At 35.7% G+C, this 144179-nt stretch overlaps 1 protein-coding gene and 1 long non-coding RNA gene across 4 annotated transcripts; one reads left to right on the forward strand and one right to left on the reverse strand.

The window, feature by feature from the left end:
• Positions 1–7430: 7430 nt before the first annotated feature.
• On the reverse strand, positions 7431–79656 carry TMEM161B (transmembrane protein 161B). 3 transcript variants are annotated; one of them, XM_043593266.1, is made up of 12 exons: positions 79515–79656; positions 57227–57330; positions 45773–45856; positions 43596–43693; positions 39528–39684; positions 20289–20440; positions 19707–19767; positions 19079–19219; positions 16248–16361; positions 14028–14121; positions 12867–12963; positions 7431–11436 (listed from the first exon to the last, which is right to left on the reverse strand). In XM_043593266.1, the coding sequence occupies exons 1-12, from the start codon at positions 79515–79517 to the stop codon at positions 11159–11161; spliced, it is 1383 nt and encodes a 460-aa protein (XP_043449201.1). In that variant the 5' UTR covers positions 79518–79656; the 3' UTR covers positions 7431–11158. The 3 variants fall into 3 exon arrangements, with proteins under 3 accessions (XP_043449201.1, XP_043449200.1, XP_043449202.1); XM_043593265.1 differs by having other exon boundaries at positions 14028–14202; positions 79515–79654; XM_043593267.1 differs by lacking the exons at positions 57227–57330; positions 79515–79656 and adding an exon at positions 48535–48553 and having other exon boundaries at positions 14028–14202.
• A 50-nt stretch (positions 79657–79706) lies between these two features.
• LOC122490863 lies at positions 79707–83333 on the forward strand. Its single transcript, XR_006299267.1, has 2 exons — positions 79707–79824; positions 80062–83333. It is a non-coding gene; the product is annotated as an uncharacterized LOC122490863 (long non-coding RNA).
• The last annotated feature ends 60846 nt before the right edge of the window (positions 83334–144179 follow it).

Genomic DNA, 144179 nt, shown 5'->3' on the forward strand with positions numbered 1-144179 from the left:
AAGTTAAAAAGGGGGGGGGCCCTGGGTGGGTTGGTTGGTTAAGCATCCAACTCTTGATTTCAGCTCAGGTTGTGATCTCATGGTTCGGGAGATGGAGCCCCACATCAGGTTCTGTGCTGACAGTGCGTAACCTGCTTAGAATTCTCTCTCCCTCCCTCTCTCTGTCCCCCCCCCCCACTCCGCCTTGTGCTCTCTCAAAATAAATACAAATAAAAATCAAAGAAATAAAATAAAATAAAAAATAAATGCATTACCATACAAGGTAATAGCAGTTGTAGAAGGTGAATGTTTAAATTATTTTCAGGTAGCTTCAAAAGATCAGTGGAGCTTACAAATCTTGTAACCTAGGAAGAAAAAAACTTACCTCACTCCACCCTAAAACACAAAACCCATGATTAACCTTTTTGGGTTCCATTATAGGCAGATTTCTACCACTTTCTGAATCCATTGACCTGGGCTGCCCTATTTTCCAGGGCCTTCATTTTCTACCTAATGAGTTGATAATCTGACTTTGGAAGATCCTGGAATTTCCTTTCTCCACTGCATGGATGTGAGATGAGATTGTGGGAACTCTTTCATTGGTTCTTCTGCTTTTATTTCCTCCGCTCAAGGGTGCCAGAAAGTATCAGATATGTATCTAGACTCTTCAAATATGTAAAGGTAGATGTAAGAGAAATACTATAAAGCAACAGTATTTGGCTCTACACAGCAGGGAGAGAAATTTTCTGAAAGATTTCAGGAAATGAACTGAAAAGGGCGGTGGCTCAGATTTTTTTTTAATTTCAGGGTCTAATAATGAACTCTTACTGAGATTGTATAGGAGTAGACCAAATTTGCTATTAGCATCAATTCAAAGCAAAAGATACTGTAACATCACAAACTCTAGAAACAAACTTAGGATAAAGAACAAATCTTTAAATTATATCAACTTAGCTTCATGAAGAATATATTATATTGTCCTATTCTCCTTATCTTGCTGCATTAAGAATAAGCACTCCATTGCATTTAGAAACCTATGACCTCTATTCTTCCTCAGTATTCCTGGAGTCTAATATTTATGTAACTTTAATAAAACTGTAGATAAACTTCACATATATTTTAAAATAAACTTTTTATTGTAGAACAACTTCGGATTTACAGAAAAACTGCAAAGGTAGTACAGAGAGCTCTATACACTTCATACCTGGTTGCTCCTATTATTAACATCTTAATATTATTATGGTACATTTATCACAACTAATGAACCAATATCAATATACTGTTATTATCTAAAGTCCATACTTGGCTCAGATTTCCTTAGTTTTTACCTAATGCCCTTTTTCTCTTTCAGGATCCTATCTAGGATACATTAGATTTAGTCATTATGTCTCCTTAATCTCCTCTTGGCTCTAAGAGTTTCTCAGAATTTCCTTCTTTTTGACATTCTTGAAAAGTTCTGAGAAGTACTGGTCAGGTATTTTATAATATGTCCTTCAATTGGGACCTCTTTCTGGTGCTTTTCTCATGATTATACTGGTGTTATGGGTTTGGGGGAGGGAAACCATAGCAGTAAATCATCATTCTCATTATATCACATTATTAAGGGCACATACTACTAACATAATTTACTGATGTTAACAACTTGATCACTTTGTTAAGGTGAGGTTTATTAGGTTTCTCCACTGTAAAATTAGCTTTCCCCCCCCTTTCCATACCGTACCCTTTGTAAGGAAGTCACTAGGCAGGTATTACTATGCACTACTATGCTGAGTATTCCACTGAACACATGTACCGATATGTTTGTTTATTCTACTATAGATGAACATGTTATCTGTTTCAGTCTGGGGCTCTTATGAATAAAGTTGCTATGCGTATCATATCTTTTTGTGGATTTATTTTTACTTATCTTAGGTAAACATTTAAGGGTAGAACTGTGGGGTTGTTGGGCAGCTGTATTCTTAGCTTTATTAAAAGAAAAAAAAAAAAAAAAACTACCAGAAATACACCTGGCTGGCTCAGTTGGTAGAGCATGTGACTCTTGATCGTGATGTCGTGAGTTCGAACCCCATGTTGGACACGGAGCCTAACTAAAAACAAAAATACTAGAGCTTTTAATAAAGTGATTGTATCATTTCCAATGTAGTTATAACACAGAGTATGAGAGTTCCAGTTGCTTCATATCCTTGTCATCATTTAGCAGTGTCAGTTTTTAAATTTTAGCCATTCCAGCGAGTATATATCACTATCTCATTGTGATTTAAATATGTATTTCCCTGATGACAAACAATGTTAAGTGACAAATCTTTGAAAATATATGTGAATGGAAGGCTGTCTCTGAACAGACTCTTCATGGAGAATAAAAAATCTCCAGTAAAAAATTAAAACTCGGAAGCTGGGCCTTCTACTTCTGGCCATGGTGAAGTTAATAGGGATCAGATGTACTCTTTCATCTTAGAGAACTAAAAAACGGAACGAAATACATGAAACAACAGTCTTTCAGATATTGAAAGGGCAGCAGAGGACCGTGATCCCTGAAAGAAGAAAATTAGGAGGTGAACTCTGCTCTAACTTACTAAAGCATTGAAGCCACAGCACAGGGAAGAAGAACCTAAACTGAGCCCAGTGGTCTCCCAGAGATGACAGTTTTGTGAGGAAAAGGCAACTAAAAATCAGGGAAGAGGAGCGCCTGGGTGGCTCAGTTGGTTAAGCGTCCAACTTCGCTCAGGTCATGATCTTGTGGCCCATGAGTTCGAACCCCGGGTTGGGCTCTGTGTTGATGACAGCCCAGAACCTGGAGCCTGCTTTGGATTCTGTGTCTCCCTCTCTCTGTCCCCTCCCCTGCTCACGTTCTCTCTCTCTCTCTCTCTCTCTCTCTCTCTCTCTCTCTCTCAGAAACAAATAAACATTAAAAAAAAAAATCAGGGAAGAGTATCAGAAATGAGAGCTGCAGAGGGAAAGCTCTGAGATTGGCAAAGTCCTTTCATGTCTTCAGCTGAGTGTTGATCAATGGATTCATCTGAGGAAATCACCCAATGCTAAGGAAACAACCCCCAGAAAGGAACAGGCAGAACAATCCTTGGGACTCAAATGGGCTGGGATAGTTCCTGCTCCCACAAGTCAAAGTGGGCACTGGTGGAGTACTCACAAGGGTATTTCCTCACTAGTGGGTAAAAATTAGCACCAACTTAAAGATTACCCTTGTCTTAACGACAGGCCTCGAAAGAATCAAAATTGTCTCCTAGTAATGTAGCTGCATTCCAGAACAAGGCTCAGAAAAATTTAAAGAAATACAAAAATATCCAGTACCTAACAAGGCAAAATTCAGTGTTTGCCATCCAGAGATTTCCAGGCAGGCAAACAAATGAAAAAATATTGACCCACAAAGAGAAGAAAAATCAATCAACAGACACAAGTTCCAAAGTGACACAACTGATAAAATTACTAGACCAAGACATTGAATCAACTATTATAAACTTATACCCTATACGTTCAAGAAAGTGAAGTATAAACGTGTTAAGGAGAGACATGTATGAAATATAAAACACCCAAATTTAACTTCTAGAGATTAAAAAAAGGTCTGAGACGAAAAACACACTGGATGAGTTAAACATCAGACTAGACACTGCCAAAAAAAAAAAAAAAAAAAAATTTAGTGAACTTCAACATATAGCCATAAAAACTATCCAAAATAAACAGAGAGGAAAAATCATCTAAAGAAAACAGTGTCAATGAGTTGTGGAAGAAATTTACTTTTTTAAAAGTAACAGACAAAAAGGTTTTTTTTTTAATTGCTTTACAACCAGCAACAAATATAGCTTAATAACTACAAACATGGTACTTCTAAGAGGTACTCAAATGAAGTGACAAGACCAGAAAGTGCTCGCTCACTTAAAATGTGAAATTAAAATCCACTCCTTCTGCCAAGAACTTTTAATACCCTCAAGCAGAATCAGAACTTAAAGAGGCAAAGAAAACTATTATCAAATTTATTGCTTATGTCTTCTCATGTAATTGAAAAACCTTTTATGCTTGATAGTGCTAGTACTTAACATTTTAAGTAACCATCCTAACTTTTAAGAATCAAACACTCTTTTCTTTCAACACATTTGTCTGCAAGAGACAACTTGCAGTCAAAAAAACTGTAAAATGCAACAATGCATCGCAATTGTATTTGAACTTATTTCCTTAAGATGGAAAAAATGTTCAGTCTTTTAACTTGACCTGAGATAAAAACCTGGTGATCTAAGAACGTCAACAAATTCAGTAAAAGAAATATAACAAAATTATAATAAGGATCATCATATTAAAACTGCTAGCGTTTGGGGCACCTGGGTGACTCAGCCAGGTAAGTATCCAACTCTTGATTTCGGCTCAGGTCATGATCTCACAGTTTGAGACTGAGCTGAGCCCCATGTCAAGCCCTGTGCTGATAGCACAAAGCTTGCTTGGGATTCTCTCTTTCTCTCAAAATAAATAAACTTATAAAACAACAACAACAACTCCTAGAGGCTGAGTACTTTTTCATGTGTTTTTTGGTCAACTGTGAAGGGTCTACTTAAATTTCTGGCCCACTCCTTCATCTTTTTTTTTTTTTTTTCTTTTTTGGTAGTTGTTTATATGTCTTGAACACCAGTACTTTGCCTCATGTTTGCAAATATTTTACCTCATTTTACCTCATGTTGTGACGTGTCTATTTTCTTAACAAGTTTTTTGATGAGAAGTTTTAAATCTCTATGAAATTTCTTTAATCATAAACAAATTTCGGGCAACTGGGTGGCTCAGTCAGTTAAGCATCCAACTTTGGCTCAGGTCACGATCTCATGGTTCATGAGTTCAAGCCCAGTGTTAGGCTCTGTAATCTCCCTCTCTCTGCCCCTCCCCGGCTGGAGCACTGTCTCTCTTTCTCTCCGTCTCTCTCTCTCAGAAATAAACATTAAAAAAATTTTTAAGCAAATTTTGATTATTGCTTGCATACTAACAAACCTTTGTCCACCCTTAAAATTACCAAGCTATTCTGACTTCCTCTAAAAACTTCATGGTTTAATTTTTCTTTTTAATTTTTTTAAAGTTTACTTATTTATTTTGAGAGAAACAGAGACAGTGTGAGTGGGGAAGAGGTAGAGAGAGGGGGAGACAGAGAATCCCAAGCAGGCTCCGGACTGTGAATGTGGAGCCTGACATGGGGCTTGAACCTACGAAACTGGGAGATCACGACCCAAGCCGAAACCAATAGTCGAACGCTTAACAGATGCTTAACCGACTGAGCCACCCAGGGACCCTGTATGGTGTTAGTTTTTACAATGAGGTATATGGTCCCTCTTGAATTAAATTCTGTGTGTAGTGTGAAGTACTACATACTACAAATGAAGGATTGAGGTTCATTTTCTGAACCGTGACTATTTTAGTGACAACAGTTGAAATGACTCCGCTTTCTCGATTGTTGCAATGCTACTCCTTTAAAAAAAATTTTTATGTTTTTATTTTATTTTTGAGAGAGAGACAGAATGCGAGTAGGGGAGGGGCAGAGAGAGAGGGAGACAGAATCTGAAGCAGGTTCCAGGCTCTGAGCTTTCAGCACAGAGCCCAACATGGGGCTCGAACTCACGAACTAGGAGATCATGACCTGAGCCAAAGTCGGATGCTTAACCGACTGAGCCACCCAGGCGCTAGCAATGCTACTCCTTTAAAATGTCACTACTTACATAACAAAAACTTTTTAAGGTTAAAATCTGTTAAATAAAATTTGTTTATTCCTATAGTTCTGTTTTTTTCTCTGATGCTGATATTCAGTTTCAACAGACTATTCAGTTGACAGAATCTCAACTTTAGACATCAGGCACTTATCCAAAACTGGTACATGGACTATCTACTATAATGATAGAGATTTAAATACATGGAAAAAGTTACATTTCATGCTCTAAGGAAATGATGGAAACAGAACAAGTAATATATACACATAAATGCAATCACAGTAATTCCTACAAGTTAACCACTGCTACTTATTTAAAGTAATTCTACTAACATAGTTTCATTTGTTTAGTCTTCTGGAATTTTCTATTCATAAATATAAATTGTTTTCAAGAATTACAGAAAGAAAAATGCATTCCAAATAAATAAATAAAACAGATGTTAAAGCTAACTTCTATAGAGCACTATTTTAAAAAATACATCTCCTTCATTTTTAGTACTTTAGCAGTAGGTACACTTGATTTACTCAAATTGTGTTATCTATTTAAAATTTCGATAAGATGTTATTAATTCGAATTTTTCCTCAGTCATGTTACCCGTTGTGTAAATTACCTTTGTGTAACAGATTATCTGACAGATTAAAGAACTGGTGGGTAAAATCTGACTGCCAAATGGACACATCATATTGCTCTAGGGTCCTGCAACTCATTTGAAATCCTGAGTCTTTAAAAGTTCTACTGAAATAAAATGTAAACATGTTTGAATTAAGTTAAAAAGCACCTGACAGAAAAACTATAACAAGTGGACTCAGGAGATTACATTTGTTACATGCTTTACTGTTCATTAGCAAACAAGCAGCATTTAAATTCCATGCCTATAATCCTTCCTGTACAATATACCAACCTGAAAAGCGGACTATACAATATTGTCCATCTCTTCTAAAATTTCATTAGGGAGCTCACAAATAGCAAAGTACGAGCAATCAGGGTGTTTTGTCAACCAATGAACTACAGGAATAATAAGAAAAAAACACTATGGTGGTTCTTATCTCCTGCAGGTCATTACTCAGAAATTACCTTTTCAGTGAGGTTTTCTTTTAATCCCTACCCTCCAACCTCATATTCTCCCTTCCTGGATTCCTTCCCACTCATTAGAACATATCACTATCTAAGGGAGTCTGGGTGGTTCATTTGGTTAAGTGTCCCACTTTTGTTTATGGCTCATGTCATGATCTCACAGTTATGAGTTTGAGCCCCACACCAGGCTCTGTGCTGACAGCACGGAGACTGCTTGGAATTCTCTCTCTCTCTCTCTCTCTCTCTCTCTCTCTCTCTCTGTGCCCCTCCCCAGCTCACAAGCATGTGCATTCTCTCTCTCTCAAAATAAACATCACACACATACAAAAAAGAACTTATCACTATCTAATATGTCCTACATTTGACTCATATTCATTTTGCTACATTCCTACATCAAACTCTATGTTCCTTGGGGGGGAGGGATTTTGATGTTTTGTTCACTGCTGTATGTAGAGCAGTTTAGGGAATATAAAATGTACTCAATAAATATTTTCTGAATGAATAATTAAATGAGCACAAAGCAAAATGTTCCTGGAGAAAACACTCTTTGTGAAGTAGTTTTTAACAAACAGTAAGTCAAAGTCCTCTAACACGATCTGTAACCATTCCTAAAGCCAAAAATTGCTCTTTATCTTTCTCACGCTAACACGAAGAGAAACTGCTATCAGATTTAGAAAAACACAGCCATACATTTAATGTAAATTCTTTATTTTATGATAAAATTGAGGTCAACAGTGACGATAATTCAATTCTATTTAATTAGTATAGGTTGAATGCATAAGAAGTGCAAAAAATAGCTAATTGAAGGCAGAAACAGGATGTTTCCTGGTGTTTAAATTAATATTCTTTTCACAAAATTATGCTGCTTCTCCTTATTTAAGACAATGAACAGTCTTTGGCCAAGTGGGAGAAAGGAGAGGAGTAACCACATAAAGGGATTCTGAGGGGGAAAAAAAAGGAAAGAACAATGAAATAGAAAAAGACACACCGTCTGAATCATTAAAGATAGGCCCATCCAACATTAACAGTTCGTAGCTAAAAAGAAAGAAGTTCAACTAACAAAAGACAAGCATAAGGACAGGCTCAATCTGGTTTTTCTTTTTCTTAGGAAGAAATAAAATAAGTAAAATGTTTACCACTTTAAAGAAGCGAGAGGTTGACATTAGCTTTGTGATCATCCTTAGTGTCCAGGTCAGAGTTTTCATGGCATATAGCCAGCTGAGTTAGAAACCCAGAGTACAGACATAATGAGAGGAGTAGGAGTTAAAAGATGATACTGTAGAAATATCTGAGATACTGGGTTCATGGTCTAGGATCATAAATGTGTTTAAATCTGATTCTTTAAGCCACCTAAAGCTCTGTGAAGATGCAGGATGATCCACATTCAAAAATCACTTAGTTTTATTTTGCTGAATAGAGCCATATACCATGATAGACCATTTTCAATTATGAGATGGCTCAGAAAGTGTGTTTGAATTCAGAGAATGTTGAGACCCTATGCTTTTCAGTACTGGGAATTTAATCTTTCATTTGAAAGAATAAAATCTATCCAGTGAAGTTCCAATTATAGATTTCATAATGAATTCTACTTATTGCTTCCTGGACCTATCAATTCCATTAATGGATGAATATCTCTTCTGAATCATAACTCAAGAAGAAATGTCACTATTTTACCAATGATATTTATATCAGAAACAATAAGACAATGAGCCCATTCTGCTTGGATGCGTTGGTCATTTATGCATAGCAATTGGAATTCTGGGGAAAATGCCAAAGATAATCAAACTGCATACGGATATTAAGATAAAATTATATGCTTTTCATTTCAGACATTTGAATGGGGGTAGGAGAGAGAATAGAGCTCTGATTTTTATAGTGCAATGGGCAGGGAATAGGGAGGCAGGAGTCAACAAATTATCAAATACAATTCTACAAATTATATGAAGCAAGATTGTAAGGATTCCTAGTTACTTTAACAGAAATGTAAAGTAACTGACCTATGAAGCATTTATATTGACCAGAATCCAACATAAAAAATAAAAGAATTCTACTGGCCTAATTAACAATATTAAAATATTATTTGGAATCATACATATATATAAATAATTATGTTGTACACCTAAAACAAATAAAATGCTATATGTCAATTATATCTCAATTAAAAATATTGTTTGTTTTACATAAAGTACAAACCCTTTACACTTACGAACAGAATTTGTGTACAAAGACAAGATGCTTAAATAAACCAGTTAGTAGTTGTAACAATCTTTCTCTTTAAATTTGTTTGGAAAGAATTAAAAAAAAAAAAAAAACCAAACCCATTACTTAAATTAATGTGCAGTTTGCAAACGTTCACAGTATACTTAGGGAGAATTCAAGTTTAAAAAGAGTGAATCAATAGTATTTCAGAAATGCATGTTATTTCATCCAATAATAAATTCTATGCCTTTTTCCCTCCATATTACTCTACCACAGTACAATCTTTGAAACTCAAAACAGTAACTTTAATTCTAATTTTTAAAATGTAGCTCTTTAATAAAAATCGTTATAAATATCAGGTGAGGTTCTTTTCAAGTCCAACATATCAGAACTTTCACATAAAAAATAAATGTCATAATCTTGTTATAAATGCTGTCATCCTGTTAGAAGATCCTTATTTTCATGGATTCTGTTATCTTAAGATGTATTTGGAATGTTTCTTTTGGAAATACACATGAACTATCATTAGGCTATATTAACAATTCATTTCAACCAAAGAATCTTATCCAATTTAAGCACTTATTACTCAGTCATATTTAAAGTATCAGCTAATTACAAAATATTTAGTCTGTAACAAAAGATAGGAATTTGCTGTATTCCATTATTTGAATGAATGTGAACCACAAGCCTTGGAAGGAATTCCAAAAGAGCTTCAAAAGTGCTTTCAACAGTGATAATAGCACTGAAACAATAACATTAACATGTAATCTCAAGACCTTAACATGGAAGAACATTTACCTATAAATTCTGTTAAAAAACAAAACAAAACAAAAACAACACACACACAAACCTTATTTATCTCTTACATTCATTCCCTTTATAACTGAAACCCTTAATTTTAGGTTTTACATGTAAAAAGCATCAAAAAAAATTTACTTTTTCTTTTCATTTCATATGAATTTATCATTCAAATTACCTGAATTTCATCCTATCAAAAAATATTAACATTTCTAATTCTAAACACTATGAACTTAAAACAAATCCTACTTAACAATGTTTAAATGATTCCTGTAGATTTGGTTAGTGGGAAAGTTTCTGAGTTTTGAAAAGTGATAAAAAAAAAAGATTTTTATTTGGGAGAAATCACCTAAGTACTTATATAATTTTAAGCAGTCTCACACATAGGCAACGCAAATAAATTGCTTAATCTGATGAACTTTCAAAATGTATTTTAATCTCATTCCAAAAAGAAAGAAAATTTCTAGATACAAAGACATCTCATTCAGTCACATTTAATATACATTCAGCAACTTAAAATATTTAAGGATTCAATATTTTCATCTTTTATAATTTCAATATATTATATATTTAATATATAATATATATACAATACATACAGGTAGTCAGCAGGATTAAAGTAATTTTTTAAAAGTCAGATCAATATTGATAAATATTTTTAGACTATTAAAAGGACTATATTTAGGATCAAAGAATAAAATAAAATATGGGAGTTCCAAGCCTAACAGCAAATGTTCATATAGCCAATCATTTTAAAAGATCCCTCAAGTTGGATAAAATACATTTTAAAACAATACTCTTGCTACTCTCAAGCAGCAATACTTGTAGATATTAACCATGTACATCTCCATTAAATTTAAAATTACTATGCAGCTTTCTTTACTGTAATATACAGTAGCTATTTCTTCCTTTCTGTTGGATTTTGCTATTGTTGTTATTTGAAGAGTGACTAATATATTACCAACAGAGGTGACTTTAGCTCCTTTCCCTCCTCCAAAGCATGGCTCAGTTTGAAGATTGTTCTATAGGCAGCCACTATGAATATTAACAGTACCATTATACCATTAAGAGCAATCGATCAAGAACTAGAGTCATATGAGAAGTTTCAAAGACTGCTGGAGGTTTCTGTAAACCAAGGTAATCATAAGTATTACCTCTGTAGATAGCCCTCTCACCATCAGTTAATACAAGGAGTTAAAATTCCAATGCCACAGTATAGTAGTTAATAATCTACTCTGTAATTTTAAATATTATACCATTGATTCACCCTGAGAATACAGAGGAAGCATTTAAAACAAGATATGCTGATATGTCTTTTTCCTTTGTATTTGCTTTCTTCTAGTTTCCGATAGCCCTTCAAGGGCACAGATATTTCAATTCAAAGTGTGGCTTGGATATCCTTTTCTGTTAACGGAGATTCATGCCACAGTCAGATACTGGTGATAGAAAAGCCCAAAAAGGCTTGTAGAAAAGAGACAAGCAGCAATCCACCAGGTCAGAAAAGACAGAAGTCCCCGAAAAAGCAGAGGAGTGAAAATGTTTTTTAAGCTGCTCAGTGCCACTGTTATTTGTGTAACAGTTACCTTCATCTTCCCATCAGTAGATGGCAATTCAGAGTAAACAGAATTGGAGGGTAGACTATTATCCACCGGCAAGGTAGAGATAGATTCTGGATAAATCCCCCAGGAATGATTACCTAGAAAATTCAAGACACAAGTAAAACTTGAACAATGACTAATTTCAAAGCTTCTAATTAAAAAAATAAAATAATTTTTTCAACTTATACTTGAAATTGAGAACAAGTTTAGTGGTACAACAAATTATTTCACGTTGAAAATAAAGTAAAATAACCTTTCTACATACCTGGTAAAAATTCATTTAACTTGACTAGACTACAGTCTGGCCTTATCAGTAAAAGTACACATAAAAAGCCTAATTTACTTTTAATTAACTGCAGTAAAATCTGGTAAAATAATAAAAACATTTTTTTCCTTGTATAATACATTAATCAACTACCTCTACTGCAGTGACAGGGACAGACTCAGTAACTTCTTAGAAATCTTTTCTACCTCTACACTATCAGAATAAATTTCTTTCTCAGAAACTATCTACGATTTCAATGTGAGACACTATTAATAGCTAGCTTCCAGAAACTTTTTCATCATATATTTTACTATGTTGGATAGGATATGAGTCACATAATTTATAATTGAGCTACTTCTTTAGGTTCCATAGATTCCTAAAGGCCATTTACATCTGTCATCAGCTCTATAGTATCTACTAAGCACACCCAACTAATACTGCTAGTTCCTTTGGGCTTCTTAAACCCCCACACTGGCTTATTGCCTGATCTAAGCAAAGGGAAATGGTCAATAATGGATAGCTCTCAAATAACACCACACAGAAACTTGATAGTTTAGTGAACAGACTTATGGGAGAACTTTGTTCTTCCACTGAGAAATCTTTATCCTGTCAATATCTAAAGTAGACCTCACTACAGGATCTTGCAATTCATATAAATATACAAGGACCTTAAAATAATTTAAACGTTAGGCACTAACAAAAATCTTATATCATCCTCTTACAACACAAAATAACTAAGACCAAGAGTGCTCATTCGAGTTTCTCAGTAAATTTTGGAATTAACCTTCAGCAAACAATTCTTACAAACAAATAGAGCATAATACTGTAAAACTATATGGACTTGAGTTTTCAAATCCAAGATGATGAATCAACTTCCACAGCTCAAAGTTTTCCATGTTTCTTCTTAAAACTTTTGGGGCACCTGGGTGGCGCAGTCGGTTAAGCGTCCGACTTCGGCCAGGTCACGATCTCGCGGTCCGTGAGTTCGAGCCCCGCGTCGGGCTCTGGGCTGATGGCTCAGAGCCTGGAGCCTGTTTCCGATTCTGTGTCTCCCTCTCTCTCTGCCCCTCCCCCGTTCATGCTCTGTCTCTCTCTGTCCCAAAAATAAATAAACGTTGAAAAAAAAAAATTAAAAAAAAAAAAAAAAAAACTTTTACAGAAAACAATTTTAAGAGGCCTATTTCTTTGTAGGTGACAAAAAGCATTATTAATTATAGGCAGAAAGGAAACCGACACCCTTTCTTGTCACCAGGGCATGCCTACCTAGTGTTTTCAAAAGGAGAGTCGTGTGAAGCAGCATTACCAGAGGGGCCACGTACTGCAGTGCAATGACACAAAGGTAATAGAAGACTCGAGCCACCTGCAAACAACAACATCCTTAAGTGTCTAATATGGTGAATGTGTTATGGGTGAATTTAACTTTCATGTAATTATCAAAATGAATTGCTTAAGAGATAAGTAATTCCATCTTGGGAAGGAAGCTAAATGCTAATAAGTCTACACTTCATTATAAATGCCCCCAAATGGACTTCAGAAAGGCTTAGTTGGAAAATGAGTTTTTTAAAATGTGAAAATATTAAAATAAATTCCTTAAAAATAGTTCTTCTTAAGCGATTAATATAAATTGGAGAAAATAATCACTTAAATTCAAATGGCATATTCAGTTACATTTCAAATATAAAATAAAATGCTAAAATCTCTAGACAGACACCAAAAACATCAAATAAAAATAACATGCCGAGTCATTAACCCCTCATAAATAAAAACATTAAATCCCCATTCTATATGAACATACTCAACTAAAATTTGAGGTAAAACTATAGAGTGTGAAAATTTGTACAGAAAAACAAAAGAAAAGTGTTTGAATCTTGATACATGTCCCTGACTATGAAAGAAGAGTGAAAAATAGGGGACCCAACATCAAAATTCTAAAAAAGACAAGATCAGGTTATATAGATCCAGTTAACTATAATGGTGCATGGATTCGTAGCACTTTCCTTCTCTGGAATTCACATTAAGTTAAATGTTTACATTTCATGTTCAAATACTTGGAAGAATGTTAAATGGAATTAATTTAGTCACTAAAACTAGTGTTTCCTACCTCGCAAGTCTTAAAGGCTAGACATAATATATTGTAGTATTTTCCAAATCAATTGGGGTCCCATTTAGCAATAGTAGACATACTATAGCTTTGCAACCCAAACTGTATGATACTTAAAGTACTAAGGCAGGAAGAGGACTTGAGATTCTTTCTTCACTTCGCCCCACAATCAGATTGAGGTCTCTTAATATGTATCAATTTAGGATTATACCATTTATTTTCGTTAAGAGTATGATGGGATGAAATTACTATTAAAGGAAATCAAAGGCTTTGTTTTCTTACAGTGTTTGTTATTTTTATTGTGACTAGAGTATGAAACTTACCATTTTCTGTAGCTCGACTGTACTTATTCGCCCTGCTTCTTTCTTCATCTGATCCACACATTTCTGGGCTAAGTTTAAGTAAGCTTGCAGGTGACTGCGCATCATGGCCAACCGCAAAGCACACAGCAGGATTATTAGCCAGAGTCGCAAAGTATCAAATGTAGCTTCTGTCATTCTACAGGTCAAAAAGTTGATATGGTGCTCTCAAAAACCAAAATATGTTAGCATCTAGTTAAATATGTCAATTTTCACCATATAAAACACAGGATATTTATACGTAGCTACAGTTGGAGATATAAAACAAAAGTATCCCACTATACAACAGCCTTACTATAGAATACTTTGACTTGCACAATAGAACTAGACAGATAAATGGATCATGAAAGTAATGTAGTAACATATATCTACAAGAAAAAAGCAGAAAGTACATGGGATCCTCTTTATCTACCCTTGTCTGTGAAAAAAAATTGGTTGTGAAATGGAGAGAAGTGGAGTGCTCTTAAACTGGAGAGTTTAAGAAAAAAGGAAACTATAGGGGACTACATGTGGAACTACCAAGTCAACAACCCATGCCTAGAGTTTTGTCTGATTATACAGATATTTCAATATGACCTCTCTGCTGAGCTCCTGACTGGGATCATTGGAAAACCAGTAATTCTGATATATTATGAAGAAATCAGATGGCTCAGAATCCTCTCTATCAAGTCATTTAACCTATGTGCTCAAGCTGGCTCAGCTGTGAGCAATTCCTCAAGACTAAGATGAGGGTTCCAGGTGAGAAGATGTACCCTTATGATGCTTTTTCAGAGGATTTTAGAAAGAAGAGGTAACTTCTGATGTCCTTTTGTGGTTTAATGTTTTTAAAAGACCATGGTTTCTGCTTTGATAAAAGGTAACACTGTGAGTAATTGGAAAGTAACACCTAGACCATGCTCAGCATCTCTTTTAATCTCTAGCACATATCAGGTGCTTAATATAGGACAGTGAACTATGTGAAATTACTTTTTAAAAACTTTGTGAATCTTTCAAGTTAAAACTACCATTAAGACTTACTTGTATGGGGGGAAAACATTACAACTTCAAAAGATACTTCCCTAGTTCATTAAGATTAACTCTTAAAAAAAAAAAACAAAAAACCATCATGGTCATCACTGATTGAGTACTCCAAGACAAATATGTACCAGGATCTAAAAGAAATACATTAATATAAAATGTATACTGTGTAGTCAATGACTAGTCAAGGTTTTCCACTTTAATTCTGGTGAGGCAGAGCAGTAAAGGAAACATTTATTAAGCACTTACTTCCAGCTGGTTGCATTACATGTATTCTTTCATTTAATTCCAATGACAACTTTGTGAGGTAGATACTATTATCTTCATTTTCCAGATGGGGAAACAGAGGCTCAGTGAAGTTAAATAATCTCCCTCAAGTGACAGTTTCAGTGAAGATCACAACTGGGGTTTGAACCAGCTTTGTCTGATTCTTTCTATTACTCTAACATGGTTCCACAAGGTTAATGAGTTAATATATCAAATGCAGTTATTAGCACCTTTTAATAAATTGTTTCTATGTTTCCTTACTGTCTAGTTCTGTTAAAAGGGGAAATATAACCTAATATTAGTTAATAATGTTAAGGCATTATTTTTAAAATTTGATAGGTATAATGATAATATTATGTCGGAAAATGCCCTTATTTCTTAGAGGTGCATACTAAAGCTCTTAGGGATAAAAATATTAGGCTTCTAATTCACTTGAAAAACTACTGCATCAAAAAACAAACCAAAAAAAGGGGAAGCAAATATGGAAAATATCAACAACTCTTATAATGGCTGAACATGAGTTTCCATTTGTACTACTCATTATTTCCTCCATAATTTTCACAATTAAGGGGGGAAAAAAAAGAACTGCAGAAAGTATCTTAAAAACAGGCCCCAAACCAGAAAAATGCCAGGTAACAACTAGACATGATGTGAGGAAGCAGAAAAACTTACAAGTGTGCAAGACAATATTGGTGTGGATTAGTAATTGTTCACATTCATAAAAAGGTTAAATGATGATTTGCCAGTAGCTTCAGTTTTAGAACACATCTTTTAGCATTTCTATTTATGTTTTAAAAGTACAGTGTCCTAATATTATCATTAAAAAACTTAAATACAGAAAATACCATTTTGAAAAAGTTATGATTCAATAAGGAAACAACACCAAATACCCATACTTACAAAGGGACACTTTCTTTACCCAGTGGTGGGTTCATAATGTAGTCTTTGGTGATTGGTTTAACCCAGAGCAGAACCATAAATAAAGGAGCCAAGAAGTTGATATGAAGTAATGTTCTGAAAGTATGTAAGAAAAAAACATAAAAATCCAGGAATAAAATACACTAATAAACTACAGGAACTTGGAACTTAAAAAATGAGGTAGAAACTTATTTTCAGTATTCTGTAATAAGGTATTACTGACATCATTATTTTTTTTTATCCTTATTACAGGACACTGATCTGAGCCCCTGCAAAACTACCTCATTATCTGAATTTTTCAGATGAGAACATTTAGATTCAGGAAAGCTAAGTGACTTGCTCATGGGAGTATCACAGGTTAAAGGCAGACCTAGCACTAAAATCAAAATCTGTTCAGTTCTGTTCTAGTGTTCTTTAACAATCTCCCACGATATCCCTGATTTAATACACAGGTACTTAAATGATTCCCTAACTTTCCACAGTCAACGAATCCAATGGATTTTCAGTATACAGGCATCATCTTTTGATACTTTTTCAGTGCAGCTAAAACAAAGTGCCTCCTTACTATGTATAAGAAAGAAACAGTGTTAGCAAGGTCCAAATACTAGCAGGCATAGGGCACATGGAACCTACTGCAACAACTTACACATAAGGAAACTTTCAAAATGCAATGATCATGTATAATGTTTGAATAAGACTATTAAAATCATGATTCAAATATTTTTATTTCCTCATGACATATGATGAACATGCCTGAAATTAATTTCCCTATCCTGTATGTACCAAGGAAATTTACATTACTCCAGAAAACCAAAATACCTGATACACTAAAAGGTTTTAGGTCTGAATTATAATTCATTGTTAATTAATGTTCTAAGTTTGTATCCCACAAAGGCAGATGACTACTAAAGACAGTTCTTATTTTAGAAAAAGACAAATTCTTCTGCTTTATTACCATATATTGCTTCATGATTAACCACAGTGAAGGGCTTAACTGGACAGTTTTAAATACATACATGCAACATTTTAAAATCATCACTACAATGCAAATGACAGTGACCTGTGTGAGGAAACAGGCCTGGGTCAGAAACCCATGAAAACCTGACCGAAAAAGGTGGAACTCTGGTTCTAAGCTCTGGCATGAAAACACATACTAGTGCCTGGTGGTGGGGGTGAGGTGGGGGTGAGGAGAATGCCGCGCTTTGTGCCAGTCCTGCTATTCTCACAACAGAACAAGCTTGCCCACACTCCTGTATCATGGCAGAGTGCTAAAACACGATTGGGGGCTGCAATGAACTGAAAATAAAGCTCCCAACCTCAAAGGGAAAAATTTTTTTAAAAAGAAGCTACATTTTACTGAAAAGGAAACGAAGATAGGCTCCCTCCCAACCCTAAACTACCACCAAATGCTTTAAATGTTTTTATAAAGTGATTCTTTCATCCCCCAGCCTGGGTAAACCACCGGGTGCGGGGGAAGAAAGCAGCAGTATTCAGCAGTATTAGGTATGCAGTGTTGCTAGGGAACACTCTAGTATCAAGGAGCAGCCCACAGCGGTTTCAGTAGCTGGTGAAGGGCTCCCCTCCACCCACCCTTTCAGCTTATTTAAATCCTAACACTGGGGTTAGTGGACTGAAGTGTGTGTGTAGAGAGGAGGGGGAGAACCAGGTTTTGTTTTAAAAGAAGCCATTAGAGAGATGGATGGATGTTGGGAGAAAAGCAGGATGTAGCCAAGAGCATGCTGAGTAAAAAGGAAGGGAAAAAAGAGGGAGGAAGAAGTGGTTACTGGGAAGTGAGAATAAGTAAACACACACATAGAGCATATGCCGAAAAATAGAGGTAAGGAGAAAACCAAAAAGACTGCAAAATTAAAATAAAGGAAAATGACATAGGTAAGAGAGATAATGTGAAAAGACTAGAGAAACAATTTCATTAAATACAGGGTTTTAAAGAACAGAAATGTTGGGACAAATGATCACTCAGAGAAACTCAAAGATTATATACACAAATATCAAAATGGAATATTCTCAACTTGGGCTTCTACTGCAAAACATGAAGACAAGACGGAAATTTGGTCTGGATATGAATTCAGAGAGATATAAACCTGTCGTTCTGCCAAGGTGTCTAACAGTCAACAAAAAACATCTGTAACAACCACAAAGAATATGGTAAATGGGTTTTGAACTATATGTGGAGACTCAAATATTATTTCTCCATTTGAGAACTAAAATAGGATTTGGCAGTTAAAAGCAATCTATGATATTTAACACTGTACAGTATCAGCAATCTCCAAATAAAATAATGTATTATTTTAACAAGGGTCTCATAAACAGATCAATAATTAAAAAAGAAAAAACAAAACTTATTTCTTATGTACAAAGTTTTAACTTTCAAAACAATAAAAACATTTTAAGTAAAAAATTATTTGCATAAAATTATTTACATAAAATTTAAATAAAATATTTTAATTAAAATGTTCTGATTAAAGAAAATTTCCACAGATCCTTAGTTCAATTATAGGGAGTATTTCATAAACACTGACTTCTGACTTAAAAAGAACTAACAGAAGTACTGACATTTCCATTTTAACAAGTGAAAAGGAAATTGAGTAAATGATACATGTTTTTAAACATAGGACTTAAAATTTAGAAGTGAATAAAAGAAACCTGCTTCTAGAAGAGGAAGTAGTATGACATCAAACGGTTATTTATTAATTTTTAATACAATAATTTATTATTTCATTACAATAATATACCTTCATTAAGATGGAAAACATATATTTATCTGCATGTGCTTATGTACATTTTCCGCTTACTGTGTAATTTTTTCTGTTGCCAAATTCAGGGCATCCAGATGCATTTGAGCCAGTCGTAATCCAGGAAATGTCAAAAAAGCCCCAATGAGTGAACAGAAAATAGCCAGGAAAAATTTGAAGGTAAGTTTTGAAACAGGACCCCTATAAATAAAAAAATAAAAATAAATTAAAAAAGTAAGAAGTTCTCTAAGTTAACTTTCTAGGAATTGCCTTTCTTCTAATCCATTATGTTACAAACCACAATAACTAATAAAAACTAAGTAAACTTTTACAAAAAGAGTTCTCTTACTCAATTATAACGAGCCATATTTGGGTGAACTATAAACTAAATCAGGCCTCTCTAGCCACATTGGTAACAACCCAACCAATAAATTCAACATAGAATTTGATATACAACTCAGTATAAAGTTATTTAAGGAATTAAACCAAATAAGAATACAAATAAGAATTCTATGAAACATACTAACTTTATACACATGTAAAAATTACGAGCAAGGATATTTCTAAAAGGGACAATCTACTTAAAAAGAAATCCTCACAGATTAAAAACAAAAAGCCACAAAATGCTGTTGTACAAAAAATGGAAAAATTAAAATTTAAGTGATACTTAGTATTTTTAAAAACTTACTGAGATTCTAAACCTTGCTTTTCAAGAAACTGCATCGCACTATCTGAAAAATTTGTAAACCCTGCAGGGAGAGAAAAAAAAAATTCTTAATACAGAATCTTTCTTTGGAAATAAAATGTTAGAAAACAGAACATCTTAAATGTTGAAGTGACTAGCTTAGCTCTTTCATGTGCTAATTAGTATGCCATAATGCAATAAAATTTGGTTATTAGCAGGAACAGTCTTTGAAAACATCCCTTTGATATTTGTACATTCCATAAGTGTGCATAAAATTTGCATTAAAATTTGCATCTTTATCTATGTGAGTAAACTTTAGCACTGTAGAAACTTACTTAACTGTAAGGAAAAAAGGGGGAAGGGGGGCATTTTTGAAAAAAGGTAACAAAAAATTCAGCTAAAACAACTACAAAAAAGGAAGATCTTATTTAAGAATAATAAAAGTTAATTATTTAGGACATTACAGAATAAACACCTCAACCCTAATTTTAAAAATGTATCAGATATAAAAATTAAATAATGAAGTAAAAAATATTAACATTTGATAAAGCAAAATTGATTTTTAAAGTAATTTGAAATGATTACCTGTTTCGAGTCCAAATTCCAGATAGTTTTCTGTTACAATCAAGACTGCCATTGCTTTCACAAAGAAAAAAAATCCAAAAGTAACACAGACTGATCTTTCACCACCATCTTCAACTTTAAAATAGTGTGTAGTTAATGAAAATAGAACTTTGCTGCAGAAGGAAAAGTTCAGGAAAAACCACAAGTAACTTTGTGGGGAGTTAAATACAACCATCTTTACAGGATTTGAACTCCAGTAAAATCTGACTACAACATTTTAATTCCACAACATCATTATCTACAAGGTACCCTTTGGAAGGAAGTGACAAAGTAATGAAAATCTGATTAGTCTTCCAGGAAATAGGTCATAAAAACAAGCAAATTTTAGCAAAGCTTATAACATTTTTAAATTAATGAAAAGTGCATACACACATTAAACTGTGTAACTAGGGAAAAAATCTATTTCTATTTTATCTGACTCAAATTTTACTGGGAGAGTATTACAACAGTTTTATGAAATAGGTTCTCAGTGACATGAAACACCAAGGTAGAGGTTATTTTAGGGAGCTATCTTTTATTGGGCATGTTTTTCAAGTAATTTAGAATTAAACACACAAACACACATCACAGAAATCTGCAAACCATCCAATAATTCAAAATTTGAGAATTAGTAATAGCCACTGGTACACTGTGTTATCTGGGATCATCATTTCACAGTACCATTAAACAAAAAACTCCAGAGAAAATAAATTCTAGTTGAGCATTCAAAAACAGCCAAAGGTTCAACATGCTCACCTATCAAAAAAAAAAATTAAAATGGTTTAATCTTATACAAAAATATTAAAGAGATTATTTTATCTGAGCCCTTCCCACAACTAACTGACCAAACCAGTGGATGATCCAAAGCTAGAACCCAGGTTTCCATTATATCAAATTGTTCTCCTTGAAAGCATAAACCTGCCAAACAAAATAATAAAGTGCTTGGCAAAAAAAAAAAAAAAAAAATCTAGAAAAGCAACTTTTACATCAACTATGTGTCAAGCATGACAAATAGTAACAGCTGTAACCTAGTATTTATAAGTGCTAGGCCTTACCAATTAACTCATTTCACTCTCACCTTAACCAACTATTACCATTACTTTATATATTTAAAATTTTACTGGCACAAAAGGGTTAAGTAACTTGCCCAAGATCACACAGCTAAATTAGAGGAAGCAGGGATTTAAATCTAGGTGATCTGAATCCAGGGAGTATTCACTTAACTTATTATACTGCCTCTTCTAAACTGTAAACAGCACCTAAGTTATATGGTAGTTGAGTAGTACCACTTGAAACCTTCTAAAAATAGAGGTGCCATGCATGATAGATGTGAATAGTTCAAAGCATTCTCATAATCAGAAGAATCCTTCTTCATGAAAAGTTAAGAAAGGGTAAGAACTCTCTTCCATGTTTCTTAAAAAGGTATTCCTTTCTGCCCTATTTAAAAATGGTTAATATACTTATTACCCATTCTCTATTTCTTTTGGATATTCCCTAGGATACTGGGTATAAATGGAGCATCACAGCTACACTAGTTAAGGTCACTTATCATAAAGTAAGACAATTTAAAGTAATAAAGATAGATGACTCTTTGGCATTTTTCAAAAGGAACTTGAAATAAACCTCCACCAGAATGCAAAGTTAATTATATCAAAGATTCTTATCTCTTGTTCATTTCTGTAGTTAGAATGCCAAGAAAAATGCTGGCATATAGTAGGTACTCAAACAATTAGTGAATGAATTTTGCCATAGAAATAATGTTTTTACAAGGTAGTTTAGGTAAGCTGAAATAGTAATGAGTCTATGCTTTCAGGGTAAAATAGATTTTTTGAAGAATGGTATCAAAAACAACACTGTTTCCCCGGAATAATATACTCAAAGTAAAAAACAAAGCAGAAAAAGTTTTAGTCTGGGGCACTTGGGTGACTCAGTCAGTTCAGCATCTGACTTCAACTCAGGTCAAGATCTTGCAGTTCATGAATTCGAGCCCCATGTTGAGTTCTGTGCTGATAGCTCATACCCTGGAGCCTGCTTCTCCCTCTGCCCCTCCCCCGCTCTCTCTTCCTCTCTCTAAAATAAACATTAAAAAATTAAATTAAAGTTTTAATCTAACGATCTGTTTTTTTCATTGGTAATAACAACAATATAAATTATTTACCACCCATGGTTACGAATTTAAAGGATTGCCTGGGTTTTATAAAGGCTATGACTTTGTTTTCCTAAGGTTTATTTAGCTTATAGTTCCCCCTTTAAAATGTCAAAAAAAAAAAGAAAAAGAAAAAGAAAAAAAGTACAGGGGCTCAGCCAGTCCCCCAGAACAGTGTGTGGGTATTTTGTTAACACCCTTTACTAACCTCATTTTGTCAAATCATCCCCTTCCTGCCTTTCACTGTTCTCATCTTGGTTATTTGCACCATAGCTCATCTCTCTTTCACACAAATCTGTCTTTTTCTTAAATGCCATGATGCCAGATAAATACTTCTGTGATCTATTTTCCTAATCACGTATTAGTATTAGTGTTATTTTCTCTGAAAAAAATATAGTTTTGTATGCTACTTTATAGATCAAATGAATGTTCATGGGCTAATATTACAGGTGGAGATGCCACTTATAGCATTATTTCTCTAGAAAAATATTTTATTTCTAAGCATTTTTTAATAAATTTTTAAAAATGCTTATTTTGAAAGAGAGAGAGAGGGAGGGGGGTGGGGAGGACAGAGAATTCAAAGTGGGCTCTGCACTGACAGCAGAGAGCCAGATGCGGGGCTCAAACCCAAGAACCGTGAGATCATGATCTCAGCTGAAGTCAGATGGTCAACAGACTGAGCCTAAACATTTAAGAATACAATCTACATGTTAAGTTGGGTACTGACTACCTACAAAGTGCTGTACTAGAAATTAATTTCAACTTTTTAACCTACTTCTTCATAGACTATATTATTTACAATGCTACATTCTATAAATAAAGTACCTGATTTGCTTCTAAAGACCAGACAAAACCAGGTAATAGAAAGCTCGATGATAATCTCTAAACTTTTTTATTAAAAACACCTCTGCATGTTTTCATGTTTGCTATAATGAATACTTGCTTTAGGGTACATATAACCAGAATACAATTATAGAACTTTAGCATACACCTTCTGAAGACATTTATCAGGCATTCTAAATGTCTTCTGATATCCACTATAACTCAGGCTAAACATATACTTGGTTAGGTATCTGAACAAATTACTTCTTTAGTGTAAAAAAATAAGACTAATAAACAAGCAAATGCCATTAGTTTATAATTATTACCCACAGCAAATATTCAGCACCCTAACAGAAAATTATCCTGCTCAATTTAAGTTTGTAGTACTCTGGTTATAGAAATATAGAGAAATCTGAAACTCTACTGAAGAAAAAAGCTAACCCATGCAAGAATAGGTATCAGTTTTCTATGATATTCAGCATAAGGGAGAAAGGGGAAGCTAAATTATTTTTATAAACCTTCAAGTCTTATAAATCTGCAAAACCAATAATCTCTGCAAATTAAAGTAAGAATTTCAAAAGTGATATTTACTTTGCACTTGTTATTCTGCAATGCAGTATTTTGTGATATTCCATGTGCTATTCCTTCATAATTCTTTCTAAAATCAGCTAACATTACTGTACAAATATTCCCTAAACATATTTGTCAATCCTCTTTCTATATTGGCTACTAAAAGCTACTAAATCATTTATAAACAATAAGAGTATACTGCATCCTTGCAGAAGTTGGCACGACTTTGTAATAATAGTCAGCTTAAGTAGAACTGTTAAATTGATAGGATGTCAATTTCAATTAAAATGACTAACGAGGGTTTAACAAAGCACATTTAGGTTCTGCATCATTTTAAGATGTAATGTGAATTATTTTTAACTTTTCTACAACTTAATCACTACATATATCTTACCACTATTTTTTTCTCCATTTCTATAATGCTCTCACATCAAAGACAAACACTGGTAGTCCATGTTGCTTAAAATAAAAGTCTTTCCAAGGGGAAAAAAATAGTAAGATTATATACCCAAGACAGGACCCTGACAGTAATCAAGAGTCTCCAGTGAGCAGAAATAAAGGCAAGGTCTGCAACACCATCAGTGCAAACTTCTTCCATTAACCTGGGTGAAAACACATTGTTTGCAATGAAAGATGCTTCTGAGAGGAGCCAGCTGTGTGTGCATGCAGAAAAAAAGTTACAAAGCATTAATCTAAACTACCTTGTGGGATAGTTTTCTAATTAACCAAAGTAAACACACTGTAATTTAAATTTACATTATGATTTATTTTTTAGTGGTTCAATTACTAAAAAATACAAAGTTAAGACTCCTCTGCTTAAAACTTCCTAACTTCTCAGAGAAGAAAACAAAGTATTATACATGTAACATTCTATTATACCATTATTTTTTTAAATTATGCAATTTTAAAGGCATAACCTCATTATATCTATGATTAAGTGATATTCATCACTTCAGTAAGAGCTGAAGCCAGGTTAAGTGTGAAATTTATGAAAGCAAATAACAACAACAAAAATCTGATTTTTCAAATAAATAGGACTACTGAAGCTTTTCGCCATGTAAATGGTATTGTGTCTTATAATGAAGTAGAGAATCTATCTCTGAGCACCAAGAAAGCAAGTTAGGAACAACTTTACAAGTCTTTTAAACTTCCCCTTAACTTTCAGCTTTTAAGGAGTGAAACACAAAACACTGCTTAAGAGTGATGGTGAAATTCTAGAACACAGATGCTCAAATTTTTCCCTCTAGGATATTCTGAATCTGTGTTCCTTACTCATTTAACTCTTCTCCATTACTTAAAAATAAAACAAACAAAGCTCGTGGTTCATTTTACTAGTATCAAACACTACAGGTCTACCTCTTCCTTGGCATAATAAGAGCTTACACGTTGGGGGAGAAAAAGGAAAGAGGAGTAAGATTAAAAAAGAAAATACACCCCCACCCCCTGCAATCACAACTGAACTGCTTTTGAGAACTAGCTATCATATCTCCCACTGCCTGAGAGACCTAAGCCCAGGCTGGAAAAACACTGCTTCATTTTTACTGAAAATGGATACAAGAATCTGGAGATAATTTCCAACTCCTTTTACAATGAAGAAGAAAACAACACTTTAGCCAATTGGTATCAAATGACCAAAATGAAATTTCTCATAGATTTACACCCACTGCAAAACTCTGTTACCAAAGAATAATTAAATTACAAAATATGTCAACACTAAAGGAAAGAAAAAAAAAAAATTAGAGGCAATCTAATCCAGGCATGAGGCATAATCTTTCTTATATCACTACTACTTTAATCCATTTAACCACAAGCACCTAAAATGTTATAATTTCTGCATCCTCAATTCAAATTGAATACTAGGATGAATCTTAAAACCATGTATCCATTGAGTCCCAGATTAGAAATGTTCCCATAACCCACAGTGTAAAATATCCAGAGTATTCTGAAATGTATTATGATCTGGCTATACCCGTATGTTCAAGCTTCCACTTAAATCAGAATGCTGTATTTACCATCTCCTAAATTTCACAGCTATATTGTCGTAAATCATAACCCACTAGCTGAACTACCGTATTCTCCTCCCTCTACCTAGTCAAAGACTCAACTCAAGCTCCATATGCCTTATGAAGCTTACCATTAATTCTCCAGCCGAGACCATTCTCATCATCTTCTGAACTCAAAGCACTCACTACTGTAATTCATTTGCTATGTATATCATGTGCTATCTTGAACTACAGTGTAACACAAATGGAAAGAAAGCATTCTCTAGATCTAGACTGCCTGGATGAATCTTGGTTCTACTGCTATTATGTGATCATCCATGTATAATTTCTCTGTGCCTCCAATGTCTTCACTTGTAAAATGCAACTAATACCTTTACCACCTCAGAGGGCTATTTTGAATATTACAGATTTCTTTGTAGTTCTTGGCAATAACTTGTTTTCTATATAATGAAATAAAATACTAAACTTCCAATACCAAAAAAGTAGTATGGGAATGTATACTAGGACAAATAGATTATATAATAAAAAATTAAGTTATTTTTACTTCAGATACAATTCCCAATTACGTTTAAATCTTTTAAGCTTTTCCATGAAAAGCTCATCTAGAAGGTACAATTCTCTATAAAACACAACAGTGTTGTGTCAGGCTGAAAACACAGGTATGAGTTGACCTCTGTATAAGTAGAAAATGGATGCCCAACTCTCCACCCCCTGTGCAGCCAAGTAACAAACTTCACTCTGACTCCAGCAGAAAATGAAGATTTAGCCTCTGAAGAAAGTGAATCTGAAGTACAAAATTTATGGGCACCTGGGTGGTTTAGTCAGTTAAGCGTCCGACTCTTGATTTTGGCTCTCAGGTCATGATCCCATGGTTCCCGGGATGGAGTCCCACTCTGGGCTCTGTACTATCAGAGATTGTCTCTGGTAGCTATTCGGATTCTCTCTCTCCCACTCTCTCTGCCCCTCCCCTGGTCACACTGGTGTTCTCTCCCACTCTCTCAAAATACATTAAAAAATTAAATTAAGTTAAAAAATTAAAATTGAAGTACAGAATTTAGATTAAGGCAACTGTATTGAAATTAGAATAAATGAAAACCTACTCAAAGGTTTTCTCACCTTCAAAACATGTGCAACAGGCTCATATACTCAGGCAAGGAGATTAGACTCTCCTAGAGAAACCAAAAGGTCCAAAAGACCAATAGAAAATGACCTTATGATCTACCTGTAACAAAACTAGCTTCAGAATTACCAAGCTATAATCTCCAGTGAAGCTAACCAAGCCCTACTTACATATAGTTTCCAATTTGCTTAAAGTGCCTGACTCTCGAACATAAAGGGAAAGCCAGGAATCTCCAGACATTAGAGCAGGGATCAGAAAACTTTTTCTGTTAAGGAACAGACAGCAAATATTTTAGGCTTTGTGGGCCATCAACAGTCTCTGTATCATATTCTTCTGTATGCCTCTTAATTTCTTTTTATTTTTAAAAAAAAATTTTTTTTCAACGTTTATTTATTTTTTGGGGGACAGAGAGAGACAGAGCATGAACGGGGGAGGGGCAGAGAGAGAGGGAGACACAGAATCGGAAACAGGCTCCAGGCTCTGAGCCATCAGCCCAGAGCCTGACGCGGGGCTCGAACTCCCGGACCGCGAGATCGTGACCTGGCTGAAGTCGGACGCTTAACCGACTGCGCCATCCAGGCGCCCCTCTTAATTTTTTTTTAAACAACCTTTAAAAAATGTTGAAACCCACTCAAGAGCTATACAAAAACCGGACGCAAGTCAGTTTATCAATCCTTGCATTAGAGCGTAGCATCTTACATAAAAGAGAAAAAATGGGCAAAGGGGAAAATAACTTGTTGGAGAAAAGAAAGATGATACCGGCAGAATAAAAAAAATTATATATATACAAATAGATACACACATGTTTTTATACAAAGATATCTATACATGAGATATACCTGTATTTCATAAGGCTAAACAAAGATCAATACATCTTGGGAACAAGAGCAGGATGCTATGAAGGCATGGTTAGATATCAAAAATAAGCTCAGAAAAAATTCGAATAGGACAGGCAAAATCCATTTTAAAAATAGGTTTAAAAGATAAAGTTGAAGAACAGTTCCGTCAAGCAGTAAAGGGTAACAAAATAAGAGAATCAATCTAGGGGGTACAATATCTGACTAACAAAAGAGACAGAAAAAGAACAGGGGGTGGGGGGATTACAAAAGGGAAGAAGTTATCAAAGGCATCATAAAATAAATTTCCAAACTCGAAGTTTCAAAATTAAAGTAGCCCACCAAAAGCCCAGCACAAAGAATGAAGTAAAGATTTCCAACATGGTACTACAAGATCACAAATCTTCAAAAACAAGACAAATGAAAACTGTAAAACTTCTGAAAAGAAAAATAAAGAAAAAACAACTCATATGAAAAAGATTACACATCATGACACTGTACTCCTTAACAGCAAAGTCTGACATTGGGTGTGATGTCTTCGGAATTACGAAGGAAAATACTGATGACCTGGAATTCTATATCCAGGTTAATGAGAGTACAGATAAGACAGCAGTCTAAAACTAGTTACTCTGCATGCACACTTTGGCAGAAAGCTCCAGCAAAATATATGAACAAACCAAAAAAGAGAAAAATAGTGAATTCTGGAAATGGGAAATGAAACTTGGGAAAAAGGCAAAGAGAATTCCTAGATAACAACAGAAGGATGATTATCTAGCAGGCCTGAAGGGCAACCCTTCCAGATAAAAGCTAGAGAATTGGAGGGTCTCCAGAAAGAGCATCTCCACAGGGACCAGTGGGGAAGGGGAGTCAGGGGGACATGGGGACAGGACACAACTAAAAAAGTTATAAGCAACCTTGTGGAAAGGTAATGGAATTAATAATAAATACAAAGAAAAAATAAATTTTTAAAAATGAAAAAATTACAGAAGCTATAATACCTTATAATGCTCACATATGAATAATATTTATATAGGTTTAATTATCACTGAATATTGACAATTTTCAGTAAAATTATAAAATAATTAAACTAAGAACATAAAAGAGAGGAAGAAGCACAGAGGATGGCATAATTTAAGAAAAAAAATCCTCACCTATCAGAACTGAATTAATAGTGTAAGCATTATATTTAGAAATACAAAGATTTTTAAAAACCAAAATAATCAGCTAAAAACATGAGAAGTGGCAAGGAGGGTCAAGAAGGGGATTCTTGGTTTTTAACGCATTAAGAACTTTTGTCTATATAACCTATGTGTACATATTATTTGATAAAAGTTAACATTTTAAGAAATCCAATCTAGATTTTAATAAAGTCTACAACATACCCCTCAACTCCAGAAAAAAGTACATTGTGTCCTGGAGTTTAACAGAACCAAAACTACTTATGATTCACAGTGTAAAGCACATGTATATGTTTTGCTACCTTTTAAATCACGTGCACTGAAATTTTTTCCACATCCTATTAAAATATACCGAAATGTTAATGGTAATTAATACTAACCAACTGTTAGAAATGTTTCAATGCTGTGGAACAGTATCATCATAAATCCTTATGATTTCAAAACAATCTAATCATCCATCCACTGACAAAGACCTGATGTATAAACAACCCAGAACAGAACAAATATTTAACCTATTTTATAAAGAACTAAACAGGCATTTTTCCAAGAGCTCTAGTCTTTCTCCAAAATAAAAAAATCTGTGTATTTTCCAGCAATAACCCCCGTGCCTAACGGTTTATTCCTGGCCAGTTTATTGCTGAACCAACTGACATCTATCCTGGGATTATATTCTGTAGAATCTTCACCATGTTTCAACTCAAAACTCAACTGCTTGTTTTACCAAACTTTTAGAGCAATGTGTATTTTATTCAGTTAATATATAATAAGACCAAACAGTAGTATATGATAATAGACTAAAAAACTTCCTGAGAAGGAGAGACTTTTGTTAGCATTTGATGTAAGAGAATATAAATCAGATTTCCTCACTGACAACTTTGCTAACTTTGAGATTACTTACAGAAACTTTCTGTACTAGCTGAGATAGTAACAAAGTTTCTTATTGAGCTACTTATCAAATTTCTCTAATACCTATGTAACAAATTATTTTGAAATATGGAAAAATCCTTTTATGCTCCAATCTCATGAATATGCTTATTAAACATAAATTACTCATATAAAAAAACAAATAATAAACCACACCTGAAATACTTTCAGGTATCTGAATGACTTTCAAAATAAAATTTCTTATATGTAAAATAACTTAAATTTAAATAATTTAAAAATGAAATTTCTCTAAAACAGACTTTAAGTCTGTTCTTTCTTCCACAATTTCCAAATAAGATATACTTACTTTTGTCCTTTCATAAATAAATACAACCTGATAATGTAAATAACATTAGACCAAAAAAATTAAGCTTCTGTATTTATAGACATGCATAACAAAAAACACTATGTAAAAGACAAGACAGTTCCTGATTTACGATTTAATGAAAATAATGGTCAAATGCTTTCTCTATAAGTTCTTCCTGCTACCTTTATTATTTTCATAGATAACTGTTAATTAGCCTTTCATAGTGAATATTATATTAGTAAATATTCAAAATTGTATATGCAAAACTACTGATGCAAATGGTCATTTTCAAAATTTTTCATTTAATAATTTTTTTTCTTTTCCCTTTTAACCCTCAGTTCTTAGCTGAATGGATCACATACTTTAAGGGCTAATTTATTTTAGATCATACAATTTCAACCTTTGAGCTAAAGAAAAACATTAGGGGTGGGGTAAATTTTTTTCTGCCACATGGCTGACATTTTTAAAGTTCTAATTCAATATCAACATTTTTTGCAACCGGAATTAGGCCATTATAGATGCAAATATAAAAGTTACAACAGGAAAGAAAAACCAAGGACAAGTGGAAAGATTCAATCAGTAGGAAACATTTTAAATATATTTATCTTTGAGCCAGAGAAAAGAGCTTTTAAATAATGAGAAAGCTTAATTTTTAGATCTAAAATGGCAAATTTCTCTCAGATCTCGGATAACAACTTAAAGAACATATACTTATGGGGACACTGTTTCAGTTTAGTTTGTACTTGCATTGTTTTAAAGACCCAATTCTCCTATTAAGAAAATGTCTTCTACATCCTAACATCTTGAAATTATTCAAAGATATTTATCAATGTTTTTTTTTGAGAAGGAAATAGGAGATCATATTCTGAGAATAAGTATTTTGTTGCCAATAAACAAATATAAGGGATACTCTCCTAATAACAGAGGATTCTCAAAAAATTTTTCCCAAAACTTATGGTTATCTTTTTAAAATCATGTTTCCACTCAAGTCAGTCATTTTCATCTAAAGTGAAAGCTCTCTACTCTGTGAAAGATTATGGTCTTGTTTTGGTGACCACTAACAATAAAGTTGTTTTCTATTCAAATGGCTAAACCTCTTAACACCTATTTTTATATAAAAAGCAACCAAAATACTCAAAACACATTACACTTTGCATTCTCACTACAAAGAAACCTAAAAACTATACCAAGATTCTGCCACAGTGTGTACAATGAAAACTAACAAGTACATTAATCCTTAATGACCTATCCAGTAAAATCCTTTTAAAAAGAATTGATCCTGTCTTCCAACTTAAAAAACAAAACAACCAACTTGGATAATTTAAAGAAGTTTTTCCTATTTTCTAGGAGAGGAAGGTTCAATTACTTTATTTTAAAGAGAAAAGAAACAGAACCTAAATTTCTCTCAGATTTAAGCAAAAACTTTTGCATGTTTAAAATCTGTCCCACAAAAGCTTACAGACACAGCCTCAACCTAGCCCAACTGTGGAAGGAAATAATGGTCATGGATTTCTGAAAGCATAAAACACAGGTTTTATTTCAAAACAAAAGCAAGCAAAAAAATATAGCAGAACAATGAAGACTACACCTTAAATTTTTAGGTGTAGGAGAAAAATTCTCACTTCCTAGCTAAAAGGGGAAAAAAAATCTCAATTATGAATTAATAAATCAGAAACACTGATTTTATCTCTCAAAGTAAGTTCTCTATATAGCCCTAGGTTTCCAACCTGAAAGGTAAAAAATTTGGCAACATTGGTATCACAGAAGACCTTTAAAAGTTTATAAAACAATCTTTGACACACCATGCTATGTACAAATTTTCAAACAAGTACTTTGGCTTAGGTTCAAAAGCTTTTACTCTGTCCCTTTCTCACTAGGAGACGTGATAGCTTATGCAGTTCACTTTAGGGTTTAGTGCTTCATTTCTCTTGTTAATATAAAACAGAACATTTTGTAAAGTAAGAATACAGCAATTTAGAATCCTTAAGGAATTTAGAAAAGGTGACAAGTTGTGATAATTTGCTATAGCTGTCTATTTCCTAGAGCAAACAAGTGCAGCATTCAATTTACAAACATTTAATTTACAAATCTACACAAAAAAACCTGAAATATTTAACACAGAAAACCTTAGAATTTATTTCAATTTAAACCATTCCCAACTTTTGTCGTTGTGTAAAATTTGCATGGCTGGCAACCAAGGCAAATTAAAAATTTAAAACATAGCCTTAAAAACATACATAATAGGGTTTTGTACCTTAAACCATCCACATTGTAAAATACAAGCAGTGTGGAAATGTGACTAATGATCCAGTCCTTTAACCAAATATAATAGGACTACTGAGAAGCTTTATCATTCTTTGTAGAATAGCTTTCTTCTCACTCAAATTCACGTAATTGACTCGATATTACTCCGTGATACAGCTTATTCATAAGGAAAGATTCTTTGAAAAAAAAAATCCATAGATAGTAGAGTTTTAATTTTTAAAAGTTTTACTTCCACCCAAGGACTACTGGATTTTTTGAAAGCATCATTTTTAACTTTCTGTCTTCCTTTACTCATAAATAAAAATGATACACTTCATATTATAAAATCAGTAGACATTTCTCCAGTGACTCTAAGCCTTCATGGACCATCATGCAGGAAAGACAATTAACACAACTGTTCCATCCTCACTGTAAGGCTTTCTTTACCTTTTACCTTCCCCATACCATGTAACTCAGCATAAATGGAATTGGAACACACACACTTGACCAAATAAGGTGGTTACAATTACAAATGGGCAAGGGAGAAAAGCTGAGAGTTAGTTTGGGTTTAGGAGTGAGACTGGAAGGTGTGACAGCTGAGATGCATGTACAACTCTGCTGAAACATAGCAAGTAGAGCTGATGATAAAAGACAGCCTAGTTTTAGGTAGCAGGTTCAAGATTTTAGTGTCACAAGTTTAAAAAACTCATTCCTATGCTTTTAGAACTTCCAAGATTCTGAAGAAGTTCTAATTGTTGCCCTACAAGTATGTAAAACAAAACTCATGGGGAGACAAAAACAAAATGACCGCAGAAATAAAAGTTTTCTTCCTTGCTTTTAAATGAACCAATTATTTAAGTTATTATTCGTGTCTAAATTTGGGACCACTTTAACAAAGGACATTTTATCAGTAACAACTGCAGAGAATTTCTGAATTAACTGATGTGTGTGTGACTCTGGAATTAAGTGGAGCTATTGTCCTATGTAATCAATGGAGACATGTGTTTGACTAATAAGTAGGCGCATACAATAAGAAAATAAAGAGAAGCCAAACAGAGGTCACAGCAGTTATACTCTGTTCATACGATGTGAAAGGCATACCAGATATGTTATAACTAAGATAAAAGATAGGCTATAAACAGACTCCTCCCTAGTGCTAATCTGGATATGACATTCAAATTCTGGTTTCCTGCATACTACTGAAGGCAGTTGATCATTTTCTCACACGATGCAAGTTTGAAGGAAAATCACATACCTCAACATATACACAATTCTACTTTCCTTCTTCCCTATCCCTTTTGTGAAGGGTCAAAGTTGGCAGAAAATAGCTTGGATTCTAAAGCCCTTCAGCACTTCCTGTATTCTCTAGGATGGTGGAGACAGCCAGCTACTAGATTCCCGCAGAGATGCTATTGTTTGGTGCATTTCACGAGTGCACTAATCAAAACTAAGCAGAGCCAGTTCAGTGCTGAAGACTATGTGGGACCTTTGCTCTCACATTATTAGGCATTACTGAGTGAAATGAAAGATGAAATTTATTCACATAAACAATAGTCTGAGTAGCTCTTAAGAGGTACATTTTTCTAATTTCTCTGGTAAATAGGTACTAAGGGTTGTATCACATTAAATCAAACTGGTTATCAATGCACTATTTATGCATTTCAACATAAATATCACAAACGTTATTTGACATCATGCTATCAACCATGAAGAAAATGAAGACAAGCATACTCCAAAAGAAGCGATGTTTCAGAGAACATGAGAACTCAAGTATGAAAAAAGTAACATGGGAGCTAGTGCTAATTTCCAAGTTAAGATATTTTTGGTGTTTATATAACCTGATGTCTAGAGATGGGTCTTTTTTCTGACTGCATAATACTTTCACATATTTAATACTATAGAATTAAATAGTAATATTCTAAATGCTTCAACTTAATCTCCTGTTGAAATGAGTATAGCACTAGACATCTGGGGATGTTTCTCAACTGACACACATGATCAGTATTTCTATCCAACAGAATATATACCTGGTAAAGATGTCAACTCTTAAGATTTTGTTCTGGCTCTTCTGGTCTACGTTATACCTAATTCAATCCAGAAGAGTCAACAAAGAAGATACTGGTGTTGAATGCCAAGTCATACCATATATTTAAAATAGTATCCACTTATAGTATTAAAAGATAGTTCAGCAGTCTCTAGCTGAATACAGAAGATGTAGGACATGCACTTATTCTTACTTCCAAAATTTGACTAAACCATATAGGAAAGAAACTAAAAGCCATAAGAAACAAAAAATAGGAAGAGATAACAGTTTCTAGAAAAGAAATATCAACAAAAGTTGGAAGACCATCTAAGTAGACGGGACAAGCAAAAACTGATTTAGGTTTCAGCTTTCTCTGTTACACTGGGTCTACAGAGGGAAAAAAATCCAGTGAAAAGAAAGCCAACTCATTCATAAAAAGCTTCTGGAAAAGTCAGGAATTAGAGGTAAGTGGGCACCTTTAAAGGCAGGGTTACAGAATTAATGAAAACAGGATAGGCTGTATGTCTGTGTTAGCAATAATTAGACTTCTTACAACTTCTCTTGCCTAATCATACAGATTAGGTGATGGTCATCCCTTAACTCTGGCAGAACCTTAGAAGAAATACTATGAGAAAATGTTAAACCAGAAAAGACTGGGCTTGGGAATATTTATGCAAAACTTAGGGTGGCAATGAAGACCTGAAAACAAGGGGCACAAGGGGGACACAGACATGCATTTAAATTAATGCCTATACACTGAATGCTGAGTCTCTGAGTTTTCTTCCCCAATCAGTATCTGTAACACTGGCTGTTACACTTATACCCCAAAGATGAGAAAATGGACAACTCTTGTTGGAGAAAATGACAGACCCAAACAATCTGCAGACACTGATATTAAGAGGTCTCCCCCAGGATAATATAAAGTCCCCACTTAATCATGCACAAAAAAGGCCACCAATCAACAAGTTGCAACCACTTGCACAAAACTTCTAATTTTTAAATTCTTCCTTATTAAATATAAACAGAAAATCAAAGGACATGAGACATTTAAGAACAATCTCGAACATGACAATGATTAAAGCAAAAGGGGAGGGATACTCAGAAAATAAACAATACAAGGTGCAAATTAAAAATTAAAAGATAGTAATATCCTTAGAAATATAAAGATATTATGTATCCATGACACAAGAATGCTATGAGAACATTCCAAGTTTTTAAAATTAAACAACAACAACAACAACAACAACAACAACAACAACAAAATAACAAGGGAGTGCCCAGGTGGCTCAGTCAGTTAAGTGGCTGACTCTTGGTTTCAGCTCAGGTCATCATCTTAGGGTTCATGGGATGGAGCCATGAGTTGGGCTATGCACTGACAGCGTGGAGCCTGCTTGGGATTCTCTGTATCCCTCTCTCCCCATCTCTCCCAAAAATAAATAAATGTTTTTAAAAAGTTGATATAAAAAATTCAACAAAAGGGTTAAAAGAGAAAATTAAGAGAAAAATTAAGAAAATACTATAGAATAAGTGGAAAAAGGGAGATATATTAAAGAACCATTCAAAGGAGGAATATGTCATTACCAAGAGTCCCTGAAAAAGAAGACAAAAAACAGAATCTTATTAAACAGTCAATATAAAACTTGTGGATAAAAATAACAGATTGAGCACTTCACCTCCACCAAAATGACAGTATAAAGAAAACTTGTTTTAGGGTACATAAATACAATGAATGAGAAGAATAAAAGCAGTAAAACTCCAGAAGCCAGAAAGCAGGCAGGTAAATGGTAACTGACTAAACAGCATGAGGAAACTCAAATGGAAAGCTAAGATAAAACCTGATGTTACTGCAGAGCTCCCAGGTAGGATAAGAAGTGGTCAGATGCCATGTAATTCTCTACAATGGGCTAAAGTGCAAATGTGCTTATTAGGGGTGGCAGGAGATATTAAAAAGAAGGACTAGTAAAAAGAAGCACTACTAAAAAGCAGCACTTTATAACTGCCCCCACCTCAAAGAGGTCTGGAGATTTATGCTTTGGAGAAGGTAAAAAAGATGATCCCTGGCCCATCTACATGTTTCAACAACTTGCCTCACCATCTGCTTAAAACTTTCATTCAGCTTTTTAGTGGCTTAGACTTCACACAGGCAAAAACAATCACCAGAGCTAAGAAAAGTCCTTAACATGAAAGACTGCAACCAAACCAAGCAAACAAAAGCAACCTACAATAAAAATCATACTTGGCAGAAAGACAACTCTGAACAAAATCAACATCTCAAATAGACACAAGAAGATAACCTAATCTAAAGCAAGCAGATTTCCTTATGGTGGGACGGGAAAACAAAAGAAGAAGAGCTCTTGAAAGTAATTAAAAATTACAGCAGTGGGGCGCCTGGGTGGCTCAGTCAGTAAAAAGCATCCTACTTCGGCTCAGGTCACGATCTCACGGTTTTTGAGTTCAAGCCCTGCATCGGGCTCTGTGCTGACAGCTTGGAGCCTGGAGCCTGCTTCAGATTCTGTGTCTCCCCCTCTCTCTGCCCCTCCCATGCTCATGCTCTGTCTCTCCTTCAAAAATGAATAAACATTAAAAAAAAATTTAAAAATTGCAGCAGAAATTAGAAACAGAGACTCAAAGGTTTGGGAATATTGAGAAAAACCTCCCACAAAATTAAAAACTATCAAAATATGAACACATAGGAGAGAAAAAAGAGAATCTTAGCCACTCTAAGAGATCCAGTATCTGAACAATAAACATTCCAGAAACAATGAAAATGGAGAAAAGAAAATCACAAATAAAATAATTCAAAAAAATATTCTAGAAGTTAAGAACATGCATTTCCAGAGAGTAAAGTCTCAGCAAAATGGATGAAAACAGATCCACAAAAGGGTACATCACCATAAAATTTCAACACCTTACGTAGCCAAAGAAAAGATGGTAAAAATTCCAGAGAAAAAAAGAGAATATATAAAAAATCAGAAACTGGAATGGCAACTAGAATTCATTAAAAGAATGAAAAGGAAGACAATAAAACGATGCCTTCAAAATTACCAAAAGAATAACTTTAAACCCGGAATTCTGTTCTCAATCAACAGATCACGTAATTTTCAGCCAGAATAAAAATATTTTCAGGAATGCAAGATCACAAAAAATGCACTTCTCATGCAACCTTTCTTAATACTAGAGCATATGCTCCACCCAAATGAGAAAGTAAACCAAGGAAGAGACATGGAATATAGGAAAAATAGCTCCAAGTCAAGAGAAATAAAGACAGTCCCTAAGATAGTGAAAACTGGTGATCCCAATGGGATAGCTGTGCATCAAGTGGAAAGATTAACCAATTGAAACTGGGTCCAAGGACTCCACAAGAACCTTCTCAAAGATGAAACTAACATACTACCTCATATATCTGATATATTGAGAGATTTATACAACCAGAGGAGTTTTAGGTTGAATTAAGATCATGTATTAAAAAAAAAAAACAATACAAATGAAAAATTAAGGCAAATATTTATCTGTCAATAGTATTTATATAATTACAACATAAACATTAAATATTCCTCTAAAAAATGACATTACTATCTCTAGAAGATGAGGTGAATGGGAAATGTTCAGTAATAGATGACAAATGTGCCAAGTCCTCATTTCCAGAATGAAATGGTAATAGTAACAGTTATAGCCTAAAACTAAAAACAAGCAGTAGCTTTGCATGCACATGGAAATATGGAAGGAAACCTCAAACAGAAAGGAGCTGGAAGAAATTATCTCTGGAGAGGTAGAAATGGAGGAGAAAATATTTAATTTTAATAAAAGGGGAAAAAATTGCCCAATAATAAAGGATGACTTCCCAGATATAAAAGCTAAACCAAGAACTTAACCCAATCAGCGATGAAAACTTCATAATACCAAAAGAGAAAAAGCATCTGGAGGGTGTATGCAATGGGAAAGGAAGGCATATTCCAAGAGCAAGAAGACATCCAGTTTCCCAACAATTAGAATTTGTACAGAGTCAAACCATCAACTGAGTATGAGGAAAAAATAATTTCAGGCATGCAAGATTATATCAATAAAAAAATGTAGCACCCCTTTCAAGGACATTATAGGAGGCAAAAGGACATTATAATCAAGGACATTATACTGGCAAAACAGTAAGCCAAGGAAGGGCAGATGATGTGATCCAAAAACAGGCACAGGGAATTCTTGGAAAGTCAATGAAGAAAATCCCAGGTTAACAGCTATGCAGTCAGTTTACAGAATTGAGAGCTCAGGAAGATACTTACATGGGAAAACAAAATAGAAATGACTTACTTGAACTACCAAATTTTAAAATTTTGTAAAAAAAACTTAGCTTCTATGTAATGAGAATAAAAAAATTGTCCAAGGAAGGTAATAAGACACTATAATGCTTTGCTGTAATAGTATTTAAAAAAAAACAAACTTATTTGTTTTTGAAAGAGAGAGAACACATGCACGTGAGGGCAGGGAGACAAAGAATCCCAAGTAGGCTCTGTGCCATCAGCGCGGGGCCCGATGTGGGGCTCAAACCCATAAACTAACTGTGAGATCATGACCTGAGCTGAAATTAAGAGAGGCTTAACCAACTGAGCCACCCAGGCACCCCTATAAATAATATTTTCAGGGGCATCACTAAAACTGACTACTGATTTGATAGAACAGTTATTTCCTTACTGTTTTGGGAGAAGGAAGGGGGAGAATGATACAGTAATCTAAAATTAGAAAAACACCATTATCCCATAATATTTAAACATATGGGAGAAAATATCAGAATATCTAAAACAGGGTAAAATGGCTCCTCTGTGCAATAAGATTCACATGAGAAAGCAAAGGAAAGGTACTGGCATCTTTTCTTATATTTCACTTTTTAAACTACCTCTACTTTGGAAAATTTTTTCTATTAAATATAGAGGATTTCGACAAAGAAAAATTCTCTAATAATCTAAAAGTTTTTTCAAATTAGAGATGAGGTCTAATTGTGTTAGCTGCACAAGACGAACAGATATATAAGTTAATATTAGTGATGTTTTGAAGGATACATTGCAAAAGATAAAACAAGCAGGCACCAGACTAAGCTGATATTCATTTCCTGTGTGGGCTTCATAAAGTTGTAGTAGACTTCAGTTACTAGATACACAAGTGTAGCAGCCACTGTGAAGTCCACCAGCCACTGGTATTCTGGAAAGTAATGCAATGCTGAAAAATAAAAGTTAAAAAAAAAGTTTACTTAAACTTTCATAAGTAGCTCAGGAGGATTTATCTATAATAACTTTAATCATGCTAAACTTTACTCAATCTGTTGAGACGCAATGTTAAGGTTTGCAAATAGGAGAATCTAAAAATGCAGAAAACAGATCAAGAATGCTGACATCCAAAATTAAATTTTAATACCTCATAAATTAAATAATTTTTAAAACCTAAAATTATTATCAAAAATGATTTAAACTGTTAAAAACATGATTGCAAAATGAGCTGGTATTTTCTTAGCTGAGTAGCTGTTTTTTACAGAAATTAAAAAGCTTTTTTTTTTTTTAAAGAATCTCAAGGATGATACTTTAACTTCAGGATTTACCTTGGTATACAGTCCTACAGACTTACGTACATTTTTCATTTCTATGAAGGAAGAGGTAAACTTTGTTACAGTTATTAACTGTACTAAAGGAGGATTAATAATTTTGTGAGTTACTACAGATTGAAATAATATACTTTTTATTCCCTCTTGTGCTCCTGCAAGAAAAGCTGATGAAATGCCTGTCAATTTTCCATAACACCATACCCCTTCAACAAAGGGTTTACATGAAAATTAGCATTCTCTGATAATAAATGATTTTATCTTTTTCATCTCAGATATTCTTGTTTACTTCTGCCAGAGTAGAGTCCAAAATATCAACATCATTTTGTAGAAGACCTCCTGAAAATGTGCAAATAAATCATATACAAAAACATCAATTCCTATGTTCCCACTGGCACATAATAAAATGATCTACGCTGCTTTAGAAAAATTTTAGTTATAAACTGTAATATCTGAGGATATTTTAAAATCACGCACTCACAGAAAAAGTATTCTGAAAATAAAATACCAGACTCAAAGTAAGACTTATTTACAATATCAAAACAAACCAACCAGACTTACATCTCTGTGAGATAGCAAAAATTCCAAATCCTTCTACGACTGGGTCAATTTTTTATTTGCTTCAAGTTATTATGGGTGTGTTAGCTTTTTTGTGTGTGAAAGATGTAATAGCCTAGGAACAACAGTCTGATTTACCCTCAAGCAGTTGAGGGATTCTTACCTTCTAGCCACCTCTCTTCCCCACTACAATCATCCTTTTGAATAACCTTCCAGAAGGAGGACAGGGAAATGGGTAGAACAGATAGACAAATATCCATTTATTTAAAGGCTTTCAATTTTTATTAATAACAGGTGAAGTAAGTGTTCCATATCTTCATGCCCGCTCACATTCACAGAAGCTTCCTCCAGAGAACTCTTACAGCAAACAGCCAAGTGACTTTTCAAATACTCTTATACGCTTTAAGAGGTTCTTGTAATAGAGCTAATACAAATTGAGACAGACATTCAGGATACTTATTGGGATACCAATCATATATACATTCAAAAAAAAGTACAAATTATACACATGCTTGGCTACATATTTAACCCAAGTATTATATTTGTTTTGTATTCAATAATATACATATGTGTCTTTTAATAGGCTATTAGAATCAAAAGAAAATTTATAGTTCATCAAGCCTAGTGGTTTGTGTTAAGCTTATGAATATACCTTAAATACAGGCAGAAAATTCTCTACTTTTACCTAAACACACATACACAGCATGCATTCACAAATGATTACGTAAATATAAACATAAGTAAAATCTCTCTCCATTATTTTGCTCTTGAAATTATGTGACCACTTGTTAAACTAATATCATTTGCAGTTAGTTTCAAAACTGTACAAATCAAACAAAATATTGAATAAGCTATGTTCTAAAGACATAATTTAAATCTTTGTAAGTTCGTTAAAATAGCCTAGTTCTCATTGACTGTCTCTACCACATTTGGTGTGTAACCCTGGCCCAATTATTTAATTGAGTTCGAGTCCTTGCCCCTCCCCCCCAAAAAAGGTCGATAATCGTTACATACCCTATAGAATTACAAGAATGTTAATACAAGGAAAGCACTTACAACAATGCCTGACAAGTACTCAGTTGAAGCTATTATTAAAGTTAGTAAGTTGATAATTACTCATTTAATATTAGTTATTAGTAAAAATTACAAAAATATGTACTAGAAATCAGGGAGAATGTATAAATAAATATATATATATATTCTTGTATTTACACACTTGTGAACATTTTATACAAGCACACATATAAAATTAGTAAAAGAAATGTGACAACCAATCAAAAAGTCAAAGTGCTTTTAAAGGTTTTAAATTTTGCATGAAAAATAATTAAAAAGAAAAAAAGTGGATGACATAACCAGTCGAAAACCAGTATGACAATTGATTTATACCGTTCCTCATGGACATTTTTTGGGTTCTAGGACACTCTTCCCAGATACACACACACACACACACACACACACACACACACACACACACACACACATATACACACACACACGTATGTATGTAAAATATTTGTAAATATAGAATCAACTTTCAAATATCTTGAAGTCATTCTGTATCAATAAATAATTCTATATGAGATGCTACATGAATCTCTTAAGGCTTTTCTGGGGTGGTTATGATTTATACATTACCAAAATTATTCCTTTTAATATGTTTTTATCCCTCACTTATCATGTAAACCATTAGTTCTCAAAACTGGTCAAAAATAAGAGTCACTAAGAGCATTTTAACAAATACAAATTCAATTCCCAGAACTCACTCTAGATTTACTGGATCTCCGGAGGTAGATATGAAGAATCTTTATTTTATTTTTTAATTTATTTTTTTAATGTTTATTTATTTTTGAGACAGAGAGAGACAGAGCACGAACGGGGGAGGGTCAGAGAAAGAGGGAGACACAGAGTCTGAAGCAGGCTCCAGGCTCTGAGCTGTCAGCACAGAGCCCGATGCGGGGCTCAAACCCACAGACCGTGAGATCATGACCTGAGCCGAAGTCGGACGCTCAACCGACTGAGCCACCCAGGCGCCCCAAGAATCTTTATTTTTAAGAGCTGTTCAAATGATTCTGATGTACAGCCCCATTTGAAAATCAGTGTTTAATACAGTTTCACCTTAGATATCATTCTCTTATACGATTCAAATAATTTCACATAAATTTCATTTTAAATTTAAAATCATCATAGTTATTATGCAATTATAAACACTGATATACAGGGGAAAAAAAACCAAATGACTTATTAGAGATACACAGTGGGTAAAAGCAAATATTGAATTCAAGTTTTTTGATTCCTAATCCAGTCCTAGTCCAATGTTGTAACATTACTTATTTTTGAGAAACAGAGCACAACCAGGGGAGGGGCACAGAGAGAAAGGGAGGCACAGAATCTGAAGCAGGTTCCAAGCTCTGAGCTGTCAGCACAGAGCCTGACGCAGGGCTCAAATCCACAACCGATGAGATCATTCATGACCTAAGCCAAAGTCGGATGCTTAACCAACTGAGCCACCCAGGTGCTCCCCACTTTGTTATTCTAAAACCACTTTCCTTTCTACTAAACATGAGCATAGAGCTGAATCATTCTAGTACAGGTAATTAAATACAAACACACAAATGCATTTCTGTAAGCCATATCATAAAAGGAGCAGAATGGCACATATGGTAAGAAGTCTAGAATTCAAAATAATGAAAACTGACTGTGATCTCGACATAAAACAGAAACTGTATAACAAACATGTAAGTCAGCCTCTTCTGAAAAATGGGAAAAATAATTCTTAGTACAAGTTAGGTGAATAGACAAAGGAATTTAAATGAAGTCATTTTGAGCTTCTAAGTTCTGAAAAAGATTTCGTATTCTGTAAAATGGACTTAATGATTAAAAACTAACCAAAAAAATCTAGCCACGATAAAATGGAAGCACTTTCACTAGCATAGTATAAAATGAGATTTACAAAACACTTTACCAAGATTCCCCTTACCTAAAGTATCCACTTCTGTAACTGACTTTGTTTCTAGATGGAGGTCAATATCCTTTGGAATGGTTAATGGCTTACTTTCAATGTGACCATTATATTTCCTATAAAAATCAGACAAGTGACACAAAAAACAAGTTACCTACACTGTTATCCAAGTGCTTGTATCAACTAATCACAAAAGAGGTTTTAAATTTCACAGTATAAAAAAAAGCAGAATTTCTAATATTTCATCAAAAAAGGAGGTAGAATACCCAAAAGTAGTTTTTAAAGGGGTAGGGGACTACGAAACGTAGATTTAAATTATTATGTCAGTCATACAGATTACCAGGGTAAGAGGTACTAAATTAGTGACAAAATCTTGATTGCTAGCTTAGCATTTCACTCTATTTCTCTTATTCTCTCTTCTATACATTTAAAGACAATATAACATCTCTTTCTTTAGCTATAAGAGTAAAAGCAAATCTAAAATTAAAGAAATACCATTATCACATAATATTTAAACAAATGGAAGAAAATCTCAGGAAACCTAAAATAAGGTTAAGTGGCTCTTTTTCTTTTTCTGTTTTAAACATTTGTTATTTATTTTCGAGAGAGAGACAGAGCACGAGCAGGAGAGAGGCAGAGAGAGAGGGAGACACAGAATCTGAAGCAGGCTCCAGGTTCTGAGCTGTCAGCAGAGAGCCCAATGCGGGGTTTGAACTCATGAACGAGGAGATCATGACCTCAGCTGAGGTCGGAAGCTCAACTGACTGAGCCACCCAGATGCCCCAAAAGTAGCTCTACTATGACATGGCACATAAAAACTGGAATCTTTTCTTGTATTTCACTTTGAAACTATTCAACTATTTATTTAGGTATAGGAGTAAAAACAAATGAAGACAAAATGCATTTCTCTTTGAAATTATACATGTCTACACATAAAGAAACCTGTAGCTATAAACAAGTCAGAGCTGAAGAAATATACTAAGATTTATGTGCATGAGAAATTCAATAATGTGAACACCTAATCTGGAGTTGCTCTGAGAATCACAAATAGGAGAAATAAAAGAATTCTTCAGGTACACATGTGATCATTCCTAAATTTAATTTTTAAAGACAATCACATGTATATAGAAAATAATAAATTTTCAATAGCATTAATTACAATACCAAGACACATTTTTCAATTATTGTAGGAAAACCTCAGTAAAAATATTAATTATGTCAATAAATCAAGCCTTTTCAGAATAATAATAAAGAGAAGGAGGGCTTACACTTAAATATTCAATGATCTTCAAGGTGTATTTGTAATAAGCACAAAAGAGAATGGCAGTAAGATCAAAATAAAAGGTGCTTTTTAAAATTTTCAATTTCATGCCAAATAATCATTAATGCTTTAAAAAACTCTAGCACCTACAAATGCATTAGCCCAGGTTAATATAATTTTTATGATACACATGAGAAATTTGGTGACAAGTTGTTGTCAATGACATTCTGTAATATATTAGAATCATAGTTTCAGGTCCTAAAATCCTCCTCAGTTGAGAACACTAAGGTCCATATAAAGAGGATAATTATCATGTACTTTTCTTGAGAATTCAATTTAAATAGAGATATAAAATTTTAAAGCTGGAGAGATCCTAGAAAATTACTAAGTTTGGTCCTTCCATTTCACAGATAAGTTTGGTCATCCATTCAGTGAGGTTTATTAGCAGGCAGTTTTCTTCATAAACTTCAAATGTCAATATAATATGCAGCAACTGAATGGGACCTAAGGAGTTGTACTGTCTACCCCTTTTATTTAAAAAATACTGAATAAAAGCAAAACCTGGGGAAAAAAACAAACCAACAGGTATCTGTAAATGAGTTACAGGGTAAAGACACGGGCTATGGTTTTCTCCCCAGTCAACCCCCACCAAGTTTTAATATGATGGCTGTACTGTTTTCATAATTTAAACACAAAGAATAAAGTTAACCATTCTTGAGTAAAATATTCGCTTCTGTGCTTATATATTAAATTACTACATATTGGGTTTTTTTAAAGGGTAATTTAAAATTATGTTAGATCATGGATTTTGATCTCAAATGTATTAACTGCACATGGCATAAGCAGTAAATGTTCATTTAACCAAAGTAAAAAAATATATTTATATCAAATGTGTCAAGTATTAACACTTTACAAACTCAACAATATAACTTACCTATCTTTTCTGCTTTTCCCTTTTTGCTGCTTCCCTGCAAGAATTCTTAATTCTTCTTCTGTAGGATGTTGATACCATCTCAAACTAAGAAAAAAAGAATCCTTTTAAATAAAGAAATTAAAATCACCAGAATTATTCATTTATGGTACAAATACTTATTGAGTTTCCTACGTGTGAAGACACTGAAGGGAATTATCAGGTGAAAAACTCTCATCTGAATTAAATACTACTGCTTAAGCCTTAAAAGGGTTTTGATTCAAACCCAGCACTTACCAAGCACTTACTAGATGCCAGACCCTGCAATGCTGTTTGTAGATATAGTTCTTAAAACTGACATTGTATTAATATATATTAAGGCTATACAGGCTTACTATTAAAAGTAAACGGAGTGAACTTTGCGGGTAAGAGCACATTAGAATTTCCACCCACCCCTCATTTACATAGAAGTAACTGACAGTTGTCTTAAAAAGAATCCTTTGTCCTCAAAACTACAAGTAGTCTTTACTTTCCTATCCTCCCCTCCTTTACCTGGAGAATTCTGAAACTTTATGTGTTGAAGAATTAGAGTAAAAAGTTGTATTTACAAAACCCTTTAAGTTAGGGTTTAACTAACCAACAACAGGGTGTACTCACCTCCACCATGTAGTTAGAACACCCAAACAAATCATTTACTCCCTCCCAAGCACCCACCTGTTCATTCTCAATTTCCTATCTCACCTGAATTTCCTACCCACTACTTAAATTTGATATTCTAGTTTCATCTTCAATGTGCCCTCACCACATATTATCATTAATTCTGTTCTTTAACTCTTAAAATTTTAACTTCTCTGCTCCCTGTAAGAACTTTAAGTTCAGCACATGTCCCTCTCTAGCTCTAGTGGCAACACTCTCTAACTGGTCTCTTTGTCTTGCCAGGACACTCTCCTCAGTGCATTTTGATCCCAACTTTAGTTATCTTTCCATAATGCAAATCTTATTAAGGTAAATGACTGTTTAAATCCTTTATAAGCGTCTTCTCAAGGTAAAACAGTAAGTGGCAGCTAGGCAAAGACTTTGATCAAGGCCCTGTTTTTATAAAGGAGAAACATACACCTAGTATTGCTAAACCTTCCAATTTTTCACTTACAAAAAAATCTACATTTTTAAAGTAAAATGTCTCAATTTAAAAAGTTAGCAAGTGATTTGTTGTTTTTAAAAACACTGCAAAACTGGCAATTTGAATAATGACTGGATAGTTGATGACATTAAGAAATTACTGTTAAATTTTTTTAGCTGTAAAGATAGGATTATAGTTATTTTAAAAGCTTATATACTTTAAAAATATACACAGAAATATCTATTAATGAAATAATATTTGCTACAAAGTAATATGTTAGGGGGAGGAGAGATGAAGGGGAAAACAGATGAAACATGTTAACCACCAGCTGTTAATTGTGATATGTACATAGGAGATCATAAAAATCATTATTCACTGTATTAGTCTGTCTACTCTTTGTATATGTTTGAAATTTTCCATTAAAGTTAGAATACACACTGTAAGGCTCATATGCGCATAGGATTTGTGACCTCCTATTTCCACAGACTTTGATGATCTGACTACTATCTACTTTACCAGACTCATCTTCAACAACTCCCCCTTGGAACATGACATTCTAGCTAGACTAAGTGACATTTTACTCTACAAATTCTTTCATCCCTTGATGTTTCTGCATATATTCTTGTATCTGCTTATAAATATCAATGCCCCTATCTGGCAAACTTCTAGTTTACCTTTTACTATTTATAAGGCAAGTTGCCCTATGGTGTAAAAAAAGAATGTATCTGGTCATTGTCCCCCATTCTTCGCAAAGAGCTTCAAAAGTCTTTGGAACTTCCTTAGTGATAGGGAGTATCTTTGGTATGTTAATTGGAGGACTCCAGGTGGACCTCCAGATAGCCTCAGGATGGTGACTGGTCACCAGAAATACCAACTATATGATTAGAGTGGGGATCCTCAGCCATCTGATCTACAAGAAGGGGAAGGGGGCTAGAGATTAAGTCAATCCTGTGGCCAATAATTTAAAGTCATACCTATGTAAAATGGAATTCCAAAACACTTCTGGACACTGGAGCTGAGAGGAGCATCCTGGTTGGTCAACACAATGATGTGCCCGGAGGGTGACATGCCCTGACTCCACAGGGAGGGAATGCAAACTGCACTTCTTCCGAAATCTCCTCCTATATCATCTCTATAATAAAACTGTAATCATAAGTATAGCACTTTCCTGAGTTCTAACTGTTCTAGCAAATTAATGAACCTGAGAGGGGTCATAAAAATGCCCCAATCTGTAGCCAGTAGCCAGTATACAGAAATACGGGTGGCCTCAGGATTCCAAGGACGTGCAGCTGGCATCTGGAAACCTAGGCATTCTTACAGAGAAATTGGTCTTTAACCCATGGAGTCTGTATTAACTCCAGGTAGTGTCAAAATTAAACTGCAGTTGGTAACAGACCAGTTGGATTAAAATGAAATACTCCCTTAACTGAAAGATCCTTAGAGTAAAGATTTTAAGACTTACTTGTTATTGTATACTTCAAAACTAGTACAGTTACTGGCATATAGTAAGTGCTCAAAAAGGATCACTGAACCAAAATTAATTCAGTTCTCCCCTTAAAGGTTTTAAAATAAAATATATCCCAACCAAAAAGTCACTAAACTCTAATTAACATGGGTGAGGAGGCACTTCCTGAAATTTCGATTTAAGTCCAGAATTTTAACTTACAGTCGATTCTCGTTATTCGCGGTAGTTATGTTCTATAAAGTCGCCGCGAACACTGAACATTGCTCCTAGGGGAAATACAGGGTTAGGTTCCTGCGAGCCTCTGGTCACAACATTTTCATCAACCAATAAATACAAAACCTTGTTTTATGTGTGTTTAAGTTTAAAGACACCTTATTTAATATATACTGTTGATTCATTAACATTAAATTCACAGCCAATAGCACTGTAATTCACACCTGAACAAAGCTTATTTAATAACTATAATCATAAGTATAGTATTTTCCTGAGTTCTGTGAATATTTCTAATGCATTTTCTCCATAATGCCCATCTTATGCCTCGAAACACTAGACAACCCCTCAACACCATGCTTGGAGGCCATTTTAAATAGTGAAATCAACAAAAAGCTAAAGCTAAAATGTGAACAACATGGTACTAAACAGACCACAAAAAGCACACTTGTTTATAATATGAAAAGTGAAACAAGGCCTCAGCTGGGAACGTGGGCATTGGGCCACTCAAATATTTTGCCAATCTGGATATGTCTATGAATGATCTTGAAAGCACCGCCAGTATGAATTTGGGGGGTTACAAACGAACTTCAGCAAGTAAGCAAATAACAAATACAAAATCCATGAATGATAAAGATTGAGTGCATAACATTGAGAAGATCACTTATGCAATAACTCACTTATAAAGACTGAAATTAGTTGTTTGGCACTGAGGAAGAATTGCTAATTATTACTAATCTGTAAAAGAACTCTTAGTATAGGAAAACTTAAATTACTTTTAGAATGCTATAATAATGAAATATTTTAAGATCCTTAACATTTTCTAGGACTCATTTTCTTTTTAAATATACTCGAGTTTGTTTAATCTCATTTTGTGGACCCATTTTTCTAGAATAGATTGCATTTATTATACTTCTTACTGGACAAATGGGTCATCTTCATCAGTAAAAATTATTATTCAAAGCTGGAACCTTAGGCTGCTGGGTGCTCTTAGGGCCACTTCTAGTCTGTTACTCATGTATGTATCCATCCATCCATCCATCCATCCATTCATCAGACTCTTATGGAGTCCCCTATGGTCAAGTACTCCGCTGAACAATGGAGATGTAATCACATACAATAAAGTCCCTGCTTTCTTGGTGCTTGTATTCTAGTTGGGGTAGAATTTAACCAAGTAAAAAATGACCAAAAAAAACCCGCCACAAGTTGGATACTATATAAAAGAACCTAACAAATGGTGAGAATGAGAGAGAAAAGCCTTAGGTTGTAGGTTACAAAGATCTCTCTGAGATGACATTTACCCAGCAACCTAAAGGATGAGAAGAATGGAGGGGAACAGCATTGAGGAAGAGAAGAACATGTCCAAAAGCACAAAGGCATGAAAGAACACAGAAGGCTGCAGTAACCAAAAGGCCAAAGAGACGGCTACACCACATGCAAGGAGAAACATATGAGGGAGGCGGAAGAGATAAAAAGGGATCAGATCATGCACATCCTCCTGGGCCACAGTATGGAGTTTAGATTTTATGCTAAAATAATAGTCTCAAAACAGGATAGAGAAATAACTTCATTTACATTTTAAGATCTTTTTTGCTGCTCTGTGAATTATATGGAGGCAAGGAGAGAAGGAAATATATTTTGGACACTGAATCAACAGTGATAGACTAAAAGTAGGAAGTGGAAAAAGAACAATGAAGGATATCTACCTTTCTGATTTAAGGAAGATGGTGGTACATTTTCTCAGATGGAGTAGAACAGGAAGAATTATGAATCTGAACATGCTTGAGTTTTTAAGTACCTATGAAATATCAAGTGAAAACATCAAGAGGAAAACTGTATTTTCGAATCTAGAGCTCAGAGATAACCTGGGGTCATTACACAATTGTGGTATTTATGGAATCAATAATATCACCTAAGGGGAAGATAACACATGGCAGAAAACTAAACAGTTATTAAGGAAGTGAGAAGTAGAGTTCATGAAGACAATGCATGTAACAAATTTGGCTATAACAGAAAACAGGGAAATAGGCCAAAACTAAGAAATGGACACGGGAAAGGCTTTGTTTTTTAAGACAGAAGACAGAGGCAGGGCTGTAACTCTTCTTTATTTGTAGTTGCTGTTACTTTTAATAAGAGATCTTTAAAAAAAAAAAAAAAAAAAAAAAGAAGCAAGTGTATGGGTGTGTGTGCTAACAGGAATAATTTCCAATGGAAGTGAAGCAATTTACGACAGGGAAGAAAGGAAATGGCCAAAGGAGCAGTCTAGGTAAAAGAGGGAAAGGGGTACAGAGCACAAATGTAGGAATGGGGGCCTGACAGACAGGACACCTCTTCCATGGGCCAAAATTAAAATATACAAACATTCTTTACAAATATAGAGGGGCTGCACAGGTAACCAGGGTTGTGGGTTTGGTGGTGAGAAAATGAGTGCAGAGCTCTGGCTTCAAGAGCTGAAGCTGAGGCAGGCATGCATACTATTTGAGGAGTAAGGGTTTGGGTTGAAAAGCTGTCAGAGAAGTGGAGCATACAAAGACAGCCAGGCAGCATGGAGTAGCCACCTAAGATCTGAAAATTCCAAGTAAAATCTAGAAGTACAGCTGCACAGTTTTCCTCAACAGTCAGTGCTTCGTACACAGTTGGATTCCATACCATATGGTTCCCTTGTACTATACTTTAGCTCTGGTCTCAGTTTTTAGTCTTGTCTTTTGCTATTAGTTGGTATGTCTATCTCAGCAAAATGACTTGCAATCTGCTTGTAACTGCTGCACCATGCCTTTCTAATATGGGCTTGGAAGACAGATATAAAAGCTAATTAGCTTTAGATTCTATGTAGCAGTTAATAAGAATGGTTACAAAAATACAATTAGAGAAAAATGCTTTGCGTTAATGTTCTAAAATTGCACATACAATATAATCACAACCATGAGAGGAAAATATGAATAGAAAAGATTAGAAGGAAATACAACAAAATGTACACAGTGATTGTCTTTAGCTGATGAGAATACAGTCCATTACCTCTTATTTTCCCTTTTTATCAATTTATTACCTTTTTCTATATCACACGCATTACTGTGTTTGAAAGACGGGAAAAACTTTAAAAAATAAAAGGTATTAAGAGGATCTCACTAAAAACTGAACTTCTTGCATTTAAGTTAAATGTATTAATCTCACTGTATTTTATGACATTTACCTTGGCTACTGAGTGGCTTTTTTTTCACTTACGTTCACTTCACAAATTTGCGTGTCATTCAAATTGTCAGTAGTGTCTCAGAAATTAAAGCCAACCTAGGGTTACACTCCACTCAATCACTGAAATATTTTTTAATAATTTTCTTGTAAATCTCTTACATAACATACTAACAGGCCATTCATTATCTTTCTTACTGAAGTTCAACAGCACTGAAAAAATATGTATCAGAAAATGTATGTATATATACATTTATATATGTATAAAATATATTGATGTAGACGCCTTAAAAATTTTAAACAGCAATGTAATTTAAAGCAAACCACTTCAAAATTTTTCAGAAGTAAAAATTTCAGAAATTTGAAACGAAAATCTAAACAAGAATACAGAAAAACTTAGTACTGAGAGCAAGCTAAAAAAATTTTAATACATAATCAATACAAAACTCTATTTCAAAACACAGGTCATATAGACACTTTCAGTCTTCATTCTAATCCCAATAATTTCGACAAGTGAGAAAAAACAAACTTAAGAGAAAACAAATACTGCTTAAAACCTAGAAGACCTTTCAGCACAAGTAGCTAAAATATCGTTTGTCATATACACACACACACACACATTATCTTGTTATTTACTGGAAATTTTAATAGGACAGCATGGCATTCTGGAACTGGAAGTTAAGATGACTAAGGCAAGGAGAGAGCAAGGGCTCAGGCATTCCACCAGGGTAGTAGCTGACTGTTTACACCTTTCCCTTAGGTCATAGGTCCCACCTACTGTGCATTTGAATAGTAGGTTTCTCTCACCAAAGGGAACTTGTAGATTCTTGGATCAGGCAACATGCAAAAGAGAACAGGCAAAAAGAATTAGAGCAACTGAATATGAAGGTGTTGGTATACTGTGCTCTTTACCCAATACAGGATCAGACAAAATCAGAGTAAATCCAACCATAATGTATTTTCAATGAGGGACACATGACAGGAAGTGGCAAACCAAAGTGAGAGCCTCTGGAGATAAAGGGGTAGAAGAATGCATAAGGTTTGAGCTAAACAATCAGGGAAATGGAAAGCAGATTCAGCAAGGAAGCTATTGCAGGAAAAAAAAAAAAAAAAAGCAAAATCCTACTTCCTCATGCAAAACCCACTATTCAAATGTACAAAGAATGTAACCTATCACTTACCTCTCCAAGAAAAGAGGGGCCAAGCAAACTTCAAAACAGAAAGGAACTTTAATTACAATAGAAAGTAGAGAATACTATGGTTACAATACAGTGGTATGCTGGACACGATAAAGAACATCTTCAAATGATCTGAACGACGGTTAAAAGTGTTCCTTATGTTAGGGAAAAGCAGCTCAGACAAACCAACTTCCGATGATTTTTCCTCCCTTTGTGAAGAGAGGGGGTAATAGAGCAGGCTGAGAGCACTAGACTGTTCACTGTCGGGTTTTCAAAGTTAATAATACACGCTCACAGGTTACAGGCAGAAGAGATTTTATTACTTAAGTTCTTGTTAAAGCAGAATCCCTTCAACAAAATCTGATAGTCATATAAAAAGGCATGTAAAAAAAAAGGAGAAAAACATTTCTCAGAAGAAAAAATTTTCTCTATTAAAAAACCCTGGAAGAATGGAATACAAAATATTTATAATTTAGTAATGTGGGACAAATTTAATTTCAAATAATGAGGTAAGAAGTATAATTTGAATAGATGATATTTCTTAAACTCTACTTTGTACTTAGCATGTCTGTGGTAATCAAAATCAATGGTGAGATACCTTTTAATTTAGAATAAAAGGTGGCTACGCAGTCACAGAAAAGCCAGAAGAATACAGTAAGTGAAGAGAAACCATACACTAACTATATATAACCTGTATGATTAGCTTATAAAAGGCTAAGTATCACTAGGAACAAAAGGTAGAAAAAAAATCTTAAAAAATTACTCTGTAAACTGCCAAAAGAAGTCACAACAATTGTAGAAAAGTTCACCTCCACCAAATTCCAACTCTGTTCAAGTATGTCAGTTCCAGGACAAGGTCTGGAGTTGACGAGCGCCATAAATCAAATAAAGACTATACTGTGAACTGAACTTCAGGATAAGAAGCTTAGATCTGTTTCATTTTTCAGTATGTGACTGTGAGTAGTTAAATGAGTTTTCTCATTCGTAAACACATTATCACCTACTGCAGAGAAGGACTAGACCCTCACCAATCTTGCTTTTACTTCCTAGGTACAATGAAAACTACATTCCCAGACACACTTGCCCTTTGGCCTTAATTAGTCACAGGGCCCCAGCCTATGGAATGTGGACAGAAATGATATATCGACTTCTAAGTGTGACCCCTTGCATCTCCTGAAAGATCCATAGCCTATTCCCTTTATTTGCCAACAAACACAACATCTAACAGAAGATTCCAAGGTATCAGGAGGAACACAAGGGCCACAAGACAGAAGAAGCCTAGAGTACCTAAGTCACCACTGGAAAGACAGCTGAATCTTTAAATACCATTTTGTCAAGAATCTACCTTAAGAGCTGCCCAACAAACCCTTTCTAACTCTCCCATATGACCCTGATTCCTGCCTGAGGAAACAGAATCAGAAACTTTCATTAGGTTCAGACATTGAGATTCTGAGGTCATAACATACCCCAGTGCATCTCCTCTCCTAACTAATTCACAGTGTACAGATCCAAACAGCATAAGAGAAATAAAACTTTTGATCAGTATTAAGTTTTATAACATTGTAAAGGTAATTTAATGGCATTAAACAAGGCTAAAGACTATGCAGTTATTTTTTAAAAAACTAGAGATCTACAATACTAACAGCAATATATGTTATTTAACAAGAGCTAGAAAATTAGTGTTTTTCTAATATTAAAAATCAACAGGCCAGTAATTTATAAAGTAAAAATTGTTTATTGCTTCAATTGTTTATTTACTTCTTTAAGTAAATGGCAGGCTTACTCTTTAAAACATAATAAAATCCAATGGCACTTTAAACCCTCCATTCCAGAAAGACACAGATTGATGAGAGATGGACATAAATTAAGTTATATGATACAAAAAGACAGGCCATAACTTTTAAGGCAAATATGAATATTTATTTACAATATGAAGATACAATACTAGTGGGACAAATATTAGAACGATATATATAGAACCTAAAAACAACTCTCTTCTGTCAGACTCACGATTAACCTTTCATGGTATCTACACAGCTGTTCATTTGAATAGTTCTATTCAGTTGTTCCACTCAGTACAGTCACTCCCAAGCCTTCCTACACTATTCATAATTTTAAAAGTCTTCATGAGTCTTTCCCCTCAAATTCTTTTAAGCATGTTACAGATGATAAAGAATGCCCTCAGATCTTTCTCTTTAACTCAACAGCATCATATGGTTTAAAATGCAAACTGTCATTTCTGATCAATATTTCTACATAAGCATTTCACAAGGGATTTTACATTTTACCAATATTAAAACAGCATAATTTCATATCATTAAAGGTTGGTGAAACACTAATTATCCCAAAAGGATAAAATCAATGATCTTATTGAACACAGTTAGGCAACAACATTAAGCGATTTAACTTCATGACCTAAAAATTCCAGGATGAACATTAAAAAAAGATAAATCTTACACACACATAAAAAAAAAAAAAAAAAAAAAAAACAACGGAGGAAATGAAACAAGGAGTAAGTAACTATTTCCAGAAAATTCTGATTGCTATAGTTGGAACCTGATTTAGAATTAGAGACAGTGTTAATTAACACTACAGTTAATCGGTTTACAAAAGCAAGTCAAGATTACAAAAAATTATCAACTTCATATTTATTTTTAAATGCTGAACTCTCCCTCAAATCTGTAGTATGTGTATTTACAAAACATGTAGTATGTATATTTACATCCATGCTAATATTTGTCGAAAAAAAACATTTTAATTATAATACATAATTCCAATATTAAAAGAATTTGGTTTTCAATCTCTGAAGTTTTAGTCTTTACTAGTAAATGTAAGTTTCACAGAAACAAATGGAAAGCAGATTATGTAAGAACAGGAAATTGCCTATACCCTAAAATGACACAAGACTGCGAAGATCTTTGGAGCCAAAAAGAGATCTGGAGTCTCACTGGAGATTCATCATAAACAGAATCTATAAATATGAATTCTCAGTAGAAATGAGCTACCTTAACATACTTTTATCTAGTTCATTAAATCAGATTCTATTTATTTAGAATGAATGGTAATTTGCCCAGCTGATGTTTATCCTTTCATGATCTATGGAAAAGGGTTTTGATAAGCAAAAAAGTAAACAAGACTACACATTTAAAAACTAGCTACAGATGACTGACTTTTCTCTTATAAATAACGCTGACAGAGGTTTTAAAGTTTACTAAAACTTTAGTTATTATTTACTTTGCTAATAAAACATACGTTTTTAAATAGCTGTTCTCTCACACATTCTGTGTGGGTGTGCACACGTGCATGCGCCAGCGGTCAAAAAAAATTTTAAGCAGTCTGAATAATATTTTTCTGTACTTAAATGATATGAAAAGAAGCAGAGAAAATAAATTCAATAAAGGAGATTTAAGCTTTGTGGATAGAATGACCTTGATCTAATCATAAAATCTTATTATTTGTCTTGCAGTGTATGAAATCATTAGGAGGATAGGATCTATCCATTGTTTTCTAACTCCAAAAGATCTAAACAAAAGAAACTAGACCTACAAATTAAGAGAATGCAGTTATTTACTGGAGATGAACAGTTAGAACAAAACTATAGTTGTGGTACCATATCTATAACTTACCTTTCATAATTACCCAGGATTTTGGCATGTATTTCTATAGGTCATTTTCCTGCAATTGTCTCATATCCCCTATATTCAACTTCCTTACTTGTGACATTATTTTATTGTACACATATCAGCAAGGCAACTGAGCTCTTTTGTGGAAGGATTAGGAATAGTAGTAAGCTTACAGCACAGTAGACAAAATTAAAACCAGCAAAATAACTTTGACCTCTCCTTGTTAAGTTAAAGTTTAAAATTCTTTGCAGTAGAACAAAGAATCCCTAATTCTCATAATAAACTCTCAAATGAGTCATCAATAATCAAATATATGCTCTCAGTCATTTTCCCAACAATGGTAAAAATATTTAATCACTTCAATTTATAGTCTCCTCCCTGTGTTGACCAACTGTTTAAGGAGGTAACTATGGGAAAAGTGATGTGGTATTTTCAATGGCAATGGACAAAAAGGGACATGAAAGGGGGAGGACTGAATTGTTCACCATGATCCCATTACCTCTGTACTAAAAAAAATAAACTACTAATGTCTAAAGTAAGAAAAATAAGGAAGCTAGATTTTTCTCATAACTTCCCTTTGTCATGTTTTTAGAAAACAGGAATTCACGCTTAACTTCTGGTAAGTCCATCAGTCTGAGACTTGAACTAAAGAGAGATTTCAAAGTACCAGACACAGTCAGCCTAACCTTGCCTTACCTGCCATTACAGAGTAGCCATCGAGCAAGAGAATAGTGAGGTATAATCTTCTGCATGACACTGGCCATCACCATGGTAACGACCAGCTGTATACCTATCACACCCTGTATAAAAAAACAAACAAACAAACAAGTTTAACAATGAATAAATTTAGACTTGAGGACAGTGGTGGAAAACTTTGTATACATTCCAAAAATTAGACTTTAAAAAAGATGAGTTTACAATTAAAATACATTATTATTCTGGCATTTAAGCATTCAAGACCACATGTTTAAACTTAAAACATTTAATCTCATCTCATAATCCTCTACAAAATTCCCCAAGGGTAACATCCATGTTAATAAAAGTTAAATGGGTTAGCATGCACATTTAAAATCAATTCCCAAGAAACGTTCTCCATTATTTAAGGGTATCCAAATGAAGTAAAAAGTAGTCGTTTTTTCCATCTTTCTCCAAACTTACTCTATTCAATACACTTAAAACACGAGCTTGGCAAGCTTTAAAAGGAGTATGCCTACCTTTTACTTCTAAGGTGATAGTGAACAATTAAATGATTAAGTGAATGATTAAAGAGCATTAGCCATATTAAGTGTGATGACAGAACTGGCCTAAAAGTCACTACTAGAAAAAAAATTAACTCGTGCTATCATCACCAACTTCCAGTGGGTGGGCCTTCAATAATGTCCAAAAGCCTCCTTAGTTTACTCTCATCAGTCCCTCCCTATTCTCTACTATAACGAAGTCAAAACCTTCCCCATCTCCACACTTCCAACCTCCCTCATCTTGTACTCACAAAGAAAATAAACACCATTAAATGAAAACCCTCCCTTTTCACCAAGAAGCTCATAATCATTTGTATCTGCACCCATCTTTTCCTCTACCCTCTGGAAATAAAGAGCATCTTCTACACAAATCCCTTCAAATGTGCTTAAGAGCCCATCCTCCTTTTGATTTTCAGGAACGTCAACCTCTGAATAGTTTACTTACTATATCTTCTAAAATCTCTTCTGTATCTGAATCCTTCCTACCCACATTGTAACATCTGTAAGTCTCTTTCATCTTTCTGAAACATAACAATGATTTTCCCTCATTACACAGCCCTCCTCCCTAATATTCATAGCTACTTGACAAAAGACTTATTTCCAGTTGCTTCTATGTTCTTACATCCCCACGCAGTTCCCATTTGACGTTCTGCTTCAGCCCATTCCACTGAAAGATCTACCATCAAGATCACCTCATCTTAACAAATTATCTTTCCTTATTTTAAGTCTCAGCAGGATCCCACAAGGCCTACCACAGGCCTTCCTTTACTCACACCATGACAATCAATTCTTCATACTCCTCTTTGCTAGCTCCTCCCTCTATCCAAGCAGTCCAAAAATAAGGCTGAATTCCTACTTCAAACATAATATACCAAATAAGAACATAAAAATATAAAAATGTTTAAAAGAAGCAGTATAGTGTACAGGTTTAAGAGCATGGATTCTAGACCTAACCTGCCTGGGATAAAATCAGCCAACTAACTACTAGTTGCATGACTTTGCAAAGGTCATTTAAACAGTATGTACCTTTATTATCTGTCCTATAAAATAAAGCTATTCACTTAACCTACCTAATCAAGCTGTGGTTATAAATTATGCCTGATACAGAGAAAGTTCCATATGTATGAATACTATTTATTGTTATTGTCATTGTTATTACCTCTATTATAACTCTTTTGAAGTTTTTACTTTAATTCTGTAAGAAAACTTTTTAAATTTCAAGAAGAGAGAAGGCTTTCAAGAAATGACAAGTCTCGGGGCCCCTGGGTGGCTCAGTTGGTTAAGCCTCTGACTTTGGCTCAGGTCATGATCTTGCACTCCATGAGTTTGAGCCCCATGTCAGGCTCTGTGCTGACAGTTCAGAGCCTGGAGCCTGCTTCAAATTCTGTGTCTCCTCTCTCTGCCCCTCTGCCTCTCATGATCTCTGTCTCTCTCAAAAACAAATAGAAACATTTAAAAAAAAATTTTTTAAACTGACAAGTCTCCTGATTGAAAAAAAAAACCTAAAAACTAAGTTGAAAAAAATCAAATTTCATTTATTATAACAAACTGTGCCACCAACAGTTCATCACTGTAAGAAATGTAGTACTGTGGGGTGGAACGGTAATAGAAGGGGAGGGTGAACATGTGCAAGCAAAGGGTACACAGGAACTCTATACATTTCAATTAATTTTGCTGTGAACCTAAAACTACTCTAAAAAGTAAACTTTATGAATTAAGAAAAATCAAATTTCTGCAATAGAGAATGATATAAACAATGTCAAATGACTGGGAAAAGACATCTGTAATTCACATGACAGAGGGATCATTTCCTTATTAGATATTATAAACGGAGTTCTTACAAATCAACTACAGTAGTCCCTCCACCAAATCAGTGGGAGGTATGTTCCAAGACCCCCTGTAAATGCCCAAAACCTTGGATAGTATCGAATCCTATATCCACAATGTTTTTTCTGTACATACATACCTACAATAAAGTTTAATTTATAAATTAGGCACAGTAAGAGATTAACAATAGTTAATAACAAAACAGAACAATTACAACAATATACTGTAATAAAAGGTACCTGAATGTGGTCTCTCTCTCTCAAAATATCTTACTGTACTACAGTCACCCTCCTTCCTGTAATGATGTGAAATGATAAAATGCCTACGTGATTAGATGAAGTGAGACGAATGTCGCAGGCACTGTGACATAGCATTTGGTTCCTACTGACCTGACTGTATCTCAGAAGGAGGATCATCTGCTTCCAGACCATAATTGACCTTGGGTAACTGAAATCATGGGAAGTGAAACAGTGGATGGTGGGGATGAGGAGGAATAACTAGTGTACTAACAGACCAAATGCCTAATTAAAAAAAAAAAGAGGAAAAATATGTACAGACAGTTCTCCAAAAAAAGGAAGTAAAAGTGGTTCTTAAACAGGACGGCTTTTAAAATGCTTTTTAAACCTGCCTCAACTCTCGTTTTACTGTGGATATTTTACTGCCTTAAATTTTACCAACTGGGTTAAGGTTCAGACCACTTTTATATTCACCTAACATCAAAGGTTACATTTTTACCTTTCTACTTTCACATTTCCTATCACTTGAATTTACTACCCTATTTTCTGTGTAGTTTGTGATAGAAGTTCTGCAATCTCCATACAATGAATGCCATTACAAAGAATTCTTTCAGGCAGAACAAGGCCAAGAAATATATTAGCAAGTATGTCAGAAGGTTGGTCTATTTGAGATTATAGACTTAAAAGCAGAAGATAAGTTTTTAGTCAGGGAAAGTTTTGTGGACCAAGTGAACCTCAATCCAGTCTTTAAAGAAATAAGTGATAGTATCACAGAATCTTCAAGGTCATCTAGTACAATCTCTCACAAATATACATATACCAATTTATTAGAGTGTAAACTCCTTAATAGCAGAAATCATATTTTAGTCATATCTAGTAAGTGTTACAGGTATTAAGTGGCATTTCAGAAAGACTGATACGGAAAATATATATGATGGAATGTGATGAACAGTGAAAGAGAGGTATTTTGCTCAACTCTCTTCTTTTGCTTCAAATCACTAAGCATGATATTGCTGATAGATGCAGAAGTGAAGATGTAAATCATGCAAAGGCAAAAACAAGTATCAGCAAACTGGATTGAGGATAATTAGAAATATGAACTGGGTTTCTACAATGGCCCAGACCAGAAATAATGAAGCTTTAAATTACAGTGGTATCTCTGGTACTGAGAAGAGAAATGCATTCTGATATCTTTGTGCAGAACTCAAAAGTTTATCAAATATAGAGGCAAAGGAAGAATTAAAGAGAACCCCAAGAAAGGCAAACACCGCTCTCAATGTAGTAGCTAATGTTTGACTAAAAAATGTTCAAGGCAAAAATGTAACCTGAACACTATTCATTATGCCACGTCCACTTTTTCTTTCAAATAGATTTCTTTTTTAAATTTACTTATTTATTTTGGGACAGAGAGAGTGCACACGTGGGATGGGGGCAGAGAGAGAGAGAACCTCAAGCAGGCTCCCCACGGTCAAGTGCAGAGCCCAATGTGCGGTTCGATCTCATGAACCGTGAGTTCATGACCTGAGCTGAAATCAAGAGTCGGGACACTTAACAGTGTCCAGTGGCTCAGGGAGCCACCAAAGCACCCTGCCACTTCTACCTTTTTAAACGAAGCTAGAAATATTTTCCCAAAAGCTCATCTATATACTGTCCTAAATGTATTATTATATAAGTCAGTCTTCTTCTGACTTTCTAATAGAAGTCAATGAATCTTTCCTAGAATGTTATCTAATTTTTAGGGAGGTAAGATTATGTGGAAATGATTTCACCAAAATTATTATATTGTATGTTACCAGTTATATATTATCAATTTAATAGATTAATACTAAAATAAACTTTTGAGACATTACTATGAAATTAGCAATTATAGTGTACATTCTAGGGATTAATGTGTTAAAGTATAAAAAATATTCAACTCATTAACTAAGGGACACAACAATTTGAAATTTAGAAACAAACCATTCTAAAAATAAATACATAAAAATCATTCTAATAACCTGCCTTCACCCCAACTTAGTATCTATGTATGCCTAAGTTTTTTCTTTTAATGTTTGTTTATTTTTGAAAGAGAGCCAGACAGAGCACAAGCGGGGAAGGGGCAGAGAGACAGAGAGAGAGAAAGAGAGAAAGAGGGAGACAGAATCCAAAGTAGGCTCCAGGCTCCAACTCATGAACTATGAGATCCTGACCTGAGCCAAAGTTGGACGCTCAACCGACTAAGCCACTCAGGTGTGCCTATGTACACCTAAGTTTATACAAAAGCATGATTACTGAACTGTTTAACTTAAAAATAAAAATCCCTGAATATTTCTCATTTTTAATTAAAGACAATGATTAAATACATTTAGCCATAAACAATCAAATATTTCACAACAGAAAACGGTTAAACTGGGGAGAGATACAGTGAGGCTACAAAGTCCATCATGGCTCAAGTCTCAAACACAACCACTGGGATCAATGACTCAAGTAGCCCTAATGCTTTTATTAATGCATCAAAATTTAACCAAAGTGATGGTTTCTGTCTAGATTCATTGCCAGTAGGCCCTGATTCTCTTGATAACTAAAAGTGGGAAAAGTTGTTCGTGAAATAGCTCATATGACCCAAGATGGGTGAAATACTACGGCAACTTAGGTTTCAACTTAAGATAACTTTCTATTATCTATTAACCTGAAGCCATGAAGAGCAAGACAAAGTTATTTGCCTTTAGTCTCTAGAAGAATAATCATTTCAAGTTTTGTCAGTAATCATTTCTGGGTAGGTTTAAAAAGTTCTTACCAAGGAAAATTAAACAACTCTCCAAGAAATAAAATATATCAAATATCAACATTTTATCTTGCTTGTCAATACAGAAAATAAAACTCAGAATACTGTGTCAGACTTAGTAGAGTTGACATTTTGTTTTGTTTCATTAAACTAGCTCTCCTGCTAACCAACTGAAACAAAGCACATGCTGTTTAACATTAGAAGGCATATTTGCATATATACTTGGGACTCAGACACCCCCAAACGATTTCAAGTACAATCTCCCTGAATAAATTAGAAGGGAGAAAAAGGAAAGAGGATATTACCTATAGAGGCTGTTTTTAGGCAACAGGCTTGAGCAAAGCTAACCTGAGTAAAGCAAAAGGGCCCACAGCAACCAGACAGCTGATTGCAAACAAGCTCATTAAGCAACCCACCTCAAAATAAGTATAGGCCCTAACTGACCAATTACAACCAGGCACAATTCCTAAGATTACCAAAAAAGGGGAAATTCCAAAGTCCCCACATTCCCTCTCCACCCTATAATGTGGCCCCTCACCAATGCCTGTGGCAGCCTCTGCTCTATTGACCTGCCAGCCACTCCCTTGAGTGTATTCAGTAAACTTCTATCTCCTTATGCCTTGGATGAATTCTTCACTGCCTTGCCACCGGTCCCCATCCAATTGGGACACCCCACATTTGGTGGCCCCTCATCTGATCAGAGCACCCAATGTTACCCAATAACCTTCCTAATTTTTGTCTCTTGACTGTTTACATCTTTTACTGATAGCTAGACATGTTGAGATAGACTTAAGAGATGCTCAAATAATTTAAAGGTATACATTTTGTTATTTCAACCTAGATTTACATAAAACTTCAAATTCACACTTTGAGCACTTAAACTACCTCTGAGCAATTTACAAATGAGGAAATCGGGTTCAAACAACAAAGATCAAAGTTAGACTTATCCAAAACCCAGACCCTTAATTTCCAACCTAAAGTTTTTTCCACTAAATCAATTCAGCCCATTCGATGAACATTTAATGAGCAACAAAGTACATGCGCTGAGCATTAGATCACTCAAATGCAATAGGGAGAAATAGCAGAGTCCCAGTCACCAATGAGCAGCCAGGGAACTAGGAGAGTAAAGGGACCATTACGATACAAAGTGATGAGAGGATAGGCAGAAGGTTCTGAGAACACAGTAAAATGAGAGAGAGAAAGAAATTATTAAGGGTGAAAACCTATGAAAGGGCATTTTGGATGTTAAAGCATGAGTCAAAATCCAATGAACTCAGCTTGAGTGAACGAGCCATCAGTGGTATATGCTTCAAAACTAAAGGGTTTAGAATGTAACCTAAAGGCAACAGGAAACCCATGAGAAGTAGTATGATCAGATCAGTATTCAACAAAAATTGCTAACCCCGCAGCACTAAGATAGCTAAGCTCAGGTATGACAGGAAGAACTGTGCTAAAGTCAGTAGCAGTACTGCAGGTATAATCTCTCTTACTTTGGTGATAAGAACTGTATATCACCATATATTATGTGACAAAGTGGTTAGGGTCTCGGTCAAACAATGTGAAAAATGATACAAATCCAAATTATATCACTGTAGAAATTATTTATATCTATAAACAGGAAAAGCAAATAAAAATTTAATTTACAAGTACAGGCTATCTGCCTAACATATATCCAATATCTTGCTGGCTGTTATCAAGAAGTTGGCAAAGGAACTTTGTGTTTCACAGACTTAAATCCCAAATACTTAGCACAATGACATTTAGAATAGTTCAAGGCATATAATAGGGCATTCGATATTTGTTGAACAACTAAATGAATGGCAACACTGCAAAAGAATATGTCTTAACAGAACTTAAAATCCAAGATTATCATACTAGGTACCAAAAAATTAAGACAGTATTGCAGGACAAAATTGGACAGTACTATGAACAAAAGCTAGAGAAACTGAACAAACTGCATATGAAAGTTTCATAGATGGGGTACCTGGGTGGCTCAGTTGGTTAAGCCCCCGACTTCAGCTCAGGTCATGACCTCATAGTTTGTGGATTCGAGCCCCACAATGAACTCTGTGCTGAGCTCAGAGCCTGGAGCCTGCTTCAGATTCTGTGTCTCCCTCTCTCTCTCTGGCCCTTCCCCCACTCACACTCTGTCTCTCTCAAAAATAATAAAACAGCAACAAAAAAAAAAAAAAGAAGAAGAAGAAGAAGAAAGAAAAGTTTCATAGAGTGAAACCTAACATGGAAACTAATATCACAGAGATAAAGAGTAAAAGGGAATTCGAGGCTAAACGAAAATGTGAACAGAGAGTAACCATGCAACAGTGAAAATCTTAGCTCAACCAAAGCAGGCTTTTTGTATTATAGGGCAAAGAACTGGAGGAAATAAAATGAAGACAGAATCTAACATTGTTGAGTCTTCAAAACCAAGAGGACACATAAGATCACCTTGGAAGACTTTTAAGCAAACAGGATAGGAAGATGAAATAATGCCAGTAACACATAAGAAAAATGAGACATAGAAATATATTAATTAAAAAGAAAACCTAAGACTAAGGTAGAAGCAGTTCAAACTAAGAAAAAAAAAAAAAAAAGATAAAGTATGTCAGAAGAAAACCAATCAAACTCTGTGAATGAACATGAAGGAAAACAACTGTAGAATAAAAATGAAGACGATTTCAAAGATATTTTCAGGACATTTTGGTTTGGGTGATTGTAGAATCCTAGAGACAATGTGCATGAAAACTGCAGGAACATCAAGCCTCAGGCAGGCCTCCCAAGGACAGCAATTTAGCTACATTCTCAGCTTTTCAGAACACACACAAAAAATGTTTCACTGGTACAACCAATCTACATGAAACAGACTGGCAATAATCAGGTTGTAAGAATTTTATCAACTAATTTACAGTGAAACATACACTATCAAGTAGATCAGATGTTAAAGTACACTAAGTGTTCCATTCAATCACTGTCTTAATGATCCTATGGAGGTCAAATAATAAGTAGGCTGCTTGGTGAGTAGTGATTGAGACCAAAAGGCAGCACTGAGGGATAGCTCATTCATTCAGTGCTGAAGTTTGAATATACAGAATAGCTAGGGGGCAAAATACTCTCAACCCTAAATAGATATGGATAAATATGTTTAAATCTGGCTAAACTTCTAGACTTTCAACTGATAAAACTGCATTCCAATTGATATACTCTTTCCAAAGACAAACACCTAAATAAAAACTATTCTATCTTTCAATATGGAAATACCACTGCTTTGGCTACAATCTAGTTTATCTTAGGTCTTGGAACCAATCCATATCTAAGTTCAAGGTTAGAGAATAACTCGTATCTTGCATCAGGTGTTTGTATCAAACTCTTACAGTGTTAACCACTCCTGACTTCCACCTACAAATAATATGTGATAAGTGGTATGGTAGAGGTCAGTGCCAGTGTTATGGTAGCACCCCAAGAAAGGCAGTGATTAAATCCAAGTGGGAGAGCTGGGAAAGACTGGTTCACAGAGGTGACATGTGAATTAGTGTTAAAAGGTTAAAGAAGTATCCCACTCTCACACAGAAAAGAAAAAAGTTTAGACAGATACACCCACCTGTACAGAGAGTAAATGGCAAGATCCAAAACAATGAGCAATTCCACATGCTTTAGACTTTGATAGGGGTTGCACATAATGGACTTTTCTTCAGGTACTCGGAAATAAGTTCAGGATCTTAAGACTGGAATGAACCAAATCCATTATATATATTTTGGAAAGATATATATATTTTGGAAAGATAACTATGCCATCAAGTAGAAAATTAAAGTGAAAAATAATTGGAAGCAAAGAGGTAAAATAGAAGCCATCTGAAATAATACAATGAACACCAAAAAGCCTGAACTAAGCTTCAAAAACAAAAGCAAAACCAGGAGCACCTGGCTGGCTCAGTCAGTGGAGTGTACAACTCCAGATCTCGGAGTTGTGAGTTCAGTCCCCCACTGGGCACAGAGCTTACAAGAAAGATAGAAAGAAAGACAGAAAGACAGAAAGACAGAAAGACAGAAAGACAGAAAGAAAGAAAGAGAAAGGAAAGAAAGGAAGGAAGGAAGGAAGGAAGGAAGGAAGGAAGGAAGGAAGGAAGGAAGGAAAGAAGGAAAGAAGAAGGAAAGAAAAAAGGAAGAGAAAAAACAAAAAATTAAAATTTTTAGAGAAAAAAGGTAATTAGGCATAAAATTATTAATTATCTCTGTAAGGGAAGTATCAGCAGATAAGAATAAAACTTAAGCGGGGCGCCTGGGTGGTGCAGTCGGTTAAGCGTCCGACTTCAGCCAGGTCACGATCTCGCGGTCCGGGAGTTCGAGCCCCGCGTCAGGCTCTGGGCTGATGGCTCAGAGCCTGGAGCCTGTTTCCGATTCTGTGTTTCCCTCTCTCTCTGCCCCTCCCCGGTTCATACTCTGTCTCTCTCTGTCCCAAAAATAAATAAATGTTGAAAAAAAAATTTTTTTAAAAAAGAATAAAACTTAAGCAATTATGTAAAGATTAGATGGAAATAATGGACAAAATTATTCTTTGAAGAAACTGAGCAATAACAGGAAAATCTGATGGATACTAGAATGGTTGACAAAGAAAATATATTTAAAATATACCCTCATAAGAAGGAAAATAAAACATGCTTAAGGCAAAAGGGAAGGAACCAATGTTGGATGGGTGCTGAATGTTCTAGAGACGGGTTTGTGGGAATTTAATCACTTAAGATTCAGAAATAGATGAGACCAAAGGTGCAAGCTGAAAAAAACTTTATGAGACGTGTCCTACTGAAGAGAAGTACAAGTAGTGTAGAGATGTATTAAATTTAAAACCTGAATGGAGAAAGTTTGAGAGACTTTGAAGAATAAACAAACCAAGCTCAGGATCTTGGCAATGTGACTGAGAAGAGGTCTAGAAACTCAGGAAGAAAGGTGTGATATACATGTGGATGACTAACAGACTCAAGCTGGTTAAAAAAATAATAATAAAGATTACTTCTAATAGGTTTAAGGGCTGTATAGATTTAATCAAGATGAGAAACTCTTCCATATAATGCCAAAGCAGGTAAAAGCAGCCTTAAACAATCAATAACAAGCAAGGAGAATTCTTGCCAATAGACTATTTCTAGAATCTTAGGGTTCATTATGTGAGCTACGCTGGTCCTTACTTAGCCCCAGCCCTTACAGACAGTTAAACAGGTCTGAAAATAAGAAAAGGAAAACTTTGCTGAATAAACAAAATGAAAATAATCAAAGGGTTTGATAGAAAACCAGCTAAAGAATAAGGTCACCTACTGATTTAATATAGATTTATTAAACAAATCTAATGAAATCACAGATACTTAACTGTTCTGACCTACCAAACAGCAACTTCATACAACTCAAAATAATACTACCAATAGAATTATATAAATAAGAAGGTAAAATCAGAGAAAGAAAACTGTAAAACATAATTACCAACTGCTCTGATTTGAATTTAAGCACATGGGTTTTCGAATTTAATTGCTTCCAGAATTTGTTTGATTTGCCAGCATCGTGCTTCACAGCACAAAATGTGCTTTTAATTCTTTAAAGTAAAAAGTATGAGCAGAAATTTTTGCTATTTTCCAACTGAAAGTAAGAAATTTAATGTACTTTAAAGCCAAAAATCAAAAATTCTCAATAAAATACCTTGGTACATCCTTAATATCTTAATAACACATACAACATAGGAGCATGCATGAATTTGATATAACTATATTCAAAAACAACTCCAGACTTATTGCTGCTTAACATGACGATATAAAACCATTCCTTGGAATTTCATTAAATTTATAAATAAACTTGAGAAGACATATTTCTTGACATAAATTGGTAAGGCAAAGTCGTTAAAAAGTTGATGAAGAGGGGTGCCAGGGTGGCTCAGTTGGTTGAGGTTGAGTGTCCAACTCTTGATTTCAGCTCAGGTCATGATCCAAGGGTCGTGGGATTGAGCCTGGTGTCAGGCTCCACACTGAGCATGGAGCCTGATTAAGATTCTCTCTCTCCCTCAGTCCCTCTCCCCCACGTGTGTGCACTCTCTCTCTCTCTCTCAAATAAATAAATAAAAATAAAATAAATAAAAATAAATAAATAAAAGATAAGTAAATAAAAATAAAAAATTCTCTTTAGGGATGCCTGGGTGACTCAGTGTCTGACTTTTGCTCAGGTCACCCATCATCTCATGGTTCGTGAGTTCCAACCCCACATTGGGCTCGCTACTATCAGTGCAGAGCCAGCCTCGGATCATCTGGCCCCCTCTCTCTCTGCCCCTACCCCTCTCATGCTCATGCTCTCTCAAAAATGAATAAACATTTATTTAATTTTCTAAAGTATAATTTATTGTCAAATTGGCTAACATACAGTGTGGAATGAACACTGATTTTTTAAAAATCTTTAAAAAAATGTTGGTGAAGAATGCAGTATTTTTAAAGATGGTAACAAGCCACTTCACCTTTTTCTAAGACATTCATAAATGTTCCATTATAGTACTAATAAGCAACAAATAAAAGGTTCAATGGAAGACGGCATTCTTAAATGTAGTACTCTTCCTTAACTGTATTTTCTGACATTACAGAAAATACCCCTATAGATCTATATCCAAAGAAGCTATTAATTACAACTAATAAATTTGTATTTAGCATTTATAGATCATCAACTTCAAACCAATTCCTACCCATCCCTCAATATTCACTTCCCTTATAAAACCTTCCTTGTTAAAAAAAAAAAAAAAAATACATCACTCCAAAACAGACTTTATCATGCTCAACTGTGACCAACAATTTATGGATCTCTTCTCCAATGAAACTACTCATCTCATTTCTTGAGCCCTAACCCAACTCCCCGGAAAGTGCCTAACACGGCAGGTTTTCAATATATATTGAATACTACCTTTTAGATGAAATAAAAGGATAAAGCATAAATTTGCCTACTGTCCTTCACTACATTCAATTCCTATGTGCCAAGCACTAAACTTTAGCATAAAAAAGAAAATTATTCACTTTAAGATCAAAAGACAATACACTGTATCTCCGAGAAAGTAGTCTGTTTCTATAAGATAATACTCTCAATTTAATGCAATTTAAGTCTGTGTTACAAATACTTTCTTTTAAACAAACTAAGAACGACAACTTTGGTAAGTACACTAATAAAACGTCATCAAAACAAATTTAAAATAAAAATTTTAGCTTAACTCTAAATTTTAAGCCACACACAAAAGCCAAGAAAATTTAAGGTGTACTCCTAATGGTAACTGTTGGAAAGATGCACTTACTGTAAATATTTTAATGTACTGAATAATTAACCATACTAGAATCAAAGAACTTCGCTGTCACTAATAACAGATGAGCTAGCTCTCTCTGGGACTCACTCTTATCTACAAAAGATAGGAGTTGGCAAATGATCTCCAAGTTCTTAAAAGATCTTATTGTTGATGATTGCAGTTATTTTAAATAAACACAATGGATTACTGGCATTCACACACCTACCATTTCTAAACCATCGTCAAAGCCTGTGAAGTGTAGTTACTGCTGATAGGAACAATTATCCCTTCTTCATAAGGATTAAATGAGCTAACATTTATAGGAGACCTGAAAGTAAATCAGAGCTCCAAGCTCTGATGTAAAGGAGTATACCTAGCCCACTGCCCAGCATTCTCCCCTCTGTTAGTGGTTTGCAGGAATTTCTCTCAGGAGACTTGTGAATACCAAGAGTTTTACAATATTATTTTGTTTTGTTTTTTAAGTTTATCTCAGATACTTGGCCAATTCTACCTATTAAAGGATTCCTTTTCTTGATGATCTGAAATGTTCTTTTTCAGTGACTATCAAGAGAAAGAACTATGATGACCTTCAATACTTCTAATATGATTGAGAAGCTCTCTATCAAAATCAAAAGTACTCAATAAATAACAGAATCAAGTTAGAAAAGAGTTGTTTAAAGTTTATTTATTTACTTAATTTATTTACACAGAGAGAGAGAGAGAGAGAGAGAGAGAGAGAGAGAGAGAGAGAGAGAGAGAGAGAGAATCCCAAGCAGGCTCCATGCTGCCAGTTCAGGGCCCAATGAAGGACTTGATCTCACAAGCCATTAGATCACGACCTGAGCTGAAATCAAGAGTCAGATACTTAACCAACTGAATCACTGAGGTGCCCCCAAAATAGTGTTAGTCTTAACCAACTAATGTTTCAGTTAGTTATGATTTAACATTATAATGAATGTTACCAAAGCTTTCTTATCTCTCCCTCCTGATTAGAAAACAGACTTAGTTTACAATTCTAATTCTAGTTAGCATCTGACCCACCCAACCAACAAAGCTGTCTGGTAATAAATGATAAAATGAAGCTTCACTGTCCTAATATTAATTAACCTAATACAGGGAAGGGAAAAGACAATAAGCAAGAATTTAAACTTAAGAAAATTCTACTAATAAATGTAACTATTAATAATGTAAAACTTTTCAGGAAAAAAAGTCATGGCTTCTCTTCTGAGCAAGACTATATTCAGAAACAAAAGACATAAACATTCATATTTGAATACATATGCCCATAAATCACAAAGAATTAGAAACATTTTTAATCAATCATTTATACTGATCATAAAAATGACTAAAATCTTCTGAAATGATAAAAATACTTAACAAACATAATGAACTTAATGAAGTCATGATGGAGCAGAATCCTCCAATATGACTTTTTCTTTTAGGAAAAAAAAAGCAGGAAAGTGTGGCATTGCTTTGCTAGGTAAATCATTGTATTTGGGCAAACAGTGGCAATCAAATGGTGAAAGATAACAAAAATCAGCTAAGCACTGTGTAAAGGGCAGACACAGATAACTACATAAAAAAAATAAGCAATCAGATTAGTATTTCAAAAGGCGTCTACTACTTATCAAAAAGATAAAAGTATCATGTTTATTTAAAAAAAAAAAAGCCATAGCCTACCATAGCCTTATAGTGCCTTATTTGTGACATCATATGATGGCAATCTATACTCATATATTTATAATACAGAAAAGAACAGCTTGTTGAAGTTCTTTCTTCATAATTAATTTCTGGAGGAGAAAGGTCTCCCTTTCTCTCTCTAGTGTCCCTTATTATTTTCCATCTCATCTCTTCTTCACAATCCAAACCTCTCTACTTCCAAGAATGTATTGCAAAGACTCATCAATATCATCCAGAGCTTCAACTTTTTTCCCTAAAAGACCTTTATGATAAGTAAACAGTTATGATCAGCTGGAAGTAAGTAACACGGCAAGGTGACTTTTAAAAAAATCTACTGGTAGTAATAACCTTTATCATGTGCGTTGACCATATGGTAGGGAATGTACCCTATGATACTATGTTATTTGCAACTCAGGGAGAAAACTAAGTTCTAGCTATAAGCAACAGGTAGTCCAAGTGAAAGGATATGAGCAAGCCAATCCTTAGAAGGACTCAGGAAAAGAAATAGGCTGAGACAGGCTTTTAGCACACTAGATACTTAACAATGGCAAGAAATTCCAATTCATCTCCAGTTCTCTAATTGCTCCTCACCTCATCAATGTTACTACAAGTCTATACTAGAGGCGCAATGGAAATTAATACTGTACAGAAGGAGTGCCTTAACTGGATGCAATTAAGGTGCAGAGAATATGAAGGACTGATTTCTTATTTTGAGTGAATGCAGCAATGTCAGACCTGTTTGGCACTTGAATTAGGCTAATCATTAGTGCTATGCATGACAGTAATGATTGATTTCTTTAATAGTATATGAGATGTAATAGAAGTTATTAACTAGATTGGGAAAGACTTTCTAGAAATATAACACCCTAATGTTGTTTCTATAGGAAAATGTTCTGGAAATGACTCCTCTCATAAGTTAAAACCTATCAAATGTAAACAGTAAGACTGGCACAACAATACAATGGCCAAACTGCCTGTGTTCAAGTCAAATTCCACCACCAATAACTTTAATTTTGGAAGAGTTACTCTAATCTTGCTGTGTCTCCATTTCTACATCTGTGGAATAGAGGTTAAAAAAAAAAAAAAAGCAGGTAAAAAAGTGGAGGTGGAAAAAAAAATCCAAGATTAAATACTTCATGAAGATTTAAATGAGTTAATGTAAGTAGGATACATAAATACTTTTACTTAAATAAAATGAGGAAAACTAAAATTCAATTTCTTACCCACCTAACATACTTCTACTTACCCTTAAAAGACCTAGTCCAATCAATCCTCTGTGAAACTCTTCTTGAAAGACAAATTGAATATTCCCTCCACTGTCAGTCACTTCAATATACATTCAACTAAATGTGCATCAGTGAATATCAGTAATATTCAGTTTCACAAATTCAGAATCACAAAAACTTGAGTCAAACCCCAGAGGTCATCTAGTTCTAGTTCAAGCATACTTTCCATGCCATATATTTATTGTACTTTCCCCAAAATCATCCTTATGAGCATGTATGAGCAGATTGGCTTTTCATACTACCTAAAGATTTTTTAAAAATAAATACAACTTAAGACCCTGAGTCTCAACATCAAAGAATCAAAAGCTGAAATGATACCAGGTTTTTCTAAATCTTTTGATTATGGGCAAATCACAAAGATATTTTAGTCTACTTTAACAATGGAATAACTAAGTCTGTTTTATGCAAATGAAAGATATGAATGTAAAATCAGTATATTGTGAGTTAATGAGTTGTATTCTCACAAAAAATATACTAAAAGACTAAAAATATGTGGCACAAACCAATCTATTAAATAAAACATCACTTACTATTATAGAGGTTTCTTTAAGGAAAAAAACACAAAATATACTTAAGGGGCACCTGGGTGGTTCAGTAGTTTGGATGTCTGAACCTTGGTTTTGACTCTGGTCATGATCTCCTGGTTTGTGAGTTCACGCCCCACATTGGGCTCCATGCTGCTGGTGTGGACCCCTGCTTAGGAATTTCTCTCCCTCTTTCTCCCTCTCTCTCTGCCCCTTCCCTCATTCTCTTTCTCTTTCAAAATAAATAAATAAACTTGAAAAAAATAAAAAACTAAAAAAAAAAAAATACTTAAATTATTTACCTGTTCACTGTTTGGAAAAATGATAATGTTTAACTTTATTGGAAGAATTATATAGCTACAGACAATATGAGCTTTGTGCCTGACATTATAGTAATTGTTTAGAGTATAGCTCCCAAATATGTACTCACAGATAACACGCATATATGTTGAAGATATATACATATGTATATTAAATCATACTTGTTCCAATGTCACCTCATTTAGGTTTTCTCTGAATAACTTAACTAATAAAACAACCACCCTAATCATTTTCTATCCCTCACCCTGCTTTTATCTTTCTCAGTTGCATTTATCACAACCAACACATATTATGTCTCATTTCATTATCATCAGAATCTCCCAGTAAAACATAAGCTCCACAAAGGCAGTATTATCCCTGTTTAATAAAGTTATATCCCTATGGCCAAGAATTCAGATATACCTGACATACAGATGGTGCTTAATAAATAGTGAATAATTGATTAAACAGTACTTGTGAGAAGAGACCATGATTTTTAAATGTTTGGGGAAGGAAAAGGTATAACCATTTCAATCAAAACCAAGCGAATGTTCATTCTACCAGACCTTCAAAGATTTTTTTTTTGTAGGTGGTAGATAAAGAGTAAAGAGACACTTTACAGACAAGTTTCTTTGGGGTAAGTTGTGTTCGCTCGACTTAGTAACATGGGCAAAACCACAGTACAACATTAAGAAAATAAGTTCTCTCTTAGAAATGAACACTTTCAATTATCTTCTGATTTTCTAAAATCAACCAAATTTGCTTTATGCTTTTACTCCAGAGCAAACAAAAGAACTAAATTTAAAAAGTGGACCAAAACCAGAGTATAAGCTAGTCTTAAGAATCAATCTTAAATAAACCAAATTCTACCCATGAGAACAGTCTCTACTATTATTTGAACTAGGCCTCTTTAGGAAAGTAGTGAAGGAGAGAAGTCACAGGAAAAATCAGAGATGTGGGAAGAAACCCAAATCTCTGCCACTATATGGCTAATTGATAAAACCTGAGAATTCATCCGTGAAGCTACACATGTCCATTCACCAAGAAAGACCAAATTCTGGGTCATAAAACACACCTTAAACTTAAAAAAAAAACAGAAATCATACAATGTCTGCCCTCAGACTGCAATGGAATTAAACTAGAAATCAGTAAACAGAAAGAAAAGTGGAAAATCCCAAAATATGTCAAGGCTAAACAATACATTTTTAAATAACACATGGGTCAAAAAGGAAAAACCAAGACAAATTCAAGATATTTTTAATTAAATTAAAACATAACTTATCAAAATTTATGGTATGTAGCAAAAGCAGTGCTTAAACAGAAATCTATAGCATTGAATGTAAATACTAGAAAAGATCTAAAATCAAACACCTAAAATTCCACCTTAGGAAACTACAAAAAGAGCAGATTAAATCCAAACTAAGCAGAAGGAAAATAAATAGTAATAATTAGAGCAGAAATCAGTAAAACTGGAAAGAAGAAATCAATAGAGAAAAATCAATGAAACCAAAAACTGGTTCTCTGAAAAGATCAATAAAATCAATAAGCCTAGTCAGGCTAAGAAAAAGGAGGACACAAATTACTAATACCAGAAACCAAACAGGTGACATCACTACAGACTCCACGGACATTAAAATAATAAAGAAGCACTACGAACAACTCCATGCCCACAGATTTTATAACCTAGATGAAATGGACTGATTCCTTGAAAGATACAATTTGCCAAAACTGACATAAGAAATGGACAATCTGAACAGGCCTGTATCTATTAAAGAAACTGAATCAACAATTAATAACCTTCCTTAACAGAAAGCACTCAGCCCAGAAAACTACAGATCATCTTTATCTCTTATAAATATAAATGCAAAAATCCTAAACTTTTAGCAAATCAAACCCAGCAACATATGAAAAGAATTATATATCCCAGCCAAACAGAATTTATTCCAGGGATGCAAGGCTAGTGCAATATTCAAAAATCAATTAAAAGAATCCACCATATCAATAAACTGCAGATGTTTGATCATCACCCAGCACAAATCTCTCCAATATCTCAACTAAAGTCTGTAAGGTCTGCATTAGAGTTCTCTCAAAGTATGGTTTAAGGACTGCCAATTTCAGATTTAACTGTAAAACTCTTCATTAAAAGTAAGATTCTGAAACTCTACCTCCCATTAATGGGGCCCAGATAAGCATTTTTATCAAACATCACAGGTGAATTCTACACAAACTCAAATTTAAGAACTAGTGTCCTCAGTTAAGTCACCTACTACATGACACCTACTGTTAGAATTTCTTTCTTCTATTCTTTGAGCACGTTATACATACCTCTTATAACATTTACCATTCTCTTCTCAATACCCCTTTCAGCCCCCTAATCTTTCTCATTAACTCTAAATGAGTAAGGCAGAAGTTGACAGCCCTTTTTTTTGCCAACAGACAACATAGCTCAATCCCAGCAATAAAAATTACCACAGAATGCTACATAAATAAAACAAGCCATGAGATACCTCCAATTCCAGGAACTAGCTCTATTCTACATACTTTGTCCTGCAAATAAGCTTAAATGGTAAAAAGATCTATTTAATTACAGCTGATTTGTAATTTTCAAAAAGAAAAGTATAAGAGAAGAAATAGTTTCATCATTCCTTTAGTAAACTGTCTATAGACTAACAATTTTTACAACATGAAAGAAAAACTTAAGAGTGAATACTAAGTATTTTTAGTCTGGACCATAATCCTACTCTCATCTGCTCACAACAGAAGAACCTTATTACATGCACAAGAATTTACTGAGTTTGGGTCTACTTAATGTACCAGGGAATAAAAGAACAGAGTGAATTTTTATCAATTAAAACAAGTAAAATCAAGGTGTCCCAACGCTTTGCTTTCCATTCTGTAATAGTATTTAGGACAATAGTGAAATACCTAGCCAAACATATGTACAAAGATTCCAAGTATTACCTACATGATGTATAAAAAAAAACACAAGGAGAATGAAAAAAAAATTAAATTTCAAAAATCAAAAGGGTAAGGAAAAAACTGGGTAAGGAAAAAAGTGGAAGTCAGGCTAAATTTTTTTTTTTTTTGCATTTATTTATTTTTGAGAGACAGAGACAGCATGAGCAGAGGAGGGGACGAGAGAGAGGGAGACACAGAATCTGAAGCAGGCTCCAGGCTCCGAGCTGTCAGCACAGAGCCTGACGCGGGGCTCGAACCCACTCGAACTCACGAACCATGAGATCATGACCTGAGCTGAAGTGGGACGCTCAACCGACTGAGACACTCAAGCGCCCCAAAACTAAAATTTTTTGAGTGAGAAACATGTACCTCTTCTGAAAAAAGTCCTGAAAGTTAAAGAATCAGAAATGTGAGAATTAGAAAGTATTTTAATCTTGGGGTGCCTGGGTGGCTCAGTCAGTTAAGAACTCTTGGTTTAGGCTGAGGTCAAGATATCACAGTTCGTGAGTTCGAGCCACACATCAGGCTCTGCAACGGTGCAGATTCTTGGGATTCTCTCTCTCTCCACCCCTCCTTAGCTTGCTCGTTCTCTCTCTCTCTCTCAAAATAAGTAAACTTAAAAAAAAAAAAAAGATGTTTTAATCTTCATCAAGCCCCACTTCTCTTATCTAGGAGGAAACTGGAACCCTTACCTAAGTTGACTCCTTTTTCCAAATTCATGGAACTAATAATGGGCAGAATCTGGGTCTTCTGAGTTCAAGTACAGCCTGTTTTGCATAGCATTAGGCCCAAGCTGTGAAAAAGTTCTCAATTTAACCAAGCTGTATTCAAAATAAATTCAACCCCTCACTTCATTTAATGTCTAAACCTTTTCTTTTGAAGGATTCCATACATTGCCTAAACTTTCATATACAGACGTTATCAACTTCATGACTGGGAACACTTAAGTGGAGTTAAGTAAGTTAACACAAAAATATAAGCAATACCAGAATGGAGAGTCAATTAGTTGGCCCCTGGTGACCTTCTCCAGGTGACATTCTCTTACGTGACATTTTGAGAAACAGCATGAGTTTACCTCAACCTAAAATAAAACTATATTTTTTGAGATGGCAGGAGGAGGAGTTCTCCTTCTAGTATTACAGAATACTGGGCGTAAGTTCACATTCAGCTTCTTTGTGACTATTGTAAATTTAAGGATTTTTATTGTATTTTCATCCTCTGCTTTTCAGACCAATAAGCAAAAACTGAGCTTAAATTTAGAAGTGGAGATTTTTTACTGAGTTTTTAAGTCAGTAGTAGTCTGACTATGCCAAACTAGTGTTATCTTAGGGAAACCAGTGCTTATTTCCAGACCTCAGACTCTTCCTTATGTCAAATTAGGGAGAGCGTTGAGTGGAGGTGGTTAGGCTAATTATTGTCTTTGGCTCCTTCTCATTCTACTATACCCTATCTTTGTCTTAATTTCACTGATATAAAAGAGAAGAAAAGAAAAAAAACTCTTAATGAACAAAAACTGTATTATTCACTGAAGTTAAAAACACACAGAGTGTCAAAAAGAATCATATGTTACATTAGCTGGTAGAGTACACCAGAAACCACATTACTTTGAAGTTCTTTTCTTTCACATTCATTGAAGTTTCTAAGTCATTCCAAAGTCCAACATCGTACACAACAGCTGAACAAGGTCGACATTTGGTCCTGGATAAACACGGTACACTGAAACTAAATGCCAAGACACACTCCCTTCCAGATGAGAATTTGAAATCTTTTATATAGTCAAATAATTGACAATGTTGAACTTTACCAGATCCCTGTGATCTTGGAAAAGAGCAAAGGTTCAGAAATACCCCCTACACCCTTTTGTGTTTTGTAAAGGGCTTACTGCAATGAACCACTGGTACCCACATGACTTAGGTAAGACTCACAGATGCCCCACGTGTTTACCTATGACAAGCTCAGAGACAGAGCCCACAAATTCCCATTCCTTGTTTCACAAGTGATTGGCTGAACTGCATGTGCCCACAGATCAACTGAAACAAAACATTTGTTACTGAAATTCTGGTTAAGATCCTCTTTCCCCCGGTTCAGTCTGAAGCAGCATACAACTCCTTTTTGACAGCTCTTCCTCAGAACAAACTGGCCTGAGAGTAAGACAATCTGATTAACTGTTCAATGTACTATGCTTTCATCTCACCTCCCCACATATGGTTCTTCCTACCATTATTTTACTCCTCCCTATAAAAGAAAAACCTTTTTGCTTAACCTTTGAGACTCTTGCCGATCTTATGGTTAGAGCATTCTCCCTATGCAATAGTCCCATTCCCCAGACCTTTGCAATATTCCTTTCGAATAAAATCCCTCCTTACCGAGTCTGAATTTTTTATGACACCCTTCCCAATTTCAAATGGGCTGAGTCTGAAAGATAAGCTGACTTTGCCCTTTATCTTAGGTGACAAGTGTTGATCCTCTACAAGAAAGGGTTCCTTTGTGTCAACTTGGAAAAGCTAAAGGAATTTCTAAGATCTTAAGTTCTTGGCCACTGCCAAGCAGCAGAGGAGGAGGGAGGGGAGGAAATGATCAACCCGGCAAGGTCAGCTCTAGGGACCACCTGGCGCCACACGCCATACACAGTGAATGGACCACGAACATTCTGGCTACCTACTAGGTACTCCTGGACAAACCTCGCCTTTGGGCAGGGCGGATGCCGCTTCCTCAGGGGCCCAGGAGCTTCAGCACTCCGGGACAGGTGCGGCGTCCTGCCCCCACGAATCATCCCACTGCTCTCGCCTGCTCCATCCTCAAATCCGACTGGCTACCTTCACAGAACTGACCTCATGGCCCCTTCCTTCCCCCTGTTGTTACTCCAGTCTTCAAACGAGGACTCACCATGGCGCCAAGGACAGGTCGTAGACCGGACGCCCTGGAATCCCCGGGACCGTCCTGGACCTTCCCTCCCCACCCTGCAGACGGGAGCCTCTTAAACAACGCGAGGGAGAGAGTTTTCCGGCTCTGGCGGAAGTTCTGCCCGCGCGGGACAGGAAGTCCCTCCCTTCCTTGAACGCCTGCGACCCCACGCCACGCAGAGGTGAGCATACGCAGGACGTCCTTTAATGCCACTTCCGTGGGTGCTAGGTTAGAGGCTGGGGGCGGTGCTGACCTTGAGAGTGCGCGGGGGGGAGGCGCAGGCGCAGCACAGGTAGGTGGGCGGGCGGGGGGTGTTGCTGCGACCGTGAGCTTCGGAGGTACGTTGGGTGGTTTGGGCAGGAGCGCATCCTCGCCCGGGGAGGCGATGGAGGCGCAGGTTGATGAACGGGGTGGGGACTGACCCCAGAGGATTTAGTGAGGGAGAAAAATCACAGGCCGTGGTCGTGCTGAGACAACAGTAATTGCCTGAACTCAGCCACGCGCTTTCTTTTACCTTCTCCTTTTCCAGGCTGCCCCTTCCTGGAGACTTTCCGGATCTCCACAGACCTGTTTGTCCCTCCGTCATCTCTTCTACCTGCTTTAGTGCGTCCTGCAGCGCTCCTCTTCCTCGGGGCAGTGGAATTTGATCCTCAGATGTTTCTTCACTATTCATATATACCAGTTGAAGCCAGAAGAACATCTACCAAGAGCAGAGAAACCAGGAGGAGAATTCTGCCTATTTAATACATTCCAATGTGGACGGTTTCCTTTTATTTTAAAAAATATATATCATCAGCTGGGGAAAAAGTGAAACTCCCGTGTACCTCTTAATTTGTGTTTTTTTCCAAAATCTGTACCCAGCAACTCTGTGCCTTTTTTTATTTGGCTGTAAGCCACGGTACTGGAGGCAGGCTTGAAGTGGATATACAGAGCACCTTTAACCCAGAAATTAATCTCACAACTTGGGATCCTTGTTTAAGACGTGACTGTATCTACAATTTCACTTACAGGATCTCTTTTTGCCAGTATCTAGTTTTGTTATAAAGCTGGTCTTGGGAGGTAAACTAGGAAGCTTAACAAGAAATTTAAGAAGGTTGGGCAGGCAGGAGTGGCTATACATGTACCTGGAGAGCATGATACCCAAGCTATAAATGGTCGAAAAACCATGGGAACCACTTCTGAGCCACCTAAAAGAAGCATGCTTTATATGAAAAAGGGGCCTAGAGACAGAGTGTATGAGTTGTTTTCACTTTAAATTTTCTTTTTTTGGTGGGGGTGGAAGGGGGATGAATAATGTGATAAAGATACGGGAATTGTAAGTACCAACGTTGGAAGTAGCTGGAGGTGGGGTGGGGCTGAGAAATAGTTTGTGAAACAGACCGGCTGCTGACGGATCCAGAACTTCCCTGAGGGTTCCACCTCTGCTCTATAGGGACAAGGTTGTAAATAGACAAGCCCCAGGGCATCTGCAGATGATAAGTGTGGTAGAGAAGGATTGGAGTCGTTCTGCTTGTGTATCTGTGGGAAGCAGCTGCTATCCTTGAGGAAGAAAAGGTGGAGAAGGAAACTGGCTATCAGTCTGTCAGTAACAACACATCCTGTGAAGTCTTACTCTTTCATTTCTGACACTTTGGTTCTTACATCCGTCCTAAACCTGGCAGCCTCATTGAGGTTCACAGAGCATCTCCTCCTATGTGACAGTAAGACTGGAATTATTATCAGGATGGAATCTATTCCTGCCAGAGTAAAACCACGAGAGGAAATCACAGTCAGTATTCGTTATCTGCTTATCATTTTTAATAGATCATGGAGTTCTGTGTTCCTTATTTGGTATTTGACAATTTGATAAATAACCCTTGATTAATATCCTTTAATATTCTAATTTCTTTTACAGTGTGAAAAATCTGTTATACGTAATGTTTCCTAAAGATTAAAATGCATACCATATATGTTTAAAGGCAGCATCTCCCTGTCTTTTTTGTCCCACAAATAATTACAGTGTTTTGTATTGGTTACATGTGTTGAAGTAGAGGGATTTACCTATTTCCATTCTTTAAAATAGATGAGAGTCTTTGACAGATAAAAAGAAAGGGGAAAATTATGAAAGGAAATAAAAGACGTGGATAAGGGAGATTAGGAAGAAATTCAGTACTCTTGGCAAGGGGATTAGTCTAATCTTTGATCCAAGTCTTGGTTGCTTATTGTTAAGGCTTATTTGTTTGTTTGTTTTATTAAAAGTTGCAATGTCCTGAGTGAGAACTGTTCTCAAATAACTTAAGAACAGCAGAAAAGTTACTTCCTCCTTCAACACCCACAATGACCTGGAACATTTTCAACCATTAAGACCTATCAGTGTTTCAAAGACCAGCTCCATATTGTTCACAAAATGTTTTCCTGATTAGCTCCTCTTCTGAGAAATTAAAATTGCTTTTTCTTTGCTTTAATAAATAGGATTATTATGTCCTTTATTACAAGGTGCCTTTGTAATTTCCCCCCAAATTACTATAGTATATTGTTTTCCTAATTAGACATAAATACCTAGAAAGCTGAAACCTTTTTGTGTTAACCACCTCCTTCCCCTTAAGAAATACCATTTAAATGAATGTTGTGGACAAAAATCACTTTAGTTACATTACTCTTAAAATGCTTTATGAACAAAAGTATTCGTGGTAGCAATACTTATAATGATAAAAAATTAGAAACAGTAGTTAGCAATTAGAGATGAGTCAAATGCTATCATGTATACTTAGTGAAATATAGCTATTTTTTAAAAGTAGATTAGTCTTTCTAATGTTTATTTAATCTTTTTTTTTTTTTTAGAGAAAGAGAGAGAGCAAGTGTGAGCGGGGGAGGGGCAGAGCCAGACACAGAATCTGAAGCAGGCACCAGGCACTGAGCTGTCAGCATAGAGCCCAACGCAGGGCCCTACCTCACAAACTGGGAGATCATGATGTGAGCCAAAGTCGGAGGCTTAACCAACTGAGCCACCCAGGGTCCCCTAGACTAGTCTTTCTAATGGGAAGTGTTTCTTTTCCAAGTTAAAAGCAGGCTGCAAAATTATGACCAGTAAGATTGCTTTGATGTGAAAAAGAAAATCCTAAACATAGAACAAAGAGTAAAAAAGTAACCAAAGTATATCAATCACCATTCCTGGAATTACCCTTAAAACCTTTCTGTAAGGGGGTAATTTTTAAAATTTTATTTTCTTTAAGAATGGATGAAAGGGGCTTATTTCTTTCTCAAAAGTATGCTTTGTAACCTCCTTATAATTCTCATCTTCCTCATTTGGGAAAAACAAAACAACATGCTCTTCAGAAGTATACTGCAGGGCACCTGGGTGGCTCAGTCAGTTAAGCATCTGACTTCGGCTTAGGTCGTGATCTCGTGTTTCATGAATTCGAGCCCCGAGTTGGGCTGTGTGCTGACAGTTCAGAGCCTGGAGTCTGCTTCAGATTTTGTGTCTCTCTCTCTGCCCTTGCCCCACTCACACTCTCTTTCTCTCTCTCATAGTCCCTACTATGAAAGAATTTACATTTTAGTGATAATTGACCATAAATAAGAATATAAGATAGTTAACAGTGGTAGTCAGGATATTAAAATAGATGACTATTTTAGATCATGTGAGGAAGGAAGGAAAGCTTCTAGGAAAATGCCACTTAAGCTCCTATTTGACGGGAATATCCAGTTTTGCAAAAAATGAAACCATGCTTGCAGCTAGGGCAATAAGCCAAACCTTAAGGCAGGAACTAATTTGGAATGTTTCAGGAATCAAAGAAGCCTACCTTTTTGGAGTATAGTGACTAAGAAAAGAATAAGTTTGGGGGGTATAAAAGGGTTAAATTGTATTAGCATTGGAAGCCAGGAAAGGGTTTGTATTTTATTCTGAGTATGATGGGAAAGGCATTTTACTCTGAGGAGTGGTATGAAAGAATAGATTTTTTAAATCTATTTTGATAATATTTTGTTAATTGAAGTGTTTAATCCATTTATGTGTAACATAGTTACTAATATGTTTGATTTGAATCTATTATGATATTATTTGTTCTTTATTTGTCCTATCCTATGTTGGTTTTGCCTTTTTTTGCATTCTTTCTGATTATTTTTTAATTACTCTGTTTCTCCTGCCCCATGAACTTGAGAGCTATATATTCTTTTATTAGGTTGTATTATACCTCTTCCTGGATGATACAAGGACCTGAGAACACATCAGCTTTACTTACCACCCCACTTCATGTTATATACATTGTGTATACTTAATGTCCTAAATTCCTCAAGACAACATTTTTATACAGTTACTGTGCATTTATATTTACTCAAACATTTACTTTGTCTATGTGCTTTATGACTCCTTGAATTTCTGAGCTTCTGTCTGGGATATTTCTTCTTCCTGAAGAACATGCTTTAGTATTTCCTTTTGTAAATGTCTGCTGGTGATAAATTCAATTTTTGTATCCTTAAACCATTTACTTCACCTTCATTTTCAAAGAATATTTTCACTGAATTAACAGCTATTTTATCATTTTGAAGATATATTCCATTGCTTTTGGCTCCCATAATTTTTTTTTGAGAAATAATGTCAGTTTTATTTTTGTCCCTTTAAAAGTAATCTTTTTTCTCTGGCTGCTTTTAAGATGTTTGTCTTAAATTTGAAGCAGTTTGATTACGATGTAACTAAATGTTTTGGGTTTTGTTGGTTTTCTTTTTGAAGTTTGTAATGCTTCTCGAATCTGGGATATGATGTTCTTATTCTCTTTCGGAAAATTCTCAGCTTTTATCAGATACTGCTTCTCCCCCATCCTGTCCCCCTTCTCTCCTTCTGGCACTCAAATGTATAATAGATCATTTTATATTATCCTTTATGTCTCCATTCATTTGTCTCTGATGGTTCATTCTAGATAATTCTTACCTTTCTTTGAGTTCATGGTTTTCTTTTGAAGTCTCTAATCTCCTGTCAAACATACCTGTTGAAGCATTTATTTCAGTTGTTACTTTTTTGGTTGTCATTTTGGTCATTTCTGTTTGTTTCTGTTTTATGGTTTCTAGTTATCTGTCTAGTTATCTACCTCAATCGGATCTTTTATTTTCTCAAACACATTAAGCATAAATCATTTTAAAACCTGTGTCTAGTAATTTTGGGGTCTGCTATTATCTGAAGCTCCTTTGTTTTTTCTTGTGGTTTTTTACCAAATTTATCTTATTTACCTATAGGTCTCTTACATTTTTTTTTTTAAGTTTATTTATTTACTTAAGTAATCTGTACACCTAACCTGGGGCTTGAACTCATAACCCAAGAACAAGAGTCTCATGCTCTTCCAATTGAGCCAGCCAGGCGCCCATCTCTTACATTTTTTTATTTTATATTACTTATGCTATTTTTTTTTATTTATGCTTATTTTTATTTATAATATTTTGTTAAGTTATGTTGTTGTTTTTGGATTGAATGCCAGAACTACTGTGTGAAGAAATTATACTTTTAGCCCTGAAGTGATATTTTTTGCAGAAAGGATTTATGTCTCCTGGCAGGGGTTTTGAGCACTAGTAAGCTAAAATCACTTGAGTCAGTGATTGAGATGACTGGACTCTGAGCATATCTCCTTCTAGTTCATACTTTTCCCCAGGGTACAGACCTTTGATGTCTCAACTTGAAGCCTGTAGAGTTTACCAGAGCAGGCCATGAACTCCAATTTTTGTCTTCTTAACTCCATAATTTAGTCAGAAGTTCTGTTCAAGCTTCTTAGCCATCTTCTCTGGGATCAGCAGATATCCCAGGGGAAAAGCTGTCATTAATGCTTGATTCAACAACTCTTTTTTTCTTCTGAATTTTCCACTGGATTTTTCCATTAGTTCTCTAATGACTTCAGGTGTTTGTTTTCTATTTTGTCCAGCTTTTCTAGTTATTTTCACAAGAAGGGCTATTCTAAATTACCAAGTCCATCATTGCAGAAAAATAGAAATAAATACTTTTAAGTACACATGAACAATTTACAAAATGTAATCATAAAAAGTCTTTTAAATTTTCAAAGAATTGGTATTATTAGATAACAGTTTCTAATCAGTATAATTAATTTTATAGAAATTAATAGAAATTTAGGAAACATATTTGGAAAGTAAATTCATTTCCATGTAAGATGAATCATTCAAATAAAGAACAAACGATAGAAAATGAAATGTAAAATAGAAAATGCATATTCAGAACTGAACTATGACAGGAATACTGCATATCAACACTTACAGAATGTAGCTAAAACAGTACTTACCAGGAAATTGGTAATTTTAAATATTAAAGTAAAACTGAAAATTAGAGATCTAATAATCTGTCCTAAACCTGAGAGATTAGGGAAAGAATAATGGAAATAAAATTAATGAATTAAACAAAAAGCAAATAATATAGAGAGGCAACAAAGTCAGAAGTTTCACCTTTTAATAATAATATTGACAAATCTTTGACAAGATTACCTAAGAAAGAAAGCAGACACAAAGAATATTAGAAACAAAAATGAGGACATTATGCTATAGAGATTGAAGAGATATGAACAATTTTATTATAACAAGTGGGAAAATATAAGTGAAGTAGATATTTTCTAGAAAAATGTAACTTCTCAAAAGTTATTCAAGAAGAAATAGAAAATATGAATGCTCTGATTACTATGTAAGAGATTGAATCAGTAGAAATTTTTCAAAAAAGAAAACATGTTGCCCAGAAAAAGCCTTTGAAAAAATTAACACAGACATGGATAAAACCTTTTGCCAAATTGGAGTTTTGCAGAATTTTTTAATTTTTTAGAATCCAAAGAAGACTTCAGGCTCCGAGCTGTCAGCACAGAGCCTAGAGCCCAATGTGGGGCTTGAACTCATGAGCCATGAGATCATGACCTGAGATGAAGTCAAGACACTTAACCAACTGAGCCACTCAGGCACCCCAGAACTTCCTTAAGTCAATAAAACCTACAAAATACGTATTTAACAATGAAAATTTTTAAACAGTCCCTTAGAGTCAGGAATAAGTAGATTATTAGAGATCCCAGCTAGCATTGTATGACAGTTAAAACAAATAAAAAATCAAAGATTGAAGAAACAATTTACAGATAAATTTTAAGAGTTTTACAATGATTCTGTATATAATATTAATATACAAAAGTGAACTGCATTCCTAACTAGCAGACATAAACTGTTAGAAATTATTTTTAAAAATACCATTTGCCATATCATTTTGAAAATACAAGTTATATAGGAGTAAATTAAGATTATTTTTCCTTTAAGAGAAAAAAATCACAAAAGATTACTGAAAGACATTAAAGAATGTCTGATAAGAAAAAAATTACATTCAAGTATTTAGAGCCTAGAGTTAAGATGGCAAATCTCCCCTGCAAAGAAAGCAATTGCAATAAAAATCCCAGCTTAGTTCTTCCAGAAACTTGACAAGCTAATTCTGAAGTTTCTGTGAAAGAGCAACAGATCATGAATTTCAAGATACTCCAGGAGTGAAAGATTTAAGACGGAGAGAGTTAACTTGTCAGACAGAAAGAATTATAAGATTATACCAATTAGGTGTTCATAAAAGCCAAAAGGTAGAAACAACACAAATGTCTATCAGCTGACCAAAGGATACAAAAAATGTGGTATATCCATACAGTGGAATATTATTTGGCTATAAAAAAGAAATGAAGTAGTGATACCTGCTATAACAAGGATGAACATTGCAAATATGTTAAGTGAAAGAAGCCAGTCACAAGAGACCACATTATCTAATTCTATTCATATTACATTCTGTAATAGGAAATCTATAGAGACAGTAGATTAGTAGTTGCTTAGGCATGGTGAGGTTTAGGGAGATGGGAGCACAAGGTAGTAAGAGCTAAAGGAAATGGGGTTTCTTTTTGAGGTAATGAAAATGTTCTAAAATTGACTATGGTGATAGTTGCACACATCTGTGAATATCCTAAAAAGCATCCCATCTTCTACTTTAAATGGGTGAGTTGTATGGTATGTGAATTATATCTCAATAAATCTGTTAAAGTTATAGTAATTAGGACAGTGTGATACTTCCTTAGGGATGGAAATAATGATTTATATTGGAACACAAGTCTAGAAATACATGCACTCTTATAAGGAATCTGGATTTAAGACAGATGGCATTGTGGGCCAGCAGGAAAAGCAAGATCAATCCAGTGAATGGTGCTGGATATCTATATGGAGGAAAATGAAATTGGAACTCCTTATTTAACACCAAACAGAAAAATCAGTTCAAGGTGAATTAAAATTTAAATGTGAAAGGAAAACCATTAAACCTTCAGAAGATAAGATAGCAAGATTATCTTTATGATCTTATGGTAGGGAAATGCATACTCAATAAAGAAAAAAGTTATATTCAAATGCATTAAAAAAAAAAAAAACCTCTGTTTAAAAGACACTATAAGCTCTCGGAGTAGCAGGTGATTTTAGTTAGGCACAGGAAATGTAGAAGATGAGCCTGGAATATTTTGTTTTGCAAGATAGCAAGTAAGCTCTCCTAGAATCATGTCAAATGGATTCAGGAGATACTAAAAAGCATCCCACTGGCCAAAGATGGACAATTTGACTGTCAATAAGGACACATAGGATTACAGAAATTCTGAAATGCCCCTGAGCACAGGTTGGAACATATCAAATGCAATCGATTGGAACAGCAAATTATCAAATGTCTTTAAATTCACAAGTTCATGATGATAGCTAAACTAACAAAAAACATCCACTTCGTCAACATTGGAGGATGCTCTCAAATCAATTCATTGTTCTGAAAACCAATTAAAAAAAAGAAAAAGCATGTGTATAAAATTAATCAAGGATCTGTCCTGCCTTTTCTATGTGGATTGTACCACAGGTAACCAAATAGTAAGGTGAAGTTTCTCTATATACATATATTAATGAATGAAGAATGATAGAATTAGAAAATTGCCATTTTGAGGTTCCTTTTATTTAAAGTTTTTATTTATTCATTGTGTAAGAGAGAGAGAGGGAGAGAGAGCACAAGAAGGGGAGGGGCAGAGAGAGAGGGAGAGACCGAGAATCCCAAACAGGCTCCAAACTGTCAGTGTGGAGCTCATTGTGGGACTTGCATGACCTGAGCTGAAGTTGGATGGTTAACTGACTGAGCCCCCCAGACACCCACGAACTGTCATCTTCTGAAGCCTTGACTGGTGATAGAAGACTCACTTCCAAGATGGTTCACTCACAGGGCTGCCTGAGTGTCCTCACAACATGGCACCTGGCTTTTCCCAGAGCATGTGATCCAAATCCAAATGATATATCATTATTTCTCCTATATTCTATAGGTGATGATCCCTGCTGCGGTGTTGGAGGGAACTAACATAATTTGGGCTCCAAAGATTCATTCTTCCAATATTCAAAATACACTCATCCTCTCCCAAAACTCCTGAAAACTTTCATCCTTTTACAGCATTCGCTCAAATCTTAGAAATATAAATCAAGTTCAGGTGTGGATGAGGCTTTTCAGGTATACTTCCTCAAGCACAACTCCTTAAATGGAGTTCCTCTTGATCTGAGGACCTGTAAACTAGAGACACATACAGTGTCTGCCTCCACAACCTAATGTAAAATAGATAGGATAACCATTATAGATGTGTGTATTTAAAAGGGGGGAAATGAGCATACAGGTTGACAGAAATCCTAAAATCCACCTGGGAACAGGTTGGCAGTTTCTTGATTAAGATTCACAGCCTGAGAGTAACTTTTCTGTGGATCTTCACTCTGCCTTCTGATCTCTTGGATCCACTTGCTAAGTTATCCTTCCTTTCCCATGTTTCTAGCTCTATAGTAGTTGTCTGCTTGCTTTCTGCCTGTAAAAAGTTGGATGTCCAAAAACCTCTTTTCATTTGGTATTCTCTTCCTTTCAGTCCAGGCTGGCAAATAGCCTGGTAATATAATTCCCCCTGAAAAGTCTCTTGTAGGGATGCCTGGGGAGCTCAGTTGGTTAAGCCTCTGACTCTTGATTTAGGTTCAGGTCATGATCTTTCGGCTTATGAGTTCAAGCCCTGCATTCAGGTCCCTGGCTGACAGCATGGAGCCTGCTTAGGACTCTCTGTCTCTGTCTCTGTCTCTCTCTCTCTGCCCCTCCCCCCTCAAAATAAATAGATATTTTTTTAAGTCTCTTTATAAAAGTATATTTTGCTAATAATTCTCCTATAAACTCTGTGGGCATCCTGTGAATTTTAGTTGAGTTCATGCCATTAGACAAAGTGACACCCATAACTCTATATAAACCCTTCTCTACCTTGGGTTTTTGATACACCACACCCTTGAACTTAGAAGCCCTGTAATTTGATTGAGAAGTTCTGTGAGGCACATCCTTTGGGTCTGTATGAAATTACTCTGAGGTACCACATTAATATCTTTCTGACATCTAAAGGGCTCTACCCTCTACACCCTCAACTTCATATTTTCCTGTTAGTCCCTGGAATTGTTCTTTGTTCACAGCCATTTTCTACTTTTAACATCACTCATCACCTGGAGAGGCTGAGAATCCTCAAATCTGCAAGTTCTGTCCTTCCTCTAACTTACCTCCCCCGTCTCTCATTTTACAGTAAACAAAAGGAAACCAGGTGACATCTTTAACATTCTGGCTGGAAATCTCCAGTTCATTAGGCATATTTTTTACTTTGCATATAACTGTAGCTGGCAAACTTGCTAAACTTTCTGCCACTTTACTCCAATTTTAATAAGACTTTTCTAATCTGTTAAGACCTCATCTGCCACCTTCTCAAAGTTACCAAGCATCTGTAAATAAATTTCTTCGAGACTTTTCAAACTTTCACTAACACTGTCCTCCAAGTTCTTCCACGTCCTGCCCACCACCGCTTCCAACGTCACTCTCCTGTTTTAGGTATTTGTTATGTCAGTACCTCATTTCCAGGTACAAAAATCTTTATTAATTTTCATTGCTTCATAAAAAAAAAACTACCTCAAAACATAATAATTAAAGCAACAAATATTTCTTATCTCATGCAGCATCTGAGGGTCAGAAATCCAGAAGCAACTTAGCAGAATGGTTCTAGCTCAGGGTGTCTTGTGAAGCAGCAACCAATCTGTCAGCAGGGGCTACAATCATCTGATGGTTTACCTGGTGCTAGAGAATTCACTTCCAAGATGGCTTACTCTTGTGGCTTTTGACAAATTGCCTCAGTTCTTTTGCTTATTGCTTGTGCCTCACCACACCAAAGAGCTGTCTGGTTTCCCCTAAAGCAAGTAATTCAAGACAGAGAGGCAGAGACTACCATGGCTTTTATGTCTCTTTTGAGCCAGGCTCAAAAGTGACATACCATCATACAGATAATGTGACCAACAGATTGTTCCCACATAAAACCAAGATACAGTGTGAGAGGGAATTATGCAAGGGTGTGCACACCAGGGAATGGGAGTCATTGCATGTTATTTTGGAGTCTACCTACCACAGAACTTTGCCTGGATCATGATTCAAACAAACTTAAAAAAAATTTTGTGGTAATTAGAAATTTGAATGCTTACTGAATATCTTATGATATTATGGAATTAAAAAGAATTTGGTATGTTCTAGTAGTATTTTTAAAGACATTTTATCTTTTAGAGATACATATTTAGAGATACAATATTTAGAGATATAATGATATAATGTGTGGGATATGCTTCAAAATAATGAGAAATGGGGAAAGTGGACAGTGGTATGAATGAAGCAAGATTGGTTATGAGTTGATAGTAGTTGAAGCTGGATAACAGGTAAAAGGAAGCTTATTATTCTATTCTGCATACTCCTATATGTTTTAACATTTTCTATAATAAGCCAAAAAACAAAAAACAAAAAACCAGACATCAGAAGGAGAGCAGAAGACAAGCCATAAACTGGGAGAAAATCTGTACAACCCATATTACTAACAAAAGGATTACTATTCAGATTGTATAAAGAACCAACACAACTTAGTTAAAAAATAATACTGTACACCACACCCCACCGCCCCAAATAGGCAATTCATAGAACAGGAAACCTGAAGAGATGCTCAGACACAAGGAAATAGAATTTCACACCTGCCACATAAGCAAAAATTTTAAAGTCTGACAATATCCCAGAACATTTATACATTGCTGGCTGGCGTATAAGTTGATATAATCAATTTGGAAAACAATTTGGCATTAACTAGTAAACTTGAAGATGTGTATCTTTTGTGGTCCAGGAGAGGTGTTCTAGGATATATGAGCAAGAAAATTCTTAACAGTATTATTTATAAAGTAAAAACTGGAAACAGTCCACCTGTCCATCAACAATAGAATGGTTAAATACAGTGTGTAGATTCATTCAGTAGAATATAACAATGGGAAAAAAATGCATTACAAATCCATAGACATGGAAGAATCTCTAACAATGTTGAGCAAAAAAGCAATTCACAAAACAATATTAAAGTAGGATTCCATTTCTATAAATTAAAGAACCAATAAAAGTAAACAATATATTGTTTAAGAGTACAAACACATGACATAAATCTATAAATAAAGTGAATGATAACCACAAAATCAAAATAGTGATTTTTTTTCTAGCTGCAGAAGGAGGGATTGGGATAAGGAAGGGGCATACAAGAATAGTTTGATTTTACATTTTGGTTTAGCCAGAACAGACCTGGTTTACCTATTTTCTTGGTGTTATAATTAATAGCACTCTTACTCTCAAATGTGTCCTGGTTTAGATCATAAATTATATATTCATCCTTTCTAAAGCAACTTTTTCCCCTTTAATCTGGATGGAGGGCATATGGATCCTCATTATATCCTTCTTCCTAATGTCATACATGTATTTTATAAATATTCATTTGAAACTTGTCAATATTTAATAATATAATTTTAAATTTTAGCCAGTGACAACACAGTAAAAAAAAAAAACAATACCTGTATACAGGATAAATATAAATAGGATTTGAATGAAACCTTATTATCTGGATGGATATGGAGATAAAGAACATACTATGTGCCTGGGATCATGTTAAGGGCTTTGTAGATATTACTTCATTTTTATAACAAGACTTTTAGGTAAGTATTACCTCTATCTTACACATGAAGAGTCTGAGGCAAAAAAAAAAAAAGTATATCTAACTTAGCCAAATTTATACTGTAAGTCACAGCAAAATTTGAACCCAAGCAATTTGATACCAAACTACACGCTCTTAACCACAATGCCAGAGTCCATAACAGATATTCTTAACCTTTTTTGTGCCATGGATCCCTTTGGCAGTCTGGTGAAGCCTATAAAGCCCTTTTTAGAATCATGTTTTTAAACATATCATATATGGGGTGCCTGGGTGGCTCGGTCGGTTAAGCGTCTGACTTTGGCTCAGGTCATGATCTCACAGTCTGTGAGTTCAAGCCCCGTGTCAGGCTCTGTGCTGACAGCTTGGAGCCTGGATCCTGTTTCAGATTCTGTGTCTCCCTCTCTCTCTGCCCCTCCCCTGTTCATGCTCTGTCTCTCTCCGTCTCAAAAATAAATAAATGTTAAAAAAAATTAAAAAAAAAACATAATATATGCATACAATCATTAATGAAATAAATTATACAAAAATACACTAATCAAGATATTCAAAAAAAGTGTACTGTACATGTACTTCTTTATTAATGCACCTAAGAACAAATCCTAGCAGAGGGTCTAATAATGTCTGTAATTTTAAAATTTTTTTTTTCAACGTTTATTTATTTTTTGGGACAGAGAGAGACAGAGCATGAACGGGGGAGGGGCAGAGAGAGAGGTAGACACAGAATCGGAAACAGGCTCCAGGCTCTGAGCCATCAGCCCAGAGCCTGACGCGGGGCTCGAACTCACGGACCGCAAGATCGTGACCTGGCTGAAGCCGGACGCTTAACCGACTGCGCCACCCAGGCGCCCCAAATAATGTCTGTAATTTAAAAGAAGTGAACACCAAAAATAATAATAATAATAATAATAATAGTAATAATAAAAATAGGAAACACCAATAGTATCTTGAGATTTCTACTACAGTATGCAACTATAACTATCCTATCTGACTATAGTAACATGATAGGAAAATATCTGTGATTTTATTGGTGAAAAAGCCACCATTGCTTCTAGTAACACTATGGTTTATTGCCTATGTTACAATTGGAAGAAATTCTAAATTTCACTTAAAGGTTAGCAAAACTTAAGGTATACTATTTTTTCATTGAAATTCACAGCCCTCTGTGTTATGACTTTAGTTCATAGACTTCCTGACATATATTTTACTGCAGAAAGTTCATATTCTTCACCCCACCTCCCACTTTCTGGTTTGGGATTACATGAAAAATAAGATACACAAAGCATTAGTTTATTAGAAATAAAAATATATATGTACACGTTTCTCCATGTGGTGAACTTGAGCGGGGGATTAGAAACAGGAATGTGTTAGAATAATCAGGTGTATATGGGGAGCTTGGAACTGCTTTAGAATGTTTTATTTCAGAGGTTTAAAACTGGTTCCAAACATGTACTGCCACATGTAATTATTTATAAAAGAATTCATTATTGATACCTCAGTGCCCTACAGTATACTATTTGTCAATACCTGTAGCAGTGCACCAATCAAAAAAGAAAGTTTAAATAACTGGATACCTTTTAAAAGTTTCATTGAGCTAAAAGCAAAACATCTGACAAGTTTTTGATTTGCCTTTCTCATGATTTGATGTCCCAGCAGAGCAACTGGGGAACCTAATTCTGACCAACAAGGAGGAATTGCCTGGCTAATTGGAAGTGACAGAAACCTTGGGAGAAAGCAACCACATACCAAGGATAATTATAAGAAGGTAACATGGGCCCAAAAGAATAGTGTCAAGGAAACTGAAGCCCCCAAATGAGGTGAGACTTGCAAAAAAATGCTAAGAAAGGACAAAGAATGGGCTTTTTAAAATTCTATTCAGAGCCAAAAGATGATCAAGGAAGGGAAAAGCCCACTTGCAGCTTCTGGTGTAAGGTTACAGCTGACACAAAGCAGAACTCCCTAATAATATTTTGCTTCATTCTCTACAAAGGAAACATGAGAAGTAGGTGGACATAGTAGAAAGAATTATGTGTGTTTGTGGGGTCAGACAAATCTGAGTTTAATTCTCTGTTTCAACACTTTGTAGTTATGTGACCCTGGGTCTCCTTTTCCCCCTTTTCCCCTCCATTTTCTGTAAAATGGAGAAAACCATATCTTTTTCATAGCATTATTCTGAATAATGGAAGTAACACATTCAAAACACAACTAAGCTAGGCTTAGAGCAGTGACAATAAATAGCAACTTATTAATATTATTCACCTATTCGAAACATGGACAAATATCTGCCTTCAGGGTAAGAAGTAGAAATCTAAAACCTGGAATGATTTGCTTTTTGACTTGGTGATACTCCCTCCCATTAGTGCCCAGGGAAGGGGGAATCCCAAAAGAAAGCAACTGAAACAAAGGAATAGATTGAATTTTCCAAAGAAGTGCTTAAAGTGAAGACATAAGTCTTAAAAGCTAAGGTGATAAAAAAAAAAAAAAAGAACAGGCCTCTTGAATTTCTTCAAAGCTTCAAGAGGTACAGCTTGAAAGACAAAGGGGAAAAAAATGTATCCTTAAGCAAGATATAGTAGGTTGAATGGTGGCACCCAAAAAGATGTCCACGTTGTACATCTGTGGAAGCTGTGAATGTTACCTTCTTTGGGAAAAGGGATTTTTGCAGACATAACTAAGTTAAAGATCTTGAGATGAGGAGGTAAATCACCCTGGATTATCTGCCCAGCCATAAGTTCAATGACAAGTATCCTTATGTGACAGACAGAGGAGAAGACACAGAGAAGAGGTGGCTACGTGACCACGGAGGCTAAGGTTGGAGTAGTGTGGCCACAAGTGAAGGAATGGTGACAGCCAGCAGAAGCTAGAAGAAGCAAAAACCAGGTTTTATCCTAGACCTTTAGTAGAAGTACAGCCCTGCTAACATCTTGACTTCAGACTTCTGGCCTCGGAACTATAAAATAATAAATTTCAGTTGTTTTAAGTCACCAGTCTGTGGCAGTTTGTTATGGCAGCTCTACAAAGCTACTGCACAGAGTTTAAAGAGAATCTAGTAATGTCCCTAGTAGATTAGGTTTTGCTGGGGTGGAAGGAATGGGTGGGGCTGGGGAGGTGGTTGTGAAATGGATAGTGGAGGGTGGAGAAAGTCTGAGGGACTCTGTGGAGGTAATATGTGAACCACACTGGAGTTAGCAAAATACTAACCATACAGTCTCTGCTTGGACAGAGATTGTCAGAAATTCAGAGACCTGACAGGGTTACCCCATGCATTGCCAGAACCAGGAACCCAAGCCAATATTCAGTGTTTCCCCAAAGAGTATTTCATGTCATCTGAGAGAGCTTCTGTTTGATTGACAAATGTTTTTTTTTACTACCCCACCTCTTGCAGTAGTAATCGCTGTAGTAATAGCTGTCCTTATGCCAATATTTTACTCAATCCTGTCTAAACTTCCCTAGGAAAAAGTATTTTTTCGATATTACCTGGAAGTCACAAACTTTCATAAATAGAAAGGATTATGGACAAGTAAAGAGGTTCCAGTGATAAATAATGGAGATCCAATCACTTGGAAACATTTCCTTCAATCTTGTCTTGACCCGGACTTTATTCATTCAACTCAGAGTCCCTCACATCTCTAATTATCTGCCAGGACCACACTGACCTAGGGAAGAATCTAAAAGGTTTTGCTACAAAAATGCTCTGTAAATATCTATAAAAGAAAGCAGTAATCAACCAAATATAGTGTGGGTTTACAAATCAGAATTCATTTGTCTAATTGTATTTTTTTCAGAGGGTTACTAGACTAGTACACCAATAAAATATACAGTAGACAATATTTATCTGTGCCCAACAGGCATTACTGACATTTTTTGTCTATACTTATGAGTAACTGGGGCCAGGGGTAGGGGGGTGGGAGGAGCTACATGATAGTACCTTCAGGGAATGACTTAACACCCGAAGGGTACTGAATTCTAGATGGCAGTCAGCATCTCCAGAGGTTTTTTAGTATAGAATCGCAAACCCTATCTGGGTCAACACTGCATTTCATTGACTTGAGAGAGGATACAGAACACATATTTATCAAGTTTTTACCCAGTTTAAAGTTGGAAAGGGTAGAATATTTTGCAAGCCTTTGAACAGCTTAATGTTGACTCTGGGCTAAATTCTAGATAGTCATGATTAGAATTTATAAAATTTGGGAAGTCTGTAACCATGCATGCAGAATCTAACAAACTAGTAGGGATTTTTAAGTTTATTCCCTCATTTAGATGTCACAAATTTATGGAACATTTACTTTGTACAAAACTCTATATTAGGCTTTCAAAAGATGATTAAAGTATTGCCCTTGGATTGCAGCAGTTTAAAATCTGTTGACTGAAACAGACTTATAAAGAGATAAACTGTATTACAACATAAGTGTTCATTGTAAAGCCTCATATTTGGTAAAAAATTCTTTAAAAATTAACTACATATATTGGGGCGCCTGGGTGGCGTAGTCGGTTAAGCGTCCGACTTCAGCCAGGTCACGATCTCGCGGTCTGCGAGTTCGAGCCCCGCGTCGGGCTCTGGGCTGATGGCTCAGAGCCTGGAGCCTGTTTCCGATTCTGTGTCTCCCTCTCTCTCTGCCCCTCCCCCGTTCATGCTCTGTCTCTCTCTGTCCCAAAAATAAAAATAAAAAAAAAAAACGAAAAAAAAAATTAACTACATATAGTAGCGGGATGGACAGACCCTAGTGTGTGTGTAAAACACCTTTAGGAGTTTAATAAACTGGAAAGAAAATAGTTTTCAAGAATATGATCATGGGCTGATATTCTAGCTTGCACAAATTGATTTTCTAAAACTTAACAAGGTCTTAAACACCCTAAGGGGGGAATACAAATCGCCAATAAAGATATAAAAACATATTTTAAAAATGCATTCATTCTCAATTACAAGCAAATCAAGACAACAAATTTAAAGAAAATCAATAAATAATAGTATTCCATGTATGCAGAGATGTGGTGAAATGGAATACCATTGGAATAAACATGAAATGGTAATTTTTTTGAAAGTCATTTTTTTAATTAATTTTTTTTTTACATTTATTTATTTTTGAGAGACAGAGAAAGACAGAGCACATGTGGGGGAGGGGCAGAGAGAGAATGAGACACAGAATCCGAAGCAGGCTCCAGGCTCTGAGCTGTCAGCACAGAACCCGATACAGGGCTCCAACCTATGAACTGTGAGATCATGACCTGAGCTGAAGCTGGATGCCCAACCGACTGAGCCACCCAGGTACCCCTGGAAAGTTATTATATATAAGTCACACTATACTATGTAGCTATTTTTTTCTAGGAACCTGCTTTAAGAAATAATCTAAAATATATCCATAAAGTACACATAAGGAAGTCCATAACAGATTATTTATATCAGCAAAAAATTTAAGATTAAATGATTTAAAAGATATGTACAGCCTATATGATGGGATGTCATAATCATAATCAGTATTATGTGTCTTAAAAATGGGATGTGTGCAATATATTTATTATATTATATTATTTTTTATTATATTAGAAGGCTAATATAACTAGAAGGCTAACGATCATGACTTCTCACTGTAAACCATCTTGGATGTTTTGAATTTGTGCCATGTGCATATAACACATCCCCCAAAAAATGCAATTTTAAAAATAAAGTATTCAGCTTAAATTCTTAAAATAGTCACACTAACTGAAAGGCAAGGAAATGTCATTATCTCTTACAGTGAATATGTATAATTGGAAAATGCATACACTCTGGCTGTGTTACTAGAAATATTTTGTACAGTATTTTGCCCTGTAAGAAATCTAGAACCCGTTTTAATACAAGCAAGAAGAATGATAAAGGAGCTCATCTAAGACGTGGTTAGAGGAAAATGTAAATGTTTAGCCTAGAGAGCATGATGGGTGTCTTCAAATATGTGAAGTACTGTCATGTGGAAAGGGACCACATTTCCTCAGGAAAGTCTCAGAGGATGAAACCAGATCCATTGGCAGGAGCTGTAGTAAGCCATTTTAGCTCAATGTCAAAACACTTACAGACTTGTTCACTTGTTTATAGGCCATTTCAGCCCAATGTCAAGAAACACTTCGTAACAGAACTGGGTAAAAAAAAAAAAAAAAAAAAAAGAGTGAATTCCCAGTCACTTGAAGGATTCAAGCATAAATTGTCACCTACTTGACTGGACATTATAGAAGAGATTCGAGCAACAGAAGTGTGGTTTTTGTATGATTCCTGCCATGTGAGAAATCATTTAACCTCTCTGAGACTCTATTCTCTGTAAAATGGAGAAGTTTGACTAAATTACCTCCAGTTCCTTTTGAGTTTTAAATTGTTTTGATTCTGTATTGGTGTAATTACATTTGTCTGTCTTTTCCAGATTTACATAATATCAGCCTTTTATCACTTGAAATACATAGCTATACTTGTGAGAATTAATTGAATATTTGTAAAAATGCAAAACACTATGTAAGTGTAAAGCATTACAGTCCAACATTGGCCGTAAGGAAAATGCAAATTAACCCCACAATGACATACCACTACACACTTGTTAGAATGGCTAACTAACATTAAAAATATTTATGATACCAAGTACTGCCAAGATATGGAGCAACTGTATCTCTCATTCTTTGTTGGTGGGAATGTTAAATGATATAGCTACTCTAGAAAACAGTTTGGCAGTTTCTTCTGAAGTTAAACATAAACTTACCATAATACCCAGCAATCCAACTACTGGATATTTCCTCTAGAGAAATGAACATTTAAATTCGTACAAAAATCTGTGTCCAGATTTTTTTACAGTTTATTTATTTATTTTGAGAGAGAGGAAGAGAATGCAAGCTGGAGAGGGGCAGAGAGAGAGGGAGAGAATCCTAAGCAGGCCCCATGCTGTTAGCATAGAGCCCCACCTGGGGCTCCATATCATGAACTGTGAGACCATGACCTGAGCTGAGATCAAGAGTTGGAGGTCTGAATGAGCCACCTAGGTGCCACTGTGTATAGATTTTCATTAAATCTTTATGACAGGCAACTGGAGACCACCCAATGGGTGAATGAGTAAACTGTGGTACATCCATATCATGGAATACTACTCAGCAATAAAAAAGGAACAAACTATTACCATACACACAAAAACTTATATGGGTCTCAAGGCCATTATACTGACTGAAAAAAAGCCAGTATCAAAAGGTTACATATGATACAATTCCATTTCTACAACAGCCTCAAAATAGCAAAAATAGAGTGATGGAGAACCCATCAGTTGGGCCAGTGGTTAGAGTTAGAGGGAAGGTATGACTATAAAGGGGTAGCAGGAGGGAGTTACTTTGGAGTAATAGAATAGCTTTATATCCTAATTGTGATGAACACTACATTAATCTCTGATATGTGGTAAATTTTGTAGAACTAGACAAACACACAGAAATTTATGTTTTTCTTCGAGTTTCTGGAAAGCAAGGAAATTTGTATCTATATTCAATTTTTGTTTTCATTGACTTTTCTATGTTTAGCTCTGAACTGTCTGTAATCAATAATGTGAAATGTTTCTCATATGAAACATTTTTTCTTGTTGAAGAATGGCATAGAAAGAAGGGTGTGAGGTATACTTGATGGTAATTTTACTCCTTTTCTTTAGAGGTGTAAATGGTCAAATGTGAAATAAATTCAGGCACTTCGCATTTTTATTTATATTTTGTTCTTGTTTTTAAATTTTACATCACATTTTCAAGGAAGCCTCTGGAAGAGATTTTTACATAAATTTTCACAGCTCACTCAATTGTGATCTGTTTTTTACTATTTATCTTATGACTGAAGAGACTAGCCATGTCTTGTCAGGTGCTACTTTAGCTGTTGATTGTCTTTGTTTAGAGTTAACTAAACTTACTATTGTTCAAATTTCATGATAAACAAAGAGCTTAAAATTAATTCCAGTGCTAGCATAAGATCTATACTGAGAGTTTGTTTCAAGAGTGAAATGTCTTATAAGATGACCCTTATGGACACTAAAATATTAGCCTCTAATTAGAGCCTTTAATTAGCCTCTATTAGTGTCTAAGACTGTCCTTGTGACTGACATTACCAATGTTTACCAATATTTTCAATTCTCTTCCTTTTCCTGGATATGTAAATGGTTATATGCATTTCTTAGTTCTCCAAATTAGATGGGGTCCTGTTACTAGGTCTAAAGATAGACAATGGCCAGAGGCATTGTGTCACTTCTAGTGCACTATTCACCATGCTGTCCTTCCTGGAACAAAGAATCCTGAAGCAGCACGATGAGATGGAGATACCAAAAAAACAAAGTGGGTCTTGAGTGTTGAGCCACCACATGAAGGGCTGCCCTGGAGAAGTTCCTGGACTTTTAGTAGATTTGCCTGAATAAGAACTTTTATGTGTAAGACTCTAAGATTTTGTTACAGCTTATTACTGCAGCATCACCTAACCTGTCATGACAAATAGAATCTGTATACTAACTTTGCCTGTGTTCAAGGTTTTCAAAAAACAGGGGTGCCTGGCTGGCTCAGTTGGTTAAGCACAGTTGGTGGGATAGAGTTCCACACCAGGCTCTGTGCTGACAGCTCAGAGCTGCTTGGGATTCTCTCTCTCCCTCTCTCTGACCCTCCGGTGCATGCTCTCTCTCTCTCAAAATACATATAGAAACTTTTTAAAAAGTATTGAAAAAAAATTTTTAAATAAAAGTTTTCAAAAAGCAAAACAAAAACTTTACATGGCCTTTCATGCTTTCTATACCTCAGATAAATAGCTGAATATGTTGCCAGCTTTTCCAATAAGAATATATTTAGGCAGCACCTGGTTAAGCATCCAACTTTTGGTTTCAGTTCAGGTCATGATCTCAGGGTTGGTGGGATCCAGCACCTCTCCCCCACCAACTTGGGATTCTCTCTCTCCCTCTTCCTCTGCCTCTCCCCCGATCATGCTCTCTCATGCTCTCTCTCTCAAAATAAATAAATTAAAAATAGATATATTTAATAGGATAAACATTTCATTTAATAATTTATTCTGTTAGTCTCTGCCACCAACTTAAGATACAAATGTCTAGTCTTTTAATTATATATATATACATATATATATAAACATATCAAAGTTGAACCTTGTGTTAATAATTACCAGTGAATAAAAAAGGATACATTTGTTAATGCAGTCTTTTAATCCACTAAGTAACAATTGATGTTTCTAGTTATGTGCCCTGGAAAGCAGAACCTGGGACAGAGATTTCCATTTCAGGAAAACTTATTAGGGAATTTTAATGCAGGTAAAATGCCGGATTGGGTAGAGAGAGAATTTGGGCTGTGATAGAGTTAAAACGAAGCCTAAGCCAACCTTCTGGATGGCTCTGAAGCCAGGGTGGCCCTTCAGAGGTATTCCAAGTTGAGGTAGGGAGCCAGGCATATTTATACTCATCAATAACCAGTCATTAGATAAAGACTGCCCCCAGTGAGTGCATGTGACCTTGGATAGGCAGTTCCTGCATAAAGCTCACATCTTGAGAGCTGTGAGCCAACAGCATTCCCAGCAGTTGGAGAAACAAGACCTTTAGCTCTGAAGAGGAATCTGGTATCAGTGGAATCTGCCTCAGTGTCCAGGACAAATGATAATCATAGAAGAATGAATCTATCTGAAATTTTTAGATGATGATGATATTCATCATCATCATCATCACCATGAAATTTACTGACAGCTTTACCATGTGCCAGGCACTTGTCCTAAGTGTTTGAAATTATTAACTCACATAATTCTCAAAATAACTCTATAATATAGATTTAAATGATTAATCTTCGAAAATAAAAATCAACATAAGTGCTTTTTACTATATACCCCACTGCAGAAATGCTTTGCTAATGAGCATTTAGTAATTCCCACCATAAGTTAGTGTATCCCGTATGAGGAGCCCCATTAGTGACTGCTTCGGATTCTGTGTCTCCCTCTCCTCTGCCCTCCCCTGCTTGCACTCTGTCTCTCTCTCTCTCTCTCTCAAAAATAAATAAATGTTAAAAACAATTAAAAAAAAAAAGAATGAAAGTGACACCAAGACATAGGACACCTGAAAATAGGACAGTCATTCCCCTGTCATGCCAAGACTATGAGAGCAACTTCACTTCCATAATATCTTGGTCATTTTTTTCTGACCATAATCATGTTAAATTTATTACTTCCTTATAGAGTGATTAGTACATACAGAGCCTCTGAAGGGTAATACAAAATGTTAAGTTTTCTGTCTTTAAGGAGCTATCCAAATGATGTCTCTGCTAGTAACATCAATGCAAAACCATTTACCTGTTAAGCTGAATATGATAGGTTGAGAATCCCTTCATTAATAAGTGAGGAAACACAGGCCCCTTTGATTTATAATAAGGAACTAAGGAGCATACAGAAAGTAAAGGTAGGACGAATAAATAAGAAAGGAGGGAATACAGATTTATACACTTAACTATTATTATGTGCTCCATATTGGTAGTTGAACTACAAAGGAAAAGTTATCACCTTATGACGAGTAAAAGGATTCTGTGGCATGATAAGAACTTGCTAGGGGAAATAGAAATGATAGGAGCAGAGGAGTCGCATGGATTTACACCTTACCAGCAATGTACAAGAGTTGTGGTATCTGATTTTTGAAATCTGATTTTGAAAGCTTTCATATATACTGGTAACTGATTATGGTTTTAATTTGTATTTCCCTCATAAAGAATGATATTGAATCCTTCATCTGCTTGTTGACCATTTAGATATCTACATTTTTGAAGTGGGTATTCAAGTCTTACCCATTTTTTAAAACATTGAGTTGTCTTTTTTTTTAATTTATAATAGTGATTTATACATTTTGGATGTAAGTCCTTTGTCAATAGTTGTTTTAGGTTTTTCTTCCACTCAGTGGATTGTTTTCTGATGCTATTAAAGGTTTTTTTTGATAAACAAAAGATCTTAATTTTTTCCCTTCTTTTATTGAAGTTCCTATTTTCAATCACAGAATAATAAAGAAAAGTGAGCACCCACATGCCATTGTCTACATTGGACAAATTTCACATTTTGCCATATTTGCTTTAACTTATGTTTGCTGAAACATTTTAAAATTAATTAGATATAGTCCACTCCTTAAAACTTCAGCATGTATCTCTAAAACTAAGTACATTCTTTAATAGCTCATCTATACTCAAACACCCATAATTGTCCCAATTGTCTTTTAAAGAGATTTTTTTCCCCAAAGCCACGTCCTTTCCAAAAGGACCACAAATTACACTTAGTAGTTCTTATAGGTAGGGCCTCTGCAAATGCCAGAACTACGGACCTTCCAGAGCAACAATCTCCCTACCCTTTTATTAAGATAGGTTTATTACCAAAAGATCTTAATTTTAATGAAGTCTATTTTATTAGTCTCTTCCTCCATAGTTAGTGTTTTTGCGTTTAAGAAAACATTGGCTACCTTAAAGGTATGAAGCTATTCTCTTACGTTTTCTTTTAGAAGTTTCTTTGTTTTACTCTTCACATTAGATCTTTATCCATTTTAAGTTAATTTTATATATAGTGTGAGGAAGGGGTCAGGGTTCTTTTTTTCATATAGAACTCCATTTGATCCAGAATCATTTAATTAAAAAATCACCCTCTCCTCCCCTGACTTGAACCTTTGTCATAAATCACATAATTGCATATGGGTGATGACCTCTCCCAAATATTCTATTAAACCTATTAATTATTTGAGTAAACATTACAATTATTCAATTGGTGAACAATTTTTCAACTGGTAAAAAAAACACAAATTAAAAAAAAGATGAGACTAAGTTCAAAAGGGCCCCAAAAAGCATATGGTGAAGAGTGGAAGTAAATGGACCTTCTACCCTGTTCATCAGTACCCCATTTCGTTCTCCAGAAGCAGTCATAGTGTCAGTGCCAGATATACCAAACATATCTACTTAATTTCTACAGTCCTGAAAAAGGAAATCCTTTTATCCCAAAGTCTACCCCCTGATTCTAATGTAATGACTTTCCTATGTGATTCTAGTATTAAGTTCCTAGGTGATTCTGATAGAAGTGTATTCCGATGTAATTCAAAAGCCCATTTTCCTTTACTCTTTTCAAAAGTATATAGCTAGATTTTTGAAAGCCCAAGAGACATGGGTTTTATTTAATAAGGAGGATTTAACTTATTTATATTTATTGTGATTATATTTCTTCCTGCCATTTTATATTATTTACTTTTTTTTTCTTTCTTACCTTCTGTGGAATTAGTCAAGCTTGCATTCTTGTTTTAGTGGCTTAGAAATTATGTATATTACTGTATTCTGCTTTTAGACATTTAAATTTTAACTTCCATTATAAATATGTATGTATATGTGTATATATATATGTATATATATATATATATTTCTTCTTTTTCGCTTAAAGTATAGAATTAAGGGGCATCTGTATCCTGCCCTTGATCAATTTCACGTCTTTCTTCCCTAGTTTCTCCTACAACTTAAACAGGGAAGATCTAATTTTTGTACAGTCTGAAGCTTATACAACTTTGGGGTTTCTCTTTAAAACAATTTGAAATTCAAAAATTAAAAATTGGATAAAAAGTGAATATTTAGAATGAGAAAAAGAAATCAGAACAAACTGTAAAATTTTACAAATTTATACATCTTTAAACCTTTTTTTTTTAAGGAGATCTCTATACTCAATGTGGGGCTCAAACTCACAACCCTGAGATCAAAAGTCACCTGCTCTACAGACTTAGACAGCCAGGCACCCCACAAGTTTATAACTCTTAAATAAAGATAGGTTTACAAATGTAAAATAATTCGGAAAAAATATATTATTTTTATTAATTGTTTGGAATTTCTCTTTTTTAAAATGTTTATTTATTTACTTTTGAGACAGAGAGAGAAAGAGAGAGTGTGCACAAGTGGAGGAGGGGCAGAGAGAGAGGGAGGCAGAGAAGCCAAAGCAGGCTCCAGGCTCTGAGCTGGCAGCACAGAGCCTGACACCGAGTCAGGCTGAACCCATGAACCCTGAGATCATGACGTGAGTGGAAGCTGGATGCTTAACCAACTGAACCAACCAGGTGCCCCATTTGCCTGGAATTTCTATAGTACTTTTTACTCTTCATTTACTTTCCTTAAAATTTTGCATTTCTTTTTTTATTATTATTATTTTGATTTTGAGCGAGAGATAGAGAGCAAGCAAGCGGGGGAAGGGCCGAGAGGGAGACAGAATCCCAAACAGGCTTCAAACTGTAAGTGCAGAGCCCCATGCAAAGCTCTATCTAACCCATGAACCTTGAGACCATGACCTGAGCCGAAATCAAGAGTTGGATGCTTAACCGACGGAGCCACCCAAGCATCCCTATAATTTTGCATTTCTGATTATTGGAAGACTAATCTACAAACTGTCTTCTAGCTGTGTATATATCAACCTTATTCATCTTCCACCACCTCACGCCATCTATATAACCTCTAGCGCTAGGTAGATGAGACACTCACATCACAACTCCAGGCTCCACAGTTTTCCTGGATGAGTCAGCACAGTGAGAAGAATTCCTAAGGCTTTTCCTACATGAGGGAGTGTTGGTAAGAAAAGTTAACTTCACAAATTGACTACGAACCACCCAAATATATTCCCCTAAATACAAATTAAATGATTTCCTTAATTCAATTGCCCCCTCACCAGTTCCCAAAAGTACCCATGACTATCCAATTCCCCCTGTCTTGAGAAGTGTAACAGAGAATACAGAGAGAAAATAAAGTGGTCAAATGATTACTTAAATAAAATTATTTTAAAATGTTCCACTATTTTATATTTTTTTATTTAATTTTTTTTAACGTTTATTTATTTTTGAGACAGAGAGAGATAGAGCATGAACGGGGAAAGGTCAGAGAGAGAGGGAGACACAGAATCTGAAACAGGCTCCAGGTTCTGAGGTGTCAGCACAGCGCCTGACGCGGGGGCTCAAACCCACGAACTGCGAGATCGTGACCTGAGCTGAAGTCGGACGCTTAGCCAACCGAGCCACCCAGGCGCCCCTCCACTATTTTATATTTTAAGGAAGTCTCTTAAAAATGATAGACATATATATAAATTAATACATACATATATACTTATGCATGCAGAGGATATCAACATAAAAACTAAAAAGAAATTAAAAACTGGTTGCCTCTGGGGAAAGGAAATGGAGACTAAAGCATGGCAAGTGAAGGAGAAGATTTTCCCTTTCATTGTCTACATTCTTGTAACTGTTAAAGCTTGTATTATTATTTTGTTTGTTTTCTTTACTCTGTATATTTATAACTTATTCAACTTATGAGCAAAGAAACAATAATAAAGCTACCTTTTAAAATACAAAAGGAAAATGTAAACTATTAAGCCATGTAGAGAACTCTTCTTATCCCTTTTGCTGTTGTTTATATACCAGAAACGATAGTGCTTTGATCCGAATTTTTTGTTTCCTCTCCAAATTCATATGTTCAAACCCTAACCTCCAAAGATAATGGCATTAGGAGATGGGGTTTTGGGGAGGTGCTTAGGTCACATGGAGTCCTTATGAATGAAATTAGTGTTCTTATAAAAAAATCCCACAGCAATCCCTTGCCCCTTCTACCTTGTGAGGGCACAGCGAGAAGGCACGGGCTCTGAATCAGGAAGGTACCTTCATCAGAATGCAACCATCCTGGTGCCTTGATCTTGGACTCCCCAAGCCCCTAGAACTGTAAGGAATTTCTGTTGTTTATGTTACTCATTCTGTGGTACCTTGTTATAGCAGCCCAAATGAACTAAGACAGTTAACTTTGTTACTTTGTTAAAGGCTCAAATGTCTAATGTTTTCTCTGTTAAAATTGTATTGCACTGCTTTTAAAATAGCTACATTTTACTTATTTGAGAAGTGCTCCCTCCTGCTACCTTTCCTAAAAGAGTTTATATATGGCAGGTGTTATTTCTTCTTTAAATGTTTAATAGGATTCACCAATGAAATTATCTAAGCCTAGAGCTTTCTTTATGGGAAGGTTTTTCACACAAAAAAATCAGTTTCTTCAGCTGAAGGGCTATTCAGATTTTCTTTTTCATTTTTTTGTCTTTAGAGTACGTTATATTTTATTATTAAAAAAATTTTAATGTTATTTTTGAGAGAGAGAGAAAGAGCAAGCAGGGGAAGGGCAGAGAGAGATGCAGACACAGAATCCAAAGCAGGCTCTAGGCTCTTGAGCTGTGAGCACAGAGCCCGACATGGGGCTCAAACCCATGAACCTTGAGATCATGACCTGAGCCAAAGTAGGATGCTTAGCTGACTGAGCCACCCAGGCATCCCTTTAAAGAAAGTAATATTTTAAAAAATTTGTCTATGTCATTTAAATTGTTATGTTTATTGCCATAAAGATATTTACACATTTCTTTAGTATCCATTTACTGTCTTTAAAATCTGTAGTGATACACCCTTTATTCTTGACACTGAAAACTTGTGTTTTCTCTTTATTTTCTCTTGATCATTCAGCTAGCTGTTTATCACTTTTGTTAATCCTTTCAAAGAGGTTTTTTTTTTTTTTGGTTTTTTGTTTCCTGCTTTTTAGCTGGAGTTTTTAACCAATTTATACTTAATATAACTATTATCTGGTGGTATTTAATTTTATGACTTTATTACTTGTTTTCTATTTGTTTTTTTTTCCATCAGTTTTTTTTTTTGTTCCTACTTACTCAAAATTTTTAGCCTAATTGAATATTAGTTATTTAAGGCAGTAAGACAGCAGGTTTCTATCTAGTTTTTAGTTACCAAGTATGACACCAGCTGGCCAAAAATACCACAAAAACAGGAAGCTTACTTAGTGTCATTAACTCTATCAATTAATTTTTTCCACTCCCTTCCAGTTTTTATTGCTTTTGGTCATATTCCCATGTCTTCAGATAATTGTTTTTCATATTTTCTCCATATGTATTTTTGTTATCTGTGGAACAGTTGGCTTAAATAGGAGCTCTTCTCCCTTTGCCAAGGATGGAAACTAATTTTTAAAAATAATTTATTTATTTTTTAATTTGCATCCAAGTTAGTTAGCATGTAGTGCAACAATGATTTCAGGAGTAGATGCCTTAATGGCCCTTACCCATTTAGCCCATCCACCCTCCCACAACCCCTCCAGTAACCCTCTGTTTGTTCTCCATATTTAAGAGTCTCTTATGTTTTGTCCTTGTCCCTGTTTTTATATTATGTTTGCTTCCCTTCCCTTATGTTCATCTCTTCTGTGTCTTAAAGTCCTCATATGAGTGAAGTCATAGGATATTTGTCTTTCTCTGACTAATTTCGCTTAGCATAATACCCTCTAGTTCTTTCTACGTAGTTGCAAATGGCAAGATTTCATCTTTTTGATTGCTAATACTCCATTTGTGTGTGTGTGTGTGTGTGTGTGTGTGTATGACATCTTCTTTATCCATTCATCTGTTGATGGACATTTGAGCTGTTTCCATACTTTGGCTATTGTTGATAGTGCTACTACAAATATGGGGGTGCATGTGCCTCTTCGAAACAGCATACCTGTATCCCTTGGAAAAATATGTAGTAGTACAATTGCTGGGTCATAGGGTAGTTCTATTTTTAATTTTTTGAGGAACCTCCACACTGTTTTCCAGAGTGGCTGCAACAGTTTGCATTCCCACCAGCAGTGCCAAAGCGATCCTCTTTCTCCACATCCTTGCCAACATCTGTTGTTGCCTGAGTTGTTAATGTTAGCTACTCTGACCAGTGTGAGGTGATATCTCGTTGTGGTTTTGATTTGTATTTCCCGGATGATGAGTGATAGTGAGCATTTTTTCATGTGTCGGTTGGCCATCTGGATGTCTTCTTTGGAATGGAAGTGTCGATTCATGTCTTTTGCCCGTTTCTTCACTGGATGATTTGTTTTTTGGTGTTGAGTTTGGTAAGTTCTTTATAGATTTTGGATACTAACCCTTTATCTGATATGTCGTTTGCAAATATCTTCTCCCATTCCATCGGTTGCCTTTTAGTTTTGCTGATTGTTTCCTTCACCATGCAGAAGTTTTTATTTTGATGAGGTCCCAATAGTTCATTTTTGCTTTTGTTTCCCTTGCCTCCAGAGACGTGTTGAGTAAGAAGTTGCTATGGCCAAGGTCAAAGAGGTTTTTGCCTGCTTTCTCCTTGAGGATTTGGATGGCTTCCTGTCTTACGTTTAAGTCTTTCATCCATTTTGAGTTTATTTTTGTGTATGGTGTAAGAAAGTGATCCACGTTCATTCTTCTGCATGTCACCATCCAGTTTTCCCAGCACCACTTGCTGACGAGACTGTCCATCGGATAGTCTTTGGATATCCCATTGGATATTCTTTCCTGCTTTGTCAAAAATTCGTGGGCCATACATTTGTGGGTCCATTTCTGTGTTCTCTATTCTGTTCCATTGATCTGAGTGTCTGTTTTTGTGCCAGTACCATACAGTCTTGATGATTACAGTTCTGTAATACCGCTTGAAGTCCAGGATTGTGATGCTTCCTGCTTTGTTTTTCTTTTTCAAGGTTGCTTTGGCTATTCAGAGTCTTTCCTGGTTCCACACAAATTTTAGGATTGTTTGTTCTAACTCTGTGAAGAATGCTGGTATTATTTTGATAGGTATTGCATTGAATATGTAGATTGCTTTGGGTAGTATTGACATGTTAACAATATCTGTTCTTCCTATCCAGGAGCATGGAATATTTTTCCATTTTTTTGTGTCTTCTTCAATTTCTTTCGTAAGCTTTCTACAGTTTTCAGTGTATAACTTTTTCACCTCTTTGGTTAGATTTATTCCTAAGTATTTTATGGTTTTGGTGCAGTTGTAAATGGGATAGATTCCTTGATTTCTCTTTCTGTTGCTTCATTATTGGTGTATAGGAATGCAACCGATTTCTGTGCATTGATTTATATCCTGTGACTTTGCTGACTTCAGGGATCAGTTCTAGCCATTTTTTGGTGGAATCTTTTGGGTTTTCCATATAGAGTATCATGTCATCTGCAAAGAGTGAAAGTGTGATCTTCTCCTGGCCAATTTGGATGCCTTTTATTTCTTTGTGTTGTATGATTGCTGAGGCTAAGACTTCCAATTCTATGTTGAATAACAGTGGCGAGAGTGGACATCCCTGTCTTGTGGAGCCTAATTTTTAAAGCTCTTATCACCTCTGTTACAATCCCCTTCACTTATACAGTGTGATGAATCTCACTATGTTTCTTTAAAGGATCACTGTTAGCCCTGAAATCTAACTATTGGAGGAATCACAAAAAGAAGTTTGCTCAATGATTTGTGTGTGTGTGTGTGTGAAGTATTAGAATGTTGGTAAGAAAATGAATAAGCACTATCTCAAGTGTTTACCTTTGAATAGTGGAATTATAAGGTGATTTTTTTCTCTTTCATGCTTTTTAGAACTTTCCAAATTTCTATAATTGACCTACTTTATAAATGGGATGAAGGTTATTAATTCTTTTTGATTAAGGGAGTAAGATGACACTAACATCTGCTGATCACCTACCATGAGTTGTGTAGTGAACTAGGCACTGTTCCATTTTAAACTTTTATCATTTTTTTAAAACCATAAGAAAATATCTTTTAAATTAACTGTTAAGGTGCAGTTTAGAGGAATATTTATTTTCCATGCTAATGATGTGCTTTGGTGTTTTTCTCATTAGGACTCATTCTGTGTCCTCCTCATGTTAAGATTAGTAGATGAATTCTAGAAACACATCAATATCTGGGATGTAGTAAGAGTTGAGAAATATCAATGTTCCTTCATTATACCCACGCATTAAATTTGACCTCTGGCACTCTTAGAAAGAGACAATTTCCTTCATTGTTTTCCTGATATTCTTGAGGTACCTAAACTGTGTAGGGTCTTAACCTTTCTTCTAAGGAGCAATGCCATCTTTTATCTAGCCCCGCTTAATTCACCAGTTTTAATTTTCAATTTTCACTTTTTCAGAATGCTTACGAAGAATATATTCTATAGTATAGAAAGGCTGAGCAAAGTATAATCTACTACATGCACAGAATTGGAGGCCATGCAAACTCTTCAGCCCTCAGTTCCTAAGGACCATAAGCAGCTTTTGTGTTCTCACCCTAGGGCTTACCCTCAGTGCTTTCTAGATAAAACTGCCTTGGCTTCCCTCTCCTAATCAGGGATGAGGTGATTGGATTGAGTCATGTTTCACGTGAAGTATTTGGGCCCCTTATCTGAACCAGTCATTACCTCTTGAGGCAGATGTAACTGGGACTGCCGTAATGATCTGACAAAAGACCTATTCCTTCAACATTACCAGTCATTAACTCTCCAAGACAAGATGTGACATGCCACAGCCCTCAGACAGTTCATCCAGTAGGAGTTCCTTCTTGACAAATATAATCCCTTTTCACCTTTGTTCATGACAATTTTATTTCTTTCACAGTGTCAAACTACCAATTTTTCCAAGTCAGCACTCCCTACTTGGACCAGGGACTTTTTTTTCACTTAAAAGGGAGGTTCTACTATCTTTTCACTTTTGATTGTATCTTACTTTAATTGGTCTTTCTTAGAATAGCAATTTTGAGCATATCTATATCTATATGTATATATATATATATATATGAGCATATCTATATCTATATGTATATATATATATACATATATATATATATATATATACATATAGACCAGCACGGCTGGACTCTAATACCTATAAATGTTTTCTTTCCCATTACTTTTGCTGCAAATTGTACAGTTTGAGGTAAAAAAAAAAAAGCCTGTTTTAATCATAGACACTACTTCATGTTCAGTATGTACAATAAATACTTATTCCACAGATGTGATATCACAATGAATCCGGTGTTAGGGGTATTTTCCTGAAAGCAAGAGAAAAGCAGAATACTTGGTATCTAGTCTTCAATTCTTAACTTTATTTAAGTAACTTTGCCCACGCAGGAAATTCTAAAATAAATTGTCTTGTAAAATATGGGATCACTGGTTCAAAATACCTCTATCCTTTTCTCTTCAGTGGTTAAACCTACACAAAGCTATGAAACTGATGCCACAATTGAGAAGAATTTCTGTTGGGAGACTGTAATTTCCCAGGGAGAATCTCATTAGCTAGAAGTCGATACAACTATCTTTAACACAGCACAAAGTTCTGAACATAAGTGAATGGGACATGGCTCTTTATTTGACTTAAAAGGTAACTAGGCAAACAATACAGATGTACACAGGAAGACTATACTGATAAACTGAAGAAAGATAGATGGCACAGAACTTAATGGCCTCCTAGCAGCAGTCTGGTGTGATAATCTGAAGGATGGTCAAGGAACAGCATTCCAAGTCAAGTTCAGGAACTGGCTGAATGGAATCAGGGAAAGTGGACTATGTCAGATCTAAAAGTGTAGGTTATGGAGTCTTGCATTGGGCTCAGATTCTCTCTAGATAAGCCTTCTCTAAGGTGTAGAATATCAAAGTTCAGTGAGACAGTATTTATCAAGGGTTAGTTTAAGATGAAACAGAAAGAGAAGAAAAACTCTGAAATACAGGAAAGAGTAATAATTTCAATATCTGATTTAAGAAAGAACTCTTGTTCCCTCTTGAAGACAGTCACACTGAGTCTAACAGTAAGATCATCTGCACAGCAGGAGTGCTGAATGGATAAGCTACCTGCAGAACTGAAAGATACCAGGTGCTGAGGTGTGAGGGGTGGGGGTGAGGGTCCTCAGAGTGTTGAGGCTAGGAGGAGAAAGACAATCTCCTGCAGGACAGAGAGAATAAGAAACAATGGACAAAGGGGAGTAAACTCATCAATAACGTTTAAAAATGATGTTTAGATAACATTCAGCCTTTCAGTTATTAGAGCACACCCACATTTTGAGGCTGCAATTACTTTTCTTCTCTTAGAAGTGTAGTTAGATGGGCTCTACTTCTCTGATATATATAATTTTAAAAAATAATAGTCTGGATTATAAACTAGAAAGCTAGTTATTACCATGCAACAGTTTTATGCAATGGGGTATAATTGCTCACTAACTGTTCTGTGTTCTCTCATTTTTTGTTTATCTCTTAATTAGATTTTCAGTAACTCAAGGGCTGGATAAATATCACTCACTGCTTAAAAGCTTAAACTCTGGAGGTTGATAGAGCTGGTGAGAGTCCTATTCTTTCTTATGTGTGTGTCCTTGAGCAAATTATTAACCTCCCTAAGCTTCAGTTTATTCGCATGTAAAATGGGAATAATAAGAAACCTTCCTCATGGAGTTGTATTAAGGAATAAATAAAGTGAATGAAATAACATAAATAAAATATTTCCATTTTGTGACAAATAACACAGCAGTTAAGTGTGCTAATGTTGAAATAAAACATGTCTCCTGTCTTTTCTTCTATCATATACCTTTAGGACTGTTGTGGAAGACATGCTGTTAGAATGTATTCTATTTGTCTGTTATCACATTATGTGAAAAGTTCAGGACTGATATTCACTAAATTTGAGGTTATGTTTGGGATACTATGACAGAAACTAAAGATTTGAAAACTCAATAATCCCCCAGGGCAGCTGAAACTAAGGCACAATAAGGAACCCATGTGACTACTCATCTGGGAGAGGCATGCCACAGGCAACAAGATGCAATAGAGGCAGTAAATAGACAATGGATTCTAAGGGGCAGGGACTCCAAGTGGCAGCTGATTTACAATCACATAGGCAACTCTAGGTATATACCCCAGGGAAAGCAGCAACAGCAAATTTTAGCTGTATGTATATGTATGTATCTATATCCATCAATTCTATACATACACACACACACACACATATGTATGTATGTGTGTATATATATATATATATATAAAATCTCAACATCTTCATATAAAAATGTGAGCATGGGAAAGGCAAGTTACTATGTTAAACAAATGAAAATATTTTCATAACCTGAAATTAATCGCAAATACAAAGCTAACAACTGCATTGGATTACAATTTGTAAAGAAACTACTGGACCCAGCCACTGAACTTCCTCACCATCCTCAATGCTCCCCAAACCTCTGCACCTTCCTCCCTTCTGCCACTTCCTCCAATCCAATCTTTATAAGCAATGTAAAAGCGATGGCAGTTTTTACCTGTGATTAGTATAGCTAATTCATAGAATGAACTGAAAAGAGCCATTTAAGAAAAAAGAAAAGCATATACTGCATCTGAAGACATGTAACACTCTATCTATAATGTAGTTTATAATGTCTGTATATGTATTTATATACAACATATACAAATATAGATGTAGTATACATAAATATAGTTACTAGGCAATCACACAAAGTATTTAAGGTAAGTTATATGCATTATTCAAATCTGTCATATATCATATTTCTATTTAATGCATCCAAATGCCCTAATGATTAATGAATGGAAGCAAACTGACAAGCTGCAAACAATGTGTAGAAAATTGGTCACTAAGACTATATTAGGAATCTTCCAGGAATAGAAGTAAACAGAAAACAATTAAGTCTAATTGTTTCTCCATAGTTGTAGTCCAGGTTAAATTAAAATGTACCACGTAGTTTTTAAACTATTGATTTCAAATTTCTTGGTTTTAAATATGAAGAATTCCTCCTCTAAAGTATTCCTAAAATAAAACAGAATACTTAATAAATAACTGTGATAGAGCTTTGTGTTTTATTACTTTATTTGTGCCATAAATGAAGGATTTCAATCTTTCATTTGGCATCTTTCAGAAGTACTGAATTTACACACACACAAAAAGTTATCATATTTTTCTTTTCTTATGTCATTTCAGAAAGTAAGCAAACTGGTGGTTTTATTAAGCATTTATTAACCTTATAACCATGACTCAGACTATTAAATATATTGCTTGTGTGTACTAAAAAATATTTTTCGAAACGAGGAGGAAATAGGCTCTTGAAAGATAGAGGAAACACAGAATTAAGAAAAATGCATGTTCACTTGCCATAAAGTTTAAGCAGCAGTCTCCATAGAGAGAGAAGAAAAATAAAATATTTTTCTTCCTTAGAGTTTTTAAAAAATTAGTTACTTTGGGCTAACAATGAGAAGCAGAACAGAAAACAGCAGAAATTTGGTTGCTTGATATTGTTGCTATGAGACTGAATTCAACCCAGCATGTGTGGGACCTCGCTCTGGCCCCTCAGCTCTACTGTATTTCAAGGCACATGGAGGTGTGCAGTGGGAGAGAGTTCCGATGCCCTGTGATTGAGGAGTACAAATGCCTGCATACTGAGATTGCCCATAATTTGTTAAGCAGTAAAGAACAGCTGGAGATTAAGAGGTAAGGGGGAGAGGAAGGTTAGATTTAAAAACATAAATACTTCGGGCGCCTGGGTAGCTCAGTCAGTTAAGCATCTGAGTTCGGCTTAGGTCATGATCTCACCATTTGTGGGTTCAAGCCCCGTGTTGGGCTCATCACTGGCAGTGTGGAGCCTGCTTAGGATTTTCACTCTCTTCTTTCTCTCTGCACCTCCCCCACTCATACTTTCTCTCTCTCAAAATAAATAAATAAACTTAAAAAAAGGAACATAAATTCTTAAGGAAAGAACTCAATAATTTACCTAATGTAGAGATCTGATAACTAAAATAATTTGAAATGAAGATTTCAAAAGATAGTGTCTAACTCAGGCAAAGACTGTTAACCATATGATGTTTAAGTGGACTTCAAAAATGGGATCTTAAGGGATATGTCAGATTCTCTAAGTGCAAGTAAAATCTTATGTAGAGGTGAGTGGGGATGGTGGTAAATCTGATGAGTGGTTTTCAAACATTTTTAATAGTGAGCACTTAAATTTGAAAATAAAAATGAAGCAACAATACACAACATTTCATTAAGACCAATGAAAACAAAGCTGGTTGACGTGGGGATGGGCATGGAGATAATGACAGTACATCTCAGCATGGTCTGGACACTTCTCTGCACAATTTTAAGGCACTACCCAATAAGTAAACAGGACCTGATTACTTCCCCAGGTCCTCTACATTCCTTTATCAATGATACAACAGCCTGGACTTTATGAAGATGCATCCTTAGATTTTTGCCAATCTCCAAATTAATACCAGTAAAGTATATAATTATCCCCTCCTTCCCCAATAGGGCATAATTTTATAAGAGTAACCACACATACAATACATAGGAAACTACAGAAAGTCCTAAAATGATGGGCTGGGTAATTCTCAGGCTCACTTGTTACCTACACGACTTGTTTCCGTATATCAACCTTGCATAATGATGTAACTTCAGGTAGAACCTTTTACATAGCCTTTCATATAATCCCATTTTTTTTGGTTTGCTGTTGAATTTAGTATTTCACTCCAAGTGTGCATAACCATAACAGAAACTAAATACAACTCACAATCTCATTCTCAACATTAGAAATTATTATAGAAATGTAGTGAATTATTTTGTGTGGTTTCTGTTTCAGTTCTATTATATACTCTTAAGTCATGATGACATTCTTGAATTGATGAAGTATCAGAATTGAAGAAATTAAGGCTGTCCATGATAAAAACACACACAATCAGATAAACAAACATAAAGACTTTCTCTAAGGAATTCAAAATGCTTCACAAATGATTCTTTATCATTCATGTTAATGAAAGGCAGATGATCTTCATTTTAGTTAATGGCTTTAATTTTCCACCCTGCCAAATTTTTTACTGACCCCACTGCTAAATAATTTAAGCCTAAAATCCTCTTTCTCCCTCTGCATCATCCTTTAAGGGAGAGCTAATGAATAATAAAAACACAAAATTGGACAACAGATCTAGAAAGCACAAAAAAAGAAATTCTGAATGGTTCATAACTTGTATAATAAATAGGTGGCTACCCTATTTAATCTTGTAACTCTCTTGTGAGCTAGAATGGGAAGATGCAATTTGCTAATAAGGAAACAGGCAAAGAGAATATATTCACTATGCTAATTCCAAATGATTTATCCAATGTCACCCTGAGCTAAGGTTCAGCATAGAAGTGAGTGATTATTAAGACAATCTAAACAGGACATTGGATTACTAAAGAAGCACATGGATCTCCTTCTCAGAAAATATGAAAATAGGATTGGTACTCATGTTGGCTTTGTACAGAAATAATTTTGTCAAGAGATACAATTATTTTTTAAAAAGGAACAATTATTAACTCTGGAGAAGATAACTTCTTTTCAAATAACATTAGGTATTTCAAATCAAATTAAAAATTTTTATTGTTTTTCCAATTAGATTTAGGGCACTGGGTTGTGCTGGATAGGTGTTGAAGGGCAGCAACACACACATTTTACCTTCAAGGGACTTTAAATCTAGGAAAGAGTATAAAATGTGTCACAAAAGTTATAAAATGCTCACAGCACTGTTAGTGCTACAAGACAGGTGCAAAAAGGAGGAAGTGATTACATGTAGCTTGAAACTTGATAAAAGGGAGGGTAGTACATAGGGATACAGATAAAACTAGCCTGGGCATAAATTGGTAACTATTGAAACTTCATCATGGATACATGAAGGTTCATTACATTATTTTGTCCTTTTTTTTTTTTTGTCCATTTAATTTTTTCATAATAAAAAGTGCTTCTCAAAAAGGGCTTCATGAATAAAGTGGCATTTAAGACAGACCTTGACCAAAGAGCACTATTTTGACAAACCAAGAATTGACAGTAGAAACAGCAAGATCCAGACATGTAGTTGGAAAGCCTGGGACTATTTAGATTCACAACTATACTACTTAGTTAGAACATAAAGTAGGGAAATGTGATAAAACTAAAAACTTTTTATTATTATTGTGTTAATGACTATGAATATTAAATTGTGACAATTAAAATTATTACAGCTGTTAATAGCCATTGGTGACTTTAGCATGATTTTTTTGTTGTTGTTTTTTTTTATGAAATTTATTGACAAATTGGTTTCCATACAACACCCAGTGCTCATCCCAAAAGGTGCCCTCCTCAATACCCATCACCCACCCTCTCCTCCCTCCCACCCCCCATCAACCCTCAGTTTGTTCTCAGTTTTTAAGAGTCTCTTATCCTTTGGCTCTCTCCCACTCGAACCTCTTTTTTTTTTTCCTTCCTCTCCCCCATGGGTTCCTGTGAAGTTTCTCAGGATCCACATAAGAATGAAACCATATGGTATCTGTCTTTCTCTGTATGGCTTATTTCACTTAGCATCACACTCTCCAGTTCCATCCACGTTGCTAAAAAAGGCCATATTTCATTTTTTCTCATTGCCACGTAATATTCCATTGTGTATATAAACCACAATTTCTTTATCCATTCATCAGTTGATGGACATTTAGGCTCTTTCCATAATTTGGCTATTGTTGAGAGTGCTGCTATGAACATTGGGGTACAAGTGGCCCTATGCATCAGTACTCCTGTATCCCTTGGATAAATTCCTAGCAGTGCTATTGCTGGGTCATAGGGTAGGTCTATTTTTAATTTTCTGAGGAACCTCCACACTGCTTTCCAGAGCGGCTGCACCAATTTGCATTCCCACCAACAGTGCAAGAGGGTTCCCGTTTCTCCACATCCTCGCCAGCATCTATAGTCTCCTGATTTGTTCATTTTGGCCACTCTGACTGGCGTGAGGTGATACCTGAGTGTGGTTTTGATTTGTATTTCCCTGATAAGGAGCGACGCTGAACATCTTTTCATGTGCCTGTTGGCCATCCGGATGTCTTCTTTAGAGAAGTGTCTATTCATGTTTTCTGCCCATTTCTTCACTGGGTTATTTGTTTGTCGGGTGTGGAGTTTGGTGAGCTCTTTATAGATTTTGGACACTAGCCCTTTGTCCGATATGTCATTTGCGAATATCTTTTCCCATTCCGTTGGTTGCCTTTTAGTTTTGTTGGTTGTTTCCTTTGCTGTGCAGAAGCTTTTTATCTTCATAAGGTCCCAGTAATTCACTTTTGCTTTTAATTCCCTTGCCTTTGGGGATGTGTCGAGTAAGAGATTGCTACGGCTGAGGTCAGAGAGGTCTTTTCCTGCTTTCTCCTCTAAGGTTTTGATGGTTTCCTGTCTCACATTCAGGTCCTTTATCCATTTTGAGTTTATTTTTGTGAATGGTGTGAGAAAGTGGTCTAGTTTCAACCTTCTGCATGTTGCTGTCCAGTTCTCCCAGCACCATTTGTTAAAGAGGCTGTCTTTTTTCCATTGGATGTTCTTTCCTGCTTTGTCAAAGATGAGTTGGCCATACGTTTGTGGGTCTAGTTCTGGGGTTTCTATTCTATTCCATTGGTCTATGTGTCTGTTTTTGTGCCATAGCATGATTTTTTTTTGAGAGAGAGGTGTGCAAGTGAGTGAGGGGCAGAGAGAGAGAAGAGAGAGAGGATCCCAAGGGGGCAGAGAAAGGAAGAGAGGGAGATTGAGAAGCATGGCTTACCTGAAGTGAGGCTCAAGTTTGCCTGATGCAGGATTCGAACTAGTAAACTGTAAGATCATGACCTGATCTGAAGCTAGATGCTTAATGACCAGGTGCCCAACTTTAGCATGATCTTATTAAATCTTTGATTATGAGAGAAAGAGAAAGACTGGAATGAAGCAGATCTGAGTCCAAATTCCAGTTAGAAAGACATTACAAAGTTCAAAAGAGGCAGTCCAGAAAAGAGCAGCAATAGTAGATATGGAATAGAAAGACCAGGGAACAGGGAGAATACTAGGACAACTGCTTGAACTATGAAGAGAAAGAGAGAGGACAGAGAAGGTCAAAGATTTTGTTTCCAGTTTGGGTGCACAGAAGCAGGGGTGGCAGGGGAGGAGCCAAGATGGCAGAACAGCATGGAAGTATTTTTTTGCGACTTGCATCCATGATATACAGCCACATTAACACTAAACCATCCTGCACATCTAGAAAACGGATTTGAGGATTAACACAACAATCTGCACGATCTGAACCACAGAACTCAGCAGGTACGTGGCAGAGAGGGGTGAACCAGGGGAGAGAGAAACTGCGAAGAGCAGAGAACTGTTTTTTGCTTGTGGAGAGAGGATGGAGACTGGGGGAGAGTACAGGAAAAGCACCCCCCGGAAAAGCAGCTGGAGAGAAAGTGGAAAAGTGGAAAGAGTTGCAGGGACTGAACTAAAAAGGGAGAAAGGAGAAAGGAGAGGGTTTGAATTACATTAAGACTCTATAAACAGGGGGAGTGTGGAGTCTGAAACTCCACAGCTTAATACCTGATGGTGCTCTGGTGGGAAGGACGAATCCCCAGGAGCAGAGTGAGGTCCGGGTATCCTCGGGCCATCTGCGGAGAGGCTGTTCCCCTGCTGGAAGGACATTTGGCAGAGGCTGTGTGGCAACCTGGTCCCAGCAGACCCCAGAGAACAACCATATTCACTGGTGCTAGAACAAGGTCATTAAGGGTGATGCCTGGTGCCAGATGTGTGTTGTGATTTTCCATAATCCCTGAAACACTACTGCTATATGATCGTGTGAACTTTTTCTGGGGCAGGCTGGCACCCAGCCAGTCTCTATGCATCGGCAGCAGCATGGTCCCATGAACATTCCTAGATGCAGCTGGCACCTGGCCATTGCTCAGTGAGACCCTCCCCAGAGGGTCTAAGCAGGCCAAAGCCATAGTCCCTCAGAAGTGAGGGGTTGGGAAAGACAGATTTACCTGAGATAAAACTCAGGAGGGAGGTGCTGCCTGGCAACCTGATGGCTTGGTCACAGACAGTATAAAAGCCGGGAGTAGTCAGAAGCTGGAGACAAAGTACAGGTGTGTGACTGCTGACTGAGGAGAACAGAGTTCCAACACTAGAGACTGGGTAGCTGGGTGATGCCATTTTAACTCCTGCCATTATTGTGCATACACACCTACAAGTGCCACAACAATCCACCCCAGTAAGCTAAGCAGTGCCATCTAGGGGAGAATGGAGCCATTACACTAAGCCCTTCCCAAATGGGCCAATCTCACTCTTCAGGAACACCATAAATCACTCCGCCTGCTTAATTTGGGGACTATAAAGTGCTTCAGAGTTTGACTTCTGGGGGAAAATGATGTAATTTCAATCATTTCAATCATTTCAAACGTTTTGCTGGTCTGTCTATTCAATTTTCTTTTCTTTTTTCTTTTTTGTTTCTTTTCTTTTTCTTGAATCCAAAAGAGAAAATATTTATTTTTATTTTCAATTTTTATTAAAAATATTTTTCTTTAATATTTTTGTACTATGTTCTTTACTTTTGTGCAAATTTTCCAAATTCTATTTTACTTCCATCATTTCATTTTATTTATTTCGTTGCATTCATTTTCTTCAAATTTTCAAATGTTTTCCTTTTTTTTCCTTTTTTTCCCTAATCTATTAAGCTCCTTTCAACAACCAGACCAAAATACACCAAGATCTAGCATCATTTATTTGATTTGTGTGTGTATGTGTGTGTTGTTTCTAATTTTTTATTTCAATTTTTTTAACCTTACTAATTCCTTTTCTTCCTTCAAAATGATGAAACGAAGGCATTCACCCCAAAAGAAAGAGCAGGAAGAAACAACAGCCAGGGACTTAACCAACACAGATACAAGCAAGATGTGTGAACCAGAATTTAGAATCACAATAATAAGAATACTAGCTGGGGTCTAAAATAGATTAGAATCCTTTTCTGCAGAGATAAAAGAAGTAAAAGCTAGTCAGGATGAAATAAAAAATGCTATAACTGAGCTGCAATCTTGAGTGGATGCCATGGTGGCAAGAATGAATGAGGCAGGGCAGCGAATCAGCAATATAGAGAACAAACTTATGGAGAATAATGAAGCAGAAAGAAAGAGGGAGACTAAGGCAAAAGAGCACGATTTAAGAATTAGAGAAATCAGTGACTCAATAAAAAGGAACATCAGAATCATAGGGGGACCCAGAAGATGAAGAGAGAAAAAGGAGTAGAAGGGTTATGTGAGCAAATCATAGCAGAAAACTTTCCTAACCTGGGGAAAGACACAGACAGCAAAATACAAGAAGCACAGAGAACTCTCCTAAGATTCAACAAAAACCAACCATCAACAAGGCATATCATAGTCAAATTCACAAAATACTCAGGCAAGGAGAGAATCATGAAAAGCAGCAAGGGAAAAAAAAGTTCTTAACCTAGAAGGCAAGACAGATGAGGTTTGCAGCAGACCTATCCACAAAAACTTGGCAGGCCAGAAAGGAGTGGCAAGATATATTCAATGTGCTGAATCAGAAAAATATGCAGCCAAGAATTCTTTGTCCAAGAAGGCTGTCATTCAAAACAGAAGGAGAGTTTAAAAGTCTCCCAGACAGGGACGCCTGGGTAGCTCAGTCAGTTGGACGTCTGACTTCAGCTCAGGCCATGATCACATAGTCTGTGAGTTCGAGCTCCACATTGGGCTCTGTGGTGACAGCTCAGAGCCTGGAGCCTGCTTCAGATTCTGTGTCTCCCTCTCTCTCTGCCCCTCCCCTGCTCATGCTCTGTCTCTCTCTGTCTCAAAAATAAATAAAAACATTAAAAAAATTTTTTTAAATGTTTCCCAGGCAAACAAAAATTAAAGGAGTTCATGACCACTAAACCAGCTGTGCAAGAAATATTAAAGGGGAATCTCTGAGGGGGAGAAAAGACGAAAGAAAGAAAGAAAGAAAGAAAGAAAGAAAGAAAGAAAGAAAGAAAGAAAAAATAAATAAATACAAAAGTAACAAAGACTAGAAAGGACCAGAGAATACCACCAGACATTCCAACTCTGCAAGAAACATAATGGCAATAAATTCATACCTTTTATTTTATTTTATTTATTTTATTTTTTTAATGTTTATTTATTTTTGAGAGAGAGAGACAGAGAATGAACAGGGGAGGGTCAGAGAGAGAGGGAGACACAGAATCTGAAGCAGGCTCCAGGCTCTGAGCTGTTAGCACAGAGCCCAACGCAGGGCTCTAACTCATGGACCTGAGATCATGACCTGAGCCAAAGTCAGACGCTTAACCAACTGAGCCACCCAGGCGCCCCTAAATTCATACCTTTTAGTTCTCACTCTAAACGTCAATGGACTGAATGCTCCAATCAAAAGACACAGAATAACAGAATGGATAAGAAAACAAAATCCATCTATATGCTGTTTACAAGAGACTCACTTTAGACCGAAAGACACCATCAGTTTGAAAGTAGGGACAGAGAACCATCTATCATGCTAATGGTCAACAAAAGAAAGCTGGAGTAGCCATACTTATATCAGACAATCTAGACTTCAAAATAACGACCGTATCAAGAAATGAAGAAGGGCATTATATCATAATTAAGGGCTCTATCCACGAAGAAGACCTAACAATTGTAAACATTTATGCTTCAAATATGGGTAAACCCAAATATATAAATCAATTAATCACAAACAAAAAGAAACTCAGTGATAATAATACCATAATAGTAGGGGACTTCAACACCCCACTTACAACAATGGACAGATCATCTAATCAGAAAATCAACAAGGAAACAATGGCTTTGAATGACACACTGGACCAGATGGACTTAACAGATATATTCAGAACATTTCATCCTAACACAGCAGAATATACATTCTTTTCTAGTGCACATGGAACATTCTCCAGAATAGATCACATACTAGGACACAAATCAGCTCTCAACAAGTACAAAAAGATCGAGACCATACTGTGCATATTTTCATACCACAACTCTATGAAACTTGAAATCAACCACAAGAAAAAATGTGGAAAGATAACAAATACTTTGAGACTAAAGATTCATCCTATTAAAGAATGAATGGGCTAACCAAGAAGTTAAAGAGGAAATTAAAAAGTACACGGAAGCCAATGACAATGATAACAAAAACAGCTCAAAACCTCTGGGACACAGTAAAGGTGGTCATAAGAGGGAAGTATATAGCAATTCAGGCCTTCCTAAAGGAGGAAGAAGGGTCTCAGATACACAACTGAACCTTACACCTTAAAGAGCTGGAAAAAGAATCGCAAGTAAAATCCCAAACCAGCAGAAGATAGGAAATAATAAACATAAGAGCAGAAATCAATGCTATCGAAACCAAAAAACAGTAGAACAGATCAATGAAACCAGAAGCTGGTTCTTTGAAAGAATTAACAAAATTGATGAAGCACTAGCCAGTTTGATCAAAAAGAAAAAAGGAAAGGACCCAAATAAATAAAATCAAGAATGAAAGAGGAGAGATCACAACCAACAAAGCAGAAATAAAGCCAATAACAAGAGAATATTATGAGCAATTATATGCCAATAAAATGGGCAATCTGGAAGAAACAGACACATTCTTAGAAACATATAAACTACCATAACTGAAACAGGAAGAAATAGAAGATTTGAACAGACCCATAAGCAGTAAAGAAATCTAATTAGTAACCAAAAATCTTCTAAAAAATAAGAGTCCAGGGCCAGATGGCTTTCAGGGGAATTCTACAAAACATTTAAGGAAGAGTTAACACCTATTTCTAACACCTATTTCTTGATGCTCTTCCAAAAAATAGAAATGGAAGGAAAACTTCCAAACTCTTTCTATGAAGCCAGCATTACCTTCATTCCAAAACCAGAAAAAGACCCCTCTAAAAAGGAGAACTATAGACCAATTTCCCTGATGAACACTGATACAAAAGTCCTCAACAAGATATCAGCCAACCGGATCCAACAATATATTAAAAATATCATTCACCACAACCAAGTGGATTTTATACCTGGGATGCAGGGTGGTTCAAAATCTGCAAAACAATCAATGTGATTCATCACATCAATAAAAGAAAGGACAAGAACCACATGATCCTCTCAATAGATGCAGAAAAGCATTTGATAAAATGGAGCATTTTTTCTTGATAAAAACCCTCAAGAAAGTAGGGATAGAAGGATCATACCTCGAGATCATAAAAGCCATATATGAAAGACCCAACGTTAACATCATTTTCAATGGGAAAAAGTGAGAGCTTTTCCCCTAAGGTCAGGAACAAGGCAGGGATGTTCACACTCGCCACTGTTACTCAACATAGAATTGGAAGTCTTAGCCTCAGCAATCATACAACACAAAGAAATAAAAGGCATCCAAATGAGCCAGAAGGTCACACTTTCACTCTTTGCAGATGACATGATACTCTATATGGAAAACCAAAAGATTCCACCAAAAAATGGCTAGAACTGATCCCTGATGTCAGCAAAGTCACAGGATATAAATCAATGCACAGAAATCGGTTGCATTCCTATACACCAATAATGAAGCAACAGAAAGAGAAATCAAGGAATCTATCCCATTTACAACTGCACCAAAACCATAAAATACTTAGGAATAAATCTAACCAAAGAGGTGAAAAACTTATACACTGAAAACTGTAGAAAGCTTATGAAAGAAATTGAAGAAGACACAAAAAAATGGAAAAATATTCCATGCTCCTGGATAGGAAGAACAGATATTGTTAACATGTCAATACTACCCAAAGCAATCTACATATTCAATGCAATACCTATCAAAATAACACCAGCATTCTTTTTTTTAATGTTTTTTTGGTTTATTTTTGAAGGAAAGAGAGACAGAGCATGAGCAGGGGGAGGAGCAGAGAGAGAGGGAGACACAGAATTTGAAGCAGGCTGTAAGCATAGAGCCTGACGTGGGGCTCGAACCCATGAACCGCAAGATCATGACCTGAGCCGAAGTCGGACGCTCAATGAACTGAGCCACCCAGGCGCCCCAACACCAGAATTCCTTACAGAGCTAGGACAAACAATCCTAAAATTTGTATGGAACCAGAAAAGACCCTGAATAGCAAAAGCTACCTTGAAAAAGAAAACCAAAGCAGGAAGCATCACAATCCTGGACTTCAAGCGGTATTACAGAACTGTAATCATCAAGACTGTATGGTACTGGCACAAAAACAGACACTCAGATCAATGGAACAGAATAGAGAACACAGAAATGGACCCACAAATGTATGGCCCACGAATTTTTGACAAAGCAGGAAAGAATATCCAATGGGATATCCAAAGACTATCCGATGGACAGTCTCGTCAGCAAGTGGTGCTGGGAAAACTGGATGGTGACATGCAGAAGAATGAACGTGGATCACTTTCTTACACCATACACAAAAATAAACTCAAAATGGATGAAAGACTTAAACGTAAGACAGGAAGCCATCCAAATCCTCAAGGAGAAAGCAGGCAAAAACCTCTTTGACCTTGGCCATAGCAACTTCTTACTCAACACGTCTCTGGAGGCAAGGGAAACAAAAGCAAAAATGAACTATTGGGACCTCATCAAAATAAAAACTTCTGCATGGTGAAGGAAACAATCAGCAAAACTAAAAGGCAACCGATGGAGTGGGAGAAGATATTTGCAAACGACATATCAGATAAGGGGTTAGTATCCAAAATCTATAAAGAACTTACCAAACTCAACACCAAAAAACAAATCATCCAGTGAAGAAACAGGCAAAAGACATGAATCGACACTTCCATTCCAAAGAAGACATCCAGATGGCCAACCGACACATGAAAAAATGCTCACTATCACTCATCATCCGGGAAATACAAATCAAAACCACAACGAGATATCACCTCACACTGGTCAGAGTAGCTAACATTAACAACTCAGGCAACAACAGATGTTGGCAAGGATGTGGAGAAAGAGGATCGCTTTGGCACTGCTGGTGGGAATGCAAACTGTTGCAGCCACTCTGGAAAACAGTGTGGAGGTTCCTCAAAAAATTAAAAATAGAACTACCCTATGACCCAGCAATTGTACTACTACATATTTTTCCAAGGGATACAGGTATGCTGTTTCGAAGAGGCACATGCACCCCCATATTTGTAGTAGCACTATCAACAATAGCCAAAGTATGGAAACAGCTCAAATGTCCATCAACAGATGAATGGATAAAGAAGATGTCATACACACACACACACACACACACAAATGGAGTATTAGCAATCAAAAAGATGAAATCTTGCCATTTGCAACTACGTAGAAAGAACTAGAGGGTATTATGCTAAGCGAAATTAGTCAGTCAGAGAAAGACAAATATCCTATGACTTCACTCATATGAGGACTTTAAGACACAGAAGAGATGAACATAAGGGAAGGGAAGCAAACATAATATAAAAATAGGGACAGGGACAAAACATAAGAGACTCTTAAATATGGAGAACAAACAGAGGGTTACTGGAGGGGTTGTGGGAGGGTGGATGGGCTAAATAGGTAAGGGCCATTAAGGCATCTACTCCTGAAATCATTGTTGCACTACATGCTAACTAATTTGGATGTAAATTAAAAAAATAAAATTAAAAAAAAAAAGGAAAGAAAAACAGTGAAAGAAGAGAACGTGCATAGCAATACTATTGATAACATCTTGTATTCACCCAAGATTGGCTAACAATAACCAACACCAAATTTAAGTTGTTTAAAACAATAAAAGTTTATTTCTCACTCCTGCAAGAGCACAACATGGATTCCTATTAGCCAGCTCTTCTATCAGCAGCAGTGCAGGAATTCAGATTCCTCCAAGTTCTTACATTCTATCCTGTTCAATGAAAGGATGGAGAAAGCAGATGGAAAATCATGGCAAGGAGGTTTTATGGGTCAGTCCCAGAAGTGATGTGTGACTACTGCCCACATACCAGTAGCCAAAATTCAGTCATCCAGCTGCATCAAAATGTAAAGTACAACTAGTCAGAATCTGTCATTCCTTATGTTTGTATCACACAGTTTTAGAGGGCTTTCTTGTACTTCAGTATATAATGCAGTCTCATGCAAGACAATAAAGTACAGTGGTTAAAAGTATGAGCTCTAGAGTTAATATCACTTGGATTTGTTTCTTGGCTTCACTATTTGAAGCACAGGCTGAATTAATTCAATTCTCTGTACCTCTGCTATAAAATGGTGATAATAACAAAAGCCAACCCATAGGATTGTTACTTAGATTAAATGAGTTTAAATGTAAACTGTTTAAATAGTGCCTGGCATGTGCCTGGCATGTAGTAAGTACTCAGTGAGGATTATCCATTATTATCATATTAGAACAATATTAGGACTGTAGCAATTTAGTGACAGTGTGGGCATTAAATAACGTGAAATATAGACAGGCAGCAGCAGAGGCCAGAGGGGAAAACGCCATCGATTTGTCCATTAAGCTATACGAATAATTGCAGAAAATTCCGCTTTGTTACAGTTATTTAGCACCAACCAAATAAGAGGTGAAAAGGGCAGGATTCCCAAATCACAGCAATTTTCAGCTTATATGTTTAGAACTACAAAATAAATGACCTCTGTGCAAATCAGATGGCATTATAGTCAAGTAAAATCCTAGAAGATTCACATGGGGTCTTATTCCAAAGGTCTCATATTGAGAAAGAATACTTATCAATTTGAGATTCACTTTCCATCCTTCCTTCTCTCTGGACAAAATCTTTTAGTAGGTTATAGTCAGAGGACCTGAGTGAGTTTATTTCACCTCAGCAACTGTACTTTATTTATATACAGTGTAAGCATGAAGATTGCCCAAGGGTATTTACTTTGGAAGGTTCACTTCTCCATCTTTTGTTCCTCTGTCCCCACTCCAGTCAAATCATCTTTCCATTTTATCACTTTTGTGGTTTCTTAGTAAATGCCCAAATATCCTTTTTATAAAAAATCCTTTTAAAATTAAACTTTTTGCTTTGACATAATTGTAGATTGGCATGTAGTTATAAGTAATAATATAGAGTACACTTTACCCAGGATATCCCCCAATAGTAACATGGTACTGTTAAAATTTAGTATGATATTGGGGTGCCTGGGTGGCTCAGTCGGTTAAACGTCCAACTTCGGCTCAGGTCATGATCTCACGGTTCGTGGGTTCGAGCCCCGTGCCGGGCTCTGTGCTGACAACTTGGAGTCTGGAGCCTGCCTCTGATTCTGTGTCTCCCTCTCTCTCTGCTCCTCCCCTGCTCACACTCTGTCCCTCTCTGTCTCTCAAAAATAAATAAATGTAAAAAAAAAATGTTTTTAATATATAGTACAGTATATTACAGCATCGCCACCAGAATTTTGACATTGATACAGTCAAGATACAGAACATTTCCATCACCACAAAGGTCCCTCTTTTGCCCTTTTACAAGTGCCTTAATCCACACTCATTCCCCTGCTCCTAGAGTCCTAGTAATGACTAATCTGTTCTCCATTTTTAGAATTTTTTCATTTCAAGAATATTATGTAAATAAGATCATATAATATGTAAGCTTTTGTCATTGGCCTTTTCTCAGCATAATTCTCTGGTGATATCTCCCCAGGATATTGTGTCTATCATATAGTTTGTTCCTTTAAAAAATGTTTTTTAATGTTTATTTATTTTTGAGAGAGAGAGAGAGAGAGAGAGAGAGAGAGAGAGAGAGAGAAAGACAGAGCATAAGTGGGAGGGAGACGCAGAATCCAAGCAGGGTCCAGGCTCTGAGCTGTCAGCACAGAGCCTGATACGGGGTTTGAACTCATGAACTGTGAGACTATGACCCGAGCTGAAGTCAGATGCTCAACAAACTGAGCCACCCAGGTGCCCCTAGTTTGTTCCTTTTTATTGCTGAGTAGTAGTCCATGATATGGGTATCCAGTTTGTTTCATCATAAACCTGCTGAAGGACACCTGGGTTGCTTCCAGTTTTAAAAATCAAGAAAATTGGATACAAACAATACATCTCAACCAGCCCTCCAACCTAATATCTAAGACAATGGATCCAACAACAACCAAATAGGCAATGCAGGGAAGACTGAACTAGATAGATTTTTCTTAAAGCCTAACTGTATAGAAAAAAAACACACGAATATGAAACCTGTGAAAATATTCTTCAGTGTCAAATTGAACTATTTTATTTTTTATGAGAATGAATACCACAGTTTCAAAGAACATTTACCATAAGAAACTTCAGAAAGTTTTTCTGTATATTCCCCCAAATCCAGGAAAATTTAGATTCTATGAATCAGGAAGTATAAGATGAGGTAAAAGACTTGGATAAAAGAGGGTTGGCTAAAAACCAGATATACTCAATTATACAAAGAAAGATCAGAAAGAAAAAAAACAAAAAAAAATGCATCTGCAGAACTGAAAACACTACCATATGTAATAAATTGAAGATACAGAAAAATATTTTGGCAATGAGGATACTATACTTAGGTAAGTCTATTATAATCTAAAAAAGGAACAAAAGGAAATTTTGAAAAAGAAGATCATAGAAATAGAATACAGAGAACAGAGAGCCAACAAATAAAAGTTAAGTGATACTTTAGACTGAACAGAACAAAGTTTCTGGTCTGAAGAAAGATGGGTCTATAGTGATGGAAGAGGCTCATCTTGTAGGTGGCAAATTAATGAAAAGACATCACTATGAAGAGAGGCTCCTATTTAAATACACCCCCATGACTTTAGGGAATTACAAGTGAAAGAAAAGATCCTTAAAGCATTAGAAAAAAAAACAAAAACAGAGTTTCTATCTTAGAATAAGAATTGAGCTTGCCTTAGACAACTTATAACAAACAAAAGTATTTCATAATAAACAAAAGAAAATAGAGTTTTGAGGGGAAAAAAGATTGAGACTCAAGAATTTCAACCCAAAACAAATGTGTCATTTATGTGTAAAGGCAGCAGAAATAAGTCTCAGGTATAGAAGGTTTTAGAACACATACCACTTATGTATTCTTAAATACACTGTAAACACCTATTTTATGTAAATGAGAAACAAAGCAAATAGAAAACTCATTAAAGGATTAGTTGTAAACACTGGAGACAATGAAATGTATAATTAAGAAAAATATTTTTTGAATGATTTCAAAATGAGGCAAAGATCACTTTAAAAAGACAATAGAAAAACATTTAACATTTAATAATAATCTGGATGTTGGGTGCAGAGGGTGCTAATTTCTTTGTATTACATATTTTGTTTTATTTTATTTGATACATTAATCATTAAAGAAACATGGATTTATTTATGTAATATGATGGTAATCTTTAATAGAATGATAAAAACAGGTATTATCACATCACTAGAATAAGTAGTTAAATTTCAGTTTTCTTATAACAAAACTAGAAATCTATAGAATTATCCAGGAAGCATAAAAATAAAAATGACACATGTTAATACGTGCTAAGTTGTCAGCTATGACAATAACTATCAATAGGTTAAATTTTTCAATTAAAATACATAAATACTCTCAGACTAAGTCAAAATACGAAGTCAATTATGTGTTCTTTACAAAGAGACACACTGCCAAACAAAATAAGAATATTTTAAATTAAAATAAACTATTTCAAGCAAAGAAAAAAAAAGAGGACAAAAGGGAAAAAAGCACATATTATATTATTAATGCTAATGCTGGTCAGAGTAGAACCCAAGGCAAGGAAAGAGCACTAAACAGGACAAAGATGATGATTTTTTTTAATTTTGTAAAGATAATTTTATAACATAAATGATTACGTATGTAATGTCTCACCAAAAATGTATAGAACAAAAGTATAAAAGTAACAGTAACAATTATACTAGTATTTGAAATATTAAGTTGGCAAAACATCAAAAAGTTTACATGGTATCTGAACAGCATAATTTTTAAGGCCTAATTGTTAGATAAATCAACCTTGGATGGCAAGTAATTTATTCTGCGAGTGTTCTGCAGGACAAGAAAACATTTCTAATTTTAGCTTCATAAATGAGTAATGTCTTGCAATACAAACAGTACATGACGCCAAATGTCACATGCTCACAACTAAGCCAAATGTTTCTTGAAATTTGTTTTTATATACAAATGCTTTGGATTACATGCATGTTTCTGCAAGCTCGCAAACCAAGGTTTTACTATATATCTCTTTAACTTAGTACCCCATGAATAGAAGCTAAATCCCAGAACTGTGTAAAAAATGATCATATATTAGACCACAGAGAAAACACTGATAATTTTTTAAAAAGTGAAAATTAAATAGACCTTATTCTTTTATTATAAAGCAATAAAGTGTAAAATTAATAACAAGTTTAAACAAATACTCAAATACTTGAATATATAAAATGCTATGATTACTGGATTAAAAGAATATAAAAATATAATTATAAAACACTTAAAATACATATATGTATATTATATATATTTTATATATATAACTACATATAATATAAACATACATATAAATATGCTGTTGTTTAAGTTTTTCTATGGCTTGAAGATTTTCATAATAAAGTTTAGAAAACTACTTAAATTATGAGAATGACCTAAGTTTGAGTACTCTCTCATTCTGCTCTCTTTGCTTAGAATATGTAAACCTTGGCATTTGTCATGATGAGAACTACTTTCATGGTGGATACTACCTGGAGAAATTGTGTGTTTTGAAATAGTTTGGAAGATCTCTCCTGTTAGAACCTTGGAGATTTATTTTTAACTAATTTATGCTCACAAGGTATACAAACCTCGAGAGCATGTGGCCATTCGAACCACTTATATACTCTGATACAGTGAGTTATTCATGTGGTTATTTGAAGTCTGGTGGTATAATCCTCTTGTATGAGAGTGTGAGTTAAAAGTCAACATTAAAAAGGCTCATGCAGTTAATTAAGGTTGTATATGATTTGTCACTCAGCACATCATTGCAGACTACCCTGTCATGGAGGAGAGGGATTAAGCAGGAAGAAAAATGCCAGAGCTCTTTTAGATAGAAATTAAATTGTAAACCTTTAGGACTATCCTACTTGGAAGAACATATATCCTTTGGTGGGAATTCAGGATTTAAATGTTATATTCAAAAGATCAGAACAACTTGACTTTTTTATTTTTAGATGTGAGAATAAATGATAAAACTACAGCAGAATTTTAAGAGCGCTCTCTTAATTCAAAATGGCACATTGTTACCACTAGTGATTTAGGTAAATAAATATTTTTCAGGAGGACTTCCAGTCTCATATCTGTTCCTTGAGTTGGTCAGTGTTAAAATCCAGCTCCCAAATATTTTATAACTTTTGCCTTCTTCTCAAATTTATTTTTAAGTTTATTTATTTATTTTGAGACACAGAGACAGAGACAGACAGAGAGCACAAGCAGGGGAGGAGCAGAGGGAAGGAGAGACAGAAGGCCAAGCAGTCTCCATGCTATCGGTGCAGAAGCCTGATGTGGGTCTCGAACTCATTAACCATGAGACCATGACCTGAGCTGAGATCAAGAGTGAGACACTTAACTGACTGTGCCACCCAGGCGCCCCCTTTTATTCAAATTTCTTTAGCAGTTACCACTTCATTTCCTTTTTTCACCTTGCTTTTCTTTTCCTTCTTATGTCAACCAAACGACTTCATTATATAATTAACATTTTTAAGTGGTAGTAAGAGAGTTCAAGAATATCTTTTGAGAATTGAGAGATATGGCCATCTTAAATCTTGTAACCAAAAATCAGTTTTCAAAGACTATATGACTTTAAAAATTTAGTTTACAAGGCTCATTCAGGATTTATTAGGCTTTTACTAATAACACCAATAAAATGAAAATTAATCATGGACATGTTAAATTTCCCACTTTAAAGTTTTTTTGCTCTGTGCCATTTATCTAATTTCTAAATAAATGTCTAAATTCAATGGTTGAGAACACAGACCCAATGAACCATATCCTTAGAAGTGTTTTCCCTCTAGTTAAGTTCAATAAGCTGTTAAAGTACTACTGCTTCTAGGAATTAACATTTTTTATCCTAACAATTAAAGTAACTTGAGAATAGGATAGTTAACTGTATGTGTGTCTACCAAGTTCCTCTCCCAAAATAGAAAAGAAAGAAACTTGTTTGTTAATTCTATCTCAATAATAATTTTTTGAAAATTAAAAAAAAAACCTTTATTAAATGCCTTTTATCAATCTTCACAGATTGGAAAAAGAGAAAAGTGTACTTAGAAAAGCTGACATTTTTTTCCACTATTTGTTTTATGTTTATTAATTTTAATTTTATTTTATTATTTTTAAAAATATAATTTATTGTCAAGTTGGCTAGCATACAGTCTATACACTGTGCTCTTGGCTTTGGGGGTAGACTCCTGTGATTCATCGCTTCCATACAACACCCAGTGCTCATCCCAACAAGTGCCCTCCTCAATGCCCATCACCCCTTTTCCCCTGCCCTCCCCCCCACCAACAACCCTCAGTTTGTTCTCAGTTTTTAAGACACTCTTAAAGTTTGCCTCCCTCCCTCTCTGTTTGTAACTATTTTTTCCCCTTCCCTTCCCCCATGGACTTCTGTTAAGTTTCTCAAGTTCCACATATGAGTGAAAACATATGATATCACTGATGATATGTTTCACTTATGACTTATTTCACTTAGCATAATACCTCCAATTCCATCCATGTTGCTGCAAATGGCAGAATTTCATTCTTTCTCATTGCAAAGTAGTATTCCATTGTATATATAAACCATATCTTCTTTTTTTTTTATATGAAATTTATTGACAAATTGGTTTCCATACAACACCCAGTGCTCATCCCAAAAGGTGCCCTCCTCAATACCTATCACCCACCCTCCCCTCCCTCCCACCCCCCATCAACCCTCAGTTCTCAGTTTTTAACAGTCTGTTATGCTTTGGCTCTCTCCCACTCTAACCTCTTTTTTTTTTTTCCTTCCCCTCCTCCATGGGTTTCTGTTGAGTTTCTCAGGATCCACATAAGAGTGAAACCATATGGTATCTGTCTTTCTCTGTATGACTTATTTCACTTAGCATCACACTCTCCAGTTCCATCCACGTTGCTAAAAAAGGCCATATTTCATTTTTTCTCATTGCCACGTAGTACTCCATTGTGTATATAAACCACAATTTCTTTATCCATTCATCAGTTGATGGACATTTAGGCTCTTTCCATAATTTGGCTATTGTTGAGAGTGCTGCTATGAACATTGGGGTACAAGTGGCCCTATGCATCAGTACTCCTGTATCCCTTGGATAAATTCCTAGCAGTGCTATTGCTGGGTCATAGGGTAGGTCTATTTTTAATTTTCTGAGGAACCTCCACACTGCTTTCCAGAGCGGCTGCACCAATTTGCATTCCCACCAACAGTGCAAGAGGGTTCCCGTTTCTCCACATCCTCGCCAGCATCTATAGTCTCCTGATTTGTTCATTTTGGCCACTCTGACTGGCGTGAGGTGATACCTGAGTGTGGTTTTGATTTGTATTTCCCTGATGAGGAGCGACGCTGAACATCTTTTCATGTGCCTGTTGGCCATCCGGATGTCTTCTTTAGAGAAGTGTCTATTCATGTTTTCTGCCCATTTCTTCACTGGGTTATTTGTTTGTCGGGTGTGGAGTTTGGTGAGCTCTTTATAGATTTTGGACACTAGCCCTTTGTCCGATATGTCATTTGCGAATATCTTTTCCCATTCCGTTGGTTGCCTTTTAGTTTTGTTGGTTGTTTCCTTTGCTGTGCAGAAGCTTTTTATCTTCATAAGGTCCCAGTAATTCACTTTTGCTTTTAATTCCCTTGCCTTTGGGGATGTGTCGAGTAAGAGATTGCTACGGCTGAGGTCAGAGAGGTCTTTGCCTGCTTTCTCCTATAAGGTTTTGATGGTTTCCTGTCTCACATTTAGGTCCTTTATCCATTTTGAGTTTATTTTTGTGAATGGTGTGAGAAAGTGGTCTAGTTTCAACCTTCTGCATGTTGCTGTCCAGTTCTCCCAGCACCATTTGTTAAAGACTGTCTTTTTTCCATTGGATGTTCTTTCCTGCTTTGTCAAAGATGAGTTGGCCATACGTTTGTGGGTCTAGTTCTGGGGTTTCTATTCTATTCTATTCCATTGGTCTGTGTGTCTGTTTTTGTGCCAATACCATGCTGTCTTGATGATGACAGCTTTGTAGTAGAGGCTAAAGTCTGGGATTGTGATGCCTCCTGCTTTGGTCTTCTTCTTCAAAATTCCTTTGGCTATTCGGGGCCTTTTGTGGTTCCATATGAATTTTAGGATTGCTTGTTCTAGTTTCGAGAAGAATGCTGGTGCAATTTTGATTGGGATTGCATTGAATGTGTAGATAGCTTTGGGTAGTATTGACATTTTGACAATATTTATTCTTCCAATCCATGAGCAGGGAATGTCTTTCCATTTCTTTAAATCTTCTTCAGTTACCTTCATAAGCTTTCTATAGTTTTCAGCATACAGATCCTTTACATCTTTGGTTAGATTTATTCCTAGGTATTTTATGCTTCTTGGTGCAATTGTGAATGGGATCAGTTTCTTTATTTGTCTTTCTGTTGCTTCCTTGTTAGTGTATAAGAATCCAACTGATTTCTGTACATTGATTTTGTATCCTGCAACTTTGCTGAATTCCTGTATCAGTTCTAGCAGACTTCTGGTGGAGTCTATCGGATTTTCCATGTATAATATCATGTCATCTGCAAAAAGCGAAAGCTTGACTTCATCTTTGCCAATTTTTATGCCTTTGATTTCCTTTTGTTGTCTGATTGCTGATTGCTGATGCTAGAACTTCCAGCACTATGTTAAACAGCAGCGGTGAGAGTGGGCATCCTTGTCGTGTTCCTGATCTCAGGGAAAAAGCTCTCAGTTTTTCCCCGTTGAGGATGATGTTAGCTGTGGGCTTTTCATAAATGGCTTTTATGATCTTTAAGTATGTTCCTTCTATCCCGACTTTCTCAAGGGTTTTTATTAAGAAAGGGTGCTGGATTTTGTCGAAGGCCTTTTCTGCATCGATTGACAGGATCATATGGTTCTTCTCTTTTTTTTTGTTAATGTGATGTATCACGTTGATTGATTTGCGAATGTTGAACCAGCCCTGCATCCCAGGAATGAATCCCACTTGATCATGGTGAATAATTCTTTTTATATGCCGTTGAATTCGATTTGCTAGTATCTTATTGAGAATTTTTGCATCCATATTCATCAGGGATATTGGCCTGTAGTTCTCTTTTTTTACTGGGTCTCTGTCTGGTTTAGGAATCAAAGTAATACTGGCTTCATAGAATGAGTCTGGAAGTTTTCCTTCCCTTTCTATTTCTTGGAATAGCTTGAGAAGGATAGGTATTATCTCTGCTTTAAACGTCTGGTAGAACTCCCCTGGGAAGCCATCTGGTCCTGGACTCTTATTTGTTGGGAGATTTTTGATAACCGATTCAATTTCTTCGCCGGTTATGGGTCTGTTCAAGCTTTCTATTTCCTCCTGATTGAGTTTTGGAAGCGTGTGGGTGTTCAGGAATTTGTCCATTTCTTCCAGGTTGTCCAATTTGTTGGCATATAAGTTTTCATAGTATTCCCTGATAATTGTTTGTATCTCTGAGGGATTGGTTGTAATCATTCCATTTTCATTCATGATTTTATCTATTTGGGTCATCTCCCTTTTCTTTTTGAGAAGCCTGGCTAGAGGTTTGTCAATTTTGTTTATTTTTTCAAAAAACCAACTCTTGGTTTCGTTGATCTGCTGTACAGCTTTTTTAGCTTCTATATTGTTTATTTCTGCTCTGATCTTTATTATTTCTCTTCTTCTGCTGGGTTTAGGCTGCCTTTGCTGTTCTGCTTCTAGTTCCTTTAGGTGTGCTGTTAGATTTTGTATTTGGGATTTTTCTTGTTTCTTGAGATAGGCCTGGATTGCAATGTATTTTCCTCTCAGGACTACCTTTGCTGCGTCCCAAAGCGTTTGGATTGTTGTATTTTCATTTTCGTTTGTTTCCATATATTTTTTAATTTCTTCTCTAATTGCCTGGTTGACCCACTCATTCGTTAGTAGGGTGTTCTTTAACCTCCATGCTTTTGGAGGTTTTCCAGACTTTTTTCTGTGGTTGATTTCAAGCTTCATAGCATTGTGGTCTGAAAGTATGCATGGTATAATTTCAATTCTTGTAAACTTACGAAGGGCTGTTTTGTGACCCAGTATATGATCTATCTTGGAGAATGTTCCATGTGCACTCGAGAAGAAAGTATATTCTGTTGCTTTGGGATGCAGAGTTCTAAGTATATCTGTCAAGTCCATCTGATCCAATGTCTCATTCAGGGCCCTTGTTTCTTTATTGACCGTGTGTCTAGATGATCTATCCATTTCTGTAAGTGGGGTGTTAAAGTCCCCTGCAATGACCACATTCTTATCAATAAGGTTGCTTATGTTTATGAGTAATTGTTTTATATATTTGGGGGCTCCGGTATTCGGCGCATAGACATTTATAATTGTTAGCTCTTCCTGATGGATAGACCCTGTAACTATTATATAATGTCCTTCTTCATCTCTTGTTACAGCCTTTAATTTAAAGTCTAGTTTGTCTGATATAAGTATGGCTACTCCAGCTTTCTTTTGGCTTCCAGTCGCATGATAAATAGTTTTCCATCCCCTCACTCTCAATCTAAAGGTGTCCTCAGGTCTAAAATGAGTCTCTTGTAGACAGCAAATAGATGGGTCTTGTTTTTTTATCCATTCTGATACCCTATGTCTTTTGGTTGGTGCATTTAATCCATTTACATTCAGTGTTATTATAGAAAGATACGGGTTTAGAGTCATTGTGATGTCTGTATGTTTTATGCTTGTAGTGATGCCTCTGGTACTTTGTCTCACAGGGTCCCCCTTAGGATCTCTTGTAGGGCTGGTTTACTGGTGACAAATTCTTTCAGTTTTTGTTTGTTTGGGAAGACCTTTATCTCTCCTTCTATTCTAAATGACAGACTTGCTGGATAAAGGATTCTCGGCTGCATATTTTTTCTGTCTAGCACCCTGAAAATCTCGTGCCAATTCTTTCTGGCCTGCCAAGTTTCAAAAGAGAGATCAGTCACGAGTCTTATAGGTCTCCCTTTATATGTGAGGGCACGTTTACCCCTTGCTGCTTTCAGAATTTTCTCTTTATCCTTGTATTTTGCCAGTTTCACTATGATATGTCGTGCAGAAGATCGATTCAAGTTACGTCTGAAGGGAGTTCTCTGTGCCTCTTGGATTTCAATGCCTTTTTCCTTCCCCAGTTCAGGGAAGTTCTCAGCTATGATTTCTTCAAGTACCCCTTCAGCACCTTTCCCTCTCTCTTCCTCCTCTGGGATACCATTTATGCGTATATTATTTCTTTTTAGTGTATCACTTAGTTCTCTAATTTTCCCCTCATACTCCTGGATTTTTTTATCTCTCTTTTTCTCAGCTTCCTCTTTTTCCATAACTTTATCTTCTAGTTCACCTATTCTCTCCTCTGCCTCTTCAAGCCGAGCCGTGGTGGTTTCCATTTTGTTTTGCATTTCATTTAAAGCGTTTTTCAGCTCCTCGTGACTGTTCCTTAGTCCCTTGATCTCTGTAGCAAGAGATTCTCTGCTGTCCTGTATACTGTTCTCAAGCCCAGCGATTAATTTTATGACTATTATTCTAAATTCACTTTCTGTTATATTATTTAAATCCTTTTTGATCAGCTCATTAGCTGTTGTTATTTCCTGGAGATTCTTCTGAGGGGAATTCTTCTGCTTGGTCATTTTGGATAGTCCCTGGAATGGTGAGGACCTACAGGCACTTCCTCTGTGCTGTGGCGTATAACTGGAGTTGGTGGGCGGGGCCGCAGTCACACCTGATGTCTGCCCCCAACCCACCGCTGGGCCACAGTCAGACTGGTGTGTGCCTTCTCTTCCCCTCTCCTAGGGGCGGGATTCACTGTGGGGTGGTGTGGCCCATCTGGGCTACTTGCACCCTGGCAGGCTTGTGATGCTGGGGATCTGGCGTATTAGCTGGGGTGGGTAGGCAAGGTGCACAGGGGCAGGAGGGGCAGGCTTAGCTCGCTTCTCCTTAGGTGATCCACTTCAGGAGGGGCCCTGTGGCAGCGGGAGGGAGTCAGATCTGCTGCTGGAAGTTTGGCTCCGCAGAAGCACAGAGTTGGGTGTTTGCATGGAGCGAGCAAGTTCCCTGGCTGGAACTGGTTCTCTTTGGGATTTTGGCTGAGGGATGGGCACCTTTGTTCCCTGCCAAATTGAGCTCTGTCCTCCGGGGGCTCATCAGCTCTCCCTCCCTTTGTCCTCCAGCCTTCCCGCTTTCCGAGCAGAGCTGCTAACTTATGTCCTCCCAGACGCTAAGTCGCGCTTGCTGTCGGAACACAGTCCGCCAGCCCCCTCCGCTTTTGCAAGCCAGACTCGGGGGCTCTGCTTGGCCGGTGAGCCGCCCCTCCGCCCCGGCTCCCTCCCGCCGCCGCCTCGCCGCCCTTCCTACCCTCTTCCGTGGGCCTCTTGTCTGCGCTTGGCTCCGGCGACTCCGTTCTGCTAATCCTCTGGCGTTTTTCTGGGTTATTTAGGCAGGTGTAGGTGGAATCTAAGTGATCAGCAGGACGCGCGGTGAGCCCAGCGTCCTCCTACCTAAACTATATCTTCTTTATCCATTCATCAGTTGATAGACATTCAGGCTTTTTCCATAATTTGGCTATTGTTGAAAGTGCTGCTATAAACATTGGGGTACAAGTGTCCCTATGAATCAACACTCCTGTGTCTTCTGGATAAATTCCTAGTAGTGTTATTGCTGGGTTGTAGGGCAGTTCTATTTTTCATTTTTTGAGGAATCTCCATACTGTTTTCCAGAGCAGCTGCACCAGTATGCATTCCCACCAACAGTGCAAGAGTTTTCCTGTTTCTCCACATCCTCGCCAGCATCTGTTGTTGCCTGAGTTGTTAACGTTAGCCACTCTGACCAGTGTGAGGTGGTATCTCATGGTGGTTTTGATTTGTATTTCCTGATGATGAGCATCTTTTCATGATGCTGATGATGTTGAGCATCTTTTCATGTGTCTGTTGGCCATCTAGATGTCTTTGGAAAAGTGTCTATTCATGTCTTCTGCCCATTTCTTCACTAGATTATTTGTTTTTGGGTGTTGAGTTTGGTAAGTTCTTTATAGATTTTGGATACTAACTAACCCTTTATCTGATTTGCCATTTGCAAATATCTTTTCCCATTCCATTGATTGCCTTTTAGCTTTGCTGATTGTTTCCTTTACAGTGCAGAACTTTTTGTCCTGATGAGGTCCCAATAGTTCATTTTTGCTTTTAATTCCCTTGCCTTTGGAAACATGTTGAAGGAGAACTTGCTGTGGCTGAAGTCAAAGAGGTTGTTGCCTGTTTTCTCCTCCTAGGTTTTGATGGTTTCTTGTCACACATTTAGGTCTTTCATCCATTTTGAGTTTATTTTTGTATATGGTGTAAGAAAGTGGTCCAGTTTCATTCTTCTGCATGTTGCTGTCCAGTTCTCCCAGCACCATTTGCTAAAGAGACTGTCTTTTTCCCATTGGATAATATTTCTTGCTTTGACAAAGATTAACTGGCTATACATCTGTGGGTCCAGCTCTAGGTTCTCTATTCTATTCCATTGATCTATGTGTCTGTTTTTGTGCCAGTACCATAGTGTGTTGATGATTACAGCTTTGTAGTAGAGGCTAAAGTCTGGGATTGTGATGTCTCCTGCTTTGGTTTTCTTTTTCAACATTATTTTGGCTATTTGGGGTCTTTTGTGGTTCTATACAAATTTAAGGATTGTTTGTTCTAGTCGAGAAGAATGTCAGTGCAATTTTAATTGGCATTGCATTCAATGTGTAGATTGCTTTTGGTAGTATTGACATTTTAACAATATTTATTCTTCCCATCCATGAGCATGGAATGTTTTTCCATTTCTTTGTGTCTTCTTCAATTTCTTTCATAAGTTTTCTGTAGTTTTCAGCAAACGGATCTTTTACATCTTTGGTTAGGTTTGTTCCTAGCTATTTTATGTTCTTGGTGCAATTGCAATGGGATCAATTTCTTTATTTCTCTTTCTGTTGCTTCATTATTGGTGTATAGACATTCAACCAATTTCTGTACATTGATTTTGTATCCTGCGACTTTGCTGAATTCATGTATCAGTTATAGCAGCTTTTTAGTGGAGTCTTTTGGGTTTTCCATGTGGAGTACCATGTAATCTGCGAAAAGGGGAAGTCTGACTTCTTCTTTGCCAATTTGGATGCTTTTATTTCCTTTTGTTGTCTGATTGCTGAGACAAGGACTTCCAACACGATGTTAAACAACAGTGGTGAAATCATGTTCCTGATATCAGGGGGAAGGCTCTCAGTTTTTCCCCAATGGGGATGATATTAGCTATGGGCTTTTAATATATGGCTTTTATGATGTTAAAGTATGTTCCTTCTATCCCGACTTCCTTGAGGGCTTTTATTAAGAAAGGATGCTGTATTTTGTCAAATGTTTTTTCTGCATCTATTGACAGGATCATATGGTTCTTATCCTTTCTTTTATTAATGTGATGTATCACATTGATTGATTTGCGAATACTGAACCAGCCCTGCAGCCCAGGAATGAATCCCACTTGATCATGGTGAATAATTCTTTTTATATGCTGTTGAATTCGATTTGTTAGTATCTTGTTGAGAATTTTTGCATCCATGTTCATCAGGGATATTGGCCTGTAATTCCGCTTCTTTGTGGGATCTCTTTCTGGTTTGGGAATTAAGGTAATGCCAGAAATAAACAATATAGAATCAAAAAAAAACAGTAGAACAGATCATGAAACTAACAGGTGGTTTTTTGAAAAAAAAAATCAACAAAATTGATAAACCCTTAGCCAGACTTCTAAGAAAGAAAAGAGAGAGGACCCAAATAGATAAAATCACAAATAAAATTGGACATATCACAACCAACCCCTCAGAAATACAAACAATTATCAGAGAATACTATGAAAAATTATATGCCAACAAACTGGACAACCTGGAAGAAATGGACAAATTCTTAGACACCCACACACTACCAAAACTCAAATGGGAAGGAATAGAAAATTTGAACCGACCCATAACTAGTGAAGAAATTGAATCAGTTATCAAAAATCTCCCAACAAATAAGAGTCCTGGGCCAGATGGCTTCCCAGGGGAATTCTAGCAGACATTTAAAGCAGAGTTAATACCTATCCTTCTCAAGCTGTTCCAAAAAATAGAAATGGAAGGAAAGCTCTGGATTCATTGTATATCTATTTATTTTAGTTTAATTTTATTTTTAAGTGTTTTTTTTTAAAGTTTATTCATTTTTCAGAGAAAGAGAGAGACAGAGCGTAAGCATGAGAGGGGCAGAGAGAGAGGGAGACACAGAATCCGAAGCAGGCTCCAGGCTCTGAGCTGTCAGCACAGAGCCTGAAGCAGGGTTCAAACTCACAGACCGTGAGATCATGTCCTGAGCTCAAGTGGGATGCTCAACCGACTGAGCTACCCAGGCACCCCTATATCTATTTACTTTTAAATGTTTATCTATTTTTGAGAGAGAGAGAAAGAGAATAAGCAGGGGAGGGGCAAAGAGAAAGGTGGACAGAAGATCTGAAGCAGAATCTGAACTGATAGGTTGACAGCAGCAAGCTTGATGGAAAGCCTGAACTCACACACCATGAGATCATAACCTGAGCCAAAGTCAGACACTTAACCAAATGAGCCACTCAGGTGACCCTGGAAAAGCTGATATTACTTTACTGCTCAAATAATTTATCTTTGTATTGTAGGATTTAAAAAGATAAAATACTGCAAAAAATAAAATCAAATCAAAATATTTGCCACAACCTCCTAACAGTTAAACACATCCTCTTCCCCTCCTCCATCATCTCCCTTTTACTTTTACAGTGTATCCTCTAAAAAGTCACTATGGTTTTTTTTTTAAGTTTCATTTGAGAGAGAGACAGAATAACCACACACACACACACACACACACACACACACACACACGAGCAATAGGGGGATTGGCAGAA

The sequence above is a fragment of the Prionailurus bengalensis genome, chromosome A1 (genome assembly GCF_016509475.1).
Source record: "Prionailurus bengalensis isolate Pbe53 chromosome A1, Fcat_Pben_1.1_paternal_pri, whole genome shotgun sequence".
Taxonomy (NCBI): domain Eukaryota; kingdom Metazoa; phylum Chordata; class Mammalia; order Carnivora; family Felidae; genus Prionailurus; species Prionailurus bengalensis.

Excerpts from the sequence above, each read along its gene's own strand:
- TMEM161B (XM_043593265.1), bottom strand. Across the intron at positions 43,694-45,772 it reads GGGAAAAGCAGAAAAGATAG|GAAATATAATGGTCACATTG; the intron begins GTAAGTTATATT and ends TGATTTTTATAG. Across the intron at positions 19,768-20,288 it reads GGAATTTGGACTCGAAACAG|GGTTTACAAATTTTTCAGAT; the intron begins GTAATCATTTCA and ends CTCTCCCTGCAG.